We start from the raw sequence: 144,179 nt of genomic DNA on the forward strand, positions 1-144,179 counted from the left end.
AGGACCCACCTGCCGGACACGCAAAAATCACCTGCTGGCTATGCCAGAACCGCTTGCCGGACTTTCTGGAATCACCTGCTGGGAATGCTGGACCCACCTCTCAAATGTGCCAAAATCAAGTGACGGAGACGCCAAAAGCACCTGCCGAGCTAGCCGGAAGCACCTGCTCGAATCGTCGGAACCACCTGCCGGACCTGCCTGAACAACCTGCTGAGCATGCCGGAGCCACCTGCCGGACGCGCCAAAATCACCTGCGGGCTGGGCCAGAACCACTTGGAGGACTCTCTGGGATCACCTGCCGGGCATGCCGGAACCACCTCTCAGACGTGCCAGAACCACGTGCTGGACAGGCCGGAACCACCTCCAGGACAGACCAGAACCACCTGCCGAACCAAACTGAATCACCTGCCGAGAACGCTGGAACCACCTGATCCACTGCCCGGAACCACCCGCCGGACACGTCAAAATCACCTGACGGACATGCCAAAATCTTACCTGCTGGACATGCCAAAATCACCAGCCGGCTATGCCAGAACGACTTGCCGGACACTCCGGAATCACCCACCGGGCATGCCGGAGCCACCTCTCAGACTCGCCGGAAGCACGTGCCGGACACGCCGGAACCACCTATTGGACAGACCGGAACCACCTGACGGACCCATCTGAAACACCTGCTGAGCACGCCGGAACAACCTGCTCGACTCGCTGGAGCCACCTGCTGGCCACGCCAAAATCACCAGCCGGCTATGCCAGAACCACTTGCTGGACACTCCGGAATCACCTGCGGGGCATGCCGGAACCACCTCTCAGACGTGCCACTACCATGTGCCGGACACGCCGGAAACACCTACTGGACACAACGGAACCGCCTGTCGGACACGCCTGAACCACCTGCCGAGCATGCAGGAACCACCTGCTCGACTCGCAGGACCCACCTGCCGGACACGCAAAAATCACCTGCTGGCTATGCCAGAACCGCTTGCCGGACTTTCTGGAATCACCTGCTGGGAATGCTGGACCCACCTCTCAAATGTGCCAAAATCAAGTGACGGAGACGCCAAAAGCACCTGCCGAGCTAGCCGGAAGCACCTGCTCGAATCGTCGGAACCACCTGCCGGACCTGCCTGAACAACCTGCTGAGCATGCCGGAGCCACCTGCCGGACGCGCCAAAATCACCTGCGGGCTGGGCCAGAACCACTTGGAGGACTCTCTGGGATCACCTGCCGGGCATGCCGGAACCACCTCTCAGACGTGCCAGAACCACGTGCTGGACAGGCCGGAACCACGTCCAGGACAGACCAGAACCACCTGCCGAACCAAACTGAATCACCTGCCGAGAACGCTGGAACCACCTGATCCACTGCCCGGAACCACCCGCCGGACACGTCAAAATCACCTGACGGACATGCCAAAATCTTACCTGCTGGACATGCCAAAATCACCAGCCGGCTATGCCAGAACGACTTGCCGGACACTCCGGAATCACCCACCGGGCATGCCGGAGCCACCTCTCAGACTCGCCGGAAGCACGTGCCGGACACGCCGGAACCACCTATTGGACAGACCGGAACCACCTGACGGACCCATCTGAAACACCTGCTGAGCACGCCGGAACAACCTGCTCGACTCGCTGGAGCCACCTGCTGGCCACGCCAAAATCACCAGCCGGCTATGCCAGAACCACTTGCTGGACACTCCGGAATCACCTGCGGGGCATGCCGGAACCACCTCTCAGACGTGCCACTACCATGTGCCGGACACGCCGGAAACACCTACTGGACACAACGGAACCGCCTGTCGGACACGCCTGAACCACCTGCCGAGCATGCAGGAACCACCTGCTCGACTCGCAGGACCCACCTGCCGGACACGCAAAAATCACCTGCTGGCTATGCCAGAACCGCTTGCCGGACTTTCTGGAATCACCTGCTGGGAATGCTGGACCCACCTCTCAAATGTGCCAAAATCAAGTGACGGAGACGCCAAAAGCACCTGCCGAGCTAGCCGGAAGCACCTGCTCGAATCGTCGGAACCACCTGCCGGACCTGCCTGAACAACCTGCTGAGCATGCCGGAGCCACCTGCCGGACGCGCCAAAATCACCTGCGGGCTGGGCCAGAACCACTTGGAGGACTCTCTGGGATCACCTGCCGGGCATGCCGGAACCACCTCTGAGACGTGCCAGAACCACGTGCTGGACAGGCCGGAACCACGTCCAGGACAGACCAGAACCACCTGCCGAACCAAACTGAATCACCTGCCGAGAACGCTGGAACCACCTGATCCACTGCCCGGAACCACCCGCCGGACACGTCAAAATCACCTGACGGACATGCCAAAATCTTACCTGCTGGACATGCCAAAATCACCAGCCGGCTATGCCAGAACGACTTGCCGGACACTCCGGAATCACCCACCGGGCATGCCGGAGCCACCTCTCAGACTCGCCGGAAGCACGTGCCGGACACGCCGGAACCACCTATTGGACAGACCGGAACCACCTGACGGACCCATCTGAAACACCTGCTGAGCACGCCGGAACAACCTGCTCGACTCGCTGGAGCCACCTGCTGGCCACGCCAAAATCACCAGCCGGCTATGCCAGAACCACTTGCTGGACACTCCGGAATCACCTGCGGGGCATGCCGGAACCACCTCTCAGACGTGCCACTACCATGTGCCGGACACGCCGGAAACACCTACTGGACACAACGGAACCGCCTGTCGGACACGCCTGAACCACCTGCCGAGCATGCAGGAACCACCTGCTCGACTCGCAGGACCCACCTGCCGGACACGCAAAAATCACCTGCTGGCTATGCCAGAACCGCTTGCCGGACTTTCTGGAATCACCTGCTGGGAATGCTGGACCCACCTCTCAAATGTGCCAAAATCAAGTGACGGAGACGCCAAAAGCACCTGCCGAGCTAGCCGGAAGCACCTGCTCGAATCGTCGGAACCACCTGCCGGACCTGCCTGAACAACCTGCTGAGCATGCCGGAGCCACCTGCCGGACGCGCCAAAGTCACCTGCGGGCTGGGCCAGAACCACTTGGAGGACTCTCTGGGATCACCTGCCGGGCATGCCGGAACCACCTCTGAGACGTGCCAGAACCACGTGCTGGACAGGCCGGAACCACCTCCAGGACAGACCAGAACCACCTGCCGAACCAAACTGAATCACCTGCCGAGAACGCTGGAACCACCTGATCCACTGCCCGGAACCACCCGCCGGACACGTCAAAATCACCTGACGGACATGCCAAAATCTTACCTGCTGGACATGCCAAAATCACCAGCCGGCTATGCCAGAACGACTTGCCGGACACTCCGGAATCACCCACCGGGCATGCCGGAGCCACCTCTCAGACTCGCCGGAAGCACGTGCCGGACACGCCGGAACCACCTATTGGACAGACCGGAACCACCTGACGGACCCATCTGAAACACCTGCTGAGCACGCCGGAACAACCTGCTCGACTCGCTGGAGCCACCTGCTGGCCACGCCAAAATCACCAGCCGGCTATGCCAGAACCACTTGCTGGACACTCCGGAATCACCTGCGGGGCATGCCGGAACCACCTCTCAGACGTGCCACTACCATGTGCCGGACACGCCGGAAACACCTACTGGACACAACGGAACCGCCTGTCGGACACGCCTGAACCACCTGCCGAGCATGCAGGAACCACCTGCTCGACTCGCAGGACCCACCTGCCGGACACGCAAAAATCACCTGCTGGCTATGCCAGAACCGCTTGCCGGACTTTCTGGAATCACCTGCTGGGAATGCTGGACCCACCTCTCAAATGTGCCAAAATCAAGTGACGGAGACGCCAAAAGCACCTGCCGAGCTAGCCGGAAGCACCTGCTCGAATCGTCGGAACCACCTGCCGGACCTGCCTGAACAACCTGCTGAGCATGCCGGAGCCACCTGCCGGACGCGCCAAAGTCACCTGCGGGCTGGGCCAGAACCACTTGGAGGACTCTCTGGGATCACCTGCCGGGCATGCCGGAACCACCTCTCAGACGTGCCAGAACCACGTGCTGGACAGGCCGGAACCACGTCCAGGACAGACCAGAACCACCTGCCGAACCAAACTGAATCACCTGCCGAGAACGCTGGAACCACCTGATCCACTGCCCGGAACCACCCGCCGGACACGTCAAAATCACCTGACGGACATGCCAAAATCTTACCTGCTGGACATGCCAAAATCACCAGCCGGCTATGCCAGAACGACTTGCCGGACACTCCGGAATCACCCACCGGGCATGCCGGAGCCACCTCTCAGACTCGCCGGAAGCACGTGCCGGACACGCCGGAACCACCTATTGGACAGACCGGAACCACCTGACGGACCCATCTGAAACACCTGCTGAGCACGCCGGAACAACCTGCTCGACTCGCTGGAGCCACCTGCTGGCCACGCCAAAATCACCAGCCGGCTATGCCAGAACCACTTGCTGGACACTCCGGAATCACCTGCGGGGCATGCCGGAACCACCTCTCAGACGTGCCACTACCATGTGCCGGACACGCCGGAAACACCTACTGGACACAACGGAACCGCCTGTCGGACACGCCTGAACCACCTGCCGAGCATGCAGGAACCACCTGCTCGACTCGCAGGACCCACCTGCCGGACACGCAAAAATCACCTGCTGGCTATGCCAGAACCGCTTGCCGGACTTTCTGGAATCACCTGCTGGGAATGCTGGACCCACCTCTCAAATGTGCCAAAATCAAGTGACGGAGACGCCAAAAGCACCTGCCGAGCTAGCCGGAAGCACCTGCTCGAATCGTCGGAACCACCTGCCGGACCTGCCTGAACAACCTGCTGAGCATGCCGGAGCCACCTGCCGGACGCGCCAAAGTCACCTGCGGGCTGGGCCAGAACCACTTGGAGGACTCTCTGGGATCACCTGCCGGGCATGCCGGAACCACCTCTCAGACGTGCCAGAACCACGTGCTGGACAGGCCGGAACCACCTCCAGGACAGACCAGAACCACCTGCCGAACCAAACTGAATCACCTGCCGAGAACGCTGGAACCACCTGATCCACTGCCCGGAACCACCCGCCGGACACGTCAAAATCACCTGACGGACATGCCAAAATCTTACCTGCTGGACATGCCAAAATCACCAGCCGGCTATGCCAGAACGACTTGCCGGACACTCCGGAATCACCCACCGGGCATGCCGGAGCCACCTCTCAGACTCGCCGGAAGCACGTGCCGGACACGCCGGAACCACCTATTGGACAGACCGGAACCACCTGACGGACCCATCTGAAACACCTGCTGAGCACGCCGGAACAACCTGCTCGACTCGCTGGAGCCACCTGCTGGCCACGCCAAAATCACCAGCCGGCTATGCCAGAACCACTTGCTGGACACTCCGGAATCACCTGCGGGGCATGCCGGAACCACCTCTCAGACGTGCCACTACCATGTGCCGGACACGCCGGAAACACCTACTGGACACAACGGAACCGCCTGTCGGACACGCCTGAACCACCTGCCGAGCATGCAGGAACCACCTGCTCGACTCGCAGGACCCACCTGCCGGACACGCAAAAATCACCTGCTGGCTATGCCAGAACCGCTTGCCGGACTTTCTGGAATCACCTGCTGGGAATGCTGGACCCACCTCTCAAATGTGCCAAAATCAAGTGACGGAGACGCCAAAAGCACCTGCCGAGCTAGCCGGAAGCACCTGCTCGAATCGTCGGAACCACCTGCCGGACCTGCCTGAACAACCTGCTGAGCATGCCGGAGCCACCTGCCGGACGCGCCAAAGTCACCTGCGGGCTGGGCCAGAACCACTTGGAGGACTCTCTGGGATCACCTGCCGGGCATGCCGGAACCACCTCTCAGACGTGCCAGAACCACGTGCTGGACAGGCCGGAACCACCTCCAGGACAGACCAGAACCACCTGCCGAACCAAACTGAATCACCTGCCGAGAACGCTGGAACCACCTGATCCACTGCCCGGAACCACCCGCCGGACACGTCAAAATCACCTGACGGACATGCCAAAATCTTACCTGCTGGACATGCCAAAATCACCAGCCGGCTATGCCAGAACGACTTGCCGGACACTCCGGAATCACCCACCGGGCATGCCGGAGCCACCTCTCAGACTCGCCGGAAGCACGTGCCGGACACGCCGGAACCACCTATTGGACAGACCGGAACCACCTGACGGACCCATCTGAAACACCTGCTGAGCACGCCGGAACAACCTGCTCGACTCGCTGGAGCCACCTGCTGGCCACGCCAAAATCACCAGCCGGCTATGCCAGAACCACTTGCTGGACACTCCGGAATCACCTGCGGGGCATGCCGGAACCACCTCTCAGACGTGCCACTACCATGTGCCGGACACGCCGGAAACACCTACTGGACACAACGGAACCGCCTGTCGGACACGCCTGAACCACCTGCCGAGCATGCAGGAACCACCTGCTCGACTCGCAGGACCCACCTGCCGGACACGCAAAAATCACCTGCTGGCTATGCCAGAACCGCTTGCCGGACTTTCTGGAATCACCTGCTGGGAATGCTGGACCCACCTCTCAAATGTGCCAAAATCAAGTGACGGAGACGCCAAAAGCACCTGCCGAGCTAGCCGGAAGCACCTGCTCGAATCGTCGGAACCACCTGCCGGACCTGCCTGAACAACCTGCTGAGCATGCCGGAGCCACCTGCCGGACACGCCAAAGTCACCTGCGGGCTGGGCCAGAACCACTTGGAGGACTCTCTGGGATCACCTGCCGGGCATGCCGGAACCACCTCTCAGACGTGCCAGAACCACGTGCTGGACAGGCCGGAACCACCTCCAGGACAGACCAGAACCACCTGCCGAACCAAACTGAATCACCTGCCGAGAACGCTGGAACCACCTGATCCACTGCCCGGAACCACCCGCCGGACACGTCAAAATCACCTGACGGACATGCCAAAATCTTACCTGCTGGACATGCCAAAATCACCAGCCGGCTATGCCAGAACGACTTGCCGGACACTCCGGAATCACCCACCGGGCATGCCGGAGCCACCTCTCAGACTCGCCGGAAGCACGTGCCGGACACGCCGGAACCACCTATTGGACAGACCGGAACCACCTGACGGACCCATCTGAAACACCTGCTGAGCACGCCGGAACAACCTGCTCGACTCGCTGGAGCCACCTGCTGGCCACGCCAAAATCACCAGCCGGCTATGCCAGAACCACTTGCTGGACACTCCGGAATCACCTGCGGGGCATGCCGGAACCACCTCTCAGACGTGCCACTACCATGTGCCGGACACGCCGGAAACACCTACTGGACACAACGGAACCGCCTGTCGGACACGCCTGAACCACCTGCCGAGCATGCAGGAACCACCTGCTCGACTCGCAGGACCCACCTGCCGGACACGCAAAAATCACCTGCTGGCTATGCCAGAACCGCTTGCCGGACTTTCTGGAATCACCTGCTGGGAATGCTGGACCCACCTCTCAAATGTGCCAAAATCAAGTGACGGAGACGCCAAAAGCACCTGCCGAGCTAGCCGGAAGCACCTGCTCGAATCGTCGGAACCACCTGCCGGACCTGCCTGAACAACCTGCTGAGCATGCCGGAGCCACCTGCCGGACACGCCAAAATCACCTGCGGGCTGGGCCAGAACCACTTGGAGGACTCTCTGGGATCACCTGCCGGGCATGCCGGAACCACCTCTCAGACGTGCCAGAACCACGTGCTGGACAGGCCGGAACCACGTCCAGGACAGACCAGAACCACCTGCCGAACCAAACTGAATCACCTGCCGAGAACGCTGGAACCACCTGATCCACTGCCCGGAACCACCCGCCGGACACGTCAAAATCACCTGACGGACATGCCAAAATCTTACCTGCTGGACATGCCAAAATCACCAGCCGGCTATGCCAGAACGACTTGCCGGACACTCCGGAATCACCCACCGGGCATGCCGGAGCCACCTCTCAGACTCGCCGGAAGCACGTGCCGGACACGCCGGAACCACCTATTGGACAGACCGGAACCACCTGACGGACCCATCTGAAACACCTGCTGAGCACGCCGGAACAACCTGCTCGACTCGCTGGAGCCACCTGCTGGCCACGCCAAAATCACCAGCCGGCTATGCCAGAACCACTTGCTGGACACTCCGGAATCACCTGCGGGGCATGCCGGAACCACCTCTCAGACGTGCCACTACCATGTGCCGGACACGCCGGAAACACCTACTGGACACAACGGAACCGCCTGTCGGACACGCCTGAACCACCTGCCGAGCATGCAGGAACCACCTGCTCGACTCGCAGGACCCACCTGCCGGACACGCAAAAATCACCTGCTGGCTATGCCAGAACCGCTTGCCGGACTTTCTGGAATCACCTGCTGGGAATGCTGGACCCACCTCTCAAATGTGCCAAAATCAAGTGACGGAGACGCCCAAAGCACCTGCCGAGCTAGCCGGAAGCACCTGCTCGAATCGTCGGAACCACCTGCCGGACCTGCCTGAACAACCTGCTGAGCATGCCGGAGCCACCTGCCGGACACGCCAAAATCACCTGCGGGCTGGGCCAGAACCACTTGGAGGACTCTCTGGGATCACCTGCCGGGCATGCCGGAACCACCTCTGAGACGTGCCAGAACCACGTGCTGGACAGGCCGGAACCACGTCCAGGACAGACCAGAACCACCTGCCGAACCAAACTGAATCACCTGCCGAGAACGCTGGAACCACCTGATCCACTGCCCGGAACCACCCGCCGGACACGTCAAAATCACCTGACGGACATGCCAAAATCTTACCTGCTGGACATGCCAAAATCACCAGCCGGCTATGCCAGAACGACTTGCCGGACACTCCGGAATCACCCACCGGGCATGCCGGAGCCACCTCTCAGACTCGCCGGAAGCACGTGCCGGACACGCCGGAACCACCTATTGGACAGACCGGAACCACCTGACGGACCCATCTGAAACACCTGCTGAGCACGCCGGAACAACCTGCTCGACTCGCTGGAGCCACCTGCTGGCCACGCCAAAATCACCAGCCGGCTATGCCAGAACCACTTGCTGGACACTCCGGAATCACCTGCGGGGCATGCCGGAACCACCTCTCAGACGTGCCACTACCATGTGCCGGACACGCCGGAAACACCTACTGGACACAACGGAACCGCCTGTCGGACACGCCTGAACCACCTGCCGAGCATGCAGGAACCACCTGCTCGACTCGCAGGACCCACCTGCCGGACACGCAAAAATCACCTGCTGGCTATGCCAGAACCGCTTGCCGGACTTTCTGGAATCACCTGCTGGGAATGCTGGACCCACCTCTCAAATGTGCCAAAATCAAGTGACGGAGACGCCAAAAGCACCTGCCGAGCTAGCCGGAAGCACCTGCTCGAATCGTCGGAACCACCTGCCGGACCTGCCTGAACAACCTGCTGAGCATGCCGGAGCCACCTGCCGGACGCGCCAAAGTCACCTGCGGGCTGGGCCAGAACCACTTGGAGGACTCTCTGGGATCACCTGCCGGGCATGCCGGAACCACCTCTCAGACGTGCCAGAACCACGTGCTGGACAGGCCGGAACCACCTCCAGGACAGACCAGAACCACCTGCCGAACCAAACTGAATCACCTGCCGAGAACGCTGGAACCACCTGATCCACTGCCCGGAACCACCCGCCGGACACGTCAAAATCACCTGACGGACATGCCAAAATCTTACCTGCTGGACATGCCAAAATCACCAGCCGGCTATGCCAGAACGACTTGCCGGACACTCCGGAATCACCCACCGGGCATGCCGGAGCCACCTCTCAGACTCGCCGGAAGCACGTGCCGGACACGCCGGAACCACCTATTGGACAGACCGGAACCACCTGACGGACCCATCTGAAACACCTGCTGAGCACGCCGGAACAACCTGCTCGACTCGCTGGAGCCACCTGCTGGCCACGCCAAAATCACCAGCCGGCTATGCCAGAACCACTTGCTGGACACTCCGGAATCACCTGCGGGGCATGCCGGAACCACCTCTCAGACGTGCCACTACCATGTGCCGGACACGCCGGAAACACCTACTGGACACAACGGAACCGCCTGTCGGACACGCCTGAACCACCTGCCGAGCATGCAGGAACCACCTGCTCGACTCGCAGGACCCACCTGCCGGACACGCAAAAATCACCTGCTGGCTATGCCAGAACCGCTTGCCGGACTTTCTGGAATCACCTGCTGGGAATGCTGGACCCACCTCTCAAATGTGCCAAAATCAAGTGACGGAGACGCCAAAAGCACCTGCCGAGCTAGCCGGAAGCACCTGCTCGAATCGTCGGAACCACCTGCCGGACCTGCCTGAACAACCTGCTGAGCATGCCGGAGCCACCTGCCGGACACGCCAAAGTCACCTGCGGGCTGGGCCAGAACCACTTGGAGGACTCTCTGGGATCACCTGCCGGGCATGCCGGAACCACCTCTCAGACGTGCCAGAACCACGTGCTGGACAGGCCGGAACCACCTCCAGGACAGACCAGAACCACCTGCCGAACCAAACTGAATCAACTGCCGAGAACGCTGGAACCACCTGATCCACTGCCCGGAACCACCCGCCGGACACGTCAAAATCACCTGACGGACATGCCAAAATCTTACCTGCTGGACATGCCAAAATCACCAGCCGGCTATGCCAGAACGACTTGCCGGACACTCCGGAATCACCCACCGGGCATGCCGGAGCCACCTCTCAGACTCGCCGGAAGCACGTGCCGGACACGCCGGAACCACCTATTGGACAGACCGGAACCACCTGACGGACCCATCTGAAACACCTGCTGAGCACGCCGGAACAACCTGCTCGACTCGCTGGAGCCACCTGCTGGCCACGCCAAAATCACCAGCCGGCTATGCCAGAACCACTTGCTGGACACTCCGGAATCACCTGCGGGGCATGCCGGAACCACCTCTCAGACGTGCCACTACCATGTGCCGGACACGCCGGAAACACCTACTGGACACAACGGAACCGCCTGTCGGACACGCCTGAACCACCTGCCGAGCATGCAGGAACCACCTGCTCGACTCGCAGGACCCACCTGCCGGACACGCAAAAATCACCTGCTGGCTATGCCAGAACCGCTTGCCGGACTTTCTGGAATCACCTGCTGGGAATGCTGGACCCACCTCTCAAATGTGCCAAAATCAAGTGACGGAGACGCCCAAAGCACCTGCCGAGCTAGCCGGAAGCACCTGCTCGAATCGTCGGAACCACCTGCCGGACCTGCCTGAACAACCTGCTGAGCATGCCGGAGCCACCTGCCGGACGCGCCAAAGTCACCTGCGGGCTGGGCCAGAACCACTTGGAGGACTCTCTGGGATCACCTGCCGGGCATGCCGGAACCACCTCTGAGACGTGCCAGAACCACGTGCTGGACAGGCCGGAACCACCTCCAGGACAGACCAGAACCACCTGCCGAACCAAACTGAATCACCTGCCGAGAACGCTGGAACCACCTGATCCACTGCCCGGAACCACCCGCCGGACACGTCAAAATCACCTGACGGACATGCCAAAATCTTACCTGCTGGACATGCCAAAATCACCAGCCGGCTATGCCAGAACGACTTGCCGGACACTCCGGAATCACCCACCGGGCATGCCGGAGCCACCTCTCAGACTCGCCGGAAGCACGTGCCGGACACGCCGGAACCACCTATTGGACAGACCGGAACCACCTGACGGACCCATCTGAAACACCTGCTGAGCACGCCGGAACAACCTGCTCGACTCGCTGGAGCCACCTGCTGGCCACGCCAAAATCACCAGCCGGCTATGCCAGAACCACTTGCTGGACACTCCGGAATCACCTGCGGGGCATGCCGGAACCACCTCTCAGACGTGCCACTACCATGTGCCGGACACGCCGGAAACACCTACTGGACACAACGGAACCGCCTGTCGGACACGCCTGAACCACCTGCCGAGCATGCAGGAACCACCTGCTCGACTCGCAGGACCCACCTGCCGGACACGCAAAAATCACCTGCTGGCTATGCCAGAACCGCTTGCCGGACTTTCTGGAATCACCTGCTGGGAATGCTGGACCCACCTCTCAAATGTGCCAAAATCAAGTGACGGAGACGCCAAAAGCACCTGCCGAGCTAGCCGGAAGCACCTGCTCGAATCGTCGGAACCACCTGCCGGACCTGCCTGAACAACCTGCTGAGCATGCCGGAGCCACCTGCCGGACGCGCCAAAGTCACCTGCGGGCTGGGCCAGAACCACTTGGAGGACTCTCTGGGATCACCTGCCGGGCATGCCGGAACCACCTCTCAGACGTGCCAGAACCACGTGCTGGACAGGCCGGAACCACCTCCAGGACAGACCAGAACCACCTGCCGAACCAAACTGAATCACCTGCCGAGAACGCTGGAACCACCTGATCCACTGCCCGGAACCACCCGCCGGACACGTCAAAATCACCTGACGGACATGCCAAAATCTTACCTGCTGGACATGCCAAAATCACCAGCCGGCTATGCCAGAACGACTTGCCGGACACTCCGGAATCACCCACCGGGCATGCCGGAGCCACCTCTCAGACTCGCCGGAAGCACGTGCCGGACACGCCGGAACCACCTATTGGACAGACCGGAACCACCTGACGGACCCATCTGAAACACCTGCTGAGCACGCCGGAACAACCTGCTCGACTCGCTGGAGCCACCTGCTGGCCACGCCAAAATCACCAGCCGGCTATGCCAGAACCACTTGCTGGACACTCCGGAATCACCTGCGGGGCATGCCGGAACCACCTCTCAGACGTGCCACTACCATGTGCCGGACACGCCGGAAACACCTACTGGACACAACGGAACCGCCTGTCGGACACGCCTGAACCACCTGCCGAGCATGCAGGAACCACCTGCTCGACTCGCAGGACCCACCTGCCGGACACGCAAAAATCACCTGCTGGCTATGCCAGAACCGCTTGCCGGACTTTCTGGAATCACCTGCTGGGAATGCTGGACCCACCTCTCAAATGTGCCAAAATCAAGTGACGGAGACGCCAAAAGCACCTGCCGAGCTAGCCGGAAGCACCTGCTCGAATCGTCGGAACCACCTGCCGGACCTGCCTGAACAACCTGCTGAGCATGCCGGAGCCACCTGCCGGACGCGCCAAAGTCACCTGCGGGCTGGGCCAGAACCACTTGGAGGACTCTCTGGGATCACCTGCCGGGCATGCCGGAACCACCTCTGAGACGTGCCAGAACCACGTGCTGGACAGGCCGGAACCACCTCCAGGACAGACCAGAACCACCTGCCGAACCAAACTGAATCACCTGCCGAGAACGCTGGAACCACCTGATCCACTGCCCGGAACCACCCGCCGGACACGTCAAAATCACCTGACGGACATGCCAAAATCTTACCTGCTGGACATGCCAAAATCACCAGCCGGCTATGCCAGAACGACTTGCCGGACACTCCGGAATCACCCACCGGGCATGCCGGAGCCACCTCTCAGACTCGCCGGAAGCACGTGCCGGACACGCCGGAACCACCTATTGGACAGACCGGAACCACCTGACGGACCCATCTGAAACACCTGCTGAGCACGCCGGAACAACCTGCTCGACTCGCTGGAGCCACCTGCTGGCCACGCCAAAATCACCAGCCGGCTATGCCAGAACCACTTGCTGGACACTCCGGAATCACCTGCGGGGCATGCCGGAACCACCTCTCAGACGTGCCACTACCATGTGCCGGACACGCCGGAAACACCTACTGGACACAACGGAACCGCCTGTCGGACACGCCTGAACCACCTGCCGAGCATGCAGGAACCACCTGCTCGACTCGCAGGACCCACCTGCCGGACACGCAAAAATCACCTGCTGGCTATGCCAGAACCGCTTGCCGGACTTTCTGGAATCACCTGCTGGGAATGCTGGACCCACCTCTCAAATGTGCCAAAATCAAGTGACGGAGACGCCAAAAGCACCTGCCGAGCTAGCCGGAAGCACCTGCTCGAATCGTCGGAACCACCTGCCGGACCTGCCTGAACAACCTGCTGAGCATGCCGGAGCCACCTGCCGGACGCGCCAAAGTCACCTGCGGGCTGGGCCAGAACCACTTGGAGGACTCTCTGGGATCACCTGCCGGGCATGCCGGAACCACCTCTCAGACGTGCCAGAACCACGTGCTGGACAGGCCGGAACCACCTCCAGGACAGACCAGAACCACCTGCCGAACCAAACTGAATCACCTGCCGAGAACGCTGGAACCACCTGATCCACTGCCCGGAACCACCCGCCGGACACGTCAAAATCACCTGACGGACATGCCAAAATCTTACCTGCTGGACATGCCAAAATCACCAGCCGGCTATGCCAGAATGACTTGCCGGACACTCCGGAATCACCCACCGGGCATGCCGGAGCCACCTCTCAGACTCGCCGGAAGCACGTGCCGGACACGCCGGAACCACCTATTGGACAGACCGGAACCACCTGACGGACCCATCTGAAACACCTGCTGAGCACGCCGGAACAACCTGCTCGACTCGCTGGAGCCACCTGCTGGCCACGCCAAAATCACCAGCCGGCTATGCCAGAACCACTTGCTGGACACTCCGGAATCACCTGCGGGGCATGCCGGAACCACCTCTCAGACGTGCCACTACCATGTGCCGGACACGCCGGAAACACCTACTGGACACAACGGAACCGCCTGTCGGACACGCCTGAACCACCTGCCGAGCATGCAGGAACCACCTGCTCGACTCGCAGGACCCACCTGCCGGACACGCAAAAATCACCTGCTGGCTATGCCAGAACCGCTTGCCGGACTTTCTGGAATCACCTGCTGGGAATGCTGGACCCACCTCTCAAATGTGCCAAAATCAAGTGACGGAGACGCCAAAAGCACCTGCCGAGCTAGCCGGAAGCACCTGCTCGAATCGTCGGAACCACCTGCCGGACCTGCCTGAACAACCTGCTGAGCATGCCGGAGCCACCTGCCGGACGCGCCAAAGTCACCTGCGGGCTGGGCCAGAACCACTTGGAGGACTCTCTGGGATCACCTGCCGGGCATGCCGGAACCACCTCTGAGACGTGCCAGAACCACGTGCTGGACAGGCCGGAACCACCTCCAGGACAGACCAGAACCACCTGCCGAACCAAACTGAATCACCTGCCGAGAACGCTGGAACCACCTGATCCACTGCCCGGAACCACCCGCCGGACACGTCAAAATCACCTGACGGACATGCCAAAATCTTACCTGCTGGACATGCCAAAATCACCAGCCGGCTATGCCAGAACGACTTGCCGGACACTCCGGAATCACCCACCGGGCATGCCGGAGCCACCTCTCAGACTCGCCGGAAGCACGTGCCGGACACGCCGGAACCACCTATTGGACAGACCGGAACCACCTGACGGACCCATCTGAAACACCTGCTGAGCACGCCGGAACAACCTGCTCGACTCGCTGGAGCCACCTGCTGGCCACGCCAAAATCACCAGCCGGCTATGCCAGAACCACTTGCTGGACACTCCGGAATCACCTGCGGGGCATGCCGGAACCACCTCTCAGACGTGCCACTACCATGTGCCGGACACGCCGGAAACACCTACTGGACACAACGGAACCGCCTGTCGGACACGCCTGAACCACCTGCCGAGCATGCAGGAACCACCTGCTCGACTCGCAGGACCCACCTGCCGGACACGCAAAAATCACCTGCTGGCTATGCCAGAACCGCTTGCCGGACTTTCTGGAATCACCTGCTGGGAATGCTGGACCCACCTCTCAAATGTGCCAAAATCAAGTGACGGAGACGCCAAAAGCACCTGCCGAGCTAGCCGGAAGCACCTGCTCGAATCGTCGGAACCACCTGCCGGACCTGCCTGAACAACCTGCTGAGCATGCCGGAGCCACCTGCCGGACGCGCCAAAGTCACCTGCGGGCTGGGCCAGAACCACTTGGAGGACTCTCTGGGATCACCTGCCGGGCATGCCGGAACCACCTCTGAGACGTGCCAGAACCACGTGCTGGACAGGCCGGAACCACCTCCAGGACAGACCAGAACCACCTGCCGAACCAAACTGAATCACCTGCCGAGAACGCTGGAACCACCTGATCCACTGCCCGGAACCACCCGCCGGACACGTCAAAATCACCTGACGGACATGCCAAAATCTTACCTGCTGGACATGCCAAAATCACCAGCCGGCTATGCCAGAACGACTTGCCGGACACTCCGGAATCACCCACCGGGCATGCCGGAGCCACCTCTCAGACTCGCCGGAAGCACGTGCCGGACACGCCGGAACCACCTATTGGACAGACCGGAACCACCTGACGGACCCATCTGAAACACCTGCTGAGCACGCCGGAACAACCTGCTCGACTCGCTGGAGCCACCTGCTGGCCACGCCAAAATCACCAGCCGGCTATGCCAGAACCACTTGCTGGACACTCCGGAATCACCTGCGGGGCATGCCGGAACCACCTCTCAGACGTGCCACTACCATGTGCCGGACACGCCGGAAACACCTACTGGACACAACGGAACCGCCTGTCGGACACGCCTGAACCACCTGCCGAGCATGCAGGAACCACCTGCTCGACTCGCAGGACCCACCTGCCGGACACGCAAAAATCACCTGCTGGCTATGCCAGAACCGCTTGCCGGACTTTCTGGAATCACCTGCTGGGAATGCTGGACCCACCTCTCAAATGTGCCAAAATCAAGTGACGGAGACGCCAAAAGCACCTGCCGAGCTAGCCGGAAGCACCTGCTCGAATCGTCGGAACCACCTGCCGGACCTGCCTGAACAACCTGCTGAGCATGCCGGAGCCACCTGCCGGACGCGCCAAAGTCACCTGCGGGCTGGGCCAGAACCACTTGGAGGACTCTCTGGGATCACCTGCCGGGCATGCCGGAACCACCTCTCAGACGTGCCAGAACCACGTGCTGGACAGGCCGGAACCACCTCCAGGACAGACCAGAACCACCTGCCGAACCAAACTGAATCACCTGCCGAGAACGCTGGAACCACCTGATCCACTGCCCGGAACCACCCGCCGGACACGTCAAAATCACCTGACGGACATGCCAAAATCTTACCTGCTGGACATGCCAAAATCACCAGCCGGCTATGCCAGAACGACTTGCCGGACACTCCGGAATCACCCACCGGGCATGCCGGAGCCACCTCTCAGACTCGCCGGAAGCACGTGCCGGACACGCCGGAACCACCTATTGGACAGACCGGAACCACCTGACGGACCCATCTGAAACACCTGCTGAGCACGCCGGAACAACCTGCTCGACTCGCTGGAGCCACCTGCTGGCCACGCCAAAATCACCAGCCGGCTATGCCAGAACCACTTGCTGGACACTCCGGAATCACCTGCGGGGCATGCCGGAACCACCTCTCAGACGTGCCACTACCATGTGCCGGACACGCCGGAAACACCTACTGGACACAACGGAACCGCCTGTCGGACACGCCTGAACCACCTGCCGAGCATGCAGGAACCACCTGCTCGACTCGCAGGACCCACCTGCCGGACACGCAAAAATCACCTGCTGGCTATGCCAGAACCGCTTGCTGGACTTTCTGGAATCACCTGCTGGGAATGCTGGACCCACCTCTCAAATGTGCCAAAATCAAGTGACGGAGACGCCAAAAGCACCTGCCGAGCTAGCCGGAAGCACCTGCTCGAATCGTCGGAACCACCTGCCGGACCTGCCTGAACAACCTGCTGAGCATGCCGGAGCCACCTGCCGGACGCGCCAAAGTCACCTGCGGGCTGGGCCAGAACCACTTGGAGGACTCTCTGGGATCACCTGCCGGGCATGCCGGAACCACCTCTCAGACGTGCCAGAACCACGTGCTGGACAGGCCGGAACCACCTCCAGGACAGACCAGAACCACCTGCCGAACCAAACTGAATCACCTGCCGAGAACGCTGGAACCACCTGATCCACTGCCCGGAACCACCCGCCGGACACGTCAAAATCACCTGACGGACATGCCAAAATCTTACCTGCTGGACATGCCAAAATCACCAGCCGGCTATGCCAGAACGACTTGCCGGACACTCCGGAATCACCCACCGGGCATGCCGGAGCCACCTCTCAGACTCGCCGGAAGCACGTGCCGGACACGCCGGAACCACCTATTGGACAGACCGGAACCACCTGACGGACCCATCTGAAACACCTGCTGAGCACGCCGGAACAACCTGCTCGACTCGCTGGAGCCACCTGCTGGCCACGCCAAAATCACCAGCCGGCTATGCCAGAACCACTTGCTGGACACTCCGGAATCACCTGCGGGGCATGCCGGAACCACCTCTCAGACGTGCCACTACCATGTGCCGGACACGCCGGAAACACCTACTGGACACAACGGAACCGCCTGTCGGACACGCCTGAACCACCTGCCGAGCATGCAGGAACCACCTGCTCGACTCGCAGGACCCACCTGCCGGACACGCAAAAATCACCTGCTGGCTATGCCAGAACCGCTTGCCGGACTTTCTGGAATCACCTGCTGGGAATGCTGGACCCACCTCTCAAATGTGCCAAAATCAAGTGACGGAGACGCCAAAAGCACCTGCCGAGCTAGCCGGAAGCACCTGCTCGAATCGTCGGAACCACCTGCCGGACCTGCCTGAACAACCTGCTGAGCATGCCGGAGCCACCTGCCGGATGCGCCAAAGTCACCTGCGGGCTGGGCCAGAACCACTTGGAGGACTCTCTGGGATCACCTGCCGGGCATGCCGGAACCACCTCTGAGACGTGCCAGAACCACGTGCTGGACAGGCCGGAACCACCTCCAGGACAGACCAGAACCACCTGCCGAACCAAACTGAATCACCTGCCGAGAACGCTGGAACCACCTGATCCACTGCCCGGAACCACCCGCCGGACACGTCAAAATCACCTGACGGACATGCCAAAATCTTACCTGCTGGACATGCCAAAATCACCAGCCGGCTATGCCAGAACGACTTGCCGGACACTCCGGAATCACCCACCGGGCATGCCGGAGCCACCTCTCAGACTCGCCGGAAGCACGTGCCGGACACGCCGGAACCACCTATTGGACAGACCGGAACCACCTGACGGACCCATCTGAAACACCTGCTGAGCACGCCGGAACAACCTGCTCGACTCGCTGGAGCCACCTGCTGGCCACGCCAAAATCACCAGCCGGCTATGCCAGAACCACTTGCTGGACACTCCGGAATCACCTGCGGGGCATGCCGGAACCACCTCTCAGACGTGCCACTACCATGTGCCGGACACGCCGGAAACACCTACTGGACACAACGGAACCGCCTGTCGGACACGCCTGAACCACCTGCCGAGCATGCAGGAACCACCTGCTCGACTCGCAGGACCCACCTGCCGGACACGCAAAAATCACCTGCTGGCTATGCCAGAACCGCTTGCCGGACTTTCTGGAATCACCTGCTGGGAATGCTGGACCCACCTCTCAAATGTGCCAAAATCAAGTGACGGAGACGCCAAAAGCACCTGCCGAGCTAGCCGGAAGCACCTGCTCGAATCGTCGGAACCACCTGCCGGACCTGCCTGAACAACCTGCTGAGCATGCCGGAGCCACCTGCCGGACGCGCCAAAGTCACCTGCGGGCTGGGCCAGAACCACTTGGAGGACTCTCTGGGATCACCTGCCGGGCATGCCGGAACCACCTCTCAGACGTGCCAGAACCACGTGCTGGACAGGCCGGAACCACCTCCAGGACAGACCAGAACCACCTGCCGAACCAAACTGAATCACCTGCCGAGAACGCTGGAACCACCTGATCCACTGCCCGGAACCACCCGCCGGACACGTCAAAATCACCTGACGGACATGCCAAAATCTTACCTGCTGGACATGCCAAAATCACCAGCCGGCTATGCCAGAACGACTTGCCGGACACTCCGGAATCACCCACCGGGCATGCCGGAGCCACCTCTCAGACTCGCCGGAAGCACGTGCCGGACACGCCGGAACCACCTATTGGACAGACCGGAACCACCTGACGGACCCATCTGAAACACCTGCTGAGCACGCCGGAACAACCTGCTCGACTCGCTGGAGCCACCTGCTGGCCACGCCAAAATCACCAGCCGGCTATGCCAGAACCACTTGCTGGACACTCCGGAATCACCTGCGGGGCATGCCGGAACCACCTCTCAGACGTGCCACTACCATGTGCCGGACACGCCGGAAACACCTACTGGACACAACGGAACCGCCTGTCGGACACGCCTGAACCACCTGCCGAGCATGCAGGAACCACCTGCTCGACTCGCAGGACCCACCTGCCGGACACGCAAAAATCACCTGCTGGCTATGCCAGAACCGCTTGCCGGACTTTCTGGAATCACCTGCTGGGAATGCTGGACCCACCTCTCAAATGTGCCAAAATCAAGTGACGGAGACGCCAAAAGCACCTGCCGAGCTAGCCGGAAGCACCTGCTCGAATCGTCGGAACCACCTGCCGGACCTGCCTGAACAACCTGCTGAGCATGCCGGAGCCACCTGCTGGACGCGCCAAAGTCACCTGCGGGCTGGGCCAGAACCACTTGGAGGACTCTCTGGGATCACCTGCCGGGCATGCCGGAACCACCTCTGAGACGTGCCAGAACCACGTGCTGGACAGGCCGGAACCACCTCCAGGACAGACCAGAACCACCTGCCGAACCAAACTGAATCACCTGCCGAGAACGCTGGAACCACCTGATCCACTGCCCGGAACCACCCGCCGGACACGTCAAAATCACCTGACGGACATGCCAAAATCTTACCTGCTGGACATGCCAAAATCACCAGCCGGCTATGCCAGAACGACTTGCCGGACACTCCGGAATCACCCACCGGGCATGCCGGAGCCACCTCTCAGACTCGCCGGAAGCACGTGCCGGACACGCCGGAACCACCTATTGGACAGACCGGAACCACCTGACGGACCCATCTGAAACACCTGCTGAGCACGCCGGAACAACCTGCTCGACTCGCTGGAGCCACCTGCTGGCCACGCCAAAATCACCAGCCGGCTATGCCAGAACCACTTGCTGGACACTCCGGAATCACCTGCGGGGCATGCCGGAACCACCTCTCAGACGTGCCACTACCATGTGCCGGACACGCCGGAAACACCTACTGGACACAACGGAACCGCCTGTCGGACACGCCTGAACCACCTGCCGAGCATGCAGGAACCACCTGCTCGACTCGCAGGACCCACCTGCCGGACACGCAAAAATCACCTGCTGGCTATGCCAGAACCGCTTGCCGGACTTTCTGGAATCACCTGCTGGGAATGCTGGACCCACCTCTCAAATGTGCCAAAATCAAGTGACGGAGACGCCAAAAGCACCTGCCGAGCTAGCCGGAAGCACCTGCTCGAATCGTCGGAACCACCTGCCAGACCTGCCTGAACAACCTGCTGAGCATGCCGGAGCCACCTGCCGGACGCGCCAAAGTCACCTGCGGGCTGGGCCAGAACCACTTGGAGGACTCTCTGGGATCACCTGCCGGGCATGCCGGAACCACCTCTGAGACGTGCCAGAACCACGTGCTGGACAGGCCGGAACCACCTCCAGGACAGACCAGAACCACCTGCCGAACCAAACTGAATCACCTGCCGAGAACGCTGGAACCACCTGATCCACTGCCCGGAACCACCCGCCGGACACGTCAAAATCACCTGACGGACATGCCAAAATCTTACCTGCTGGACATGCCAAAATCACCAGCCGGCTATGCCAGAACGACTTGCCGGACACTCCGGAATCACCCACCGGGCATGCCGGAGCCACCTCTCAGACTCGCCGGAAGCACGTGCCGGACACGCCGGAACCACCTATTGGACAGACCGGAACCACCTGACGGACCCATCTGAAACACCTGCTGAGCACGCCGGAACAACCTGCTCGACTCGCTGGAGCCACCTGCTGGCCACGCCAAAATCACCAGCCGGCTATGCCAGAACCACTTGCTGGACACTCCGGAATCACCTGCGGGGCATGCCGGAACCACCTCTCAGACGTGCCACTACCATGTGCCGGACACGCCGGAAACACCTACTGGACACAACGGAACCGCCTGTCGGACACGCCTGAACCACCTGCCGAGCATGCAGGAACCACCTGCTCGACTCGCAGGACCCACCTGCCGGACACGCAAAAATCACCTGCTGGCTATGCCAGAACCGCTTGCCGGACTTTCTGGAATCACCTGCTGGGAATGCTGGACCCACCTCTCAAATGTGCCAAAATCAAGTGACGGAGACGCCAAAAGCACCTGCCGAGCTAGCCGGAAGCACCTGCTCGAATCGTCGGAACCACCTGCCGGACCTGCCTGAACAACCTGCTGAGCATGCCGGAGCCACCTGCCGGACGCGCCAAAAGCACCTGCGGGCTGGGCCAGAACCACTTGGAGGACTCTCTGGGATCACCTGCCGGGCATGCCGGAACCACCTCTGAGACGTGCCAGAACCACGTGCTGGACAGGCCGGAACCACCTCCAGGACAGACCAGAACCACCTGCCGAACCAAACTGAATCACCTGCCGAGAACGCTGGAACCACCTGATCCACTGCCTGGAACCACCCGCCGGACACGTCAAAACCACCTGACGGACATGCCAAAATCTTACCTGCTGGACATGCCAAAATCACCAGCCAGCTATGCCAGAACGACTTGCCGGACACTCCGGAATCACCCACCGGGCATGCCGGAGCCACCTCTCAGACTCGCCGGAAGCACGTGCCGGACACGCCGGAACCACCTATTGGACAGACCGGAACCACCTGACGGACCCATCTGAAACACCTGCTGAGCACGCCGGAACAACCTGCTCGACTCGCTGGAGCCACCTGCTGGCCACGCCAAAATCACCAGCCGGCTATGCCAGAACCACTTGCTGGACACTCCGGAATCACCTGCGGGGCATGCCGGAACCACCTCTCAGACGTGCCACTACCATGTGCCGGACACGCCGGAAACACCTACTGGACACAACGGAACCGCCTGTCGGACACGCCTGAACCACCTGCCGAGCATGCAGGAACCACCTGCTCGACTCGCAGGACCCACCTGCCGGACACGCAAAAATCACCTGCTGGCTATGCCAGAACCGCTTGCCGGACTTTCTGGAATCACCTGCTGGGAATGCTGGACCCACCTCTCAAATGTGCCAAAATCAAGTGACGGAGACGCCAAAAGCACCTGCCGAGCTAGCCGGAAGCACCTGCTCGAATCGTCGGAACCACCTGCCGGACCTGCCTGAACAACCTGCTGAGCATGCCGGAGCCACCTGCCGGACGCGCCAAAGTCACCTGCGGGCTGGGCCAGAACCACTTGGAGGACTCTCTGGGATCACCTGCCGGGCATGCCGGAACCACCTCTGAGACGTGCCAGAACCACGTGCTGGACAGGCCGGAACCACCTCCAGGACAGACCAGAACCACCTGCCGAACCAAACTGAATCACCTGCCGAGAACGCTGGAACCACCTGATCCACTGCCCGGAACCACCCGCCGGACACGTCAAAATCACCTGACGGACATGCCAAAATCTTACCTGCTGGACATGCCAAAATCACCAGCCGGCTATGCCAGAACGACTTGCCGGACACTCCGGAATCACCCACCGGGCATGCCGGAGCCACCTCTCAGACTCGCCGGAAGCACGTGCCGGACACGCCGGAACCACCTATTGGACAGACCGGAACCACCTGACGGACCCATCTGAAACACCTGCTGAGCACGCCGGAACAACCTGCTCGACTCGCTGGAGCCACCTGCTGGCCACGCCAAAATCACCAGCCGGCTATGCCAGAACCACTTGCTGGACACTCCGGAATCACCTGCGGGGCATGCCGGAACCACCTCTCAGACGTGCCACTACCATGTGCCGGACACGCCGGAAACACCTACTGGACACAACGGAACCGCCTGTCGGACACGCCTGAACCACCTGCCGAGCATGCAGGAACCACCTGCTCGACTCGCAGGACCCACCTGCCGGACACGCAAAAATCACCTGCTGGCTATGCCAGAACCGCTTGCCGGACTTTCTGGAATCACCTGCTGGGAATGCTGGACCCACCTCTCAAATGTGCCAAAATCAAGTGACGGAGACGCCAAAAGCACCTGCCGAGCTAGCCGGAAGCACCTGCTCGAATCGTCGGAACCACCTGCCGGACCTGCCTGAACAACCTGCTGAGCATGCCGGAGCCACCTGCCGGACGCGCCAAAAGCACCTGCGGGCTGGGCCAGAACCACTTGGAGGACTCTCTGGGATCACCTGCCGGGCATGCCGGAACCACCTCTGAGACGTGCCAGAACCACGTGCTGGACAGGCCGGAACCACCTCCAGGACAGACCAGAACCACCTGCTGAACCAAACTGAATCACCTGCCGAGAACGCTGGAACCACCTGATCCACTGCCCGGAACCACCCGCCGGACACGTCAAAACCACCTGACGGACATGCCAAAATCTTACCTGCTGGACATGCCAAAATCACCAGCCGGCTATGCCAGAACGACTTGCCGGACACTCCGGAATCACCCACCGGGCATGCCGGAGCCACCTCTCAGACTCGCCGGAAGCACGTGCCGGACACGCCGGAACCACCTATTGGACAGACCGGAACCACCTGACGGACCCATCTGAAACACCTGCTGAGCACGCCGGAACAACCTGCTCGACTCGCTGGAGCCACCTGCTGGCCACGCCAAAATCACCAGCCGGCTATGCCAGAACCACTTGCTGGACACTCCGGAATCACCTGCGGGGCATGCCGGAACCACCTCTCAGACGTGCCACTACCATGTGCCGGACACGCCGGAAACACCTACTGGACACAACGGAACCGCCTGTCGGACACGCCTGAACCACCTGCCGAGCATGCAGGAACCACCTGCTCGACGCGCAGGACCCACCTGCCGGACACGCAAAAATCACCTGCTGGCTATGCCAGAACCGCTTGCCGGACTTTCTGGAATCACCTGCTGGGAATGCTGGACCCACCTCTCAAATGTGCCAAAATCAAGTGACGGAGACGCCAAAAGCACCTGCCGAGCTAGCCGGAAGCACCTGCTCGAATCGTCGGAACCACCTGCCGGACCTGCCTGAACAACCTGCTGAGCATGCCGGAGCCACCTGCCGGACGCGCCAAAAGCACCTGCGGGCTGGGCCAGAACCACTTGGAGGACTCTCTGGGATCACCTGCCGGGCATGCCGGAACCACCTCTCAGACGTGCCAGAACCACGTGCTGGACAGGCCGGAACCACCTCCAGGACAGACCAGAACCACCTGCCGAACCAAACTGAATCACCTGCCGAGAACGCTGGAACCACCTGATCCACTGCCCGGAACCACCCGCCGGACACGTCAAAACCACCTGACGGACATGCCAAAATCTTACCTGCTGGACATGCCAAAATCACCAGCCGGCTATGCCAGAACGACTTGCCGGACACTCCGGAATCACCCACCGGGCATGCCGGAGCCACCTCTCAGACTCGCCGGAAGCACGTGCCGGACACGCCGGAACCACCTATTGGACAGACCGGAACCACCTGACGGACCCATCTGAAACACCTGCTGAGCACGCCGGAACAACCTGCTCGACTCGCTGGAGCCACCTGCTGGCCACGCCAAAATCACCAGCCGGCTATGCCAGAACCACTTGCTGGACACTCCGGAATCACCTGCGGGGCATGCCGGAACCACCTCTCAGACGTGCCACTACCATGTGCCGGACACGCCGGAAACACCTACTGGACACAACGGAACCGCCTGTCGGACACGCCTGAACCACCTGCCGAGCATGCAGGAACCACCTGCTCGACTCGCAGGACCCACCTGCCGGACACGCAAAAATCACCTGCTGGCTATGCCAGAACCGCTTGCCGGACTTTCTGGAATCACCTGCTGGGAATGCTGGACCCACCTCTCAAATGTGCCAAAATCAAGTGACGGAGACGCCAAAAGCACCTGCCGAGCTAGCCGGAAGCACCTGCTCGAATCGTCGGAACCACCTGCCGGACCTGCCTGAACAACCTGCTGAGCATGCCGGAGCCACCTGCCGGACGCGCCAAAAGCACCTGCGGGCTGGGCCAGAACCACTTGGAGGACTCTCTGGGATCACCTGCCGGGCATGCCGGAACCACCTCTGAGACGTGCCAGAACCACGTGCTGGACAGGCCGGAACCACCTCCAGGACAGACCAGAACCACCTGCCGAACCAAACTGAATCACCTGCCGAGAACGCTGGAACCACCTGATCCACTGCCCGGAACCACCCGCCGGACACGTCAAAACCACCTGACGGACATGCCAAAATCTTACCTGCTGGACATGCCAAAATCACCAGCCGGCTATGCCAGAACGACTTGCCGGACACTCCGGAATCACCCACCGGGCATGCCGGAGCCACCTCTCAGACTCGCCGGAAGCACGTGCCGGACACGCCGGAACCACCTATTGGACAGACCGGAACCACCTGACGGACCCATCTGAAACACCTGCTGAGCACGCCGGAACAACCTGCTCGACTCGCTGGAGCCACCTGCTGGCCACGCCAAAATCACCAGCCGGCTATGCCAGAACCACTTGCTGGACACTCCGGAATCACCTGCGGGGCATGCCGGAACCACCTCTCAGACGTGCCACTACCATGTGCCGGACACGCCGGAAACACCTACTGGACACAACGGAACCGCCTGTCGGACACGCCTGAACCACCTGCCGAGCATGCAGGAACCACCTGCTCGACTCGCAGGACCCACCTGCCGGACACGCAAAAATCACCTGCTGGCTATGCCAGAACCGCTTGCCGGACTTTCTGGAATCACCTGCTGGGAATGCTGGACCCACCTCTCAAATGTGCCAAAATCAAGTGACGGAGACGCCAAAAGCACCTGCCGAGCTAGCCGGAAGCACCTGCTCGAATCGTCGGAACCACCTGCCGGACCTGCCTGAACAACCTGCTGAGCATGCCGGAGCCACCTGCCGGACGCGCCAAAGTCACCTGCGGGCTGGGCCAGAACCACTTGGAGGACTCTCTGGGATCACCTGCCGGGCATGCCGGAACCACCTCTCAGACGTGCCAGAACCACGTGCTGGACAGGCCGGAACCACCTCCAGGACAGACCAGAACCACCTGCCGAACCAAACTGAATCACCTGCCGAGAACGCTGGAACCACCTGATCCACTGCCCGGAACCACCCGCCGGACACGTCAAAACCACCTGACGGACATGCCAAAATCTTACCTGCTGGACATGCCAAAATCACCAGCCGGCTATGCCAGAACGACTTGCCGGACACTCCGGAATCACCCACCGGGCATGCCGGAGCCACCTCTCAGACTCGCCGGAAGCACGTGCCGGACACGCCGGAACCACCTATTGGACAGACCGGAACCACCTGACGGACCCATCTGAAACACCTGCTGAGCACGCCGGAACAACCTGCTCGACTCGCTGGAGCCACCTGCTGGCCACGCCAAAATCACCAGCCGGCTATGCCAGAACCACTTGCTGGACACTCCGGAATCACCTGCGGGGCATGCCGGAACCACCTCTCAGACGTGCCACTACCATGTGCCGGACACGCCGGAAACACCTACTGGACACAACGGAACCGCCTGTCGGACACGCCTGAACCACCTGCCGAGCATGCAGGAACCACCTGCTCGACGCGCAGGACCCACCTGCCGGACACGCAAAAATCACCTGCTGGCTATGCCAGAACCGCTTGCCGGACTTTCTGGAATCACCTGCTGGGAATGCTGGACCCACCTCTCAAATGTGCCAAAATCAAGTGACGGAGACGCCAAAAGCACCTGCCGAGCTAGCCGGAAGCACCTGCTCGAATCGTCGGAACCACCTGCCGGACCTGCCTGAACAACCTGCTGAGCATGCCGGAGCCACCTGCCGGACGCGCCAAAAGCACCTGCGGGCTGGGCCAGAACCACTTGGAGGACTCTCTGGGATCACCTGCCGGGCATGCCGGAACCACCTCTCAGACGTGCCAGAACCACGTGCTGGACAGGCCGGAACCACCTCCAGGACAGACCAGAACCACCTGCCGAACCAAACTGAATCACCTGCCGAGAACGCTGGAACCACCTGATCCACTGCCCGGAACCACCCGCCGGACACGTCAAAACCACCTGACGGACATGCCAAAATCTTACCTGCTGGACATGCCAAAATCACCAGCCGGCTATGCCAGAACGACTTGCCGGACACTCCGGAATCACCCACCGGGCATGCCGGAGCCACCTCTCAGACTCGCCGGAAGCACGTGCCGGACACGCCGGAACCACCTATTGGACAGACCGGAACCACCTGACGGACCCATCTGAAACACCTGCTGAGCACGCCGGAACAACCTGCTCGACTCGCTGGAGCCACCTGCTGGCCACGCCAAAATCACCAGCCGGCTATGCCAGAACCACTTGCTGGACACTCCGGAATCACCTGCGGGGCATGCCGGAACCACCTCTCAGACGTGCCACTACCATGTGCCGGACACGCCGGAAACACCTACTGGACACAACGGAACCGCCTGTCGGACACGCCTGAACCACCTGCCGAGCATGCAGGAACCACCTGCTCGACTCGCAGGACCCACCTGCCGGACACGCAAAAATCACCTGCTGGCTATGCCAGAACCGCTTGCCGGACTTTCTGGAATCACCTGCTGGGAATGCTGGACCCACCTCTCAAATGTGCCAAAATCAAGTGACGGAGACGCCAAAAGCACCTGCCGAGCTAGCCGGAAGCACCTGCTCGAATCGTCGGAACCACCTGCCGGACCTGCCTGAACAACCTGCTGAGCATGCCGGAGCCACCTGCCGGACGCGCCAAAAGCACCTGCGGGCTGGGCCAGAACCACTTGGAGGACTCTCTGGGATCACCTGCCGGGCATGCCGGAACCACCTCTGAGACGTGCCAGAACCACGTGCTGGACAGGCCGGAACCACCTCCAGGACAGACCAGAACCACCTGCCGAACCAAACTGAATCACCTGCCGAGAACGCTGGAACCACCTGATCCACTGCCCGGAACCACCCGCCGGACACGTCAAAACCACCTGACGGACATGCCAAAATCTTACCTGCTGGACATGCCAAAATCACCAGCCGGCTATGCCAGAACGACTTGCCGGACACTCCGGAATCACCCACCGGGCATGCCGGAGCCACCTCTCAGACTCGCCGGAAGCACGTGCCGGACACGCCGGAACCACCTATTGGACAGACCGGAACCACCTGACGGACCCATCTGAAACACCTGCTGAGCACGCCGGAACAACCTGCTCGACTCGCTGGAGCCACCTGCTGGCCACGCCAAAATCACCAGCCGGCTATGCCAGAACCACTTGCTGGACACTCCGGAATCACCTGCGGGGCATGCCGGAACCACCTCTCAGACGTGCCACTACCATGTGCCGGACACGCCGGAAACACCTACTGGACACAACGGAACCGCCTGTCGGACACGCCTGAACCACCTGCCGAGCATGCAGGAACCACCTGCTCGACTCGCAGGACCCACCTGCCGGACACGCAAAAATCACCTGCTGGCTATGCCAGAACCGCTTGCCGGACTTTCTGGAATCACCTGCTGGGAATGCTGGACCCACCTCTCAAATGTGCCAAAATCAAGTGACGGAGACGCCAAAAGCACCTGCCGAGCTAGCCGGAAGCACCTGCTCGAATCGTCGGAACCACCTGCCGGACCTGCCTGAACAACCTGCTGAGCATGCCGGAGCCACCTGCCGGACGCGCCAAAGTCACCTGCGGGCTGGGCCAGAACCACTTGGAGGACTCTCTGGGATCACCTGCCGGGCATGCCGGAACCACCTCTCAGACGTGCCAGAACCACGTGCTGGACAGGCCGGAACCACCTCCAGGACAGACCAGAACCACCTGCCGAACCAAACTGAATCACCTGCCGAGAACGCTGGAACCACCTGATCCACTGCCCGGAACCACCCGCCGGACACGTCAAAACCACCTGACGGACATGCCAAAATCTTACCTGCTGGACATGCCAAAATCACCAGCCGGCTATGCCAGAACGACTTGCCGGACACTCCGGAATCACCCACCGGGCATGCCGGAGCCACCTCTCAGACTCGCCGGAAGCACGTGCCGGACACGCCGGAACCACCTATTGGACAGACCGGAACCACCTGACGGACCCATCTGAAACACCTGCTGAGCACGCCGGAACAACCTGCTCGACTCGCTGGAGCCACCTGCTGGCCACGCCAAAATCACCAGCCGGCTATGCCAGAACCACTTGCTGGACACTCCGGAATCACCTGCGGGGCATGCCGGAACCACCTCTCAGACGTGCCACTACCATGTGCCGGACACGCCGGAAACACCTACTGGACACAACGGAACCGCCTGTCGGACACGCCTGAACCACCTGCCGAGCATGCAGGAACCACCTGCTCGACTCGCAGGACCCACCTGCCGGACACGCAAAAATCACCTGCTGGCTATGCCAGAACCGCTTGCCGGACTTTCTGGAATCACCTGCTGGGAATGCTGGACCCACCTCTCAAATGTGCCAAAATCAAGTGACGGAGACGCCAAAAGCACCTGCCGAGCTAGCCGGAAGCACCTGCTCGAATCGTCGGAACCACCTGCCGGACCTGCCTGAACAACCTGCTGAGCATGCCGGAGCCACCTGCCGGACGCGCCAAAAGCACCTGCGGGCTGGGCCAGAACCACTTGGAGGACTCTCTGGGATCACCTGCCGGGCATGCCGGAACCACCTCTCAGACGTGCCAGAACCACGTGCTGGACAGGCCGGAACCACCTCCAGGACAGACCAGAACCACCTGCCGAACCAAACTGAATCACCTGCCGAGAACGCTGGAACCACCTGATCCACTGCCCGGAACCACCCGCCGGACACGTCAAAACCACCTGACGGACATGCCAAAATCTTACCTGCTGGACATGCCAAAATCACCAGCCGGCTATGCCAGAACGACTTGCCGGACACTCCGGAATCACCCACCGGGCATGCCGGAGCCACCTCTCAGACTCGCCGGAAGCACGTGCCGGACACGCCGGAACCACCTATTGGACAGACCGGAACCACCTGACGGACCCATCTGAAACACCTGCTGAGCACGCCGGAACAACCTGCTCGACTCGCTGGAGCCACCTGCTGGCCACGCCAAAATCACCAGCCGGCTATGCCAGAACCACTTGCTGGACACTCCGGAATCACCTGCGGGGCATGCCGGAACCACCTCTCAGACGTGCCACTACCATGTGCCGGACACGCCGGAAACACCTACTGGACACAACGGAACCGCCTGTCGGACACGCCTGAACCACCTGCCGAGCATGCAGGAACCACCTGCTCGACTCGCAGGACCCACCTGCCGGACACGCAAAAATCACCTGCTGGCTATGCCAGAACCGCTTGCCGGACTTTCTGGAATCACCTGCTGGGAATGCTGGACCCACCTCTCAAATGTGCCAAAATCAAGTGACGGAGACGCCAAAAGCACCTGCCGAGCTAGCCGGAAGCACCTGCTCGAATCGTCGGAACCACCTGCCGGACCTGCCTGAACAACCTGCTGAGCATGCCGGAGCCACCTGCCGGACGCGCCAAAGTCACCTGCGGGCTGGGCCAGAACCACTTGGAGGACTCTCTGGGATCACCTGCCGGGCATGCCGGAACCACCTCTGAGACGTGCCAGAACCACGTGCTGGACAGGCCGGAACCACCTCCAGGACAGACCAGAACCACCTGCCGAACCAAACTGAATCACCTGCCGAGAACGCTGGAACCACCTGATCCACTGCCCGGAACCACCCGCCGGACACGTCAAAACCACCTGACGGACATGCCAAAATCTTACCTGCTGGACATGCCAAAATCACCAGCCGGCTATGCCAGAACGACTTGCCGGACACTCCGGAATCACCCACCGGGCATGCCGGAGCCACCTCTCAGACTCGCCGGAAGCACGTGCCGGACACGCCGGAACCACCTATTGGACAGACCGGAACCACCTGACGGACCCATCTGAAACACCTGCTGAGCACGCCGGAACAACCTGCTCGACTCGCTGGAGCCACCTGCTGGCCACGCCAAAATCACCAGCCGGCTATGCCAGAACCACTTGCTGGACACTCCGGAATCACCTGCGGGGCATGCCGGAACCACCTCTCAGACGTGCCACTACCATGTGCCGGACACGCCGGAAACACCTACTGGACACAACGGAACCGCCTGTCGGACACGCCTGAACCACCTGCCGAGCATGCAGGAACCACCTGCTCGACTCGCAGGACCCACCTGCCGGACACGCAAAAATCACCTGCTGGCTATGCCAGAACCGCTTGCCGGACTTTCTGGAATCACCTGCTGGGAATGCTGGACCCACCTCTCAAATGTGCCAAAATCAAGTGACGGAGACGCCAAAAGCACCTGCCGAGCTAGCCGGAAGCACCTGCTCGAATCGTCGGAACCACCTGCCGGACCTGCCTGAACAACCTGCTGAGCATGCCGGAGCCACCTGTCGGACGCGCCAAAAGCACCTGCGGGCTGGGCCAGAACCACTTGGAGGACTCTCTGGGATCACCTGCCGGGCATGCCGGAACCACCTCTCAGACGTGCCAGAACCACGTGCTGGACAGGCCGGAACCACCTCCAGGACAGACCAGAACCACCTGCTGAACCAAACTGAATCACCTGCCGAGAACGCTGGAACCACCTGATCCACTGCCCGGAACCACCCGCCGGACACGTCAAAACCACCTGACGGACATGCCAAAATCTTACCTGCTGGACATGCCAAAATCACCAGCCGGCTATGCCAGAACGACTTGCCGGACACTCCGGAATCACCCACCGGGCATGCCGGAGCCACCTCTCAGACTCGCCGGAAGCACGTGCCGGACACGCCGGAACCACCTATTGGACAGACCGGAACCACCTGACGGACCCATCTGAAACACCTGCTGAGCACGCCGGAACAACCTGCTCGACTCGCTGGAGCCACCTGCTGGCCACGCCAAAATCACCAGCCGGCTATGCCAGAACCACTTGCTGGACACTCCGGAATCACCTGCGGGGCATGCCGGAACCACCTCTCAGACGTGCCACTACCATGTGCCGGACACGCCGGAAACACCTACTGGACACAACGGAACCGCCTGTCGGACACGCCTGAACCACCTGCCGAGCATGCAGGAACCACCTGCTCGACTCGCAGGACCCACCTGCCGGACACGCAAAAATCACCTGCTGGCTATGCCAGAACCGCTTGCCGGACTTTCTGGAATCACCTGCTGGGAATGCTGGACCCACCTCTCAAATGTGCCAAAATCAAGTGACGGAGACGCCAAAAGCACCTGCCGAGCTAGCCGGAAGCACCTGCTCGAATCGTCGGAACCACCTGCCGGACCTGCCTGAACAACCTGCTGAGCATGCCGGAGCCACCTGCCGGACACGCCAAAGTCACCTGCGGGCTGGGCCAGAACCACTTGGAGGACTCTCTGGGATCACCTGCCGGGCATGCCGGAACCACCTCTCAGACGTGCCAGAACCACGTGCTGGACAGGCCGGAACCACCTCCAGGACAGACCAGAACCACCTGCCGAACCAAACTGAATCACCTGCCGAGAACGCTGGAACCACCTGATCCACTGCCCGGAACCACCCGCCGGACACGTCAAAACCACCTGACGGACATGCCAAAATCTTACCTGCTGGACATGCCAAAATCACCAGCCGGCTATGCCAGAACGACTTGCCGGACACTCCGGAATCACCCACCGGGCATGCCGGAGCCACCTCTCAGACTCGCCGGAAGCACGTGCCGGACACGCCGGAACCACCTATTGGACAGACCGGAACCACCTGACGGACCCATCTGAAACACCTGCTGAGCACGCCGGAACAACCTGCTCGACTCGCTGGAGCCACCTGCTGGCCACGCCAAAATCACCAGCCGGCTATGCCAGAACCACTTGCTGGACACTCCGGAATCACCTGCGGGGCATGCCGGAACCACCTCTCAGACGTGCCACTACCATGTGCCGGACACGCCGGAAACACCTACTGGACACAACGGAACCGCCTGTCGGACACGCCTGAACCACCTGCCGAGCATGCAGGAACCACCTGCTCGACTCGCAGGACCCACCTGCCGGACACGCAAAAATCACCTGCTGGCTATGCCAGAACCGCTTGCCGGACTTTCTGGAATCACCTGCTGGGAATGCTGGACCCACCTCTCAAATGTGCCAAAATCAAGTGACGGAGACGCCAAAAGCACCTGCCGAGCTAGCCGGAAGCACCTGCTCGAATCGTCGGAACCACCTGCCGGACCTGCCTGAACAACCTGCTGAGCATGCCGGAGCCACCTGCCGGACGCGCCAAAGTCACCTGCGGGCTGGGCCAGAACCACTTGGAGGACTCTCTGGGATCACCTGCCGGGCATGCCGGAACCACCTCTGAGACGTGCCAGAACCACGTGCTGGACAGGCCGGAACCACCTCCAGGACAGACCAGAACCACCTGCCGAACCAAACTGAATCACCTGCCGAGAACGCTGGAACCACCTGATCCACTGCCCGGAACCACCCGCCGGACACGTCAAAATCACCTGACGGACATGCCAAAATCTTACCTGCTGGACATGCCAAAATCACCAGCCGGCTATGCCAGAACGACTTGCCGGACACTCCGGAATCACCCACCGGGCATGCCGGAGCCACCTCTCAGACTCGCCGGAAGCACGTGCCGGACACGCCGGAACCACCTATTGGACAGACCGGAACCACCTGACGGACCCATCTGAAACACCTGCTGAGCACGCCGGAACAACCTGCTCGACTCGCTGGAGCCACCTGCTGGCCACGCCAAAATCACCAGCCGGCTATGCCAGAACCACTTGCTGGACACTCCGGAATCACCTGCGGGGCATGCCGGAACCACCTCTCAGACGTGCCACTACCATGTGCCGGACACGCCGGAAACACCTACTGGACACAACGGAACCGCCTGTCGGACACGCCTGAACCACCTGCCGAGCATGCAGGAACCACCTGCTCGACTCGCAGGACCCACCTGCCGGACACGCAAAAATCACCTGCTGGCTATGCCAGAACCGCTTGCCGGACTTTCTGGAATCACCTGCTGGGAATGCTGGACCCACCTCTCAAATGTGCCAAAATCAAGTGACGGAGACGCCAAAAGCACCTGCCGAGCTAGCCGGAAGCACCTGCTCGAATCGTCGGAACCACCTGCCGGACCTGCCTGAACAACCTGCTGAGCATGCCGGAGCCACCTGCCGGACGCGCCAAAGTCACCTGCGGGCTGGGCCAGAACCACTTGGAGGACTCTCTGGGATCACCTGCCGGGCATGCCGGAACCACCTCTGAGACGTGCCAGAACCACGTGCTGGACAGGCCGGAACCACCTCCAGGACAGACCAGAACCACCTGCCGAACCAAACTGAATCACCTGCCGAGAACGCTGGAACCACCTGATCCACTGCCCGGAACCACCCGCCGGACACGTCAAAATCACCTGACGGACATGCCAAAATCTTACCTGCTGGACATGCCAAAATCACCAGCCGGCTATGCCAGAACGACTTGCCGGACACTCCGGAATCACCCACCGGGCATGCCGGAGCCACCTCTCAGACTCGCCGGAAGCACGTGCCGGACACGCCGGAACCACCTATTGGACAGACCGGAACCACCTGACGGACCCATCTGAAACACCTGCTGAGCACGCCGGAACAACCTGCTCGACTCGCTGGAGCCACCTGCTGGCCACGCCAAAATCACCAGCCGGCTATGCCAGAACCACTTGCTGGACACTCCGGAATCACCTGCGGGGCATGCCGGAACCACCTCTCAGACGTGCCACTACCATGTGCCGGACACGCCGGAAACACCTACTGGACACAACGGAACCGCCTGTCGGACACGCCTGAACCACCTGCCGAGCATGCAGGAACCACCTGCTCGACTCGCAGGACCCACCTGCCGGACACGCAAAAATCACCTGCTGGCTATGCCAGAACCACTTGCCGGACTTTCTGGAATCACCTGCTGGGAATGCTGGACCCACCTCTCAAATGTGCCAAAATCAAGTGACGGAGACGCCAAAAGCACCTGCCGAGCTAGCCGGAAGCACCTGCTCGAATCGTCGGAACCACCTGCCGGACCTGCCTGAACAACCTGCTGAGCATGCCGGAGCCACCTGCCGGACGCGCCAAAGTCACCTGCGGGCTGGGCCAGAACCACTTGGAGGACTCTCTGGGATCACCTGCCGGGCATGCCGGAACCACCTCTCAGACGTGCCAGAACCACGTGCTGGACAGGCCGGAACCACCTCCAGGACAGACCAGAACCACCTGCCGAACCAAACTGAATCACCTGCCGAGAACGCTGGAACCACCTGATCCACTGCCCGGAACCACCCGCCGGACACGTCAAAATCACCTGACGGACATGCCAAAATCTTACCTGCTGGACATGCCAAAATCACCAGCCGGCTATGCCAGAACGACTTGCCGGACACTCCGGAATCACCCACCGGGCATGCCGGAGCCACCTCTCAGACTCGCCGGAAGCACGTGCCGGACACGCCGGAACCACCTATTGGACAGACCGGAACCACCTGACGGACCCATCTGAAACACCTGCTGAGCACGCCGGAACAACCTGCTCGACTCGCTGGAGCCACCTGCTGGCCACGCCAAAATCACCAGCCGGCTATGCCAGAACCACTTGCTGGACACTCCGGAATCACCTGCGGGGCATGCCGGAACCACCTCTCAGACGTGCCACTACCATGTGCCGGACACGCCGGAAACACCTACTGGACACAACGGAACCGCCTGTCGGACACGCCTGAACCACCTGCCGAGCATGCAGGAACCACCTGCTCGACTCGCAGGACCCACCTGCCGGACACGCAAAAATCACCTGCTGGCTATGCCAGAACCGCTTGCCGGACTTTCTGGAATCACCTGCTGGGAATGCTGGACCCACCTCTCAAATGTGCCAAAATCAAGTGACGGAGACGCCAAAAGCACCTGCCGAGCTAGCCGGAAGCACCTGCTCGAATCGTCGGAACCACCTGCCGGACCTGCCTGAACAACCTGCTGAGCATGCCGGAGCCACCTGCCGGACGCGCCAAAAGCACCTGCGGGCTGGGCCAGAACCACTTGGAGGACTCTCTGGGATCACCTGCCGGGCATGCCGGAACCACCTCTCAGACGTGCCAGAACCACGTGCTGGACAGGCCGGAACCACCTCCAGGACAGACCAGAACCACCTGCCGAACCAAACTGAATCACCTGCCGAGAACGCTGGAACCACCTGATCCACTGCCCGGAACCACCCGCCGGACACGTCAAAATCACCTGACGGACATGCCAAAATCTTACCTGCTGGACATGCCAAAATCACCAGCCGGCTATGCCAGAACGACTTGCCAGACACTCCGGAATCACCCACCGGGCATGCCGGAGCCACCTCTCAGACTCGCCGGAAGCACGTGCCGGACACGCCGGAACCACCTATTGGACAGACCGGAACCACCTGACGGACCCATCTGAAACACCTGCTGAGCACGCCGGAACAACCTGCTCGACTCGCTGGAGCCACCTGCTGGCCACGCCAAAATCACCAGCCGGCTATGCCAGAACCACTTGCTGGACACTCCGGAATCACCTGCGGGGCATGCCGGAACCACCTCTCAGACGTGCCACTACCATGTGCCGGACACGCCGGAAACACCTACTGGACACAACGGAACCGCCTGTCGGACACGCCTGAACCACCTGCCGAGCATGCAGGAACCACCTGCTCGACTCGCAGGACCCACCTGCCGGACACGCAAAAATCACCTGCTGGCTATGCCAGAACCGCTTGCCGGACTTTCTGGAATCACCTGCTGGGAATGCTGGACCCACCTCTCAAATGTGCCAAAATCAAGTGACGGAGACGCCAAAAGCACCTGCCGAGCTAGCCGGAAGCACCTGCTCGAATCGTCGGAACCACCTGCCGGACCTGCCTGAACAACCTGCTGAGCATGCCGGAGCCACCTGCCGGACGCGCCAAAGTCACCTGCGGGCTGGGCCAGAACCACTTGGAGGACTCTCTGGGATCACCTGCCGGGCATGCCGGAACCACCTCTGAGACGTGCCAGAACCACGTGCTGGACAGGCCGGAACCACCTCCAGGACAGACCAGAACCACCTGCCGAACCAAACTGAATCACCTGCCGAGAACGCTGGAACCACCTGATCCACTGCCCGGAACCACCCGCCGGACACGTCAAAATCACCTGACGGACATGCCAAAATCTTACCTGCTGGACATGCCAAAATCACCAGCCGGCTATGCCAGAACGACTTGCCGGACACTCCGGAATCACCCACCGGGCATGCCGGAGCCACCTCTCAGACTCGCCGGAAGCACGTGCCGGACACGCCGGAACCACCTATTGGACAGACCGGAACCACCTGACGGACCCATCTGAAACACCTGCTGAGCACGCCGGAACAACCTGCTCGACTCGCTGGAGCCACCTGCTGGCCACGCCAAAATCACCAGCCGGCTATGCCAGAACCACTTGCTGGACACTCCGGAATCACCTGCGGGGCATGCCGGAACCACCTCTCAGACGTGCCACTACCATGTGCCGGACACGCCGGAAACACCTACTGGACACAACGGAACCGCCTGTCGGACACGCCTGAACCACCTGCCGAGCATGCAGGAACCACCTGCTCGACTCGCAGGACCCACCTGCCGGACACGCAAAAATCACCTGCTGGCTATGCCAGAACCGCTTGCCGGACTTTCTGGAATCACCTGCTGGGAATGCTGGACCCACCTCTCAAATGTGCCAAAATCAAGTGACGGAGACGCCAAAAGCACCTGCCGAGCTAGCCGGAAGCACCTGCTCGAATCGTCGGAACCACCTGCCGGACCTGCCTGAACAACCTGCTGAGCATGCCGGAGCCACCTGCCAGACGCGCCAAAGTCACCTGCGGGCTGGGCCAGAACCACTTGGAGGACTCTCTGGGATCACCTGCCGGGCATGCCGGAACCACCTCTGAGACGTGCCAGAACCACGTGCTGGACAGGCCGGAACCACCTCCAGGACAGACCAGAACCACCTGCCGAACCAAACTGAATCACCTGCCGAGAACGCTGGAACCACCTGATCCACTGCCCGGAACCACCCGCCGGACACGTCAAAATCACCTGACGGACATGCCAAAATCTTACCTGCTGGACATGCCAAAATCACCAGCCGGCTATGCCAGAACGACTTGCCGGACACTCCGGAATCACCCACCGGGCATGCCGGAGCCACCTCTCAGACTCGCCGGAAGCACGTGCCGGACACGCCGGAACCACCTATTGGACAGACCGGAACCACCTGACGGACCCATCTGAAACACCTGCTGAGCACGCCGGAACAACCTGCTCGACTCGCTGGAGCCACCTGCTGGCCACGCCAAAATCACCAGCCGGCTATGCCAGAACCACTTGCTGGACACTCCGGAATCACCTGCGGGGCATGCCGGAACCACCTCTCAGACGTGCCACTACCATGTGCCGGACACGCCGGAAACACCTACTGGACACAACGGAACCGCCTGTCGGACACGCCTGAACCACCTGCCGAGCATGCAGGAACCACCTGCTCGACTCGCAGGACCCACCTGCCGGACACGCAAAAATCACCTGCTGGCTATGCCAGAACCGCTTGCCGGACTTTCTGGAATCACCTGCTGGGAATGCTGGACCCACCTCTCAAATGTGCCAAAATCAAGTGACGGAGACGCCAAAAGCACCTGCCGAGCTAGCCGGAAGCACCTGCTCGAATCGTCGGAACCACCTGCCGGACCTGCCTGAACAACCTGCTGAGCATGCCGGAGCCACCTGCCGGACGCGCCAAAAGCACCTGCGGGCTGGGCCAGAACCACTTGGAGGACTCTCTGGGATCACCTGCCGGGCATGCCGGAACCACCTCTCAGACGTGCCAGAACCACGTGCTGGACAGGCCGGAACCACCTCCAGGACAGACCAGAACCACCTGCCGAACCAAACTGAATCACCTGCCGAGAACGCTGGAACCACCTGATCCACTGCCCGGAACCACCCGCCGGACACGTCAAAATCACCTGACGGACATGCCAAAATCTTACCTGCTGGACATGCCAAAATCACCAGCCGGCTATGCCAGAACGACTTGCCGGACACTCCGGAATCACCCACCGGGCATGCCGGAGCCACCTCTCAGACTCGCCGGAAGCACGTGCCGGACACGCCGGAACCACCTATTGGACAGACCGGAACCACCTGACGGACCCATCTGAAACACCTGCTGAGCACGCCGGAACAACCTGCTCGACTCGCTGGAGCCACCTGCTGGCCACGCCAAAATCACCAGCCGGCTATGCCAGAACCACTTGCTGGACACTCCGGAATCACCTGCGGGGCATGCCGGAACCACCTCTCAGACGTGCCACTACCATGTGCCGGACACGCCGGAAACACCTACTGGACACAACGGAACCGCCTGTCGGACACGCCTGAACCACCTGCCGAGCATGCAGGAACCACCTGCTCGACTCGCAGGACCCACCTGCCGGACACGCAAAAATCACCTGCTGGCTATGCCAGAACCGCTTGCCGGACTTTCTGGAATCACCTGCTGGGAATGCTGGACCCACCTCTCAAATGTGCCAAAATCAAGTGACGGAGACGCCAAAAGCACCTGCCGAGCTAGCCGGAAGCACCTGCTCGAATCGTCGGAACCACCTGCCGGACCTGCCTGAACAACCTGCTGAGCATGCCGGAGCCACCTGCCGGACGCGCCAAAGTCACCTGCGGGCTGGGCCAGAACCACTTGGAGGACTCTCTGGGATCACCTGCCGGGCATGCCGGAACCACCTCTGAGACGTGCCAGAACCACGTGCTGGACAGGCCGGAACCACCTCCAGGACAGACCAGAACCACCTGCCGAACCAAACTGAATCACCTGCCGAGAACGCTGGAACCACCTGATCCACTGCCCGGAACCACCCGCCGGACACGTCAAAATCACCTGACGGACATGCCAAAATCTTACCTGCTGGACATGCCAAAATCACCAGCCGGCTATGCCAGAACGACTTGCCGGACACTCCGGAATCACCCACCGGGCATGCCGGAGCCACCTCTCAGACTCGCCGGAAGCACGTGCCGGACACGCCGGAACCACCTATTGGACAGACCGGAACCACCTGACGGACCCATCTGAAACACCTGCTGAGCACGCCGGAACAACCTGCTCGACTCGCTGGAGCCACCTGCTGGCCACGCCAAAATCACCAGCCGGCTATGCCAGAACCACTTGCTGGACACTCCGGAATCACCTGCGGGGCATGCCGGAACCACCTCTCAGACGTGCCACTACCATGTGCCGGACACGCCGGAAACACCTACTGGACACAACGGAACCGCCTGTCGGACACGCCTGAACCACCTGCCGAGCATGCAGGAACCACCTGCTCGACTCGCAGGACCCACCTGCCGGACACGCAAAAATCACCTGCTGGCTATGCCAGAACCGCTTGCCGGACTTTCTGGAATCACCTGCTGGGAATGCTGGACCCACCTCTCAAATGTGCCAAAATCAAGTGACGGAGACGCCAAAAGCACCTGCCGAGCTAGCCGGAAGCACCTGCTCGAATCGTCGGAACCACCTGCCGGACCTGCCTGAACAACCTGCTGAGCATGCCGGAGCCACCTGCCAGACGCGCCAAAGTCACCTGCGGGCTGGGCCAGAACCACTTGGAGGACTCTCTGGGATCACCTGCCGGGCATGCCGGAACCACCTCTGAGACGTGCCAGAACCACGTGCTGGACAGGCCGGAACCACCTCCAGGACAGACCAGAACCACCTGCCGAACCAAACTGAATCACCTGCCGAGAACGCTGGAACCACCTGATCCACTGCCCGGAACCACCCGCCGGACACGTCAAAATCACCTGACGGACATGCCAAAATCTTACCTGCTGGACATGCCAAAATCACCAGCCGGCTATGCCAGAACGACTTGCCGGACACTCCGGAATCACCCACCGGGCATGCCGGAGCCACCTCTCAGACTCGCCGGAAGCACGTGCCGGACACGCCGGAACCACCTATTGGACAGACCGGAACCACCTGACGGACCCATCTGAAACACCTGCTGAGCACGCCGGAACAACCTGCTCGACTCGCTGGAGCCACCTGCTGGCCACGCCAAAATCACCAGCCGGCTATGCCAGAACCACTTGCTGGACACTCCGGAATCACCTGCGGGGCATGCCGGAACCACCTCTCAGACGTGCCACTACCATGTGCCGGACACGCCGGAAACACCTACTGGACACAACGGAACCGCCTGTCGGACACGCCTGAACCACCTGCCGAGCATGCAGGAACCACCTGCTCGACTCGCAGGACCCACCTGCCGGACACGCAAAAATCACCTGCTGGCTATGCCAGAACCGCTTGCCGGACTTTCTGGAATCACCTGCTGGGAATGCTGGACCCACCTCTCAAATGTGCCAAAATCAAGTGACGGAGACGCCAAAAGCACCTGCCGAGCTAGCCGGAAGCACCTGCTCGAATCGTCGGAACCACCTGCCGGACCTGCCTGAACAACCTGCTGAGCATGCCGGAGCCACCTGCCGGACGCGCCAAAAGCACCTGCGGGCTGGGCCAGAACCACTTGGAGGACTCTCTGGGATCACCTGCCGGGCATGCCGGAACCACCTCTCAGACGTGCCAGAACCACGTGCTGGACAGGCCGGAACCACCTCCAGGACAGACCAGAACCACCTGCCGAACCAAACTGAATCACCTGCCGAGAACGCTGGAACCACCTGATCCACTGCCCGGAACCACCCGCCGGACACGTCAAAATCACCTGACGGACATGCCAAAATCTTACCTGCTGGACATGCCAAAATCACCAGCCGGCTATGCCAGAACGACTTGCCGGACACTCCGGAATCACCCACCGGGCATGCCGGAGCCACCTCTCAGACTCGCCGGAAGCACGTGCCGGACACGCCGGAACCACCTATTGGACAGACCGGAACCACCTGACGGACCCATCTGAAACACCTGCTGAGCACGCCGGAACAACCTGCTCGACTCGCTGGAGCCACCTGCTGGCCACGCCAAAATCACCAGCCGGCTATGCCAGAACCACTTGCTGGACACTCCGGAATCACCTGCGGGGCATGCCGGAACCACCTCTCAGACGTGCCACTACCATGTGCCGGACACGCCGGAAACACCTACTGGACACAACGGAACCGCCTGTCGGACACGCCTGAACCACCTGCCGAGCATGCAGGAACCACCTGCTCGACTCGCAGGACCCACCTGCCGGACACGCAAAAATCACCTGCTGGCTATGCCAGAACCGCTTGCCGGACTTTCTGGAATCACCTGCTGGGAATGCTGGACCCACCTCTCAAATGTGCCAAAATCAAGTGACGGAGACGCCAAAAGCACCTGCCGAGCTAGCCGGAAGCACCTGCTCGAATCGTCGGAACCACCTGCCGGACCTGCCTGAACAACCTGCTGAGCATGCCGGAGCCACCTGCCGGACGCGCCAAAGTCACCTGCGGGCTGGGCCAGAACCACTTGGAGGACTCTCTGGGATCACCTGCCGGGCATGCCGGAACCACCTCTGAGACGTGCCAGAACCACGTGCTGGACAGGCCGGAACCACCTCCAGGACAGACCAGAACCACCTGCCGAACCAAACTGAATCACCTGCCGAGAACGCTGGAACCACCTGATCCACTGCCCGGAACCACCCGCCGGACACGTCAAAATCACCTGACGGACATGCCAAAATCTTACCTGCTGGACATGCCAAAATCACCAGCCGGCTATGCCAGAACGACTTGCCGGACACTCCGGAATCACCCACCGGGCATGCCGGAGCCACCTCTCAGACTCGCCGGAAGCACGTGCCGGACACGCCGGAACCACCTATTGGACAGACCGGAACCACCTGACGGACCCATCTGAAACACCTGCTGAGCACGCCGGAACAACCTGCTCGACTCGCTGGAGCCACCTGCTGGCCACGCCAAAATCACCAGCCGGCTATGCCAGAACCACTTGCTGGACACTCCGGAATCACCTGCGGGGCATGCCGGAACCACCTCTCAGACGTGCCACTACCATGTGCCGGACACGCCGGAAACACCTACTGGACACAACGGAACCGCCTGTCGGACACGCCTGAACCACCTGCCGAGCATGCAGGAACCACCTGCTCGACTCGCAGGACCCACCTGCCGGACACGCAAAAATCACCTGCTGGCTATGCCAGAACCGCTTGCCGGACTTTCTGGAATCACCTGCTGGGAATGCTGGACCCACCTCTCAAATGTGCCAAAATCAAGTGACGGAGACGCCAAAAGCACCTGCCGAGCTAGCCGGAAGCACCTGCTCGAATCGTCGGAACCACCTGCCGGACCTGCCTGAACAACCTGCTGAGCATGCCGGAGCCACCTGCCGGACGCGCCAAAGTCACCTGCGGGCTGGGCCAGAACCACTTGGAGGACTCTCTGGGATCACCTGCCGGGCATGCCGGAACCACCTCTGAGACGTGCCAGAACCACGTGCTGGACAGGCCGGAACCACCTCCAGGACAGACCAGAACCACCTGCCGAACCAAACTGAATCACCTGCCGAGAACGCTGGAACCACCTGATCCACTGCCCGGAACCACCCGCCGGACACGTCAAAATCACCTGACGGACATGCCAAAATCTTACCTGCTGGACATGCCAAAATCACCAGCCGGCTATGCCAGAACGACTTGCCGGACACTCCGGAATCACCCACCGGGCATGCCGGAGCCACCTCTCAGACTCGCCGGAAGCACGTGCCGGACACGCCGGAACCACCTATTGGACAGACCGGAACCACCTGACGGACCCATCTGAAACACCTGCTGAGCACGCCGGAACAACCTGCTCGACTCGCTGGAGCCACCTGCTGGCCACGCCAAAATCACCAGCCGGCTATGCCAGAACCACTTGCTGGACACTCCGGAATCACCTGCGGGGCATGCCGGAACCACCTCTCAGACGTGCCACTACCATGTGCCGGACACGCCGGAAACACCTACTGGACACAACGGAACCGCCTGTCGGACACGCCTGAACCACCTGCCGAGCATGCAGGAACCACCTGCTCGACTCGCAGGACCCACCTGCCGGACACGCAAAAATCACCTGCTGGCTATGCCAGAACCGCTTGCCGGACTTTCTGGAATCACCTGCTGGGAATGCTGGACCCACCTCTCAAATGTGCCAAAATCAAGTGACGGAGACGCCAAAAGCACCTGCCGAGCTAGCCGGAAGCACCTGCTCGAATCGTCGGAACCACCTGCCGGACCTGCCTGAACAACCTGCTGAGCATGCCGGAGCCACCTGCCGGACGCGCCAAAGTCACCTGCGGGCTGGGCCAGAACCACTTGGAGGACTCTCTGGGATCACCTGCCGGGCATGCCGGAACCACCTCTGAGACGTGCCAGAACCACGTGCTGGACAGGCCGGAACCACCTCCAGGACAGACCAGAACCACCTGCCGAACCAAACTGAATCACCTGCCGAGAACGCTGGAACCACCTGATCCACTGCCCGGAACCACCCGCCGGACACGTCAAAATCACCTGACGGACATGCCAAAATCTTACCTGCTGGACATGCCAAAATCACCAGCCGGCTATGCCAGAACGACTTGCCGGACACTCCGGAATCACCCACCGGGCATGCCGGAGCCACCTCTCAGACTCGCCGGAAGCACGTGCCGGACACGCCGGAACCACCTATTGGACAGACCGGAACCACCTGACGGACCCATCTGAAACACCTGCTGAGCACGCCGGAACAACCTGCTCGACTCGCTGGAGCCACCTGCTGGCCACGCCAAAATCACCAGCCGGCTATGCCAGAACCACTTGCTGGACACTCCGGAATCACCTGCGGGGCATGCCGGAACCACCTCTCAGACGTGCCACTACCATGTGCCGGACACGCCGGAAACACCTACTGGACACAACGGAACCGCCTGTCGGACACGCCTGAACCACCTGCCGAGCATGCAGGAACCACCTGCTCGACTCGCAGGACCCACCTGCCGGACACGCAAAAATCACCTGCTGGCTATGCCAGAACCGCTTGCCGGACTTTCTGGAATCACCTGCTGGGAATGCTGGACCCACCTCTCAAATGTGCCAAAATCAAGTGACGGAGACGCCAAAAGCACCTGCCGAGCTAGCCGGAAGCACCTGCTCGAATCGTCGGAACCACCTGCCGGACCTGCCTGAACAACCTGCTGAGCATGCCGGAGCCACCTGCCGGACGCGCCAAAGTCACCTGCGGGCTGGGCCAGAACCACTTGGAGGACTCTCTGGGATCACCTGCCGGGCATGCCGGAACCACCTCTGAGACGTGCCAGAACCACGTGCTGGACAGGCCGGAACCACCTCCAGGACAGACCAGAACCACCTGCCGAACCAAACTGAATCACCTGCCGAGAACGCTGGAACCACCTGATCCACTGCCCGGAACCACCCGCCGGACACGTCAAAATCACCTGACGGACATGCCAAAATCTTACCTGCTGGACATGCCAAAATCACCAGCCGGCTATGCCAGAACGACTTGCCGGACACTCCGGAATCACCCACCGGGCATGCCGGAGCCACCTCTCAGACTCGCCGGAAGCACGTGCCGGACACGCCGGAACCACCTATTGGACAGACCGGAACCACCTGACGGACCCATCTGAAACACCTGCTGAGCACGCCGGAACAACCTGCTCGACTCGCTGGAGCCACCTGCTGGCCACGCCAAAATCACCAGCCGGCTATGCCAGAACCACTTGCTGGACACTCCGGAATCACCTGCGGGGCATGCCGGAACCACCTCTCAGACGTGCCACTACCATGTGCCGGACACGCCGGAAACACCTACTGGACACAACGGAACCGCCTGTCGGACACGCCTGAACCACCTGCCGAGCATGCAGGAACCACCTGCTCGACTCGCAGGACCCACCTGCCGGACACGCAAAAATCACCTGCTGGCTATGCCAGAACCGCTTGCCGGACTTTCTGGAATCACCTGCTGGGAATGCTGGACCCACCTCTCAAATGTGCCAAAATCAAGTGACGGAGACGCCAAAAGCACCTGCCGAGCTAGCCGGAAGCACCTGCTCGAATCGTCGGAACCACCTGCCGGACCTGCCTGAACAACCTGCTGAGCATGCCGGAGCCACCTGCCGGACGCGCCAAAGTCACCTGCGGGCTGGGCCAGAACCACTTGGAGGACTCTCTGGGATCACCTGCCGGGCATGCCGGAACCACCTCTGAGACGTGCCAGAACCACGTGCTGGACAGGCCGGAACCACCTCCAGGACAGACCAGAACCACCTGCCGAACCAAACTGAATCACCTGCCGAGAACGCTGGAACCACCTGATCCACTGCCCGGAACCACCCGCCGGACACGTCAAAATCACCTGACGGACATGCCAAAATCTTACCTGCTGGACATGCCAAAATCACCAGCCGGCTATGCCAGAACGACTTGCCGGACACTCCGGAATCACCCACCGGGCATGCCGGAGCCACCTCTCAGACTCGCCGGAAGCACGTGCCGGACACGCCGGAACCACCTATTGGACAGACCGGAACCACCTGACGGACCCATCTGAAACACCTGCTGAGCACGCCGGAACAACCTGCTCGACTCGCTGGAGCCACCTGCTGGCCACGCCAAAATCACCAGCCGGCTATGCCAGAACCACTTGCTGGACACTCCGGAATCACCTGCGGGGCATGCCGGAACCACCTCTCAGACGTGCCACTACCATGTGCCGGACACGCCGGAAACACCTACTGGACACAACGGAACCGCCTGTCGGACACGCCTGAACCACCTGCCGAGCATGCAGGAACCACCTGCTCGACTCGCAGGACCCACCTGCCGGACACGCAAAAATCACCTGCTGGCTATGCCAGAACCGCTTGCCGGACTTTCTGGAATCACCTGCTGGGAATGCTGGACCCACCTCTCAAATGTGCCAAAATCAAGTGACGGAGACGCCAAAAGCACCTGCCGAGCTAGCCGGAAGCACCTGCTCGAATCGTCGGAACCACCTGCCGGACCTGCCTGAACAACCTGCTGAGCATGCCGGAGCCACCTGCCGGACACGCCAAAATCACCTGCGGGCTGGGCCAGAACCACTTGGAGGACTCTCTGGGATCACCTGCCGGGCATGCCGGAACCACCTCTGAGACGTGCCAGAACCACGTGCTGGACAGGCCGGAACCACCTCCAGGACAGACCAGAACCACCTGCCGAACCAAACTGAATCACCTGCCGAGAACGCTGGAACCACCTGATCCACTGCCCGGAACCACCCGCCGGACACGTCAAAACCACCTGACGGACATGCCAAAATCTTACCTGCTGGACATGCCAAAATCACCAGCCGGCTATGCCAGAACGACTTGCCGGACACTCCGGAATCACCCACCGGGCATGCCGGAGCCACCTCTCAGACTCGCCGGAAGCACGTGCCGGACACGCCGGAACCACCTATTGGACAGACCGGAACCACCTGACGGACCCATCTGAAACACCTGCTGAGCACGCCGGAACAACCTGCTCGACTCGCTGGAGCCACCTGCTGGCCACGCCAAAATCACCAGCCGGCTATGCCAGAACCACTTGCTGGACACTCCGGAATCACCTGCGGGGCATGCCGGAACCACCTCTCAGACGTGCCACTACCATGTGCCGGACACGCCGGAAACACCTACTGGACACAACGGAACCGCCTGTCGGACACGCCTGAACCACCTGCCGAGCATGCAGGAACCACCTGCTCGACTCGCAGGACCCACCTGCCGGACACGCAAAAATCACCTGCTGGCTATGCCAGAACCGCTTGCCGGACTTTCTGGAATCACCTGCTGGGAATGCTGGACCCACCTCTCAAATGTGCCAAAATCAAGTGACGGAGACGCCAAAAGCACCTGCCGAGCTAGCCGGAAGCACCTGCTCGAATCGTCGGAACCACCTGCCGGACCTGCCTGAACAACCTGCTGAGCATGCCGGAGCCACCTGCCGGACGCGCCAAAAGCACCTGCGGGCTGGGCCAGAACCACTTGGAGGACTCTCTGGGATCACCTGCCGGGCATGCCGGAACCACCTCTCAGACGTGCCAGAACCACGTGCTGGACAGGCCGGAACCACCTCCAGGACAGACCAGAACCACCTGCCGAACCAAACTGAATCACCTGCCGAGAACGCTGGAACCACCTGATCCACTGCCCGGAACCACCCGCCGGACACGTCAAAACCACCTGACGGACATGCCAAAATCTTACCTGCTGGACATGCCAAAATCACCAGCCGGCTATGCCAGAACGACTTGCCGGACACTCCGGAATCACCCACCGGGCATGCCGGAGCCACCTCTCAGACTCGCCGGAAGCACGTGCCGGACACGCCGGAACCACCTATTGGACAGACCGGAACCACCTGACGGACCCATCTGAAACACCTGCTGAGCACGCCGGAACAACCTGCTCGACTCGCTGGAGCCACCTGCTGGCCACGCCAAAATCACCAGCCGGCTATGCCAGAACCACTTGCTGGACACTCCGGAATCACCTGCGGGGCATGCCGGAACCACCTCTCAGACGTGCCACTACCATGTGCCGGACACGCCGGAAACACCTACTGGACACAACGGAACCGCCTGTCGGACACGCCTGAACCACCTGCCGAGCATGCAGGAACCACCTGCTCGACTCGCAGGACCCACCTGCCGGACACGCAAAAATCACCTGCTGGCTATGCCAGAACCGCTTGCCGGACTTTCTGGAATCACCTGCTGGGAATGCTGGACCCACCTCTCAAATGTGCCAAAATCAAGTGACGGAGACGCCAAAAGCACCTGCCGAGCTAGCCGGAAGCACCTGCTCGAATCGTCGGAACCACCTGCCGGACCTGCCTGAACAACCTGCTGAGCATGCCGGAGCCACCTGCCGGACGCGCCAAAGTCACCTGCAGGCTGGGCCAGAACCACTTGGAGGACTCTCTGGGATCACCTGCCGGGCATGCCGGAACCACCTCTCAGACGTGCCAGAACCACGTGCTGGACAGGCCGGAACCACCTCCAGGACAGACCAGAACCACCTGCCGAACCAAACTGAATCACCTGCCGAGAACGCTGGAACCACCTGATCCACTGCCCGGAACCACCCGCCGGACACGTCAAAATCACCTGACGGACATGCCAAAATCTTACCTGCTGGACATGCCAAAATCACCAGCCGGCTATGCCAGAACGACTTGCCGGACACTCCGGAATCACCCACCGGGCATGCCGGAGCCACCTCTCAGACTCGCCGGAAGCACGTGCCGGACACGCCGGAACCACCTATTGGACAGACCGGAACCACCTGACGGACCCATCTGAAACACCTGCTGAGCACGCCGGAACAACCTGCTCGACTCGCTGGAGCCACCTGCTGGCCACGCCAAAATCACCAGCCGGCTATGCCAGAACCACTTGCTGGACACTCCGGAATCACCTGCGGGGCATGCCGGAACCACCTCTCAGACGTGCCACTACCATGTGCCGGACACGCCGGAAACACCTACTGGACACAACGGAACCGCCTGTCGGACACGCCTGAACCACCTGCCGAGCATGCAGGAACCACCTGCTCGACTCGCAGGACCCACCTGCCGGACACGCAAAAATCACCTGCTGGCTATGCCAGAACCGCTTGCCGGACTTTCTGGAATCACCTGCTGGGAATGCTGGACCCACCTCTCAAATGTGCCAAAATCAAGTGACGGAGACGCCAAAAGCACCTGCCGAGCTAGCCGGAAGCACCTGCTCGAATCGTCGGAACCACCTGCCGGACCTGCCTGAACAACCTGCTGAGCATGCCGGAGCCACCTGCCGGACGCGCCAAAGTCACCTGCGGGCTGGGCCAGAACCACTTGGAGGACTCTCTGGGATCACCTGCCGGGCATGCCGGAACCACCTCTGAGACGTGCCAGAACCACGTGCTGGACAGGCCGGAACCACCTCCAGGACAGACCAGAACCACCTGCCGAACCAAACTGAATCACCTGCCGAGAACGCTGGAACCACCTGATCCACTGCCCGGAACCACCCGCCGGACACGTCAAAACCACCTGACGGACATGCCAAAATCTTACCTGCTGGACATGCCAAAATCACCAGCCGGCTATGCCAGAACGACTTGCCGGACACTCCGGAATCACCCACCGGGCATGCCGGAGCCACCTCTCAGACTCGCCGGAAGCACGTGCCGGACACGCCGGAACCACCTATTGGACAGACCGGAACCACCTGACGGACCCATCTGAAACACCTGCTGAGCACGCCGGAACAACCTGCTCGACTCGCTGGAGCCACCTGCTGGCCACGCCAAAATCACCAGCCGGCTATGCCAGAACCACTTGCTGGACACTCCGGAATCACCTGCGGGGCATGCCGGAACCACCTCTCAGACGTGCCACTACCATGTGCCGGACACGCCGGAAACACCTACTGGACACAACGGAACCGCCTGTCGGACACGCCTGAACCACCTGCCGAGCATGCAGGAACCACCTGCTCGACTCGCAGGACCCACCTGCCGGACACGCAAAAATCACCTGCTGGCTATGCCAGAACCGCTTGCCGGACTTTCTGGAATCACCTGCTGGGAATGCTGGACCCACCTCTCAAATGTGCCAAAATCAAGTGACGGAGACGCCAAAAGCACCTGCCGAGCTAGCCGGAAGCACCTGCTCGAATCGTCGGAACCACCTGCCGGACCTGCCTGAACAACCTGCTGAGCATGCCGGAGCCACCTGCCAGACGCGCCAAAGTCACCTGCGGGCTGGGCCAGAACCACTTGGAGGACTCTCTGGGATCACCTGCCGGGCATGCCGGAACCACCTCTGAGACGTGCCAGAACCACGTGCTGGACAGGCCGGAACCACCTCCAGGACAGACCAGAACCACCTGCCGAACCAAACTGAATCACCTGCCGAGAACGCTGGAACCACCTGATCCACTGCCCGGAACCACCCGCCGGACACGTCAAAACCACCTGACGGACATGCCAAAATCTTACCTGCTGGACATGCCAAAATCACCAGCCGGCTATGCCAGAACGACTTGCCGGACACTCCGGAATCACCCACCGGGCATGCCGGAGCCACCTCTCAGACTCGCCGGAAGCACGTGCCGGACACGCCGGAACCACCTATTGGACAGACCGGAACCACCTGACGGACCCATCTGAAACACCTGCTGAGCACGCCGGAACAACCTGCTCGACTCGCTGGAGCCACCTGCTGGCCACGCCAAAATCACCAGCCGGCTATGCCAGAACCACTTGCTGGACACTCCGGAATCACCTGCGGGGCATGCCGGAACCACCTCTCAGACGTGCCACTACCATGTGCCGGACACGCCGGAAACACCTACTGGACACAACGGAACCGCCTGTCGGACACGCCTGAACCACCTGCCGAGCATGCAGGAACCACCTGCTCGACTTGCAGGACCCACCTGCCGGACACGCAAAAATCACCTGCTGGCTATGCCAGAACCGCTTGCCGGACTTTCTGGAATCACCTGCTGGGAATGCTGGACCCACCTCTCAAATGTGCCAAAATCAAGTGACGGAGACGCCAAAAGCACCTGCCGAGCTAGCCGGAAGCACCTGCTCGAATCGTCGGAACCACCTGCCGGACCTGCCTGAACAACCTGCTGAGCATGCCGGAGCCACCTGCCGGACGCGCCAAAGTCACCTGCGGGCTGGGCCAGAACCACTTGGAGGACTCTCTGGGATCACCTGCCGGGCATGCCGGAACCACCTCTCAGACGTGCCAGAACCACGTGCTGGACAGGCCGGAACCACCTCCAGGACAGACCAGAACCACCTGCCGAACCAAACTGAATCACCTGCCGAGAACGCTGGAACCACCTGATCCACTGCCCGGAACCACCCGCCGGACACGTCAAAATCACCTGACGGACATGCCAAAATCTTACCTGCTGGACATGCCAAAATCACCAGCCGGCTATGCCAGAACGACTTGCCGGACACTCCGGAATCACCCACCGGGCATGCCGGAGCCACCTCTCAGACTCGCCGGAAGCACGTGCCGGACACGCCGGAACCACCTATTGGACAGACCGGAACCACCTGACGGACCCATCTGAAACACCTGCTGAGCACGCCGGAACAACCTGCTCGACTCGCTGGAGCCACCTGCTGGCCACGCCAAAATCACCAGCCGGCTATGCCAGAACCACTTGCTGGACACTCCGGAATCACCTGCGGGGCATGCCGGAACCACCTCTCAGACGTGCCACTACCATGTGCCGGACACGCCGGAAACACCTACTGGACACAACGGAACCGCCTGTCGGACACGCCTGAACCACCTGCCGAGCATGCAGGAACCACCTGCTCGACTCGCAGGACCCACCTGCCGGACACGCAAAAATCACCTGCTGGCTATGCCAGAACCGCTTGCCGGACTTTCTGGAATCACCTGCTGGGAATGCTGGACCCACCTCTCAAATGTGCCAAAATCAAGTGACGGAGACGCCAAAAGCACCTGCCGAGCTAGCCGGAAGCACCTGCTCGAATCGTCGGAACCACCTGCCGGACCTGCCTGAACAACCTGCTGAGCATGCCGGAGCCACCTGCCGGACACGCCAAAATCACCTGCGGGCTGGGCCAGAACCACTTGGAGGACTCTCTGGGATCACCTGCCGGGCATGCCGGAACCACCTCTCAGACGTGCCAGAACCACGTGCTGGACAGGCCGGAACCACCTCCAGGACAGACCAGAACCACCTGCCGAACCAAACTGAATCACCTGCCGAGAACGCTGGAACCACCTGATCCACTGCCCGGAACCACCCGCCGGACACGTCAAAACCACCTGACGGACATGCCAAAATCTTACCTGCTGGACATGCCAAAATCACCAGCCGGCTATGCCAGAACGACTTGCCGGACACTCCGGAATCACCCACCGGGCATGCCGGAGCCACCTCTCAGACTCGCCGGAAGCACGTGCCGGACACGCCGGAACCACCTATTGGACAGACCGGAACCACCTGACGGACCCATCTGAAACACCTGCTGAGCACGCCGGAACAACCTGCTCGACTCGCTGGAGCCACCTGCTGGCCACGCCAAAATCACCAGCCGGCTATGCCAGAACCACTTGCTGGACACTCCGGAATCACCTGCGGGGCATGCCGGAACCACCTCTCAGACGTGCCACTACCATGTGCCGGACACGCCGGAAACACCTACTGGACACAACGGAACCGCCTGTCGGACACGCCTGAACCACCTGCCGAGCATGCAGGAACCACCTGCTCGACTCGCAGGACCCACCTGCCGGACACGCAAAAATCACCTGCTGGCTATGCCAGAACCGCTTGCCGGACTTTCTGGAATCACCTGCTGGGAATGCTGGACCCACCTCTCAAATGTGCCAAAATCAAGTGACGGAGACGCCAAAAGCACCTGCCGAGCTAGCCGGAAGCACCTGCTCGAATCGTCGGAACCACCTGCCGGACCTGCCTGAACAACCTGCTGAGCATGCCGGAGCCACCTGCCGGACGCGCCAAAAGCACCTGCGGGCTGGGCCAGAACCACTTGGAGGACTCTCTGGGATCACCTGCCGGGCATGCCGGAACCACCTCTCAGACGTGCCAGAACCACGTGCTGGACAGGCCGGAACCACCTCCAGGACAGACCAGAACCACCTGCCGAACCAAACTGAATCACCTGCCGAGAACGCTGGAACCACCTGATCCACTGCCCGGAACCACCCGCCGGACACGTCAAAACCACCTGACGGACATGCCAAAATCTTACCTGCTGGACATGCCAAAATCACCAGCCGGCTATGCCAGAACGACTTGCCGGACACTCCGGAATCACCCACCGGGCATGCCGGAGCCACCTCTCAGACTCGCCGGAAGCACGTGCCGGACACGCCGGAACCACCTATTGGACAGACCGGAACCACCTGACGGACCCATCTGAAACACCTGCTGAGCACGCCGGAACAACCTGCTCGACTCGCTGGAGCCACCTGCTGGCCACGCCAAAATCACCAGCCGGCTATGCCAGAACCACTTGCTGGACACTCCGGAATCACCTGCGGGGCATGCCGGAACCACCTCTCAGACGTGCCACTACCATGTGCCGGACACGCCGGAAACACCTACTGGACACAACGGAACCGCCTGTCGGACACGCCTGAACCACCTGCCGAGCATGCAGGAACCACCTGCTCGACTCGCAGGACCCACCTGCCGGACACGCAAAAATCACCTGCTGGCTATGCCAGAACCGCTTGCCGGACTTTCTGGAATCACCTGCTGGGAATGCTGGACCCACCTCTCAAATGTGCCAAAATCAAGTGACGGAGACGCCAAAAGCACCTGCCGAGCTAGCCGGAAGCACCTGCTCGAATCGTCGGAACCACCTGCCGGACCTGCCTGAACAACCTGCTGAGCATGCCGGAGCCACCTGCCGGACGCGCCAAAAGCACCTGCGGGCTGGGCCAGAACCACTTGGAGGACTCTCTGGGATCACCTGCCGGGCATGCCGGAACCACCTCTGAGACGTGCCAGAACCACGTGCTGGACAGGCCGGAACCACCTCCAGGACAGACCAGAACCACCTGCCGAACCAAACTGAATCACCTGCCGAGAACGCTGGAACCACCTGATCCACTGCCCGGAACCACCCGCCGGACACGTCAAAACCACCTGACGGACATGCCAAAATCTTACCTGCTGGACATGCCAAAATCACCAGCCGGCTATGCCAGAACGACTTGCCGGACACTCCGGAATCACCCACCGGGCATGCCGGAGCCACCTCTCAGACTCGCCGGAAGCACGTGCCGGACACGCCGGAACCACCTATTGGACAGACCGGAACCACCTGACGGACCCATCTGAAACACCTGCTGAGCACGCCGGAACAACCTGCTCGACTCGCTGGAGCCACCTGCTGGCCACGCCAAAATCACCAGCCGGCTATGCCAGAACCACTTGCTGGACACTCCGGAATCACCTGCGGGGCATGCCGGAACCACCTCTCAGACGTGCCACTACCATGTGCCGGACACGCCGGAAACACCTACTGGACACAACGGAACCGCCTGTCGGACACGCCTGAACCACCTGCCGAGCATGCAGGAACCACCTGCTCGACTCGCAGGACCCACCTGCCGGACACGCAAAAATCACCTGCTGGCTATGCCAGAACCGCTTGCCGGACTTTCTGGAATCACCTGCTGGGAATGCTGGACCCACCTCTCAAATGTGCCAAAATCAAGTGACGGAGACGCCAAAAGCACCTGCCGAGCTAGCCGGAAGCACCTGCTCGAATCGTCGGAACCACCTGCCGGACCTGCCTGAACAACCTGCTGAGCATGCCGGAGCCACCTGCCGGACGCGCCAAAGTCACCTGCGGGCTGGGCCAGAACCACTTGGAGGACTCTCTGGGATCACCTGCCGGGCATGCCGGAACCACCTCTCAGACGTGCCAGAACCACGTGCTGGACAGGCCGGAACCACCTCCAGGACAGACCAGAACCACCTGCCGAACCAAACTGAATCACCTGCCGAGAACGCTGGAACCACCTGATCCACTGCCCGGAACCACCCGCCGGACACGTCAAAACCACCTGACGGACATGCCAAAATCTTACCTGCTGGACATGCCAAAATCACCAGCCGGCTATGCCAGAACGACTTGCCGGACACTCCGGAATCACCCACCGGGCATGCCGGAGCCACCTCTCAGACTCGCCGGAAGCACGTGCCGGACACGCCGGAACCACCTATTGGACAGACCGGAACCACCTGACGGACCCATCTGAAACACCTGCTGAGCACGCCGGAACAACCTGCTCGACTCGCTGGAGCCACCTGCTGGCCACGCCAAAATCACCAGCCGGCTATGCCAGAACCACTTGCTGGACACTCCGGAATCACCTGCGGGGCATGCCGGAACCACCTCTCAGACGTGCCACTACCATGTGCCGGACACGCCGGAAACACCTACTGGACACAACGGAACCGCCTGTCGGACACGCCTGAACCACCTGCCGAGCATGCAGGAACCACCTGCTCGACTCGCAGGACCCACCTGCCGGACACGCAAAAATCACCTGCTGGCTATGCCAGAACCGCTTGCCGGACTTTCTGGAATCACCTGCTGGGAATGCTGGACCCACCTCTCAAATGTGCCAAAATCAAGTGACGGAGACGCCAAAAGCACCTGCCGAGCTAGCCGGAAGCACCTGCTCGAATCGTCGGAACCACCTGCCGGACCTGCCTGAACAACCTGCTGAGCATGCCGGAGCCACCTGCCGGACACGCCAAAGTCACCTGCGGGCTGGGCCAGAACCACTTGGAGGACTCTCTGGGATCACCTGCCGGGCATGCCGGAACCACCTCTCAGACGTGCCAGAACCACGTGCTGGACAGGCCGGAACCACCTCCAGGACAGACCAGAACCACCTGCCGAACCAAACTGAATCACCTGCCGAGAACGCTGGAACCACCTGATCCACTGCCCGGAACCACCCGCCGGACACGTCAAAATCACCTGACGGACATGCCAAAATCTTACCTGCTGGACATGCCAAAATCACCAGCCGGCTATGCCAGAACGACTTGCCGGACACTCCGGAATCACCCACCGGGCATGCCGGAGCCACCTCTCAGACTCGCCGGAAGCACGTGCCGGACACGCCGGAACCACCTATTGGACAGACCGGAACCACCTGACGGACCCATCTGAAACACCTGCTGAGCACGCCGGAACAACCTGCTCGACTCGCTGGAGCCACCTGCTGGCCACGCCAAAATCACCAGCCGGCTATGCCAGAACCACTTGCTGGACACTCCGGAATCACCTGCGGGGCATGCCGGAACCACCTCTCAGACGTGCCACTACCATGTGCCGGACACGCCGGAAACACCTACTGGACACAACGGAACCGCCTGTCGGACACGCCTGAACCACCTGCCGAGCATGCAGGAACCACCTGCTCGACTCGCAGGACCCACCTGCCGGACACGCAAAAATCACCTGCTGGCTATGCCAGAACCGCTTGCCGGACTTTCTGGAATCACCTGCTGGGAATGCTGGACCCACCTCTCAAATGTGCCAAAATCAAGTGACGGAGACGCCAAAAGCACCTGCCGAGCTAGCCGGAAGCACCTGCTCGAATCGTCGGAACCACCTGCCGGACCTGCCTGAACAACCTGCTGAGCATGCCGGAGCCACCTGCCGGACGCGCCAAAATCACCTGCGGGCTGGGCCAGAACCACTTGGAGGACTCTCTGGGATCACCTGCCGGGCATGCCGGAACCACCTCTCAGACGTGCCAGAACCACGTGCTGGACAGGCCGGAACCACCTCCAGGACAGACCAGAACCACCTGCCGAACCAAACTGAATCACCTGCCGAGAACGCTGGAACCACCTGATCCACTGCCCGGAACCACCCGCCGGACACGTCAAAACCACCTGACGGACATGCCAAAATCTTACCTGCTGGACATGCCAAAATCACCAGCCGGCTATGCCAGAACGACTTGCCGGACACTCCGGAATCACCCACCGGGCATGCCGGAGCCACCTCTCAGACTCGCCGGAAGCACGTGCCGGACACGCCGGAACCACCTATTGGACAGACCGGAACCACCTGACGGACCCATCTGAAACACCTGCTGAGCACGCCGGAACAACCTGCTCGACTCGCTGGAGCCACCTGCTGGCCACGCCAAAATCACCAGCCGGCTATGCCAGAACCACTTGCTGGACACTCCGGAATCACCTGCGGGGCATGCCGGAACCACCTCTCAGACGTGCCACTACCATGTGCCGGACACGCCGGAAACACCTACTGGACACAACGGAACCGCCTGTCGGACACGCCTGAACCACCTGCCGAGCATGCAGGAACCACCTGCTCGACTCGCAGGACCCACCTGCCGGACACGCAAAAATCACCTGCTGGCTATGCCAGAACCGCTTGCCGGACTTTCTGGAATCACCTGCTGGGAATGCTGGACCCACCTCTCAAATGTGCCAAAATCAAGTGACGGAGACGCCAAAAGCACCTGCCGAGCTAGCCGGAAGCACCTGGTCGAATCGTCGGAACCACCTGCCGGACCTGCCTGAACAACCTGCTGAGCATGCCGGAGCCACCTGCCGGACGCGCCAAAAGCACCTGCGGGCTGGGCCAGAACCACTTGGAGGACTCTCTGGGATCACCTGCCGGGCATGCCGGAACCACCTCTCAGACGTGCCAGAACCACGTGCTGGACAGGCCGGAACCACCTCCAGGACAGACCAGAACCACCTGCCGAACCAAACTGAATCACCTGCCGAGAACGCTGGAACCACCTGATCCACTGCCCGGAACCACCCGCCGGACACGTCAAAACCACCTGACGGACATGCCAAAATCTTACCTGCTGGACATGCCAAAATCACCAGCCGGCTATGCCAGAACGACTTGCCGGACACTCCGGAATCACCCACCGGGCATGCCGGAGCCACCTCTCAGACTCGCCGGAAGCACGTGCCGGACACGCCGGAACCACCTATTGGACAGACCGGAACCACCTGACGGACCCATCTGAAACACCTGCTGAGCACGCCGGAACAACCTGCTCGACTCGCTGGAGCCACCTGCTGGCCACGCCAAAATCACCAGCCGGCTATGCCAGAACCACTTGCTGGACACTCCGGAATCACCTGCGGGGCATGCCGGAACCACCTCTCAGACGTGCCACTACCATGTGCCGGACACGCCGGAAACACCTACTGGACACAACGGAACCGCCTGTCGGACACGCCTGAACCACCTGCCGAGTATGCAGGAACCACCTGCTCGACTCGCAGGACCCACCTGCCGGACACGCAAAAATCACCTGCTGGCTATGCCAGAACCGCTTGCCGGACTTTCTGGAATCACCTGCTGGGAATGCTGGACCCACCTCTCAAATGTGCCAAAATCAAGTGACGGAGACGCCAAAAGCACCTGCCGAGCTAGCCGGAAGCACCTGCTCGAATCGTCGGAACCACCTGCCGGACCTGCCTGAACAACCTGCTGAGCATGCCGGAGCCACCTGCCGGACGCGCCAAAAGCACCTGCGGGCTGGGCCAGAACCACTTGGAGGACTCTCTGGGATCACCTGCCGGGCATGCCGGAACCACCTCTCAGACGTGCCAGAACCACGTGCTGGACAGGCCGGAACCACCTCCAGGACAGACCAGAACCACCTGCCGAACCAAACTGAATCACCTGCCGAGAACGCTGGAACCACCTGATCCACTGCCCGGAACCACCCGCCGGACACGTCAAAACCACCTGACGGACATGCCAAAATCTTACCTGCTGGACATGCCAAAATCACCAGCCGGCTATGCCAGAACGACTTGCCGGACACTCCGGAATCACCCACCGGGCATGCCGGAGCCACCTCTCAGACTCGCCGGAAGCACGTGCCGGACACGCCGGAACCACCTATTGGACAGACCGGAACCACCTGACGGACCCATCTGAAACACCTGCTGAGCACGCCGGAACAACCTGCTCGACTCGCTGGAGCCACCTGCTGGCCACGCCAAAATCACCAGCCGGCTATGCCAGAACCACTTGCTGGACACTCCGGAATCACCTGCGGGGCATGCCGGAACCACCTCTCAGACGTGCCACTACCATGTGCCGGACACGCCGGAAACACCTACTGGACACAACGGAACCGCCTGTCGGACACGCCTGAACCACCTGCCGAGCATGCAGGAACCACCTGCTCGACTCGCAGGACCCACCTGCCGGACACGCAAAAATCACCTGCTGGCTATGCCAGAACCGCTTGCCGGACTTTCTGGAATCACCTGCTGGGAATGCTGGACCCACCTCTCAAATGTGCCAAAATCAAGTGACGGAGACGCCAAAAGCACCTGCCGAGCTAGCCGGAAGCACCTGCTCGAATCGTCGGAACCACCTGCCGGACCTGCCTGAACAACCTGCTGAGCATGCCGGAGCCACCTGCCGGACGCGCCAAAAGCACCTGCGGGCTGGGCCAGAACCACTTGGAGGACTCTCTGGGATCACCTGCCGGGCATGCCGGAACCACCTCTCAGACGTGCCAGAACCACGTGCTGGACAGGCCGGAACCACCTCCAGGACAGACCAGAACCACCTGCCGAACCAAACTGAATCACCTGCCGAGAACGCTGGAACCACCTGATCCACTGCCCGGAACCACCCGCCGGACACGTCAAAACCACCTGACGGACATGCCAAAATCTTACCTGCTGGACATGCCAAAATCACCAGCCGGCTATGCCAGAACGACTTGCCGGACACTCCGGAATCACCCACCGGGCATGCCGGAGCCACCTCTCAGACTCGCCGGAAGCAGGTGCCGGACACGCCGGAACCACCTATTGGACAGACCGGAACCACCTGACGGACCCATCTGAAACACCTGCTGAGCACGCCGGAACAACCTGCTCGACTCGCTGGAGCCACCTGCTGGCCACGCCAAAATCACCAGCCGGCTATGCCAGAACCACTTGCTGGACACTCCGGAATCACCTGCGGGGCATGCCGGAACCACCTCTCAGACGTGCCACTACCATGTGCCGGACACGCCGGAAACACCTACTGGACACAACGGAACCGCCTGTCGGACACGCCTGAACCACCTGCCGAGCATGCAGGAACCACCTGCTCGACTCGCAGGACCCACCTGCCGGACACGCAAAAATCACCTGCTGGCTATGCCAGAACCGCTTGCCGGACTTTCTGGAATCACCTGCTGGGAATGCTGGACCCACCTCTCAAATGTGCCAAAATCAAGTGACGGAGACGCCAAAAGCACCTGCCGAGCTAGCCGGAAGCACCTGCTCGAATCGTCGGAACCACCTGCCGGACCTGCCTGAACAACCTGCTGAGCATGCCGGAGCCACCTGCCGGACGCGCCAAAAGCACCTGCGGGCTGGGCCAGAACCACTTGGAGGACTCTCTGGGATCACCTGCCGGGCATGCCGGAACCACCTCTGAGACGTGCCAGAACCACGTGCTGGACAGGCCGGAACCACCTCCAGGACAGACCAGAACCACCTGCCGAACCAAACTGAATCACCTGCCGAGAACGCTGGAACCACCTGATCCACTGCCCGGAACCACCCGCCGGACACGTCAAAACCACCTGACGGACATGCCAAAATCTTACCTGCTGGACATGCCAAAATCACCAGCCGGCTATGCCAGAACGACTTGCCGGACACTCCGGAATCACCCACCGGGCATGCCGGAGCCACCTCTCAGACTCGCCGGAAGCACGTGCCGGACACGCCGGAACCACCTATTGGACAGACCGGAACCACCTGACGGACCCATCTGAAACACCTGCTGAGCACGCCGGAACAACCTGCTCGACTCGCTGGAGCCACCTGCTGGCCACGCCAAAATCACCAGCCGGCTATGCCAGAACCACTTGCTGGACACTCCGGAATCACCTGCGGGGCATGCCGGAACCACCTCTCAGACGTGCCACTACCATGTGCCGGACACGCCGGAAACACCTACTGGACACAACGGAACCGCCTGTCGGACACGCCTGAACCACCTGCCGAGCATGCAGGAACCACCTGCTCGACTCGCAGGACCCACCTGCCGGACACGCAAAAATCACCTGCTGGCTATGCCAGAACCGCTTGCCGGACTTTCTGGAATCACCTGCTGGGAATGCTGGACCCACCTCTCAAATGTGCCAAAATCAAGTGACGGAGACGCCAAAAGCACCTGCCGAGCTAGCCGGAAGCACCTGCTCGAATCGTCGGAACCACCTGCCGGACCTGCCTGAACAACCTGCTGAGCATGCCGGAGCCACCTGCCGGACGCGCCAAAAGCACCTGCGGGCTGGGCCAGAACCACTTGGAGGACTCTCTGGGATCACCTGCCGGGCATGCCGGAACCACCTCTCAGACGTGCCAGAACCACGTGCTGGACAGGCCGGAACCACCTCCAGGACAGACCAGAACCACCTGCCGAACCAAACTGAATCACCTGCCGAGAACGCTGGAACCACCTGATCCACTGCCCGGAACCACCCGCCGGACACGTCAAAACCACCTGACGGACATGCCAAAATCTTACCTGCTGGACATGCCAAAATCACCAGCCGGCTATGCCAGAACGACTTGCCGGACACTCCGGAATCACCCACCGGGCATGCCGGAGCCACCTCTCAGACTCGCCGGAAGCACGTGCCGGACACGCCGGAACCACCTATTGGACAGACCGGAACCACCTGACGGACCCATCTGAAACACCTGCTGAGCACGCCGGAACAACCTGCTCGACTCGCTGGAGCCACCTGCTGGCCACGCCAAAATCACCAGCCGGCTATGCCAGAACCACTTGCTGGACACTCCGGAATCACCTGCGGGGCATGCCGGAACCACCTCTCAGACGTGCCACTACCATGTGCCGGACACGCCGGAAACACCTACTGGACACAACGGAACCGCCTGTCGGACACGCCTGAACCACCTGCCGAGCATGCAGGAACCACCTGCTCGACTCGCAGGACCCACCTGCCGGACACGCAAAAATCACCTGCTGGCTATGCCAGAACCGCTTGCCGGACTTTCTGGAATCACCTGCTGGGAATGCTGGACCCACCTCTCAAATGTGCCAAAATCAAGTGACGGAGACGCCAAAAGCACCTGCCGAGCTAGCCGGAAGCACCTGCTCGAATCGTCGGAACCACCTGCCGGACCTGCCTGAACAACCTGCTGAGCATGCCGGAGCCACCTGCCGGACACGCCAAAGTCACCTGCGGGCTGGGCCAGAACCACTTGGAGGACTCTCTGGGATCACCTGCCGGGCATGCCGGAACCACCTCTGAGACGTGCCAGAACCACGTGCTGGACAGGCCGGAACCACCTCCAGGACAGACCAGAACCACCTGCCGAACCAAACTGAATCACCTGCCGAGAACGCTGGAACCACCTGATCCACTGCCCGGAACCACCCGCCGGACACGTCAAAACCACCTGACGGACATGCCAAAATCTTACCTGCTGGACATGCCAAAATCACCAGCCGGCTATGCCAGAACGACTTGCCGGACACTCCGGAATCACCCACCGGGCATGCCGGAGCCACCTCTCAGACTCGCCGGAAGCACGTGCCGGACACGCCGGAACCACCTATTGGACAGACCGGAACCACCTGACGGACCCATCTGAAACACCTGCTGAGCACGCCGGAACAACCTGCTCGACTCGCTGGAGCCACCTGCTGGCCACGCCAAAATCACCAGCCGGCTATGCCAGAACCACTTGCTGGACACTCCGGAATCACCTGCGGGGCATGCCGGAACCACCTCTCAGACGTGCCACTACCATGTGCCGGACACGCCGGAAACACCTACTGGACACAACGGAACCGCCTGTCGGACACGCCTGAACCACCTGCCGAGCATGCAGGAACCACCTGCTCGACTCGCAGGACCCACCTGCCGGACACGCAAAAATCACCTGCTGGCTATGCCAGAACCGCTTGCCGGACTTTCTGGAATCACCTGCTGGGAATGCTGGACCCACCTCTCAAATGTGCCAAAATCAAGTGACGGAGACGCCAAAAGCACCTGCCGAGCTAGCCGGAAGCACCTGCTCGAATCGTCGGAACCACCTGCCGGACCTGCCTGAACAACCTGCTGAGCATGCCGGAGCCACCTGCCGGACGCGCCAAAGTCACCTGCGGGCTGGGCCAGAACCACTTGGAGGACTCTCTGGGATCACCTGCCGGGCATGCCGGAACCACCTCTGAGACGTGCCAGAACCACGTGCTGGACAGGCCGGAACCACCTCCAGGACAGACCAGAACCACCTGCCGAACCAAACTGAATCACCTGCCGAGAACGCTGGAACCACCTGATCCACTGCCCGGAACCACCCGCCGGACACGTCAAAACCACCTGACGGACATGCCAAAATCTTACCTGCTGGACATGCCAAAATCACCAGCCGGCTATGCCAGAACGACTTGCCGGACACTCCGGAATCACCCACCGGGCATGCCGGAGCCACCTCTCAGACTCGCCGGAAGCACGTGCCGGACACGCCGGAACCACCTATTGGACAGACCGGAACCACCTGACGGACCCATCTGAAACACCTGCTGAGCACGCCGGAACAACCTGCTCGACTCGCTGGAGCCACCTGCTGGCCACGCCAAAATCACCAGCCGGCTATGCCAGAACCACTTGCTGGACACTCCGGAATCACCTGCGGGGCATGCCGGAACCACCTCTCAGACGTGCCACTACCATGTGCCGGACACGCCGGAAACACCTACTGGACACAACGGAACCGCCTGTCGGACACGCCTGAACCACCTGCCGAGCATGCAGGAACCACCTGCTCGACTCGCAGGACCCACCTGCCGGACACGCAAAAATCACCTGCTGGCTATGCCAGAACCGCTTGCCGGACTTTCTGGAATCACCTGCTGGGAATGCTGGACCCACCTCTCAAATGTGCCAAAATCAAGTGACGGAGACGCCAAAAGCACCTGCCGAGCTAGCCGGAAGCACCTGCTCGAATCGTCGGAACCACCTGCCGGACCTGCCTGAACAACCTGCTGAGCATGCCGGAGCCACCTGCCGGACACGCCAAAGTCACCTGCGGGCTGGGCCAGAACCACTTGGAGGACTCTCTGGGATCACCTGCCGGGCATGCCGGAACCACCTCTGAGACGTGCCAGAACCACGTGCTGGACAGGCCGGAACCACCTCCAGGACAGACCAGAACCACCTGCCGAACCAAACTGAATCACCTGCCGAGAACGCTGGAACCACCTGATCCACTGCCCGGAACCACCCGCCGGACACGTCAAAATCACCTGACGGACATGCCAAAATCTTACCTGCTGGACATGCCAAAATCACCAGCCGGCTATGCCAGAACGACTTGCCGGACACTCCGGAATCACCCACCGGGCATGCCGGAGCCACCTCTCAGACTCGCCGGAAGCACGTGCCGGACACGCCGGAACCACCTATTGGACAGACCGGAACCACCTGACGGACCCATCTGAAACACCTGCTGAGCACGCCGGAACAACCTGCTCGACTCGCTGGAGCCACCTGCTGGCCACGCCAAAATCACCAGCCGGCTATGCCAGAACCACTTGCTGGACACTCCGGAATCACCTGCGGGGCATGCCGGAACCACCTCTCAGACGTGCCACTACCATGTGCCGGACACGCCGGAAACACCTACTGGACACAACGGAACCGCCTGTCGGACACGCCTGAACCACCTGCCGAGCATGCAGGAACCACCTGCTCGACTCGCAGGACCCACCTGCCGGACACGCAAAAATCACCTGCTGGCTATGCCAGAACCGCTTGCCGGACTTTCTGGAATCACCTGCTGGGAATGCTGGACCCACCTCTCAAATGTGCCAAAATCAAGTGACGGAGACGCCAAAAGCACCTGCCGAGCTAGCCGGAAGCACCTGCTCGAATCGTCGGAACCACCTGCCGGACCTGCCTGAACAACCTGCTGAGCATGCCGGAGCCACCTGCCGGACGCGCCAAAAGCACCTGCGGGCTGGGCCAGAACCACTTGGAGGACTCTCTGGGATCACCTGCCGGGCATGCCGGAACCACCTCTGAGACGTGCCAGAACCACGTGCTGGACAGGCCGGAACCACCTCCAGGACAGACCAGAACCACCTGCCGAACCAAACTGAATCACCTGCCGAGAACGCTGGAACCACCTGATCCACTGCCCGGAACCACCCGCCGGACACGTCAAAATCACCTGACGGACATGCCAAAATCTTACCTGCTGGACATGCCAAAATCACCAGCCGGCTATGCCAGAACGACTTGCCGGACACTCCGGAATCACCCACCGGGCATGCCGGAGCCACCTCTCAGACTCGCCGGAAGCACGTGCCGGACACGCCGGAACCACCTATTGGACAGACCGGAACCACCTGACGGACCCATCTGAAACACCTGCTGAGCACGCCGGAACAACCTGCTCGACTCGCTGGAGCCACCTGCTGGCCACGCCAAAATCACCAGCCGGCTATGCCAGAACCACTTGCTGGACACTCCGGAATCACCTGCGGGGCATGCCGGAACCACCTCTCAGACGTGCCACTACCATGTGCCGGACACGCCGGAAACACCTACTGGACACAACGGAACCGCCTGTCGGACACGCCTGAACCACCTGCCGAGCATGCAGGAACCACCTGCTCGACTCGCAGGACCCACCTGCCGGACACGCAAAAATCACCTGCTGGCTATGCCAGAACCGCTTGCCGGACTTTCTGGAATCACCTGCTGGGAATGCTGGACCCACCTCTCAAATGTGCCAAAATCAAGTGACGGAGACGCCAAAAGCACCTGCCGAGCTAGCCGGAAGCACCTGCTCGAATCGTCGGAACCACCTGCCGGACCTGCCTGAACAACCTGCTGAGCATGCCGGAGCCACCTGCCGGACACGCCAAAGTCACCTGCGGGCTGGGCCAGAACCACTTGGAGGACTCTCTGGGATCACCTGCCGGGCATGCCGGAACCACCTCTGAGACGTGCCAGAACCACGTGCTGGACAGGCCGGAACCACCTCCAGGACAGACCAGAACCACCTGCCGAACCAAACTGAATCACCTGCCGAGAACGCTGGAACCACCTGATCCACTGCCCGGAACCACCCGCCGGACACGTCAAAACCACCTGACGGACATGCCAAAATCTTACCTGCTGGACATGCCAAAATCACCAGCCGGCTATGCCAGAACGACTTGCCGGACACTCCGGAATCACCCACCGGGCATGCCGGAGCCACCTCTCAGACTCGCCGGAAGCACGTGCCGGACACGCCGGAACCACCTATTGGACAGACCGGAACCACCTGACGGACCCATCTGAAACACCTGCTGAGCACGCCGGAACAACCTGCTCGACTCGCTGGAGCCACCTGCTGGCCACGCCAAAATCACCAGCCGGCTATGCCAGAACCACTTGCTGGACACTCCGGAATCACCTGCGGGGCATGCCGGAACCACCTCTCAGACGTGCCACTACCATGTGCCGGACACGCCGGAAACACCTACTGGACACAACGGAACCGCCTGTCGGACACGCCTGAACCACCTGCCGAGCATGCAGGAACCACCTGCTCGACTCGCAGGACCCACCTGCCGGACACGCAAAAATCACCTGCTGGCTATGCCAGAACCGCTTGCCGGACTTTCTGGAATCACCTGCTGGGAATGCTGGACCCACCTCTCAAATGTGCCAAAATCAAGTGACGGAGACGCCAAAAGCACCTGCCGAGCTAGCCGGAAGCACCTGCTCGAATCGTCGGAACCACCTGCCGGACCTGCCTGAACAACCTGCTGAGCATGCCGGAGCCACCTGCCGGACACGCCAAAGTCACCTGCGGGCTGGGCCAGAACCACTTGGAGGACTCTCTGGGATCACCTGCCGGGCATGCCGGAACCACCTCTGAGACGTGCCAGAACCACGTGCTGGACAGGCCGGAACCACCTCCAGGACAGACCAGAACCACCTGCCGAACCAAACTGAATCACCTGCCGAGAACGCTGGAACCACCTGATCCACTGCCCGGAACCACCCGCCGGACACGTCAAAACCACCTGACGGACATGCCAAAATCTTACCTGCTGGACATGCCAAAATCACCAGCCGGCTATGCCAGAACGACTTGCCGGACACTCCGGAATCACCCACCGGGCATGCCGGAGCCACCTCTCAGACTCGCCGGAAGCACGTGCCGGACACGCCGGAACCACCTATTGGACAGACCGGAACCACCTGACGGACCCATCTGAAACACCTGCTGAGCACGCCGGAACAACCTGCTCGACTCGCTGGAGCCACCTGCTGGCCACGCCAAAATCACCAGCCGGCTATGCCAGAACCACTTGCTGGACACTCCGGAATCACCTGCGGGGCATGCCGGAACCACCTCTCAGACGTGCCACTACCATGTGCCGGACACGCCGGAAACACCTACTGGACACAACGGAACCGCCTGTCGGACACGCCTGAACCACCTGCCGAGCATGCAGGAACCACCTGCTCGACTCGCAGGACCCACCTGCCGGACACGCAAAAATCACCTGCTGGCTATGCCAGAACCGCTTGCCGGACTTTCTGGAATCACCTGCTGGGAATGCTGGACCCACCTCTCAAATGTGCCAAAATCAAGTGACGGAGACGCCAAAAGCACCTGCCGAGCTAGCCGGAAGCACCTGCTCGAATCGTCGGAACCACCTGCCGGACCTGCCTGAACAACCTGCTGAGCATGCCGGAGCCACCTGCCGGACACGCCAAAGTCACCTGCGGGCTGGGCCAGAACCACTTGGAGGACTCTCTGGGATCACCTGCCGGGCATGCCGGAACCACCTCTGAGACGTGCCAGAACCACGTGCTGGACAGGCCGGAACCACCTCCAGGACAGACCAGAACCACCTGCCGAACCAAACTGAATCACCTGCCGAGAACGCTGGAACCACCTGATCCACTGCCCGGAACCACCCGCCGGACACGTCAAAACCACCTGACGGACATGCCAAAATCTTACCTGCTGGACATGCCAAAATCACCAGCCGGCTATGCCAGAACGACTTGCCGGACACTCCGGAATCACCCACCGGGCATGCCGGAGCCACCTCTCAGACTCGCCGGAAGCACGTGCCGGACACGCCGGAACCACCTATTGGACAGACCGGAACCACCTGACGGACCCATCTGAAACACCTGCTGAGCACGCCGGAACAACCTGCTCGACTCGCTGGAGCCACCTGCTGGCCACGCCAAAATCACCAGCCGGCTATGCCAGAACCACTTGCTGGACACTCCGGAATCACCTGCGGGGCATGCCGGAACCACCTCTCAGACGTGCCACTACCATGTGCCGGACACGCCGGAAACACCTACTGGACACAACGGAACCGCCTGTCGGACACGCCTGAACCACCTGCCGAGCATGCAGGAACCACCTGCTCGACTCGCAGGACCCACCTGCCGGACACGCAAAAATCACCTGCTGGCTATGCCAGAACCGCTTGCCGGACTTTCTGGAATCACCTGCTGGGAATGCTGGACCCACCTCTCAAATGTGCCAAAATCAAGTGACGGAGACGCCAAAAGCACCTGCCGAGCTAGCCGGAAGCACCTGCTCGAATCGTCGGAACCACCTGCCGGACCTGCCTGAACAACCTGCTGAGCATGCCGGAGCCACCTGCCGGACGCGCCAAAGTCACCTGCGGGCTGGGCCAGAACCACTTGGAGGACTCTCTGGGATCACCTGCCGGGCATGCCGGAACCACCTCTGAGACGTGCCAGAACCACGTGCTGGACAGGCCGGAACCACCTCCAGGACAGACCAGAACCACCTGCCGAACCAAACTGAATCACCTGCCGAGAACGCTGGAACCACCTGATCCACTGCCCGGAACCACCCGCCGGACACGTCAAAACCACCTGACGGACATGCCAAAATCTTACCTGCTGGACATGCCAAAATCACCAGCCGGCTATGCCAGAACGACTTGCCGGACACTCCGGAATCACCCACCGGGCATGCCGGAGCCACCTCTCAGACTCGCCGGAAGCACGTGCCGGACACGCCGGAACCACCTATTGGACAGACCGGAACCACCTGACGGACCCATCTGAAACACCTGCTGAGCACGCCGGAACAACCTGCTCGACTCGCTGGAGCCACCTGCTGGCCACGCCAAAATCACCAGCCGGCTATGCCAGAACCACTTGCTGGACACTCCGGAATCACCTGCGGGGCATGCCGGAACCACCTCTCAGACGTGCCACTACCATGTGCCGGACACGCCGGAAACACCTACTGGACACAACGGAACCGCCTGTCGGACACGCCTGAACCACCTGCCGAGCATGCAGGAACCACCTGCTCGACTCGCAGGACCCACCTGCCGGACACGCAAAAATCACCTGCTGGCTATGCCAGAACCGCTTGCCGGACTTTCTGGAATCACCTGCTGGGAATGCTGGACCCACCTCTCAAATGTGCCAAAATCAAGTGACGGAGACGCCAAAAGCACCTGCCGAGCTAGCCGGAAGCACCTGCTCGAATCGTCGGAACCACCTGCCGGACCTGCCTGAACAACCTGCTGAGCATGCCGGAGCCACCTGCCGGACACGCCAAAGTCACCTGCGGGCTGGGCCAGAACCACTTGGAGGACTCTCTGGGATCACCTGCCGGGCATGCCGGAACCACCTCTGAGACGTGCCAGAACCACGTGCTGGACAGGCCGGAACCACCTCCAGGACAGACCAGAACCACCTGCCGAACCAAACTGAATCACCTGCCGAGAACGCTGGAACCACCTGATCCACTGCCCGGAACCACCCGCCGGACACGTCAAAACCACCTGACGGACATGCCAAAATCTTACCTGCTGGACATGCCAAAATCACCAGCCGGCTATGCCAGAACGACTTGCCGGACACTCCGGAATCACCCACCGGGCATGCCGGAGCCACCTCTCAGACTCGCCGGAAGCACGTGCCGGACACGCCGGAACCACCTATTGGACAGACCGGAACCACCTGACGGACCCATCTGAAACACCTGCTGAGCACGCCGGAACAACCTGCTCGACTCGCTGGAGCCACCTGCTGGCCACGCCAAAATCACCAGCCGGCTATGCCAGAACCACTTGCTGGACACTCCGGAATCACCTGCGGGGCATGCCGGAACCACCTCTCAGACGTGCCACTACCATGTGCCGGACACGCCGGAAACACCTACTGGACACAACGGAACCGCCTGTCGGACACGCCTGAACCACCTGCCGAGCATGCAGGAACCACCTGCTCGACTCGCAGGACCCACCTGCCGGACACGCAAAAATCACCTGCTGGCTATGCCAGAACCGCTTGCCGGACTTTCTGGAATCACCTGCTGGGAATGCTGGACCCACCTCTCAAATGTGCCAAAATCAAGTGACGGAGACGCCAAAAGCACCTGCCGAGCTAGCCGGAAGCACCTGCTCGAATCGTCGGAACCACCTGCCGGACCTGCCTGAACAACCTGCTGAGCATGCCGGAGCCACCTGCCGGACGCGCCAAAGTCACCTGCGGGCTGGGCCAGAACCACTTGGAGGACTCTCTGGGATCACCTGCCGGGCATGCCGGAACCACCTCTGAGACGTGCCAGAACCACGTGCTGGACAGGCCGGAACCACCTCCAGGACAGACCAGAACCACCTGCCGAACCAAACTGAATCACCTGCCGAGAACGCTGGAACCACCTGATCCACTGCCCGGAACCACCCGCCGGACACGTCAAAACCACCTGACGGACATGCCAAAATCTTACCTGCTGGACATGCCAAAATCACCAGCCGGCTATGCCAGAACGACTTGCCGGACACTCCGGAATCACCCACCGGGCATGCCGGAGCCACCTCTCAGACTCGCCGGAAGCACGTGCCGGACACGCCGGAACCACCTATTGGACAGACCGGAACCACCTGACGGACCCATCTGAAACACCTGCTGAGCACGCCGGAACAACCTGCTCGACTCGCTGGAGCCACCTGCTGGCCACGCCAAAATCACCAGCCGGCTATGCCAGAACCACTTGCTGGACACTCCGGAATCACCTGCGGGGCATGCCGGAACCACCTCTCAGACGTGCCACTACCATGTGCCGGACACGCCGGAAACACCTACTGGACACAACGGAACCGCCTGTCGGACACGCCTGAACCACCTGCCGAGCATGCAGGAACCACCTGCTCGACTCGCAGGACCCACCTGCCGGACACGCAAAAATCACCTGCTGGCTATGCCAGAACCGCTTGCCGGACTTTCTGGAATCACCTGCTGGGAATGCTGGACCCACCTCTCAAATGTGCCAAAATCAAGTGACGGAGACGCCAAAAGCACCTGCCGAGCTAGCCGGAAGCACCTGCTCGAATCGTCGGAACCACCTGCCGGACCTGCCTGAACAACCTGCTGAGCATGCCGGAGCCACCTGCCGGACACGCCAAAGTCACCTGCGGGCTGGGCCAGAACCACTTGGAGGACTCTCTGGGATCACCTGCCGGGCATGCCGGAACCACCTCTGAGACGTGCCAGAACCACGTGCTGGACAGGCCGGAACCACCTCCAGGACAGACCAGAACCACCTGCCGAACCAAACTGAATCACCTGCCGAGAACGCTGGAACCACCTGATCCACTGCCCGGAACCACCCGCCGGACACGTCAAAATCACCTGACGGACATGCCAAAATCTTACCTGCTGGACATGCCAAAATCACCAGCCGGCTATGCCAGAACGACTTGCCGGACACTCCGGAATCACCCACCGGGCATGCCGGAGCCACCTCTCAGACTCGCCGGAAGCACGTGCCGGACACGCCGGAACCACCTATTGGACAGACCGGAACCACCTGACGGACCCATCTGAAACACCTGCTGAGCACGCCGGAACAACCTGCTCGACTCGCTGGAGCCACCTGCTGGCCACGCCAAAATCACCAGCCGGCTATGCCAGAACCACTTGCTGGACACTCCGGAATCACCTGCGGGGCATGCCGGAACCACCTCTCAGACGTGCCACTACCATGTGCCGGACACGCCGGAAACACCTACTGGACACAACGGAACCGCCTGTCGGACACGCCTGAACCACCTGCCGAGCATGCAGGAACCACCTGCTCGACTCGCAGGACCCACCTGCCGGACACGCAAAAATCACCTGCTGGCTATGCCAGAACCGCTTGCCGGACTTTCTGGAATCACCTGCTGGGAATGCTGGACCCACCTCTCAAATGTGCCAAAATCAAGTGACGGAGACGCCAAAAGCACCTGCCGAGCTAGCCGGAAGCACCTGCTCGAATCGTCGGAACCACCTGCCGGACCTGCCTGAACAACCTGCTGAGCATGCCGGAGCCACCTGCCGGACGCGCCAAAAGCACCTGCGGGCTGGGCCAGAACCACTTGGAGGACTCTCTGGGATCACCTGCCGGGCATGCCGGAACCACCTCTGAGACGTGCCAGAACCACGTGCTGGACAGGCCGGAACCACCTCCAGGACAGACCAGAACCACCTGCCGAACCAAACTGAATCACCTGCCGAGAACGCTGGAACCACCTGATCCACTGCCCGGAACCACCCGCCGGACACGTCAAAATCACCTGACGGACATGCCAAAATCTTACCTGCTGGACATGCCAAAATCACCAGCCGGCTATGCCAGAACGACTTGCCGGACACTCCGGAATCACCCACCGGGCATGCCGGAGCCACCTCTCAGACTCGCCGGAAGCACGTGCCGGACACGCCGGAACCACCTATTGGACAGACCGGAACCACCTGACGGACCCATCTGAAACACCTGCTGAGCACGCCGGAACAACCTGCTCGACTCGCTGGAGCCACCTGCTGGCCACGCCAAAATCACCAGCCGGCTATGCCAGAACCACTTGCTGGACACTCCGGAATCACCTGCGGGGCATGCCGGAACCACCTCTCAGACGTGCCACTACCATGTGCCGGACACGCCGGAAACACCTACTGGACACAACGGAACCGCCTGTCGGACACGCCTGAACCACCTGCCGAGCATGCAGGAACCACCTGCTCGACTCGCAGGACCCACCTGCCGGACACGCAAAAATCACCTGCTGGCTATGCCAGAACCGCTTGCCGGACTTTCTGGAATCACCTGCTGGGAATGCTGGACCCACCTCTCAAATGTGCCAAAATCAAGTGACGGAGACGCCAAAAGCACCTGCCGAGCTAGCCGGAAGCACCTGCTCGAATCGTCGGAACCACCTGCCGGACCTGCCTGAACAACCTGCTGAGCATGCCGGAGCCACCTGCCGGACACGCCAAAGTCACCTGCGGGCTGGGCCAGAACCACTTGGAGGACTCTCTGGGATCACCTGCCGGGCATGCCGGAACCACCTCTGAGACGTGCCAGAACCACGTGCTGGACAGGCCGGAACCACCTCCAGGACAGACCAGAACCACCTGCCGAACCAAACTGAATCACCTGCCGAGAACGCTGGAACCACCTGATCCACTGCCCGGAACCACCCGCCGGACACGTCAAAACCACCTGACGGACATGCCAAAATCTTACCTGCTGGACATGCCAAAATCACCAGCCGGCTATGCCAGAACGACTTGCCGGACACTCCGGAATCACCCACCGGGCATGCCGGAGCCACCTCTCAGACTCGCCGGAAGCACGTGCCGGACACGCCGGAACCACCTATTGGACAGACCGGAACCACCTGACGGACCCATCTGAAACACCTGCTGAGCACGCCGGAACAACCTGCTCGACTCGCTGGAGCCACCTGCTGGCCACGCCAAAATCACCAGCCGGCTATGCCAGAACCACTTGCTGGACACTCCGGAATCACCTGCGGGGCATGCCGGAACCACCTCTCAGACGTGCCACTACCATGTGCCGGACACGCCGGAAACACCTACTGGACACAACGGAACCGCCTGTCGGACACGCCTGAACCACCTGCCGAGCATGCAGGAACCACCTGCTCGACTCGCAGGACCCACCTGCCGGACACGCAAAAATCACCTGCTGGCTATGCCAGAACCGCTTGCCGGACTTTCTGGAATCACCTGCTGGGAATGCTGGACCCACCTCTCAAATGTGCCAAAATCAAGTGACGGAGACGCCAAAAGCACCTGCCGAGCTAGCCGGAAGCACCTGCTCGAATCGTCGGAACCACCTGCCGGACCTGCCTGAACAACCTGCTGAGCATGCCGGAGCCACCTGCCGGACGCGCCAAAGTCACCTGCGGGCTGGGCCAGAACCACTTGGAGGACTCTCTGGGATCACCTGCCGGGCATGCCGGAACCACCTCTGAGACGTGCCAGAACCACGTGCTGGACAGGCCGGAACCACCTCCAGGACAGACCAGAACCACCTGCCGAACCAAACTGAATCACCTGCCGAGAACGCTGGAACCACCTGATCCACTGCCCGGAACCACCCGCCGGACACGTCAAAATCACCTGACGGACATGCCAAAATCTTACCTGCTGGACATGCCAAAATCACCAGCCGGCTATGCCAGAACGACTTGCCGGACACTCCGGAATCACCCACCGGGCATGCCGGAGCCACCTCTCAGACTCGCCGGAAGCACGTGCCGGACACGCCGGAACCACCTATTGGACAGACCGGAACCACCTGACGGACCCATCTGAAACACCTGCTGAGCACGCCGGAACAACCTGCTCGACTCGCTGGAGCCACCTGCTGGCCACGCCAAAATCACCAGCCGGCTATGCCAGAACCACTTGCTGGACACTCCGGAATCACCTGCGGGGCATGCCGGAACCACCTCTCAGACGTGCCACTACCATGTGCCGGACACGCCGGAAACACGTACTGGACACAACGGAACCGCCTGTCGGACACGCCTGAACCACCTGCCGAGCATGCAGGAACCACCTGCTCGACTCGCAGGACCCACCTGCCGGACACGCAAAAATCACCTGCTGGCTATGCCAGAACCGCTTGCCGGACTTTCTGGAATCACCTGCTGGGAATGCTGGACCCACCTCTCAAATGTGCCAAAATCAAGTGACGGAGACGCCAAAAGCACCTGCCGAGCTAGCCGGAAGCACCTGCTCGAATCGTCGGAACCACCTGCCGGACCTGCCTGAACAACCTGCTGAGCATGCCGGAGCCACCTGCCGGACACGCCAAAATCACCTGCGGGCTGGGCCAGAACCACTTGGAGGACTCTCTGGGATCACCTGCCGGGCATGCCGGAACCACCTCTGAGACGTGCCAGAACCACGTGCTGGACAGGCCGGAACCACCTCCAGGACAGACCAGAACCACCTGCCGAACCAAACTGAATCACCTGCCGAGAACGCTGGAACCACCTGATCCACTGCCCGGAACCACCCGCCGGACACGTCAAAATCACCTGACGGACATGCCAAAATCTTACCTGCTGGACATGCCAAAATCACCAGCCGGCTATGCCAGAACGACTTGCCGGACACTCCGGAATCACCCACCGGGCATGCCGGAGCCACCTCTCAGACTCGCCGGAAGCACGTGCCGGACACGCCGGAACCACCTATTGGACAGACCGGAACCACCTGACGGACCCATCTGAAACACCTGCTGAGCACGCCGGAACAACCTGCTCGACTCGCTGGAGCCACCTGCTGGCCACGCCAAAATCACCAGCCGGCTATGCCAGAACCACTTGCTGGACACTCCGGAATCACCTGCGGGGCATGCCGGAACCACCTCTCAGACGTGCCACTACCATGTGCCGGACACGCCGGAAACACCTACTGGACACAACGGAACCGCCTGTCGGACACGCCTGAACCACCTGCCGAGCATGCAGGAACCACCTGCTCGACTCGCAGGACCCACCTGCCGGACACGCAAAAATCACCTGCTGGCTATGCCAGAACCGCTTGCCGGACTTTCTGGAATCACCTGCTGGGAATGCTGGACCCACCTCTCAAATGTGCCAAAATCAAGTGACGGAGACGCCAAAAGCACCTGCCGAGCTAGCCGGAAGCACCTGCTCGAATCGTCGGAACCACCTGCCGGACCTGCCTGAACAACCTGCTGAGCATGCCGGAGCCACCTGCCGGACACGCCAAAGTCACCTGCGGGCTGGGCCAGAACCACTTGGAGGACTCTCTGGGATCACCTGCCGGGCATGCCGGAACCACCTCTGAGACGTGCCAGAACCACGTGCTGGACAGGCCGGAACCACCTCCAGGACAGACCAGAACCACCTGCCGAACCAAACTGAATCACCTGCCGAGAACGCTGGAACCACCTGATCCACTGCCCGGAACCACCCGCCGGACACGTCAAAATCACCTGACGGACATGCCAAAATCTTACCTGCTGGACATGCCAAAATCACCAGCCGGCTATGCCAGAACGACTTGCCGGACACTCCGGAATCACCCACCGGGCATGCCGGAGCCACCTCTCAGACTCGCCGGAAGCACGTGCCGGACACGCCGGAACCACCTATTGGACAGACCGGAACCACCTGACGGACCCATCTGAAACACCTGCTGAGCACGCCGGAACAACCTGCTCGACTCGCTGGAGCCACCTGCTGGCCACGCCAAAATCACCAGCCGGCTATGCCAGAACCACTTGCTGGACACTCCGGAATCACCTGCGGGGCATGCCGGAACCACCTCTCAGACGTGCCACTACCATGTGCCGGACACGCCGGAAACACCTACTGGACACAACGGAACCGCCTGTCGGACACGCCTGAACCACCTGCCGAGCATGCAGGAACCACCTGCTCGACTCGCAGGACCCACCTGCCGGACACGCAAAAATCACCTGCTGGCTATGCCAGAACCGCTTGCCGGACTTTCTGGAATCACCTGCTGGGAATGCTGGACCCACCTCTCAAATGTGCCAAAATCAAGTGACGGAGACGCCAAAAGCACCTGCCGAGCTAGCCGGAAGCACCTGCTCGAATCGTCGGAACCACCTGCCGGACCTGCCTGAACAACCTGCTGAGCATGCCGGAGCCACCTGCCGGACACGCCAAAATCACCTGCGGGCTGGGCCAGAACCACTTGGAGGACTCTCTGGGATCACCTGCCGGGCATGCCGGAACCACCTCTGAGACGTGCCAGAACCACGTGCTGGACAGGCCGGAACCACCTCCAGGACAGACCAGAACCACCTGCCGAACCAAACTGAATCACCTGCCGAGAACGCTGGAACCACCTGATCCACTGCCCGGAACCACCCGCCGGACACGTCAAAATCACCTGACGGACATGCCAAAATCTTACCTGCTGGACATGCCAAAATCACCAGCCGGCTATGCCAGAACGACTTGCCGGACACTCCGGAATCACCCACCGGGCATGCCGGAGCCACCTCTCAGACTCGCCGGAAGCACGTGCCGGACACGCCGGAACCACCTATTGGACAGACCGGAACCACCTGACGGACCCATCTGAAACACCTGCTGAGCACGCCGGAACAACCTGCTCGACTCGCTGGAGCCACCTGCTGGCCACGCCAAAATCACCAGCCGGCTATGCCAGAACCACTTGCTGGACACTCCGGAATCACCTGCGGGGCATGCCGGAACCACCTCTCAGACGTGCCACTACCATGTGCCGGACACGCCGGAAACACCTACTGGACACAACGGAACCGCCTGTCGGACACGCCTGAACCACCTGCCGAGCATGCAGGAACCACCTGCTCGACTCGCAGGACCCACCTGCCGGACACGCAAAAATCACCTGCTGGCTATGCCAGAACCGCTTGCCGGACTTTCTGGAATCACCTGCTGGGAATGCTGGACCCACCTCTCAAATGTGCCAAAATCAAGTGACGGAGACGCCAAAAGCACCTGCCGAGCTAGCCGGAAGCACCTGCTCGAATCGTCGGAACCACCTGCCGGACCTGCCTGAACAACCTGCTGAGCATGCCGGAGCCACCTGCCGGACACGCCAAAATCACCTGCGGGCTGGGCCAGAACCACTTGGAGGACTCTCTGGGATCACCTGCCGGGCATGCCGGAACCACCTCTCAGACGTGCCAGAACCACGTGCTGGACAGGCCGGAACCACCTCCAGGACAGACCAGAACCACCTGCCGAACCAAACTGAATCACCTGCCGAGAACGCTGGAACCACCTGATCCACTGCCCGGAACCACCCGCCGGACACGTCAAAATCACCTGACGGACATGCCAAAATCTTACCTGCTGGACATGCCAAAATCACCAGCCGGCTATGCCAGAACGACTTGCCGGACACTCCGGAATCACCCACCGGGCATGCCGGAGCCACCTCTCAGACTCGCCGGAAGCACGTGCCGGACACGCCGGAACCACCTATTGGACAGACCGGAACCACCTGACGGACCCATCTGAAACACCTGCTGAGCACGCCGGAACAACCTGCTCGACTCGCTGGAGCCACCTGCTGGCCACGCCAAAATCACCAGCCGGCTATGCCAGAACCACTTGCTGGACACTCCGGAATCACCTGCGGGGCATGCCGGAACCACCTCTCAGACGTGCCACTACCATGTGCCGGACACGCCGGAAACACCTACTGGACACAACGGAACCGCCTGTCGGACACGCCTGAACCACCTGCCGAGCATGCAGGAACCACCTGCTCGACTCGCAGGACCCACCTGCCGGACACGCAAAAATCACCTGCTGGCTATGCCAGAACCGCTTGCCGGACTTTCTGGAATCACCTGCTGGGAATGCTGGACCCACCTCTCAAATGTGCCAAAATCAAGTGACGGAGACGCCAAAAGCACCTGCCGAGCTAGCCGGAAGCACCTGCTCGAATCGTCGGAACCACCTGCCGGACCTGCCTGAACAACCTGCTGAGCATGCCGGAGCCACCTGCCGGACACGCCAAAATCACCTGCGGGCTGGGCCAGAACCACTTGGAGGACTCTCTGGGATCACCTGCCGGGCATGCCGGAACCACCTCTGAGACGTGCCAGAACCACGTGCTGGACAGGCCGGAACCACCTCCAGGACAGACCAGAACCACCTGCCGAACCAAACTGAATCACCTGCCGAGAACGCTGGAACCACCTGATCCACTGCCCGGAACCACCCGCCGGACACGTCAAAATCACCTGACGGACATGCCAAAATCTTACCTGCTGGACATGCCAAAATCACCAGCCGGCTATGCCAGAACGACTTGCCGGACACTCCGGAATCACCCACCGGGCATGCCGGAGCCACCTCTCAGACTCGCCGGAAGCACGTGCCGGACACGCCGGAACCACCTATTGGACAGACCGGAACCACCTGACGGACCCATCTGAAACACCTGCTGAGCACGCCGGAACAACCTGCTCGACTCGCTGGAGCCACCTGCTGGCCACGCCAAAATCACCAGCCGGCTATGCCAGAACCACTTGCTGGACACTCCGGAATCACCTGCGGGGCATGCCGGAACCACCTCTCAGACGTGCCACTACCATGTGCCGGACACGCCGGAAACACCTACTGGACACAACGGAACCGCCTGTCGGACACGCCTGAACCACCTGCCGAGCATGCAGGAACCACCTGCTCGACTCGCAGGACCCACCTGCCGGACACGCAAAAATCACCTGCTGGCTATGCCAGAACCGCTTGCCGGACTTTCTGGAATCACCTGCTGGGAATGCTGGACCCACCTCTCAAATGTGCCAAAATCAAGTGACGGAGACGCCAAAAGCACCTGCCGAGCTAGCCGGAAGCACCTGGTCGAATCGTCGGAACCACCTGCCGGACCTGCCTGAACAACCTGCTGAGCATGCCGGAGCCACCTGCCGGACACGCCAAAGTCACCTGCGGGCTGGGCCAGAACCACTTGGAGGACTCTCTGGGATCACCTGCCGGGCATGCCGGAACCACCTCTCAGACGTGCCAGAACCACGTGCTGGACAGGCCGGAACCACCTCCAGGACAGACCAGAACCACCTGCCGAACCAAACTGAATCACCTGCCGAGAACGCTGGAACCACCTGATCCACTGCCCGGAACCACCCGCCGGACACGTCAAAATCACCTGACGGACATGCCAAAATCTTACCTGCTGGACATGCCAAAATCACCAGCCGGCTATGCCAGAACGACTTGCCGGACACTCCGGAATCACCCACCGGGCATGCCGGAGCCACCTCTCAGACTCGCCGGAAGCACGTGCCGGACACGCCGGAACCACCTATTGGACAGACCGGAACCACCTGACGGACCCATCTGTAACACCTGCTGAGCACGCCGGAACAACCTGCTCGACTCGCTGGAGCCACCTGCTGGCCACGCCAAAATCACCAGCCGGCTATGCCAGAACCACTTGCTGGACACTCCGGAATCACCTGCGGGGCATGCCGGAACCACCTCTCAGACGTGCCACTACCATGTGCCGGACACGCCGGAAACACCTACTGGACACAACGGAACCGCCTGTCGGACACGCCTGAACCACCTGCCGAGCATGCAGGAACCACCTGCTCGACTCGCAGGACCCACCTGCCGGACACGCAAAAATCACCTGCTGGCTATGCCAGAACCGCTTGCCGGACTTTCTGGAATCACCTGCTGGGAATGCTGGACCCACCTCTCAAATGTGCCAAAATCAAGTGACGGAGACGCCAAAAGCACCTGCCGAGCTAGCCGGAAGCACCTGCTCGAATCGTCGGAACCACCTGCCGGACCTGCCTGAACAACCTGCTGAGCATGCCGGAGCCACCTGCCGGACACGCCAAAGTCACCTGCGGGCTGGGCCAGAACCACTTGGAGGACTCTCTGGGATCACCTGCCGGGCATGCCGGAACCACCTCTCAGACGTGCCAGAACCACGTGCTGGACAGGCCGGAACCACCTCCAGGACAGACCAGAACCACCTGCCGAACCAAACTGAATCACCTGCCGAGAACGCTGGAACCACCTGATCCACTGCCCGGAACCACCCGCCGGACACGTCAAAATCACCTGACGGACATGCCAAAATCTTACCTGCTGGACATGCCAAAATCACCAGCCGGCTATGCCAGAACGACTTGCCGGACACTCCGGAATCACCCACCGGGCATGCCGGAGCCACCTCTCAGACTCGCCGGAAGCACGTGCCGGACACGCCGGAACCACCTATTGGACAGACCGGAACCACCTGACGGACCCATCTGAAACACCTGCTGAGCACGCCGGAACAACCTGCTCGACTCGCTGGAGCCACCTGCTGGCCACGCCAAAATCACCAGCCGGCTATGCCAGAACCACTTGCTGGACACTCCGGAATCACCTGCGGGGCATGCCGGAACCACCTCTCAGACGTGCCACTACCATGTGCCGGACACGCCGGAAACACCTACTGGACACAACGGAACCGCCTGTCGGACACGCCTGAACCACCTGCCGAGCATGCAGGAACCACCTGCTCGACTCGCAGGACCCACCTGCCGGACACGCAAAAATCACCTGCTGGCTATGCCAGAACCGCTTGCCGGACTTTCTGGAATCACCTGCTGGGAATGCTGGACCCACCTCTCAAATGTGCCAAAATCAAGTGACGGAGACGCCAAAAGCACCTGCCGAGCTAGCCGGAAGCACCTGCTCGAATCGTCGGAACCACCTGCCGGACCTGCCTGAACAACCTGCTGAGCATGCCGGAGCCACCTGCCGGACACGCCAAAATCACCTGCGGGCTGGGCCAGAACCACTTGGAGGACTCTCTGGGATCACCTGCCGGGCATGCCGGAACCACCTCTGAGACGTGCCAGAACCACGTGCTGGACAGGCCGGAACCACCTCCAGGACAGACCAGAACCACCTGCCGAACCAAACTGAATCACCTGCCGAGAACGCTGGAACCACCTGATCCACTGCCCGGAACCACCCGCCGGACACGTCAAAATCACCTGACGGACATGCCAAAATCTTACCTGCTGGACATGCCAAAATCACCAGCCGGCTATGCCAGAACGACTTGCCGGACACTCCGGAATCACCCACCGGGCATGCCGGAGCCACCTCTCAGACTCGCCGGAAGCACGTGCCGGACACGCCGGAACCACCTATTGGACAGACCGGAACCACCTGACGGACCCATCTGTAACACCTGCTGAGCACGCCGGAACAACCTGCTCGACTCGCTGGAGCCACCTGCTGGCCACGCCAAAATCACCAGCCGGCTATGCCAGAACCACTTGCTGGACACTCCGGAATCACCTGCGGGGCATGCCGGAACCACCTCTCAGACGTGCCACTACCATGTGCCGGACACGCCGGAAACACCTACTGGACACAACGGAACCGCCTGTCGGACACGCCTGAACCACCTGCCGAGCATGCAGGAACCACCTGCTCGACTCGCAGGACCCACCTGCCGGACACGCAAAAATCACCTGCTGGCTATGCCAGAACCGCTTGCCGGACTTTCTGGAATCACCTGCTGGGAATGCTGGACCCACCTCTCAAATGTGCCAAAATCAAGTGACGGAGACGCCAAAAGCACCTGCCAAGCTAGCCGGAAGCACCTGCTCGAATCGTCGGAACCACCTGCCGGACCTGCCTGAACAACCTGCTGAGCATGCCGGAGCCACCTGCCGGACACGCCAAAGTCACCTGCGGGCTGGGCCAGAACCACTTGGAGGACTCTCTGGGATCACCTGCCGGGCATGCCGGAACCACCTCTGAGACGTGCCAGAACCACGTGCTGGACAGGCCGGAACCACCTCCAGGACAGACCAGAACCACCTGCCGAACCAAACTGAATCACCTGCCGAGAACGCTGGAACCACCTGATCCACTGCCCGGAACCACCCGCCGGACACGTCAAAATCACCTGACGGACATGCCAAAATCTTACCTGCTGGACATGCCAAAATCACCAGCCGGCTATGCCAGAACGACTTGCCGGACACTCCGGAATCACCCACCGGGCATGCCGGAGCCACCTCTCAGACTCGCCGGAAGCACGTGCCGGACACGCCGGAACCACCTATTGGACAGACCGGAACCACCTGACGGACCCATCTGAAACACCTGCTGAGCACGCCGGAACAACCTGCTCGACTCGCTGGAGCCACCTGCTGGCCACGCCAAAATCACCAGCCGGCTATGCCAGAACCACTTGCTGGACACTCCGGAATCACCTGCGGGGCATGCCGGAACCACCTCTCAGACGTGCCACTACCATGTGCCGGACACGCCGGAAACACCTACTGGACACAACGGAACCGCCTGTCGGACACGCCTGAACCACCTGCCGAGCATGCAGGAACCACCTGCTCGACTCGCAGGACCCACCTGCCGGACACGCAAAAATCACCTGCTGGCTATGCCAGAACCGCTTGCCGGACTTTCTGGAATCACCTGCTGGGAATGCTGGACCCACCTCTCAAATGTGCCAAAATCAAGTGACGGAGACGCCAAAAGCACCTGCCGAGCTAGCCGGAAGCACCTGCTCGAATCGTCGGAACCACCTGCCGGACCTGCCTGAACAACCTGCTGAGCATGCCGGAGCCACCTGCCGGACGCGCCAAAGTCACCTGCGGGCTGGGCCAGAACCACTTGGAGGACTCTCTGGGATCACCTGCCGGGCATGCCGGAACCACCTCTGAGACGTGCCAGAACCACGTGCTGGACAGGCCGGAACCACCTCCAGGACAGACCAGAACCACCTGCCGAACCAAACTGAATCACCTGCCGAGAACGCTGGAACCACCTGATCCACTGCCCGGAACCACCCGCCGGACACGTCAAAATCACCTGACGGACATGCCAAAATCTTACCTGCTGGACATGCCAAAATCACCAGCCGGCTATGCCAGAACGACTTGCCGGACACTCCGGAATCACCCACCGGGCATGCCGGAGCCACCTCTCAGACTCGCCGGAAGCACGTGCCGGACACGCCGGAACCACCTATTGGACAGACCGGAACCACCTGACGGACCCATCTGTAACACCTGCTGAGCACGCCGGAACAACCTGCTCGACTCGCTGGAGCCACCTGCTGGCCACGCCAAAATCACCAGCCGGCTATGCCAGAACCACTTGCTGGACACTCCGGAATCACCTGCGGGGCATGCCGGAACCACCTCTCAGACGTGCCACTACCATGTGCCGGACACGCCGGAAACACCTACTGGACACAACGGAACCGCCTGTCGGACACGCCTGAACCACCTGCCGAGCATGCAGGAACCACCTGCTCGACTCGCAGGACCCACCTGCCGGACACGCAAAAATCACCTGCTGGCTATGCCAGAACCGCTTGCCGGACTTTCTGGAATCACCTGCTGGGAATGCTGGACCCACCTCTCAAATGTGCCAAAATCAAGTGACGGAGACGCCAAAAGCACCTGCCAAGCTAGCCGGAAGCACCTGCTCGAATCGTCGGAACCACCTGCCGGACCTGCCTGAACAACCTGCTGAGCATGCCGGAGCCACCTGCCGGACACGCCAAAGTCACCTGCGGGCTGGGCCAGAACCACTTGGAGGACTCTCTGGGATCACCTGCCGGGCATGCCGGAACCACCTCTGAGACGTGCCAGAACCACGTGCTGGACAGGCCGGAACCACCTCCAGGACAGACCAGAACCACCTGCCGAACCAAACTGAATCACCTGCCGAGAACGCTGGAACCACCTGATCCACTGCCCGGAACCACCCGCCGGACACGTCAAAATCACCTGACGGACATGCCAAAATCTTACCTGCTGGACATGCCAAAATCACCAGCCGGCTATGCCAGAACGACTTGCCGGACACTCCGGAATCACCCACCGGGCATGCCGGAGCCACCTCTCAGACTCGCCGGAAGCACGTGCCGGACACGCCGGAACCACCTATTGGACAGACCGGAACCACCTGACGGACCCATCTGTAACACCTGCTGAGCACGCCGGAACAACCTGCTCGACTCGCTGGAGCCACCTGCTGGCCACGCCAAAATCACCAGCCGGCTATGCCAGAACCACTTGCTGGACACTCCGGAATCACCTGCGGGGCATGCCGGAACCACCTCTCAGACGTGCCACTACCATGTGCCGGACACGCCGGAAACACCTACTGGACACAACGGAACCGCCTGTCGGACACGCCTGAACCACCTGCCGAGCATGCAGGAACCACCTGCTCGACTCGCAGGACCCACCTGCCGGACACGCAAAAATCACCTGCTGGCTATGCCAGAACCGCTTGCCGGACTTTCTGGAATCACCTGCTGGGAATGCTGGACCCACCTCTCAAATGTGCCAAAATCAAGTGACGGAGACGCCAAAAGCACCTGCCGAGCTAGCCGGAAGCACCTGCTCGAATCGTCGGAACCACCTGCCGGACCTGCCTGAACAACCTGCTGAGCATGCCGGAGCCACCTGCCGGACACGCCAAAATCACCTGCGGGCTGGGCCAGAACCACTTGGAGGACTCTCTGGGATCACCTGCCGGGCATGCCGGAACCACCTCTGAGACGTGCCAGAACCACGTGCTGGACAGGCCGGAACCACCTCCAGGACAGACCAGAACCACCTGCCGAACCAAACTGAATCACCTGCCGAGAACGCTGGAACCACCTGATCCACTGCCCGGAACCACCCGCCGGACACGTCAAAATCACCTGACGGACATGCCAAAATCTTACCTGCTGGACATGCCAAAATCACCAGCCGGCTATGCCAGAACGACTTGCCGGACACTCCGGAATCACCCACCGGGCATGCCGGAGCCACCTCTCAGACTCGCCGGAAGCACGTGCCGGACACGCCGGAACCACCTATTGGACAGACCGGAACCACCTGACGGACCCATCTGAAACACCTGCTGAGCACGCCGGAACAACCTGCTCGACTCGCTGGAGCCACCTGCTGGCCACGCCAAAATCACCAGCCGGCTATGCCAGAACCACTTGCTGGACACTCCGGAATCACCTGCGGGGCATGCCGGAACCACCTCTCAGACGTGCCACTACCATGTGCCGGACACGCCGGAAACACCTACTGGACACAACGGAACCGCCTGTCGGACACGCCTGAACCACCTGCCGAGCATGCAGGAACCACCTGCTCGACTCGCAGGACCCACCTGCCGGACACGCAAAAATCACCTGCTGGCTATGCCAGAACCGCTTGCCGGACTTTCTGGAATCACCTGCTGGGAATGCTGGACCCACCTCTCAAATGTGCCAAAATCAAGTGACGGAGACGCCAAAAGCACCTGCCGAGCTAGCCGGAAGCACCTGCTCGAATCGTCGGAACCACCTGCCGGACCTGCCTGAACAACCTGCTGAGCATGCCGGAGCCACCTGCCGGACACGCCAAAGTCACCTGCGGGCTGGGCCAGAACCACTTGGAGGACTCTCTGGGATCACCTGCCGGGCATGCCGGAACCACCTCTGAGACGTGCCAGAACCACGTGCTGGACAGGCCGGAACCACCTCCAGGACAGACCAGAACCACCTGCCGAACCAAACTGAATCACCTGCCGAGAACGCTGGAACCACCTGATCCACTGCCCGGAACCACCCGCCGGACACGTCAAAATCACCTGACGGACATGCCAAAATCTTACCTGCTGGACATGCCAAAATCACCAGCCGGCTATGCCAGAACGACTTGCCGGACACTCCGGAATCACCCACCGGGCATGCCGGAGCCACCTCTCAGACTCGCCGGAAGCACGTGCCGGACACGCCGGAACCACCTATTGGACAGACCGGAACCACCTGACGGACCCATCTGTAACACCTGCTGAGCACGCCGGAACAACCTGCTCGACTCGCTGGAGCCACCTGCTGGCCACGCCAAAATCACCAGCCGGCTATGCCAGAACCACTTGCTGGACACTCCGGAATCACCTGCGGGGCATGCCGGAACCACCTCTCAGACGTGCCACTACCATGTGCCGGACACGCCGGAAACACCTACTGGACACAACGGAACCGCCTGTCGGACACGCCTGAACCACCTGCCGAGCATGCAGGAACCACCTGCTCGACTCGCAGGACCCACCTGCCGGACACGCAAAAATCACCTGCTGGCTATGCCAGAACCGCTTGCCGGACTTTCTGGAATCACCTGCTGGGAATGCTGGACCCACCTCTCAAATGTGCCAAAATCAAGTGACGGAGACGCCAAAAGCACCTGCCGAGCTAGCCGGAAGCACCTGCTCGAATCGTCGGAACCACCTGCCGGACCTGCCTGAACAACCTGCTGAGCATGCCGGAGCCACCTGCCGGACACGCCAAAGTCACCTGCGGGCTGGGCCAGAACCACTTGGAGGACTCTCTGGGATCACCTGCCGGGCATGCCGGAACCACCTCTGAGACGTGCCAGAACCACGTGCTGGACAGGCCGGAACCACCTCCAGGACAGACCAGAACCACCTGCCGAACCAAACTGAATCACCTGCCGAGAACGCTGGAACCACCTGATCCACTGCCCGGAACCACCCGCCGGACACGTCAAAATCACCTGACGGACATGCCAAAATCTTACCTGCTGGACATGCCAAAATCACCAGCCGGCTATGCCAGAACGACTTGCCGGACACTCCGGAATCACCCACCGGGCATGCCGGAGCCACCTCTCAGACTCGCCGGAAGCACGTGCCGGACACGCCGGAACCACCTATTGGACAGACCGGAACCACCTGACGGACCCATCTGAAACACCTGCTGAGCACGCCGGAACAACCTGCTCGACTCGCTGGAGCCACCTGCTGGCCACGCCAAAATCACCAGCCGGCTATGCCAGAACCACTTGCTGGACACTCCGGAATCACCTGCGGGGCATGCCGGAACCACCTCTCAGACGTGCCACTACCATGTGCCGGACACGCCGGAAACACCTACTGGACACAACGGAACCGCCTGTCGGACACGCCTGAACCACCTGCCGAGCATGCAGGAACCACCTGCTCGACTCGCAGGACCCACCTGCCGGACACGCAAAAATCACCTGCTGGCTATGCCAGAACCGCTTGCCGGACTTTCTGGAATCACCTGCTGGGAATGCTGGACCCACCTCTCAAATGTGCCAAAATCAAGTGACGGAGACGCCAAAAGCACCTGCCGAGCTAGCCGGAAGCACCTGCTCGAATCGTCGGAACCACCTGCCGGACCTGCCTGAACAACCTGCTGAGCATGCCGGAGCCACCTGCCGGACACGCCAAAGTCACCTGCGGGCTGGGCCAGAACCACTTGGAGGACTCTCTGGGATCACCTGCCGGGCATGCCGGAACCACCTCTCAGACGTGCCAGAACCACGTGCTGGACAGGCCGGAACCACCTCCAGGACAGACCAGAACCACCTGCCGAACCAAACTGAATCACCTGCCGAGAACGCTGGAACCACCTGATCCACTGCCCGGAACCACCCGCCGGACACGTCAAAATCACCTGACGGACATGCCAAAATCTTACCTGCTGGACATGCCAAAATCACCAGCCGGCTATGCCAGAACGACTTGCCGGACACTCCGGAATCACCCACCGGGCATGCCGGAGCCACCTCTCAGACTCGCCGGAAGCACGTGCCGGACACGCCGGAACCACCTATTGGACAGACCGGAACCACCTGACGGACCCATCTGTAACACCTGCTGAGCACGCCGGAACAACCTGCTCGACTCGCTGGAGCCACCTGCTGGCCACGCCAAAATCACCAGCCGGCTATGCCAGAACCACTTGCTGGACACTCCGGAATCACCTGCGGGGCATGCCGGAACCACCTCTCAGACGTGCCACTACCATGTGCCGGACACGCCGGAAACACCTACTGGACACAACGGAACCGCCTGTCGGACACGCCTGAACCACCTGCCGAGCATGCAGGAACCACCTGCTCGACTCGCAGGACCCACCTGCCGGACACGCAAAAATCACCTGCTGGCTATGCCAGAACCGCTTGCCGGACTTTCTGGAATCACCTGCTGGGAATGCTGGACCCACCTCTCAAATGTGCCAAAATCAAGTGACGGAGACGCCAAAAGCACCTGCCGAGCTAGCCGGAAGCACCTGGTCGAATCGTCGGAACCACCTGCCGGACCTGCCTGAACAACCTGCTGAGCATGCCGGAGCCACCTGCCGGACACGCCAAAGTCACCTGCGGGCTGGGCCAGAACCACTTGGAGGACTCTCTGGGATCACCTGCCGGGCATGCCGGAACCACCTCTGAGACGTGCCAGAACCACGTGCTGGACAGGCCGGAACCACCTCCAGGACAGACCAGAACCACCTGCCGAACCAAACTGAATCACCTGCCGAGAACGCTGGAACCACCTGATCCACTGCCCGGAACCACCCGCCGGACACGTCAAAATCACCTGACGGACATGCCAAAATCTTACCTGCTGGACATGCCAAAATCACCAGCCGGCTATGCCAGAACGACTTGCCGGACACTCCGGAATCACCCACCGGGCATGCCGGAGCCACCTCTCAGACTCGCCGGAAGCACGTGCCGGACACGCCGGAACCACCTATTGGACAGACCGGAACCACCTGACGGACCCATCTGTAACACCTGCTGAGCACGCCGGAACAACCTGCTCGACTCGCTGGAGCCACCTGCTGGCCACGCCAAAATCACCAGCCGGCTATGCCAGAACCACTTGCTGGACACTCCGGAATCACCTGCGGGGCATGCCGGAACCACCTCTCAGACGTGCCACTACCATGTGCCGGACACGCCGGAAACACCTACTGGACACAACGGAACCGCCTGTCGGACACGCCTGAACCACCTGCCGAGCATGCAGGAACCACCTGCTCGACTCGCAGGACCCACCTGCCGGACACGCAAAAATCACCTGCTGGCTATGCCAGAACCGCTTGCCGGACTTTCTGGAATCACCTGCTGGGAATGCTGGACCCACCTCTCAAATGTGCCAAAATCAAGTGACGGAGACGCCAAAAGCACCTGCCGAGCTAGCCGGAAGCACCTGCTCGAATCGTCGGAACCACCTGCCGGACCTGCCTGAACAACCTGCTGAGCATGCCGGAGCCACCTGCCGGACACGCCAAAATCACCTGCGGGCTGGGCCAGAACCACTTGGAGGACTCTCTGGGATCACCTGCCGGGCATGCCGGAACCACCTCTCAGACGTGCCAGAACCACGTGCTGGACAGGCCGGAACCACCTCCAGGACAGACCAGAACCACCTGCCGAACCAAACTGAATCACCTGCCGAGAACGCTGGAACCACCTGATCCACTGCCCGGAACCACCCGCCGGACACGTCAAAATCACCTGACGGACATGCCAAAATCTTACCTGCTGGACATGCCAAAATCACCAGCCGGCTATGCCAGAACGACTTGCCGGACACTCCGGAATCACCCACCGGGCATGCCGGAGCCACCTCTCAGACTCGCCGGAAGCACGTGCCGGACACGCCGGAACCACCTATTGGACAGACCGGAACCACCTGACGGACCCATCTGAAACACCTGCTGAGCACGCCGGAACAACCTGCTCGACTCGCTGGAGCCACCTGCTGGCCACGCCAAAATCACCAGCCGGCTATGCCAGAACCACTTGCTGGACACTCCGGAATCACCTGCGGGGCATGCCGGAACCACCTCTCAGACGTGCCACTACCATGTGCCGGACACGCCGGAAACACCTACTGGACACAACGGAACCGCCTGTCGGACACGCCTGAACCACCTGCCGAGCATGCAGGAACCACCTGCTCGACTCGCAGGACCCACCTGCCGGACACGCAAAAATCACCTGCTGGCTATGCCAGAACCGCTTGCCGGACTTTCTGGAATCACCTGCTGGGAATGCTGGACCCACCTCTCAAATGTGCCAAAATCAAGTGACGGAGACGCCAAAAGCACCTGCCGAGCTAGCCGGAAGCACCTGCTCGAATCGTCGGAACCACCTGCCGGACCTGCCTGAACAACCTGCTGAGCATGCCGGAGCCACCTGCCGGACACGCCAAAATCACCTGCGGGCTGGGCCAGAACCACTTGGAGGACTCTCTGGGATCACCTGCCGGGCATGCCGGAACCACCTCTCAGACGTGCCAGAACCACGTGCTGGACAGGCCGGAACCACCTCCAGGACAGACCAGAACCACCTGCCGAACCAAACTGAATCACCTGCCGAGAACGCTGGAACCACCTGATCCACTGCCCGGAACCACCCGCCGGACACGTCAAAATCACCTGACGGACATGCCAAAATCTTACCTGCTGGACATGCCAAAATCACCAGCCGGCTATGCCAGAACGACTTGCCGGACACTCCGGAATCACCCACCGGGCATGCCGGAGCCACCTCTCAGACTCGCCGGAAGCACGTGCCGGACACGCCGGAACCACCTATTGGACAGACCGGAACCACCTGACGGACCCATCTGAAACACCTGCTGAGCACGCCGGAACAACCTGCTCGACTCGCTGGAGCCACCTGCTGGCCACGCCAAAATCACCAGCCGGCTATGCCAGAACCACTTGCTGGACACTCCGGAATCACCTGCGGGGCATGCCGGAACCACCTCTCAGACGTGCCACTACCATGTGCCGGACACGCCGGAAACACCTACTGGACACAACGGAACCGCCTGTCGGACACGCCTGAACCACCTGCCGAGCATGCAGGAACCACCTGCTCGACTCGCAGGACCCACCTGCCGGACACGCAAAAATCACCTGCTGGCTATGCCAGAACCGCTTGCCGGACTTTCTGGAATCACCTGCTGGGAATGCTGGACCCACCTCTCAAATGTGCCAAAATCAAGTGACGGAGACGCCAAAAGCACCTGCCGAGCTAGCCGGAAGCACCTGCTCGAATCGTCGGAACCACCTGCCGGACCTGCCTGAACAACCTGCTGAGCATGCCGGAGCCACCTGCCGGACACGCCAAAATCACCTGCGGGCTGGGCCAGAACCACTTGGAGGACTCTCTGGGATCACCTGCCGGGCATGCCGGAACCACCTCTCAGACGTGCCAGAACCACGTGCTGGACAGGCCGGAACCACCTCCAGGACAGACCAGAACCACCTGCCGAACCAAACTGAATCACCTGCCGAGAACGCTGGAACCACCTGATCCACTGCCCGGAACCACCCGCCGGACACGTCAAAATCACCTGACGGACATGCCAAAATCTTACCTGCTGGACATGCCAAAATCACCAGCCGGCTATGCCAGAACGACTTGCCGGACACTCCGGAATCACCCACCGGGCATGCCGGAGCCACCTCTCAGACTCGCCGGAAGCACGTGCCGGACACGCCGGAACCACCTATTGGACAGACCGGAACCACCTGACGGACCCATCTGAAACACCTGCTGAGCACGCCGGAACAACCTGCTCGACTCGCTGGAGCCACCTGCTGGCCACGCCAAAATCACCAGCCGGCTATGCCAGAACCACTTGCTGGACACTCCGGAATCACCTGCGGGGCATGCCGGAACCACCTCTCAGACGTGCCACTACCATGTGCCGGACACGCCGGAAACACCTACTGGACACAACGGAACCGCCTGTCGGACACGCCTGAACCACCTGCCGAGCATGCAGGAACCACCTGCTCGACTCGCAGGACCCACCTGCCGGACACGCAAAAATCACCTGCTGGCTATGCCAGAACCGCTTGCCGGACTTTCTGGAATCACCTGCTGGGAATGCTGGACCCACCTCTCAAATGTGCCAAAATCAAGTGACGGAGACGCCAAAAGCACCTGCCGAGCTAGCCGGAAGCACCTGCTCGAATCGTCGGAACCACCTGCCGGACCTGCCTGAACAACCTGCTGAGCATGCCGGAGCCACCTGCCGGACACGCCAAAGTCACCTGCGGGCTGGGCCAGAACCACTTGGAGGACTCTCTGGGATCACCTGCCGGGCATGCCGGAACCACCTCTGAGACGTGCCAGAACCACGTGCTGGACAGGCCGGAACCACCTCCAGGACAGACCAAAACCACCTGCCGAACCAAACTGAATCACCTGCCGAGAACGCTGGAACCACCTGATCCACTGCCCGGAACCACCCGCCGGACACGTCAAAATCACCTGACGGACATGCCAAAATCTTACCTGCTGGACATGCCAAAATCACCAGCCGGCTATGCCAGAACGACTTGCCGGACACTCCGGAATCACCCACCGGGCATGCCGCAGCCACCTCTCAGACTCGCCGGAAGCACGTGCCGGACACGCCGGAACCACCTATTGGACAGACCGGAACCACCTGACGGACCCATCTGTAACACCTGCTGAGCACGCCGGAACAACCTGCTCGACTCGCTGGAGCCACCTGCTGGCCACGCCAAAATCACCAGCCGGCTATGCCAGAACCACTTGCTGGACACTCCGGAATCACCTGCGGGGCATGCCGGAACCACCTCTCAGACGTGCCACTACCATGTGCCGGACATGCCGGAAACACCTACTGGACACAACGGAACCGCCTGTCGGACACGCCTGAACCACCTGCCGAGCATGCAGGAACCACCTGCTCGACTCGCAGGACCCACCTGCCGGACACGCAAAAATCACCTGCTGGCTATGCCAGAACCGCTTGCCGGACTTTCTGGAATCACCTGCTGGGAATGCTGGACCCACCTCTCAAATGTGCCAAAATCAAGTGACGGAGACGCCAAAAGCACCTGCCGAGCTAGCCGGAAGCACCTGCTCGAATCGTCGGAACCACCTGCCGGACCTGCCTGAACAACCTGCTGAGCATGCCGGAGCCACCTGCCGGACACGCCAAAATCACCTGCGGGCTGGGCCAGAACCACTTGGAGGACTCTCTGGGATCACCTGCCGGGCATGCCGGAACCACCTCTGAGACGTGCCAGAACCACGTGCTGGACAGGCCGGAACCACCTCCAGGACAGACCAGAACCACCTGCCGAACCAAACTGAATCACCTGCCGAGAACGCTGGAACCACCTGATCCACTGCCCGGAACCACCCGCCGGACACGTCAAAATCACCTGACGGACATGCCAAAATCTTACCTGCTGGACATGCCAAAATCACCAGCCGGCTATGCCAGAACGACTTGCCGGACACTCCGGAATCACCCACCGGGCATGCCGGAGCCACCTCTCAGACTCGCCGGAAGCACGTGCCGGACACGCCGGAACCACCTATTGGACAGACCGGAACCACCTGACGGACCCATCTGAAACACCTGCTGAGCACGCCGGAACAACCTGCTCGACTCGCTGGAGCCACCTGCTGGCCACGCCAAAATCACCAGCCGGCTATGCCAGAACCACTTGCTGGACACTCCGGAATCACCTGCGGGGCATGCCGGAACCACCTCTCAGACGTGCCACTACCATGTGCCGGACACGCCGGAAACACCTACTGGACACAACGGAACCGCCTGTCGGACACGCCTGAACCACCTGCCGAGCATGCAGGAACCACCTGCTCGACTCGCAGGACCCACCTGCCGGACACGCAAAAATCACCTGCTGGCTATGCCAGAACCGCTTGCCGGACTTTCTGGAATCACCTGCTGGGAATGCTGGACCCACCTCTCAAATGTGCCAAAATCAAGTGACGGAGACGCCAAAAGCACCTGCCGAGCTAGCCGGAAGCACCTGCTCGAATCGTCGGAACCACCTGCCGGACCTGCCTGAACAACCTGCTGAGCATGCCGGAGCCACCTGCCGGACACGCCAAAGTCACCTGCGGGCTGGGCCAGAACCACTTGGAGGACTCTCTGGGATCACCTGCCGGGCATGCCGGAACCACCTCTCAGACGTGCCAGAACCACGTGCTGGACAGGCCGGAACCACCTCCAGGACAGACCAGAACCACCTGCCGAACCAAACTGAATCACCTGCCGAGAACGCTGGAACCACCTGATCCACTGCCCGGAACCACCCGCCGGACACGTCAAAATCACCTGACGGACATGCCAAAATCTTACCTGCTGGACATGCCAAAATCACCAGCCGGCTATGCCAGAACGACTTGCCGGACACTCCGGAATCACCCACCGGGCATGCCGGAGCCACCTCTCAGACTCGCCGGAAGCACGTGCCGGACACGCCGGAACCACCTATTGGACAGACCGGAACCACCTGACGGACCCATCTGTAACACCTGCTGAGCACGCCGGAACAACCTGCTCGACTCGCTGGAGCCACCTGCTGGCCACGCCAAAATCACCAGCCGGCTATGCCAGAACCACTTGCTGGACACTCCGGAATCACCTGCGGGGCATGCCGGAACCACCTCTCAGACGTGCCACTACCATGTGCCGGACACGCCGGAAACACCTACTGGACACAACGGAACCGCCTGTCGGACACGCCTGAACCACCTGCCGAGCATGCAGGAACCACCTGCTCGACTCGCAGGACCCACCTGCCGGACACGCAAAAATCACCTGCTGGCTATGCCAGAACCGCTTGCCGGACTTTCTGGAATCACCTGCTGGGAATGCTGGACCCACCTCTCAAATGTGCCAAAATCAAGTGACGGAGACGCCAAAAGCACCTGCCGAGCTAGCCGGAAGCACCTGGTCGAATCGTCGGAACCACCTGCCGGACCTGCCTGAACAACCTGCTGAGCATGCCGGAGCCACCTGCCGGACACGCCAAAGTCACCTGCGGGCTGGGCCAGAACCACTTGGAGGACTCTCTGGGATCACCTGCCGGGCATGCCGGAACCACCTCTGAGACGTGCCAGAACCACGTGCTGGACAGGCCGGAACCACCTCCAGGACAGACCAGAACCACCTGCCGAACCAAACTGAATCACCTGCCGAGAACGCTGGAACCACCTGATCCACTGCCCGGAACCACCCGCCGGACACGTCAAAATCACCTGACGGACATGCCAAAATCTTACCTGCTGGACATGCCAAAATCACCAGCCGGCTATGCCAGAACGACTTGCCGGACACTCCGGAATCACCCACCGGGCATGCCGGAGCCACCTCTCAGACTCGCCGGAAGCACGTGCCGGACACGCCGGAACCACCTATTGGACAGACCGGAACCACCTGACGGACCCATCTGTAACACCTGCTGAGCACGCCGGAACAACCTGCTCGACTCGCTGGAGCCACCTGCTGGCCACGCCAAAATCACCAGCCGGCTATGCCAGAACCACTTGCTGGACACTCCGGAATCACCTGCGGGGCATGCCGGAACCACCTCTCAGACGTGCCACTACCATGTGCCGGACACGCCGGAAACACCTACTGGACACAACGGAACCGCCTGTCGGACACGCCTGAACCACCTGCCGAGCATGCAGGAACCACCTGCTCGACTCGCAGGACCCACCTGCCGGACACGCAAAAATCACCTGCTGGCTATGCCAGAACCGCTTGCCGGACTTTCTGGAATCACCTGCTGGGAATGCTGGACCCACCTCTCAAATGTGCCAAAATCAAGTGACGGAGACGCCAAAAGCACCTGCCGAGCTAGCCGGAAGCACCTGCTCGAATCGTCGGAACCACCTGCCGGACCTGCCTGAACAACCTGCTGAGCATGCCGGAGCCACCTGCTGGACACGCCAAAATCACCTGCGGGCTGGGCCAGAACCACTTGGAGGACTCTCTGGGATCACCTGCCGGGCATGCCGGAACCACCTCTCAGACGTGCCAGAACCACGTGCTGGACAGGCCGGAACCACCTCCAGGACAGACCAGAACCACCTGCCGAACCAAACTGAATCACCTGCCGAGAACGCTGGAACCACCTGATCCACTGCCCGGAACCACCCGCCGGACACGTCAAAATCACCTGACGGACATGCCAAAATCTTACCTGCTGGACATGCCAAAATCACCAGCCGGCTATGCCAGAACGACTTGCCGGACACTCCGGAATCACCCACCGGGCATGCCGGAGCCACCTCTCAGACTCGCCGGAAGCACGTGCCGGACACGCCGGAACCACCTATTGGACAGACCGGAACCACCTGACGGACCCATCTGAAACACCTGCTGAGCACGCCGGAACAACCTGCTCGACTCGCTGGAGCCACCTGCTGGCCACGCCAAAATCACCAGCCGGCTATGCCAGAACCACTTGCTGGACACTCCGGAATCACCTGCGGGGCATGCCGGAACCACCTCTCAGACGTGCCACTACCATGTGCCGGACACGCCGGAAACACCTACTGGACACAACGGAACCGCCTGTCGGACACGCCTGAACCACCTGCCGAGCATGCAGGAACCACCTGCTCGACTCGCAGGACCCACCTGCCGGACACGCAAAAATCACCTGCTGGCTATGCCAGAACCGCTTGCCGGACTTTCTGGAATCACCTGCTGGGAATGCTGGACCCACCTCTCAAATGTGCCAAAATCAAGTGACGGAGACGCCAAAAGCACCTGCCGAGCTAGCCGGAAGCACCTGCTCGAATCGTCGGAACCACCTGCCGGACCTGCCTGAACAACCTGCTGAGCATGCCGGAGCCACCTGCCGGACACGCCAAAATCACCTGCGGGCTGGGCCAGAACCACTTGGAGGACTCTCTGGGATCACCTGCCGGGCATGCCGGAACCACCTCTGAGACGTGCCAGAACCACGTGCTGGACAGGCCGGAACCACCTCCAGGACAGACCAGAACCACCTGCCGAACCAAACTGAATCACCTGCCGAGAACGCTGGAACCACCTGATCCACTGCCCGGAACCACCCGCCGGACACGTCAAAATCACCTGACGGACATGCCAAAATCTTACCTGCTGGACATGCCAAAATCACCAGCCGGCTATGCCAGAACGACTTGCCGGACACTCCGGAATCACCCACCGGGCATGCCGGAGCCACCTCTCAGACTCGCCGGAAGCACGTGCCGGACACGCCGGAACCACCTATTGGACAGACCGGAACCACCTGACGGACCCATCTGAAACACCTGCTGAGCACGCCGGAACAACCTGCTCGACTCGCTGGAGCCACCTGCTGGCCACGCCAAAATCACCAGCCGGCTATGCCAGAACCACTTGCTGGACACTCCGGAATCACCTGCGGGGCATGCCGGAACCACCTCTCAGACGTGCCACTACCATGTGCCGGACACGCCGGAAACACCTACTGGACACAACGGAACCGCCTGTCGGACACGCCTGAACCACCTGCCGAGCATGCAGGAACCACCTGCTCGACTCGCAGGACCCACCTGCCGGACACGCAAAAATCACCTGCTGGCTATGCCAGAACCGCTTGCCGGACTTTCTGGAATCACCTGCTGGGAATGCTGGACCCACCTCTCAAATGTGCCAAAATCAAGTGACGGAGACGCCAAAAGCACCTGCCGAGCTAGCCGGAAGCACCTGCTCGAATCGTCGGAACCACCTGCCGGACCTGCCTGAACAACCTGCTGAGCATGCCGGAGCCACCTGCCGGACACGCCAAAATCACCTGCGGGCTGGGCCAGAACCACTTGGAGGACTCTCTGGGATCACCTGCCGGGCATGCCGGAACCACCTCTCAGACGTGCCAGAACCACGTGCTGGACAGGCCGGAACCACCTCCAGGACAGACCAGAACCACCTGCCGAACCAAACTGAATCACCTGCCGAGAACGCTGGAACCACCTGATCCACTGCCCGGAACCACCCGCCGGACACGTCAAAATCACCTGACGGACATGCCAAAATCTTACCTGCTGGACATGCCAAAATCACCAGCCGGCTATGCCAGAACGACTTGCCGGACACTCCGGAATCACCCACCGGGCATGCCGGAGCCACCTCTCAGACTCGCCGGAAGCACGTGCCGGACACGCCGGAACCACCTATTGGACAGACCGGAACCACCTGACGGACCCATCTGTAACACCTGCTGAGCACGCCGGAACAACCTGCTCGACTCGCTGGAGCCACCTGCTGGCCACGCCAAAATCACCAGCCGGCTATGCCAGAACCACTTGCTGGACACTCCGGAATCACCTGCGGGGCATGCCGGAACCACCTCTCAGACGTGCCACTACCATGTGCCGGACACGCCGGAAACACCTACTGGACACAACGGAACCGCCTGTCGGACACGCCTGAACCACCTGCCGAGCATGCAGGAACCACCTGCTCGACTCGCAGGACCCACCTGCCGGACACGCAAAAATCACCTGCTGGCTATGCCAGAACCGCTTGCCGGACTTTCTGGAATCACCTGCTGGGAATGCTGGACCCACCTCTCAAATGTGCCAAAATCAAGTGACGGAGACGCCAAAAGCACCTGCCGAGCTAGCCGGAAGCACCTGTTCGAATCGTCGGAACCACCTGCCGGACCTGCCTGAACAACCTGCTGAGCATGCCGGAGCCACCTGCCGGACACGCCAAAATCACCTGCGGGCTGGGCCAGAACCACTTGGAGGACTCTCTGGGATCACCTGCCGGGCATGCCGGAACCACCTCTGAGACGTGCCAGAACCACGTGCTGAACAGGCCGGAACCACCTCCAGGACAGACCAGAACCACCTGCCGAACCAAACTGAATCACCTGCCGAGAACGCTGGAACCACCTGATCCACTGCCCGGAACCACCCGCCGGACACGTCAAAATCACCTGACGGACATGCCAAAATCTTACCTGCTGGACATGCCAAAATCACCAGCCGGCTATGCCAGAACGACTTGCCGGACACTCCGGAATCACCCACCGGGCATGCCGGAGCCACCTCTCAGACTCGCCGGAAGCACGTGCCGGACACGCCGGAACCACCTATTGGACAGACCGGAACCACCTGACGGACCCATCTGAAACACCTGCTGAGCACGCCAGAACAACCTGCTCGACTCGCTGGAGCCACCTGCTGGCCACGCCAAAATCACCAGCCGGCTATGCCAGAACCACTTGCTGGACACTCCGGAATCACCTGCGGGGCATGCCGGAACCACCTCTCAGACGTGCCACTACCATGTGCCGGACACGCCGGAAACACCTACTGGACACAACGGAACCGCCTGTCGGACACGCCTGAACCACCTGCCGAGCATGCAGGAACCACCTGCTCGACTCGCAGGACCCACCTGCCGGACACGCAAAAATCACCTGCTGGCTATGCCAGAACCGCTTGCCGGACTTTCTGGAATCACCTGCTGGGAATGCTGGACCCACCTCTCAAATGTGCCAAAATCAAGTGACGGAGACGCCAAAAGCACCTGCCGAGCTAGCCGGAAGCACCTGCTCGAATCGTCGGAACCACCTGCCGGACCTGCCTGAACAACCTGCTGAGCATGCCGGAGCCACCTGCCGGACACGCCAAAATCACCTGCGGGCTGGGCCAGAACCACTTGGAGGACTCTCTGGGATCACCTGCCGGGCATGCCGGAACCACCTCTCAGACGTGCCAGAACCACGTGCTGGACAGGCCGGAACCACCTCCAGGACAGACCAGAACCACCTGCCGAACCAAACTGAATCACCTGCCGAGAACGCTGGAACCACCTGATCCACTGCCCGGAACCACCCGCCGGACACGTCAAAATCACCTGACGGACATGCCAAAATCTTACCTGCTGGACATGCCAAAATCACCAGCCGGCTATGCCAGAACGACTTGCCGGACACTCCGGAATCACCCACCGGGCATGCCGGAGCCACCTCTCAGACTCGCCGGAAGCACGTGCCGGACACGCCGGAACCACCTATTGGACAGACCGGAACCACCTGACGGACCCATCTGTAACACCTGCTGAGCACGCCGGAACAACCTGCTCGACTCGCTGGAGCCACCTGCTGGCCACGCCAAAATCACCAGCCGGCTATGCCAGAACCACTTGCTGGACACTCCGGAATCACCTGCGGGGCATGCCGGAACCACCTCTCAGACGTGCCACTACCATGTGCCGGACACGCCGGAAACACCTACTGGACACAACGGAACCGCCTGTCGGACACGCCTGAACCACCTGCCGAGCATGCAGGAACCACCTGCTCGACTCGCAGGACCCACCTGCCGGACACGCAAAAATCACCTGCTGGCTATGCCAGAACCGCTTGCCGGACTTTCTGGAATCACCTGCTGGGAATGCTGGACCCACCTCTCAAATGTGCCAAAATCAAGTGACGGAGACGCCAAAAGCACCTGCCGAGCTAGCCGGAAGCACCTGTTCGAATCGTCGGAACCACCTGCCGGACCTGCCTGAACAACCTGCTGAGCATGCCGGAGCCACCTGCCGGACACGCCAAAATCACCTGCGGGCTGGGCCAGAACCACTTGGAGGACTCTCTGGGATCACCTGCCGGGCATGCCGGAACCACCTCTGAGACGTGCCAGAACCACGTGCTGGACAGGCCGGAACCACCTCCAGGACAGACCAGAACCACCTGCCGAACCAAACTGAATCACCTGCCGAGAACGCTGGAACCACCTGATCCACTGCCCGGAACCACCCGCCGGACACGTCAAAATCACCTGACGGACATGCCAAAATCTTACCTGCTGGACATGCCAAAATCACCAGCCGGCTATGCCAGAACGACTTGCCGGACACTCCGGAATCACCCACCGGGCATGCCGGAGCCACCTCTCAGACTCGCCGGAAGCACGTGCCGGACACGCCGGAACCACCTATTGGACAGACCGGAACCACCTGACGGACCCATCTGAAACACCTGCTGAGCACGCCGGAACAACCTGCTCGACTCGCTGGAGCCACCTGCTGGCCACGCCAAAATCACCAGCCGGCTATGCCAGAACCACTTGCTGGACACTCCGGAATCACCTGCGGGGCATGCCGGAACCACCTCTCAGACGTGCCACTACCATGTGCCGGACACGCCGGAAACACCTACTGGACACAACGGAACCGCCTGTCGGACACGCCTGAACCACCTGCCGAGCATGCAGGAACCACCTGCTCGACTCGCAGGACCCACCTGCCGGACACGCAAAAATCACCTGCTGGCTATGCCAGAACCGCTTGCCGGACTTTCTGGAATCACCTGCTGGGAATGCTGGACCCACCTCTCAAATGTGCCAAAATCAAGTGACGGAGACGCCAAAAGCACCTGCCGAGCTAGCCGGAAGCACCTGCTCGAATCGTCGGAACCACCTGCCGGACCTGCCTGAACAACCTGCTGAGCATGCCGGAGCCACCTGCCGGACACGCCAAAATCACCTGCGGGCTGGGCCAGAACCACTTGGAGGACTCTCTGGGATCACCTGCCGGGCATGCCGGAACCACCTCTGAGACGTGCCAGAACCACGTGCTGGACAGGCCGGAACCACCTCCAGGACAGACCAGAACCACCTGCCGAACCAAACTGAATCACCTGCCGAGAACGCTGGAACCACCTGATCCACTGCCCGGAACCACCCGCCGGACACGTCAAAATCACCTGACGGACATGCCAAAATCTTACCTGCTGGACATGCCAAAATCACCAGCCGGCTATGCCAGAACGACTTGCCGGACACTCCGGAATCACCCACCGGGCATGCCGGAGCCACCTCTCAGACTCGCCGGAAGCACGTGCCGGACACGCCGGAACCACCTATTGGACAGACCGGAACCACCTGACGGACCCATCTGAAACACCTGCTGAGCACGCCGGAACAACCTGCTCGACTCGCTGGAGCCACCTGCTGGCCACGCCAAAATCACCAGCCGGCTATGCCAGAACCACTTGCTGGACACTCCGGAATCACCTGCGGGGCATGCCGGAACCACCTCTCAGACGTGCCACTACCATGTGCCGGACACGCCGGAAACACCTACTGGACACAACGGAACCGCCTGTCGGACACGCCTGAACCACCTGCCGAGCATGCAGGAACCACCTGCTCGACTCGCAGGACCCACCTGCCGGACACGCAAAAATCACCTGCTGGCTATGCCAGAACCGCTTGCCGGACTTTCTGGAATCACCTGCTGGGAATGCTGGACCCACCTCTCAAATGTGCCAAAATCAAGTGACGGAGACGCCAAAAGCACCTGCCGAGCTAGCCGGAAGCACCTGCTCGAATCGTCGGAACCACCTGCCGGACCTGCCTGAACAACCTGCTGAGCATGCCGGAGCCACCTGCCGGACACGCCAAAATCACCTGCGGGCTGGGCCAGAACCACTTGGAGGACTCTCTGGGATCACCTGCCGGGCATGCCGGAACCACCTCTCAGACGTGCCAGAACCACGTGCTGGACAGGCCGGAACCACCTCCAGGACAGACCAGAACCACCTGCCGAACCAAACTGAATCACCTGCCGAGAACGCTGGAACCACCTGATCCACTGCCCGGAACCACCCGCCGGACACGTCAAAATCACCTGACGGACATGCCAAAATCTTACCTGCTGGACATGCCAAAATCACCAGCCGGCTATGCCAGAACGACTTGCCGGACACTCCGGAATCACCCACCGGGCATGCCGGAGCCACCTCTCAGACTCGCCGGAAGCACGTGCCGGACACGCCGGAACCACCTATTGGACAGACCGGAACCACCTGACGGACCCATCTGTAACACCTGCTGAGCACGCCGGAACAACCTGCTCGACTCGCTGGAGCCACCTGCTGGCCACGCCAAAATCACCAGCCGGCTATGCCAGAACCACTTGCTGGACACTCCGGAATCACCTGCGGGGCATGCCGGAACCACCTCTCAGACGTGCCACTACCATGTGCCGGACACGCCGGAAACACCTACTGGACACAACGGAACCGCCTGTCGGACACGCCTGAACCACCTGCCGAGCATGCAGGAACCACCTGCTCGACTCGCAGGACCCACCTGCCGGACACGCAAAAATCACCTGCTGGCTATGCCAGAACCGCTTGCCGGACTTTCTGGAATCACCTGCTGGGAATGCTGGACCCACCTCTCAAATGTGCCAAAATCAAGTGACGGAGACGCCAAAAGCACCTGCCGAGCTAGCCGGAAGCACCTGCTCGAATCGTCGGAACCACCTGCCGGACCTGCCTGAACAACCTGCTGAGCATGCCGGAGCCACCTGCCGGACACGCCAAAATCACCTGCGGGCTGGGCCAGAACCACTTGGAGGACTCTCTGGGATCACCTGCCGGGCATGCCGGAACCACCTCTGAGACGTGCCAGAACCACGTGCTGGACAGGCCGGAACCACCTCCAGGACAGACCAGAACCACCTGCCGAACCAAACTGAATCACCTGCCGAGAACGCTGGAACCACCTGATCCACTGCCCGGAACCACCCGCCGGACACGTCAAAATCACCTGACGGACATGCCAAAATCTTACCTGCTGGACATGCCAAAATCACCAGCCGGCTATGCCAGAACGACTTGCCGGACACTCCGGAATCACCCACCGGGCATGCCGGAGCCACCTCTCAGACTCGCCGGAAGCACGTGCCGGACACGCCGGAACCACCTATTGGACAGACCGGAACCACCTGACGGACCCATCTGAAACACCTGCTGAGCACGCCGGAACAACCTGCTCGACTCGCTGGAGCCACCTGCTGGCCACGCCAAAATCACCAGCCGGCTATGCCAGAACCACTTGCTGGACACTCCGGAATCACCTGCGGGGCATGCCGGAACCACCTCTCAGACGTGCCACTACCATGTGCCGGACACGCCGGAAACACCTACTGGACACAACGGAACCGCCTGTCGGACACGCCTGAACCACCTGCCGAGCATGCAGGAACCACCTGCTCGACTCGCAGGACCCACCTGCCGGACACGCAAAAATCACCTGCTGGCTATGCCAGAACCGCTTGCCGGACTTTCTGGAATCACCTGCTGGGAATGCTGGACCCACCTCTCAAATGTGCCAAAATCAAGTGACGGAGACGCCAAAAGCACCTGCCGAGCTAGCCGGAAGCACCTGCTCGAATCGTCGGAACCACCTGCCGGACCTGCCTGAACAACCTGCTGAGCATGCCGGAGCCACCTGCCGGACACGCCAAAATCACCTGCGGGCTGGGCCAGAACCACTTGGAGGACTCTCTGGGATCACCTGCCGGGCATGCCGGAACCACCTCTGAGACGTGCCAGAACCACGTGCTGGACAGGCCGGAACCACCTCCAGGACAGACCAGAACCACCTGCCGAACCAAACTGAATCACCTGCCGAGAACGCTGGAACCACCTGATCCACTGCCCGGAACCACCCGCCGGACACGTCAAAATCACCTGACGGACATGCCAAAATCTTACCTGCTGGACATGCCAAAATCACCAGCCGGCTATGCCAGAACGACTTGCCGGACACTCCGGAATCACCCACCGGGCATGCCGGAGCCACCTCTCAGACTCGCCGGAAGCACGTGCCGGACACGCCGGAACCACCTATTGGACAGACCGGAACCACCTGACGGACCCATCTGAAACACCTGCTGAGCACGCCGGAACAACCTGCTCGACTCGCTGGAGCCACCTGCTGGCCACGCCAAAATCACCAGCCGGCTATGCCAGAACCACTTGCTGGACACTCCGGAATCACCTGCGGGGCATGCCGGAACCACCTCTCAGACGTGCCACTACCATGTGCCGGACACGCCGGAAACACCTACTGGACACAACGGAACCGCCTGTCGGACACGCCTGAACCACCTGCCGAGCATGCAGGAACCACCTGCTCGACTCGCAGGACCCACCTGCCGGACACGCAAAAATCACCTGCTGGCTATGCCAGAACCGCTTGCCGGACTTTCTGGAATCACCTGCTGGGAATGCTGGACCCACCTCTCAAATGTGCCAAAATCAAGTGACGGAGACGCCAAAAGCACCTGCCGAGCTAGCCGGAAGCACCTGCTCGAATCGTCGGAACCACCTGCCGGACCTGCCTGAACAACCTGCTGAGCATGCCGGAGCCACCTGCCGGACACGCCAAAATCACCTGCGGGCTGGGCCAGAACCACTTGGAGGACTCTCTGGGATCACCTGCCGGGCATGCCGGAACCACCTCTGAGACGTGCCAGAACCACGTGCTGGACAGGCCGGAACCACCTCCAGGACAGACCAGAACCACCTGCCGAACCAAACTGAATCACCTGCCGAGAACGCTGGAACCACCTGATCCACTGCCCGGAACCACCCGCCGGACACGTCAAAATCACCTGACGGACATGCCAAAATCTTACCTGCTGGACATGCCAAAATCACCAGCCGGCTATGCCAGAACGACTTGCCGGACACTCCGGAATCACCCACCGGGCATGCCGGAGCCACCTCTCAGACTCGCCGGAAGCACGTGCCGGACACGCCGGAACCACCTATTGGACAGACCGGAACCACCTGACGGACCCATCTGAAACACCTGCTGAGCACGCCGGAACAACCTGCTCGACTCGCTGGAGCCACCTGCTGGCCACGCCAAAATCACCAGCCGGCTATGCCAGAACCACTTGCTGGACACTCCGGAATCACCTGCGGGGCATGCCGGAACCACCTCTCAGACGTGCCACTACCATGTGCCGGACACGCCGGAAACACCTACTGGACACAACGGAACCGCCTGTCGGACACGCCTGAACCACCTGCCGAGCATGCAGGAACCACCTGCTCGACTCGCAGGACCCACCTGCCGGACACGCAAAAATCACCTGCTGGCTATGCCAGAACCGCTTGCCGGACTTTCTGGAATCACCTGCTGGGAATGCTGGACCCACCTCTCAAATGTGCCAAAATCAAGTGACGGAGACGCCAAAAGCACCTGCCGAGCTAGCCGGAAGCACCTGCTCGAATCGTCGGAACCACCTGCCGGACCTGCCTGAACAACCTGCTGAGCATGCCGGAGCCACCTGCCGGACACGCCAAAATCACCTGCGGGCTGGGCCAGAACCACTTGGAGGACTCTCTGGGATCACCTGCCGGGCATGCCGGAACCACCTCTGAGACGTGCCAGAACCACGTGCTGGACAGGCCGGAACCACCTCCAGGACAGACCAGAACCACCTGCCGAACCAAACTGAATCACCTGCCGAGAACGCTGGAACCACCTGATCCACTGCCCGGAACCACCCGCCGGACACGTCAAAATCACCTGACGGACATGCCAAAATCTTACCTGCTGGACATGCCAAAATCACCAGCCGGCTATGCCAGAACGACTTGCCGGACACTCCGGAATCACCCACCGGGCATGCCGGAGCCACCTCTCAGACTCGCCGGAAGCACGTGCCGGACACGCCGGAACCACCTATTGGACAGACCGGAACCACCTGACGGACCCATCTGAAACACCTGCTGAGCACGCCGGAACAACCTGCTCGACTCGCTGGAGCCACCTGCTGGCCACGCCAAAATCACCAGCCGGCTATGCCAGAACCACTTGCTGGACACTCCGGAATCACCTGCGGGGCATGCCGGAACCACCTCTCAGACGTGCCACTACCATGTGCCGGACACGCCGGAAACACCTACTGGACACAACGGAACTGCCTGTCGGACACGCCTGAACCACCTGCCGAGCATGCAGGAACCACCTGCTCGACTCGCAGGACCCACCTGCCAGACACGCAAAAATCACCTGCTGGCTATGCCAGAACCGCTTGCCGGACTTTCTGGAATCACCTGCTGGGAATGCTGGACCCACCTCTCAAATGTGCCAAAATCAAGTGACGGAGACGCCAAAAGCACCTGCCGAGCTAGCCGGAAGCACCTGCTCGAATCGTCGGAACCACCTGCCGGACCTGCCTGAACAACCTGCTGAGCATGCCGGAGCCACCTGCCGGACACGCCAAAATCACCTGCGGGCTGGGCCAGAACCACTTGGAGGACTCTCTGGGATCACCTGCCGGGCATGCCGGAACCACCTCTGAGACGTGCCAGAACCACGTGCTGGACAGGCCGGAACCACCTCCAGGACAGACCAGAACCACCTGCCGAACCAAACTGAATCACCTGCCGAGAACGCTGGAACCACCTGATCCACTGCCCGGAACCACCCGCCGGACACGTCAAAATCACCTGACGGACATGCCAAAATCTTACCTGCTGGACATGCCAAAATCACCAGCCGGCTATGCCAGAACGACTTGCCGGACACTCCGGAATCACCCACCGGGCATGCCGGAGCCACCTCTCAGACTCGCCGGAAGCACGTGCCGGACACGCCGGAACCACCTATTGGACAGACCGGAACCACCTGACGGACCCATCTGAAACACCTGCTGAGCACGCCGGAACAACCTGCTCGACTCGCTGGAGCCACCTGCTGGCCACGCCAAAATCACCAGCCGGCTATGCCAGAACCACTTGCTGGACACTCCGGAATCACCTGCGGGGCATGCCGGAACCACCTCTCAGACGTGCCACTACCATGTGCCGGACACGCCGGAAACACCTACTGGACACAACGGAACCGCCTGTCGGACACGCCTGAACCACCTGCCGAGCATGCAGGAACCACCTGCTCGACTCGCAGGACCCACCTGCCGGACACGCAAAAATCACCTGCTGGCTATGCCAGAACCGCTTGCCGGACTTTCTGGAATCACCTGCTGGGAATGCTGGACCCACCTCTCAAATGTGCCAAAATCAAGTGACGGAGACGCCAAAAGCACCTGCCGAGCTAGCCGGAAGCACCTGCTCAAATCGTCGGAACCACCTGCCGGACCTGCCTGAACAACCTGCTGAGCATGCCGGAGCCACCTGCCGGACACGCCAAAATCACCTGCGGGCTGGGCCAGAACCACTTGGAGGACTCTCTGGGATCACCTGCCGGGCATGCCGGAACCACCTCTGAGACGTGCCAGAACCACGTGCTGGACAGGCCGGAACCACCTCCAGGACAGACCAGAACCACCTGCCGAACCAAACTGAATCACCTGCCGAGAACGCTGGAACCACCTGATCCACTGCCCGGAACCACCCGCCGGACACGTCAAAATCACCTGACGGACATGCCAAAATCTTACCTGCTGGACATGCCAAAATCACCAGCCGGCTATGCCAGAACGACTTGCCGGACACTCCGGAATCACCCACCGGGCATGCCGGAGCCACCTCTCAGACTCGCCGGAAGCACGTGCCGGACACGCCGGAACCACCTATTGGACAGACCGGAACCACCTGACGGACCCATCTGAAACACCTGCTGAGCACGCCGGAACAACCTGCTCGACTCGCTGGAGCCACCTGCTGGCCACGCCAAAATCACCAGCCGGCTATGCCAGAACCACTTGCTGGACACTCCGGAATCACCTGCGGGGCATGCCGGAACCACCTCTCAGACGTGCCACTACCATGTGCCGGACACGCCGGAAACACCTACTGGACACAACGGAACCGCCTGTCGGACACGCCTGAACCACCTGCCGAGCATGCAGGAACCACCTGCTCGACTCGCAGGACCCACCTGCCGGACACGCAAAAATCACCTGCTGGCTATGCCAGAACCGCTTGCCGGACTTTCTGGAATCACCTGCTGGGAATGCTGGACCCACCTCTCAAATGTGCCAAAATCAAGTGACGGAGACGCCAAAAGCACCTGCCGAGCTAGCCGGAAGCACCTGCTCGAATCGTCGGAACCACCTGCCGGACCTGCCTGAACAACCTGCTGAGCATGCCGGAGCCACCTGCCGGACACGCCAAAATCACCTGCGGGCTGGGCCAGAACCACTTGGAGGACTCTCTGGGATCACCTGCCGGGCATGCCGGAACCACCTCTGAGACGTGCCAGAACCACGTGCTGGACAGGCCGGAACCACCTCCAGGACAGACCAGAACCACCTGCCGAACCAAACTGAATCACCTGCCGAGAACGCTGGAACCACCTGATCCACTGCCCGGAACCACCCGCCGGACACGTCAAAATCACCTGACGGACATGCCAAAATCTTACCTGCTGGACATGCCAAAATCACCAGCCGGCTATGCCAGAACGACTTGCCGGACACTCCGGAATCACCCACCGGGCATGCCGGAGCCACCTCTCAGACTCGCCGGAAGCACGTGCCGGACACGCCGGAACCACCTATTGGACAGACCGGAACCACCTGACGGACCCATCTGAAACACCTGCTGAGCACGCCGGAACAACCTGCTCGACTCGCTGGAGCCACCTGCTGGCCACGCCAAAATCACCAGCCGGCTATGCCAGAACCACTTGCTGGACACTCCGGAATCACCTGCGGGGCATGCCGGAACCACCTCTCAGACGTGCCACTACCATGTGCCGGACACGCCGGAAACACCTACTGGACACAACGGAACCGCCTGTCGGACACGCCTGAACCACCTGCCGAGCATGCAGGAACCACCTGCTCGACTCGCAGGACCCACCTGCCGGACACGCAAAAATCACCTGCTGGCTATGCCAGAACCGCTTGCCGGACTTTCTGGAATCACCTGCTGGGAATGCTGGACCCACCTCTCAAATGTGCCAAAATCAAGTGACGGAGACGCCAAAAGCACCTGCCGAGCTAGCCGGAAGCACCTGCTCGAATCGTCGGAACCACCTGCCGGACCTGCCTGAACAACCTGCTGAGCATGCCGGAGCCACCTGCCGGACACGCCAAAATCACCTGCGGGCTGGGCCAGAACCACTTGGAGGACTCTCTGGGATCACCTGCCGGGCATGCCGGAACCACCTCTGAGACGTGCCAGAACCACGTGCTGGACAGGCCGGAACCACCTCCAGGACAGACCAGAACCACCTGCCGAACCAAACTGAATCACCTGCCGAGAACGCTGGAACCACCTGATCCACTGCCCGGAACCACCCGCCGGACACGTCAAAATCACCTGACGGACATGCCAAAATCTTACCTGCTGGACATGCCAAAATCACCAGCCGGCTATGCCAGAACGACTTGCCGGACACTCCGGAATCACCCACCGGGCATGCCGGAGCCACCTCTCAGACTCGCCGGAAGCACGTGCCGGACACGCCGGAACCACCTATTGGACAGACCGGAACCACCTGACGGACCCATCTGAAACACCTGCTGAGCACGCCGGAACAACCTGCTCGACTCGCTGGAGCCACCTGCTGGCCACGCCAAAATCACCAGCCGGCTATGCCAGAACCACTTGCTGGACACTCCGGAATCACCTGCGGGGCATGCCGGAACCACCTCTCAGACGTGCCACTACCATGTGCCGGACACGCCGGAAACACCTACTGGACACAACGGAACCGCCTGTCGGACACGCCTGAACCACCTGCCGAGCATGCAGGAACCACCTGCTCGACTCGCAGGACCCACCTGCCGGACACGCAAAAATCACCTGCTGGCTATGCCAGAACCGCTTGCCGGACTTTCTGGAATCACCTGCTGGGAATGCTGGACCCACCTCTCAAATGTGCCAAAATCAAGTGACGGAGACGCCAAAAGCACCTGCCGAGCTAGCCGGAAGCACCTGCTCGAATCGTCGGAACCACCTGCCGGACCTGCCTGAACAACCTGCTGAGCATGCCGGAGCCACCTGCCGGACACGCCAAAGTCACCTGCGGGCTGGGCCAGAACCACTTGGAGGACTCTCTGGGATCACCTGCCGGGCATGCCGGAACCACCTCTGAGACGTGCCAGAACCACGTGCTGGACAGGCCGGAACCACCTCCAGGACAGACCAGAACCACCTGCCGAACCAAACTGAATCACCTGCCGAGAACGCTGGAACCACCTGATCCACTGCCCGGAACCACCCGCCGGACACGTCAAAATCACCTGACGGACATGCCAAAATCTTACCTGCTGGACATGCCAAAATCACCAGCCGGCTATGCCAGAACGACTTGCCGGACACTCCGGAATCACCCACCGGGCATGCCGGAGCCACCTCTCAGACTCGCCGGAAGCACGTGCCGGACACGCCGGAACCACCTATTGGACAGACCGGAACCACCTGACGGACCCATCTGAAACACCTGCTGAGCACGCCGGAACAACCTGCTCGACTCGCTGGAGCCACCTGCTGGCCACGCCAAAATCACCAGCCGGCTATGCCAGAACCACTTGCTGGACACTCCGGAATCACCTGCGGGGCATGCCGGAACCACCTCTCAGACGTGCCTCTACCATGTGCCGGACACGCCGGAAACACCTACTGGACACAACGGAACCGCCTGTCGGACACGCCTGAACCACCTGCCGAGCATGCAGGAACCACCTGCTCGACTCGCAGGACCCACCTGCCGGACACGCAAAAATCACCTGCTGGCTATGCCAGAACCGCTTGCCGGACTTTCTGGAATCACCTGCTGGGAATGCTGGACCCACCTCTCAAATGTGCCAAAATCAAGTGACGGAGACGCCAAAAGCACCTGCCGAGCTAGCCGGAAGCACCTGCTCGAATCGTCGGAACCACCTGCCGGACCTGCCTGAACAACCTGCTGAGCATGCCGGAGCCACCTGCCGGACACGCCAAAATCACCTGCGGGCTGGGCCAGAACCACTTGGAGGACTCTCTGGGATCACCTGCCGGGCATGCCGGAACCACCTCTCAGACGTGCCAGAACCACGTGCTGGACAGGCCGGAACCACCTCCAGGACAGACCAGAACCACCTGCCGAACCAAACTGAATCACCTGCCGAGAACGCTGGAACCACCTGATCCACTGCCCGGAACCACCCGCCGGACACGTCAAAATCACCTGACGGACATGCCAAAATCTTACCTGCTGGACATGCCAAAATCACCAGCCGGCTATGCCAGAACGACTTGCCGGACACTCCGGAATCACCCACCGGGCATGCCGGAGCCACCTCTCAGACTCGCCGGAAGCACGTGCCGGACACGCCGGAACCACCTATTGGACAGACCGGAACCACCTGACGGACCCATCTGAAACACCTGCTGAGCACGCCGGAACAACCTGCTCGACTCGCTGGAGCCACCTGCTGGCCACGCCAAAATCACCAGCCGGCTATGCCAGAACCACTTGCTGGACACTCCGGAATCACCTGCGGGGCATGCCGGAACCACCTCTCAGACGTGCCACTACCATGTGCCGGACACGCCGGAAACACCTACTGGACACAACGGAACCGCCTGTCGGACACGCCTGAACCACCTGCCGAGCATGCAGGAACCACCTGCTCGACTCGCAGGACCCACCTGCCGGACACGCAAAAATCACCTGCTGGCTATGCCAGAACCGCTTGCCGGACTTTCTGGAATCACCTGCTGGGAATGCTGGACCCACCTCTCAAATGTGCCAAAATCAAGTGACGGAGACGCCAAAAGCACCTGCCGAGCTAGCCGGAAGCACCTGCTCGAATCGTCGGAACCACCTGCCGGACCTGCCTGAACAACCTGCTGAGCATGCCGGAGCCACCTGCCGGACACGCCAAAATCACCTGCGGGCTGGGCCAGAACCACTTGGAGGACTCTCTGGGATCACCTGCCGGGCATGCCGGAACCACCTCTCAGACGTGCCAGAACCACGTGCTGGACAGGCCGGAACCACCTCCAGGACAGACCAGAACCACCTGCCGAACCAAACTGAATCACCTGCCGAGAACGCTGGAACCACCTGATCCACTGCCCGGAACCACCCGCCGGACACGTCAAAATCACCTGACGGACATGCCAAAATCTTACCTGCTGGACATGCCAAAATCACCAGCCGGCTATGCCAGAACGACTTGCCGGACACTCCGGAATCACCCACCGGGCATGCCGGAGCCACCTCTCAGACTCGCCGGAAGCACGTGCCGGACACGCCGGAACCACCTATTGGACAGACCGGAACCACCTGACGGACCCATCTGAAACACCTGCTGAGCACGCCGGAACAACCTGCTCGACTCGCTGGAGCCACCTGCTGGCCACGCCAAAATCACCAGCCGGCTATGCCAGAACCACTTGCTGGACACTCCGGAATCACCTGCGGGGCATGCCGGAACCACCTCTCAGACGTGCCACTACCATGTGCCGGACACGCCGGAAACACCTACTGGACACAACGGAACCGCCTGTCGGACACGCCTGAACCACCTGCCGAGCATGCAGGAACCACCTGCTCGACTCGCAGGACCCACCTGCCGGACACGCAAAAATCACCTGCTGGCTATGCCAGAACCGCTTGCCGGACTTTCTGGAATCACCTGCTGGGAATGCTGGACCCACCTCTCAAATGTGCCAAAATCAAGTGACGGAGACGCCAAAAGCACCTGCCGAGCTAGCCGGAAGCACCTGCTCGAATCGTCGGAACCACCTGCCGGACCTGCCTGAACAACCTGCTGAGCATGCCGGAGCCACCTGCCGGACACGCCAAAATCACCTGCGGGCTGGGCCAGAACCACTTGGAGGACTCTCTGGGATCACCTGCCGGGCATGCCGGAACCACCTCTCAGACGTGCCAGAACCACGTGCTGGACAGGCCGGAACCACCTCCAGGACAGACCAGAACCACCTGCCGAACCAAACTGAATCACCTGCCGAGAACGCTGGAACCACCTGATCCACTGCCCGGAACCACCCGCCGGACACGTCAAAATCACCTGACGGACATGCCAAAATCTTACCTGCTGGACATGCCAAAATCACCAGCCGGCTATGCCAGAACGACTTGCCGGACACTCCGGAATCACCCACCGGGCATGCCGGAGCCACCTCTCAGACTCGCCGGAAGCACGTGCCGGACACGCCGGAACCACCTATTGGACAGACCGGAACCACCTGACGGACCCATCTGAAACACCTGCTGAGCACGCCGGAACAACCTGCTCGACTCGCTGGAGCCACCTGCTGGCCACGCCAAAATCACCAGCCGGCTATGCCAGAACCACTTGCTGGACACTCCGGAATCACCTGCGGGGCATGCCGGAACCACCTCTCAGACGTGCCACTACCATGTGCCGGACACGCCGGAAACACCTACTGGACACAACGGAACCGCCTGTCGGACACGCCTGAACCACCTGCCGAGCATGCAGGAACCACCTGCTCGACTCGCAGGACCCACCTGCCGGACACGCAAAAATCACCTGCTGGCTATGCCAGAACCGCTTGCCGGACTTTCTGGAATCACCTGCTGGGAATGCTGGACCCACCTCTCAAATGTGCCAAAATCAAGTGACGGAGACGCCAAAAGCACCTGCCGAGCTAGCCGGAAGCACCTGCTCGAATCGTCGGAACCACCTGCCGGACCTGCCTGAACAACCTGCTGAGCATGCCGGAGCCACCTGCCGGACACGCCAAAATCACCTGCGGGCTGGGCCAGAACCACTTGGAGGACTCTCTGGGATCACCTGCCGGGCATGCCGGAACCACCTCTCAGACGTGCCAGAACCACGTGCTGGACAGGCCGGAACCACCTCCAGGACAGACCAGAACCACCTGCCGAACCAAACTGAATCACCTGCCGAGAACGCTGGAACCACCTGATCCACTGCCCGGAACCACCCGCCGGACACGTCAAAATCACCTGACGGACATGCCAAAATCTTACCTGCTGGACATGCCAAAATCACCAGCCGGCTATGCCAGAACGACTTGCCGGACACTCCGGAATCACCCACCGGGCATGCCGGAGCCACCTCTCAGACTCGCCGGAAGCACGTGCCGGACACGCCGGAACCACCTATTGGACAGACCGGAACCACCTGACGGACCCATCTGAAACACCTGCTGAGCACGCCGGAACAACCTGCTCGACTCGCTGGAGCCACCTGCTGGCCACGCCAAAATCACCAGCCGGCTATGCCAGAACCACTTGCTGGACACTCCGGAATCACCTGCGGGGCATGCCGGAACCACCTCTCAGACGTGCCACTACCATGTGCCGGACACGCCGGAAACACCTACTGGACACAACGGAACCGCCTGTCGGACACGCCTGAACCACCTGCCGAGCATGCAGGAACCACCTGCTCGACTCGCAGGACCCACCTGCCGGACACGCAAAAATCACCTGCTGGCTATGCCAGAACCGCTTGCCGGACTTTCTGGAATCACCTGCTGGGAATGCTGGACCCACCTCTCAAATGTGCCAAAATCAAGTGACGGAGACGCCAAAAGCACCTGCCGAGCTAGCCGGAAGCACCTGCTCGAATCGTCGGAACCACCTGCCGGACCTGCCTGAACAACCTGCTGAGCATGCCGGAGCCACCTGCCGGACACGCCAAAATCACCTGCGGGCTGGGCCAGAACCACTTGGAGGACTCTCTGGGATCACCTGCCGGGCATGCCGGAACCACCTCTCAGACGTGCCAGAACCACGTGCTGGACAGGCCGGAACCACCTCCAGGACAGACCAGAACCACCTGCCGAACCAAACTGAATCACCTGCCGAGAACGCTGGAACCACCTGATCCACTGCCCGGAACCACCCGCCGGACACGTCAAAATCACCTGACGGACATGCCAAAATCTTACCTGCTGGACATGCCAAAATCACCAGCCGGCTATGCCAGAACGACTTGCCGGACACTCCGGAATCACCCACCGGGCATGCCGGAGCCACCTCTCAGACTCGCCGGAAGCACGTGCCGGACACGCCGGAACCACCTATTGGACAGACCGGAACCACCTGACGGACCCATCTGAAACACCTGCTGAGCACGCCGGAACAACCTGCTCGACTCGCTGGAGCCACCTGCTGGCCACGCCAAAATCACCAGCCGGCTATGCCAGAACCACTTGCTGGACACTCCGGAATCACCTGCGGGGCATGCCGGAACCACCTCTCAGACGTGCCACTACCATGTGCCGGACACGCCGGAAACACCTACTGGACACAACGGAACCGCCTGTCGGACACGCCTGAACCACCTGCCGAGCATGCAGGAACCACCTGCTCGACTCGCAGGACCCACCTGCCGGACACGCAAAAATCACCTGCTGGCTATGCCAGAACCGCTTGCCGGACTTTCTGGAATCACCTGCTGGGAATGCTGGACCCACCTCTCAAATGTGCCAAAATCAAGTGACGGAGACGCCAAAAGCACCTGCCGAGCTAGCCGGAAGCACCTGCTCGAATCGTCGGAACCACCTGCCGGACCTGCCTGAACAACCTGCTGAGCATGCCGGAGCCACCTGCCGGACACGCCAAAATCACCTGCGGGCTGGGCCAGAACCACTTGGAGGACTCTCTGGGATCACCTGCCGGGCATGCCGGAACCACCTCTGAGACGTGCCAGAACCACGTGCTGGACAGGCCGGAACCACCTCCAGGACAGACCAGAACCACCTGCCGAACCAAACTGAATCACCTGCCGAGAACGCTGGAACCACCTGATCCACTGCCCGGAACCACCCGCCGGACACGTCAAAATCACCTGACGGACATGCCAAAATCTTACCTGCTGGACATGCCAAAATCACCAGCCGGCTATGCCAGAACGACTTGCCGGACACTCCGGAATCACCCACCGGGCATGCCGGAGCCACCTCTCAGACTCGCCGGAAGCACGTGCCGGACACGCCGGAACCACCTATTGGACAGACCGGAACCACCTGACGGACCCATCTGAAACACCTGCTGAGCACACCGGAACAACCTGCTCGACTCGCTGGAGCCACCTGCTGGCCACGCCAAAATCACCAGCCGGCTATGCCAGAACCACTTGCTGGACACTCCGGAATCACCTGCGGGGCATGCCGGAACCACCTCTCAGACGTGCCACTACCATGTGCCGGACACGCCGGAAACACCTACTGGACACAACGGAACCGCCTGTCGGACACGCCTGAACCACCTGCCGAGCATGCAGGAACCACCTGCTCGACTCGCAGGACCCACCTGCCGGACACGCAAAAATCACCTGCTGGCTATGCCAGAACCGCTTGCCGGACTTTCTGGAATCACCTGCTGGGAATGCTGGACCCACCTCTCAAATGTGCCAAAATCAAGTGACGGAGACGCCAAAAGCACCTGCCGAGCTAGCCGGAAGCACCTGCTCGAATCGTCGGAACCACCTGCCGGACCTGCCTGAACAACCTGCTGAGCATGCCGGAGCCACCTGCCGGACACGCCAAAGTCACCTGCGGGCTGGGCCAGAACCACTTGGAGGACTCTCTGGGATCACCTGCCGGGCATGCCGGAACCACCTCTGAGACGTGCCAGAACCACGTGCTGGACAGGCCGGAACCACCTCCAGGACAGACCAGAACCACCTGCCGAACCAAACTGAATCACCTGCCGAGAACGCTGGAACCACCTGATCCACTGCCCGGAACCACCCGCCGGACACGTCAAAATCACCTGACGGACATGCCAAAATCTTACCTGCTGGACATGCCAAAATCACCAGCCGGCTATGCCAGAACGACTTGCCGGACACTCCGGAATCACCCACCGGGCATGCCGGAGCCACCTCTCAGACTCGCCGGAAGCACGTGCCGGACACGCCGGAACCACCTATTGGACAGACCGGAACCACCTGACGGACCCATCTGAAACACCTGCTGAGCACGCCGGAACAACCTGCTCGACTCGCTGGAGCCACCTGCTGGCCACGCCAAAATCACCAGCCGGCTATGCCAGAACCACTTGCTGGACACTCCGGAATCACCTGCGGGGCATGCCGGAACCACCTCTCAGACGTGCCACTACCATGTGCCGGACACGCCGGAAACACCTACTGGACACAACGGAACCGCCTGTCGGACACGCCTGAACCACCTGCCGAGCATGCAGGAACCACCTGCTCGACTCGCAGGACCCACCTGCCGGACACGCAAAAATCACCTGCTGGCTATGCCAGAACCGCTTGCCGGACTTTCTGGAATCACCTGCTGGGAATGCTGGACCCACCTCTCAAATGTGCCAAAATCAAGTGACGGAGACGCCAAAAGCACCTGCCGAGCTAGCCGGAAGCACCTGCTCGAATCGTCGGAACCACCTGCCGGACCTGCCTGAACAACCTGCTGAGCATGCCGGAGCCACCTGCCGGACACGCCAAAATCACCTGCGGGCTGGGCCAGAACCACTTGGAGGACTCTCTGGGATCACCTGCCGGGCATGCCGGAACCACCTCTCAGACGTGCCAGAACCACGTGCTGGACAGGCCGGAACCACCTCCAGGACAGACCAGAACCACCTGCCGAACCAAACTGAATCACCTGCCGAGAACGCTGGAACCACCTGATCCACTGCCCGGAACCACCCGCCGGACACGTCAAAATCACCTGACGGACATGCCAAAATCTTACCTGCTGGACATGCCAAAATCACCAGCCGGCTATGCCAGAACGACTTGCCGGACACTCCGGAATCACCCACCGGGCATGCCGGAGCCACCTCTCAGACTCGCCGGAAGCACGTGCCGGACACGCCGGAACCACCTATTGGACAGACCGGAACCACCTGACGGACCCATCTGAAACACCTGCTGAGCACGCCGGAACAACCTGCTCGACTCGCTGGAGCCACCTGCTGGCCACGCCAAAATCACCAGCCGGCTATGCCAGAACCACTTGCTGGACACTCCGGAATCACCTGCGGGGCATGCCGGAACCACCTCTCAGACGTGCCACTACCATGTGCCGGACACGCCGGAAACACCTACTGGACACAACGGAACCGCCTGTCGGACACGCCTGAACCACCTGCCGAGCATGCAGGAACCACCTGCTCGACTCGCAGGACCCACCTGCCGGACACGCAAAAATCACCTGCTGGCTATGCCAGAACCGCTTGCCGGACTTTCTGGAATCACCTGCTGGGAATGCTGGACCCACCTCTCAAATGTGCCAAAATCAAGTGACGGAGACGCCAAAAGCACCTGCCGAGCTAGCCGGAAGCACCTGCTCGAATCGTCGGAACCACCTGCCGGACCTGCCTGAACAACCTGCTGAGCATGCCGGAGCCACCTGCCGGACACGCCAAAATCACCTGCGGGCTGGGCCAGAACCACTTGGAGGACTCTCTGGGATCACCTGCCGGGCATGCCGGAACCACCTCTCAGACGTGCCAGAACCACGTGCTGGACAGGCCGGAACCACCTCCAGGACAGACCAGAACCACCTGCCGAACCAAACTGAATCACCTGCCGAGAACGCTGGAACCACCTGATCCACTGCCCGGAACCACCCGCCGGACACGTCAAAATCACCTGACGGACATGCCAAAATCTTACCTGCTGGACATGCCAAAATCACCAGCCGGCTATGCCAGAACGACTTGCCGGACACTCCGGAATCACCCACCGGGCATGCCGGAGCCACCTCTCAGACTCGCCGGAAGCACGTGCCGGACACGCCGGAACCACCTATTGGACAGACCGGAACCACCTGACGGACCCATCTGAAACACCTGCTGAGCACGCCGGAACAACCTGCTCGACTCGCTGGAGCCACCTGCTGGCCACGCCAAAATCACCAGCCGGCTATGCCAGAACCACTTGCTGGACACTCCGGAATCACCTGCGGGGCATGCCGGAACCACCTCTCAGACGTGCCACTACCATGTGCCGGACACGCCGGAAACACCTACTGGACACAACGGAACCGCCTGTCGGACACGCCTGAACCACCTGCCGAGCATGCAGGAACCACCTGCTCGACTCGCAGGACCCACCTGCCGGACACGCAAAAATCACCTGCTGGCTATGCCAGAACCGCTTGCCGGACTTTCTGGAATCACCTGCTGGGAATGCTGGACCCACCTCTCAAATGTGCCAAAATCAAGTGACGGAGACGCCAAAAGCACCTGCCGAGCTAGCCGGAAGCACCTGCTCGAATCGTCGGAACCACCTGCCGGACCTGCCTGAACAACCTGCTGAGCATGCCGGAGCCACCTGCCGGACACGCCAAAATCACCTGCGGGCTGGGCCAGAACCACTTGGAGGACTCTCTGGGATCACCTGCCGGGCATGCCGGAACCACCTCTCAGACGTGCCAGAACCACGTGCTGGACAGGCCGGAACCACCTCCAGGACAGACCAGAACCACCTGCCGAACCAAACTGAATCACCTGCCGAGAACGCTGGAACCACCTGATCCACTGCCCGGAACCACCCGCCGGACACGTCAAAATCACCTGACGGACATGCCAAAATCTTACCTGCTGGACATGCCAAAATCACCAGCCGGCTATGCCAGAACGACTTGCCGGACACTCCGGAATCACCCACCGGGCATGCCGGAGCCACCTCTCAGACTCGCCGGAAGCACGTGCCGGACACGCCGGAACCACCTATTGGACAGACCGGAACCACCTGACGGACCCATCTGAAACACCTGCTGAGCACGCCGGAACAACCTGCTCGACTCGCTGGAGCCACCTGCTGGCCACGCCAAAATCACCAGCCGGCTATGCCAGAACCACTTGCTGGACACTCCGGAATCACCTGCGGGGCATGCCGGAACCACCTCTCAGACGTGCCACTACCATGTGCCGGACACGCCGGAAACACCTACTGGACACAACGGAACCGCCTGTCGGACACGCCTGAACCACCTGCCGAGCATGCAGGAACCACCTGCTCGACTCGCAGGACCCACCTGCCGGACACGCAAAAATCACCTGCTGGCTATGCCAGAACCGCTTGCCGGACTTTCTGGAATCACCTGCTGGGAATGCTGGACCCACCTCTCAAATGTGCCAAAATCAAGTGACGGAGACGCCAAAAGCACCTGCCGAGCTAGCCGGAAGCACCTGCTCGAATCGTCGGAACCACCTGCCGGACCTGCCTGAACAACCTGCTGAGCATGCCGGAGCCACCTGCCGGACACGCCAAAATCACCTGCGGGCTGGGCCAGAACCACTTGGAGGACTCTCTGGGATCACCTGCCGGGCATGCCGGAACCACCTCTCAGACGTGCCAGAACCACGTGCTGGACAGGCCGGAACCACCTCCAGGACAGACCAGAACCACCTGCCGAACCAAACTGAATCACCTGCCGAGAACGCTGGAACCACCTGATCCACTGCCCGGAACCAACCGCCGGACACGTCAAAATCACCTGACGGACATGCCAAAATCTTACCTGCTGGACATGCCAAAATCACCAGCCGGCTATGCCAGAACGACTTGCCGGACACTCCGGAATCACCCACCGGGCATGCCGGAGCCACCTCTCAGACTCGCCGGAAGCACGTGCCGGACACGCCGGAACCACCTATTGGACAGACCGGAACCACCTGACGGACCCATCTGAAACACCTGCTGAGCACGCCGGAACAACCTGCTCGACTCGCTGGAGCCACCTGCTGGCCACGCCAAAATCACCAGCCGGCTATGCCAGAACCACTTGCTGGACACTCCGGAATCACCTGCGGGGCATGCCGGAACCACCTCTCAGACGTGCCACTACCATGTGCCGGACACGCCGGAAACACCTACTGGACACAACGGAACCGCCTGTCGGACACGCCTGAACCACCTGCCGAGCATGCAGGAACCACCTGCTCGACTCGCAGGACCCACCTGCTGGACACGCAAAAATCACCTGCTGGCTATGCCAGAACCGCTTGCCGGACTTTCTGGAATCACCTGCTGGGAATGCTGGACCCACCTCTCAAATGTGCCAAAATCAAGTGACGGAGACGCCAAAAGCACCTGCCGAGCTAGCCGGAAGCACCTGCTCGAATCGTCGGAACCACCTGCCGGACCTGCCTGAACAACCTGCTGAGCATGCCGGAACCACCTGCCGGACACGCCAAAGTCACCTGTGGGCTGGGCCAGAACCACTTGGAGGACTCTCTGGGATCACCTGCCGGGCATGCCGGAACCACCTCTCAGACGTGCCAGAACCACGTGCTGGACAGGCCGGAACCACCTCCAGGACAGACCAGAACCACCTGCCGAACCAAACTGAATCACCTGCCGAGAACGCTGGAACCACCTGATCCACTGCCCGGAACCACCCGCCGGACACGTCAAAATCACCTGACGGACATGCCAAAATCTTACCTGCTGGACATGCCAAAATCACCAGCCGGCTATGCCAGAACGACTTGCCGGACACTCCGGAATCACCCACCGGGCATGCCGGAGCCACCTCTCAGACTCGCCGGAAGCACGTGCCGGACACGCCGGAACCACCTATTGGACAGACCGGAACCACCTGACGGACCCATCTGAAACACCTGCTGAGCACGCCGGAACAACCTGCTCGACTCGCTGGAGTCACCTGCTGGCCACGCCAAAATCACCAGCCGGCTATGCCAGAACCACTTGCTGGACACTCCGGAATCACCTGCGGGGCATGCCGGAACCACCTCTCAGACGTGCCACTACCATGTGCCGGACACGCCGGAAACACGTACTGGACACAACGGAACCGCCTGTCGGACACGCCTGAACCACCTGCCGAGCATGCAGGAACCACCTGCTCGACTCGCAGGACCCACCTGCCGGACACGCAAAAATCACCTGCTGGCTATGCCAGAACCGCTTGCCGGACTTTCTGGAATCACCTGCTGGGAATGCTGGACCCACCTCTCAAATGTGCCAAAATCAAGTGACGGAGACGCCAAAAGCACCTGCCGAGCTAGCCGGAAGCACCTGCTCGAATCGTCGGAACCACCTGCCGGACCTGCCTGAACAACCTGCTGAGCATGCCGGAGCCACCTGCCGGACACGCCAAAATCACCTGCGGGCTGGGCCAGAACCACTTGGAGGACTCTCTGGGATCACCTGCCGGGCATGCCGGAACCACCTCTGAGACGTGCCAGAACCACGTGCTGGACAGGCCGGAACCACCTCCAGGACAGACCAGAACCACCTGCCGAACCAAACTGAATCACCTGCCGAGAACGCTGGAACCACCTGATCCACTGCCCGGAACCACCCGCCGGACACGTCAAAATCACCTGACGGACATGCCAAAATCTTACCTGCTGGACATGCCAAAATCACCAGCCGGCTATGCCAGAACGACTTGCCGGACACTCCGGAATCACCCACCGGGCATGCCGGAGCCACCTCTCAGACTCGCCGGAAGCACGTGCCGGACACGCCGGAACCACCTATTGGACAGACCGGAACCACCTGACGGACCCATCTGAAACACCTGCTGAGCACGCCGGAACAACCTGCTCGACTCGCTGGAGCCACCTGCTGGCCACGCTAAAATCACCAGCCGGCTATGCCAGAACCACTTGCTGGACACTCCGGAATCACCTGCGGGGCATGCCGGAACCACCTCTCAGACGTGCCAATACCATGTGCCGGACACGCCGGAAACACCTACTGGACACAACGGAACCGCCTGTCGGACACGCCTGAACCACCTGCCGAGCATGCAGGAACCACCTGCTCGACTCGCAGGACCCACCTGCCGGACACGCAAAAATCACCTGCTGGCTATGCCAGAACCGCTTGCCGGACTTTCTGGAATCACCTGCTGGGAATGCTGGACCCACCTCTCAAATGTGCCAAAATCAAGTGACGGAGACGCCAAAAGCACCTGCCGAGCTAGCCGGAAGCACCTGCTCGAATCGTCGGAACCACCTGCCGGACCTGCCTGAACAACCTGCTGAGCATGCCGGAACCACCTGCCGGACACGCCAAAATCACCTGCGGGCTGGGCCAGAACCACTTGGAGGACTCTCTGGGATCACCTGCCGGGCATGCCGGAACCACCTCTCAGACGTGCCAGAACCACGTGCTGGACAGGCCGGAACCACCTCCAGGACAGACCAGAACCACCTGCCGAACCAAACTGAATCACCTGCCGAGAACGCTGGAACCACCTGATCCACTGCCCGGAACCACCCGCCGGACACGTCAAAATCACCTGACGGACATGCCAAAATCTTACCTGCTGGACATGCCAAAATCACCAGCCGGCTATGCCAGAACGACTTGCCGGACACTCCGGAATCACCCACCGGGCATGCCGGAGCCACCTCTCAGACTCGCCGGAAGCACGTGCCGGACACGCCGGAACCACCTATTGGACAGACCGGAACCACCTGACGGACCCATCTGAAACACCTGCTGAGCACGCCGGAACAACCTGCTCGACTCGCTGGAGCCACCTGCTGGCCACGCCAAAATCACCAGCCGGCTATGCCAGAACCACTTGCTGGACACTCCGGAATCACCTGCGGGGCATGCCGGAACCACCTCTCAGACGTGCCACTACCATGTGCCGGACACGCCGGAAACACCTACTGGACACAACGGAACCGCCTGTCGGACACGCCTGAACCACCTGCCGAGCATGCAGGAACCACCTGCTCGACTCGCAGGACCCACCTGCCGGACACGCAAAAATCACCTGCTGGCTATGCCAGAACCGCTTGCCGGACTTTCTGGAATCACCTGCTGGGAATGCTGGACCCACCTCTCAAATGTGCCAAAATCAAGTGACGGAGACGCCAAAAGCACCTGCCGAGCTAGCCGGAAGCACCTGCTCGAATCGTCGGAACCACCTGCCGGACCTGCCTGAACAACCTGCTGAGCATGCCGGAGCCACCTGCCGGACACGCCAAAATCACCTGCGGGCTGGGCCAGAACCACTTGGAGGACTCTCTGGGATCACCTGCCGGGCATGCCGGAACCACCTCTGAGACGTGCCAGAACCACGTGCTGGACAGGCCGGAACCACCTCCAGGACAGACCAGAACCACCTGCCGAACCAAACTGAATCACCTGCCGAGAACGCTGGAACCACCTGATCCACTGCCCGGAACCACCCGCCGGACACGTCAAAATCACCTGACGGACATGCCAAAATCTTACCTGCTGGACATGCCAAAATCACCAGCCGGCTATGCCAGAACGACTTGCCGGACACTCCGGAATCACCCACCGGGCATGCCGGAGCCACCTCTCAGACTCGCCGGAAGCACGTGCCGGACACGCCGGAACCACCTATTGGACAGACCGGAACCACCTGACGGACCCATCTGAAACACCTGCTGAGCACGCCGGAACAACCTGCTCGACTCGCTGGAGCCACCTGCTGGCCACGCCAAAATCACCAGCCGGCTATGCCAGAACCACTTGCTGGACACTCCGGAATCACCTGCGGGGCATGCCGGAACCACCTCTCAGACGTGCCACTACCATGTGCCGGACACGCCGGAAACACCTACTGGACACAACGGAACCGCCTGTCGGACACGCCTGAACCACCTGCCGAGCATGCAGGAACCACCTGCTCGACTCGCAGGACCCACCTGCCGGACACGCAAAAATCACCTGCTGGCTATGCCAGAACCGCTTGCCGGACTTTCTGGAATCACCTGCTGGGAATGCTGGACCCACCTCTCAAATGTGCCAAAATCAAGTGACGGAGACGCCAAAAGCACCTGCCGAGCTAGCCGGAAGCACCTGCTCGAATCGTCGGAACCACCTGCCGGACCTGCCTGAACAACCTGCTGAGCATGCCGGAGCCACCTGCCGGACACGCCAAAATCACCTGCGGGCTGGGCCAGAACCACTTGGAGGACTCTCTGGGATCACCTGCCGGGCATGCCGGAACCACCTCTGAGACGTGCCAGAACCACGTGCTGGACAGGCCGGAACCACCTCCAGGACAGACCAGAACCACCTGCCGAACCAAACTGAATCACCTGCCGAGAACGCTGGAACCACCTGATCCACTGCCCGGAACCACCCGCCGGACACGTCAAAATCACCTGACGGACATGCCAAAATCTTACCTGCTGGACATGCCAAAATCACCAGCCGGCTATGCCAGAACGACTTGCTGGACACTCCGGAATCACCCACCGGGCATGCCGGAGCCACCTCTCAGACTCGCCGGAAGCACGTGCCGGACACGCCGGAACCACCTATTGGACAGACCGGAACCACCTGACGGACCCATCTGAAACACCTGCTGAGCACGCCGGAACAACCTGCTCGACTCGCTGGAGCCACCTGCTGGCCACGCCAAAATCACCAGCCGGCTATGCCAGAACCACTTGCTGGACACTCCGGAATCACCTGCGGGGCATGCCGGAACCACCTCTCAGACGTGCCACTACCATGTGCCGGACACGCCGGAAACACCTACTGGACACAACGGAACCGCCTGTCGGACACGCCTGAACCACCTGCCGAGCATGCAGGAACCACCTGCTCGACTCGCAGGACCCACCTGCCGGACACGCAAAAATCACCTGCTGGCTATGCCAGAACCGCTTGCCGGACTTTCTGGAATCACCTGCTGGGAATGCTGGACCCACCTCTCAAATGTGCCAAAATCAAGTGACGGAGACGCCAAAAGCACCTGCCGAGCTAGCCGGAAGCACCTGCTCGAATCGTCGGAACCACCTGCCGGACCTGCCTGAACAACCTGCTGAGCATGCCGGAGCCACCTGCCGGACACGCCAAAATCACCTGCGGGCTGGGCCAGAACCACTTGGAGGACTCTCTGGGATCACCTGCCGGGCATGCCGGAACCACCTCTGAGACGTGCCAGAACCACGTGCTGGACAGGCCGGAACCACCTCCAGGACAGACCAGAACCACCTGCCGAACCAAACTGAATCACCTGCCGAGAACGCTGGAACCACCTGATCCACTGCCCGGAACCACCCGCCGGACACGTCAAAATCACCTGACGGACATGCCAAAATCTTACCTGCTGGACATGCCAAAATCACCAGCCGGCTATGCCAGAACGACTTGCCGGACACTCCGGAATCACCCACCGGGCATGCCGGAGCCACCTCTCAGACTCGCCGGAAGCACGTGCCAGACACGCCGGAACCACCTATTGGACAGACCGGAACCACCTGACGGACCCATCTGAAACACCTGCTGAGCACGCCGGAACAACCTGCTCGACTCGCTGGAGCCACCTGCTGGCCACGCCAAAATCACCAGCCGGCTATGCCAGAACCACTTGCTGGACACTCCGGAATCACCTGCGGGGCATGCCGGAACCACCTCTCAGACGTGCCACTACCATGTGCCGGACACGCCGGAAACACCTACTGGACACAACGGAACCGCCTGTCGGACACGCCTGAACCACCTGCCGAGCATGCAGGAACCACCTGCTCGACTCGCAGGACCCACCTGCCGGACACGCAAAAATCACCTGCTGGCTATGCCAGAACCGCTTGCCGGACTTTCTGGAATCACCTGCTGGGAATGCTGGACCCACCTCTCAAATGTGCCAAAATCAAGTGACGGAGACGCCAAAAGCACCTGCCGAGCTAGCCGGAAGCACCTGCTCGAATCGTCGGAACCACCTGCCGGACCTGCCTGAACAACCTGCTGAGCATGCCGGAGCCACCTGCCGGACACGCCAAAATCACCTGCGGGCTGGGCCAGAACCACTTGGAGGACTCTCTGGGATCACCTGCCGGGCATGCCGGAACCACCTCTCAGACGTGCCAGAACCACGTGCTGGACAGGCCGGAACCACCTCCAGGACAGACCAGAACCACCTGCCGAACCAAACTGAATCACCTGCCGAGAACGCTGGAACCACCTGATCCACTGCCCGGAACCACCCGCCGGACACGTCAAAATCACCTGACGGACATGCCAAAATCTTACCTGCTGGACATGCCAAAATCACCAGCCGGCTATGCCAGAACGACTTGCCGGACACTCCGGAATCACCCACCGGGCATGCCGGAGCCACCTCTCAGACTCGCCGGAAGCACGTGCCGGACACGCCGGAACCACCTATTGGACAGACCGGAACCACCTGACGGACCCATCTGAAACACCTGCTGAGCACGCCGGAACAACCTGCTCGACTCGCTGGAGCCACCTGCTGGCCACGCCAAAATCACCAGCCGGCTATGCCAGAACCACTTGCTGGACACTCCGGAATCACCTGCGGGGCATGCCGGAACCACCTCTCAGACGTGCCACTACCATGTGCCGGACACGCCGGAAACACCTACTGGACACAACGGAACCGCCTGTCGGACACGCCTGAACCACCTGCCGAGCATGCAGGAACCACCTGCTCGACTCGCAGGACCCACCTGCCGGACACGCAAAAATCACCTGCTGGCTATGCCAGAACTGCTTGCCGGACTTTCTGGAATCACCTGCTGGGAATGCTGGACCCACCTCTCAAATGTGCCAAAATCAAGTGACGGAGACGCCAAAAGCACCTGCCGAGCTAGCCGGAAGCACCTGCTCGAATCGTCGGAACCACCTGCCGGACCTGCCTGAACAACCTGCTGAGCATGCCGGAGCCACCTGCCGGACACGCCAAAATCACCTGCGGGCTGGGCCAGAACCACTTGGAGGACTCTCTGGGATCACCTGCCGGGCATGCCGGAACCACCTCTCAGACGTGCCAGAACCACGTGCTGGACAGGCCGGAACCACCTCCAGGACAGACCAGAACCACCTGCCGAACCAAACTGAATCACCTGCCGAGAACGCTGGAACCACCTGATCCACTGCCCGGAACCACCCGCCGGACACGTCAAAATCACCTGACGGACATGCCAAAATCTTACCTGCTGGACATGCCAAAATCACCAGCCGGCTATGCCAGAACGACTTGCCGGACACTCCGGAATCACCCACCGGGCATGCCGGAGCCACCTCTCAGACTCGCCGGAAGCACGTGCCGGACACGCCGGAACCACCTATTGGACAGACCGGAACCACCTGACGGACCCATCTGAAACACCTGCTGAGCACGCCGGAACAACCTGCTCGACTCGCTGGAGCCACCTGCTGGCCACGCCAAAATCACCAGCCGGCTATGCCAGAACCACTTGCTGGACACTCCGGAATCACCTGCGGGGCATGCCGGAACCACCTCTCAGACGTGCCACTACCATGTGCCGGACACGCCGGAAACACCTACTGGACACAACGGAACCGCCTGTCGGACACGCCTGAACCACCTGCCGAGCATGCAGGAACCACCTGCTCGACTCGCAGGACCCACCTGCCGGACACGCAAAAATCACCTGCTGGCTATGCCAGAACCGCTTGCCGGACTTTCTGGAATCACCTGCTGGGAATGCTGGACCCACCTCTCAAATGTGCCAAAATCAAGTGACGGAGACGCCAAAAGCACCTGCCGAGCTAGCCGGAAGCACCTGCTCGAATCGTCGGAACCACCTGCCGGACCTGCCTGAACAACCTGCTGAGCATGCCGGAGCCACCTGCCGGACACGCCAAAATCACCTGCGGGCTGGGCCAGAACCACTTGGAGGACTCTCTGGGATCACCTGCCGGGCATGCCGGAACCACCTCTCAGACGTGCCAGAACCACGTGCTGGACAGGCCGGAACCACCTCCAGGACAGACCAGAACCACCTGCCGAACCAAACTGAATCACCTGCCGAGAACGCTGGAACCACCTGATCCACTGCCCGGAACCACCCGCCGGACACGTCAAAATCACCTGACGGACATGCCAAAATCTTACCTGCTGGACATGCCAAAATCACCAGCCGGCTATGCCAGAACGACTTGCCGGACACTCCGGAATCACCCACCGGGCATGCCGGAGCCACCTCTCAGACTCGCCGGAAGCACGTGCCGGACACGCCGGAACCACCTATTGGACAGACCGGAACCACCTGACGGACCCATCTGTAACACCTGCTGAGCACGCCGGAACAACCTGCTCGACTCGCTGGAGCCACCTGCTGGCCACGCCAAAATCACCAGCCGGCTATGCCAGAACCACTTGCTGGACACTCCGGAATCACCTGCGGGGCATGCCGGAACCACCTCTCAGACGTGCCACTACCATGTGCCGGACACGCCGGAAACACCTACTGGACACAACGGAACCGCCTGTCGGACACGCCTGAACCACCTGCCGAGCATGCAGGAACCACCTGCTCGACTCGCAGGACCCACCTGCCGGACACGCAAAAATCACCTGCTGGCTATGCCAGAACCGCTTGCCGGACTTTCTGGAATCACCTGCTGGGAATGCTGGACCCACCTCTCAAATGTGCCAAAATCAAGTGACGGAGACGCCAAAAGCACCTGCCGAGCTAGCCGGAAGCACCTGCTCGAATCGTCGGAACCACCTGCCGGACCTGCCTGAACAACCTGCTGAGCATGCCGGAGCCACCTGCCGGACACGCCAAAGTCACCTGCGGGCTGGGCCAGAACCACTTGGAGGACTCTCTGGGATCACCTGCCGGGCATGCCGGAACCACCTCTGAGACGTGCCAGAACCACGTGCTGGACAGGCCGGAACCACCTCCAGGACAGACCAGAACCACCTGCCGAACCAAACTGAATCACCTGCCGAGAACGCTGGAACCACCTGATCCACTGCCCGGAACCACCCGCCGGACACGTCAAAATCACCTGACGGACATGCCAAAATCTTACCTGCTGGACATGCCAAAATCACCAGCCGGCTATGCCAGAACGACTTGCCGGACACTCCGGAATCACCCACCGGGCATGCCGGAGCCACCTCTCAGACTCGCCGGAAGCACGTGCCGGACACGCCGGAACCACCTATTGGACAGACCGGAACCACCTGACGGACCCATCTGAAACACCTGCTGAGCACGCCGGAACAACCTGCTCGACTCGCTGGAGCCACCTGCTGGCCACGCCAAAATCACCAGCCGGCTATGCCAGAACCACTTGCTGGACACTCCGGAATCACCTGCGGGGCATGCCGGAACCACCTCTCAGACGTGCCACTACCATGTGCCGGACACGCCGGAAACACCTACTGGACACAACGGAACCGCCTGTCGGACACGCCTGAACCACCTGCCGAGCATGCAGGAACCACCTGCTCGACTCGCAGGACCCACCTGCCGGACACGCAAAAATCACCTGCTGGCTATGCCAGAACCGCTTGCCGGACTTTCTGGAATCACCTGCTGGGAATGCTGGACCCACCTCTCAAATGTGCCAAAATCAAGTGACGGAGACGCCAAAAGCACCTGCCGAGCTAGCCGGAAGCACCTGCTCGAATCGTCGGAACCACCTGCCGGACCTGCCTGAACAACCTGCTGAGCATGCCGGAGCCACCTGCCGGACACGCCAAAATCACCTGCGGGCTGGGCCAGAACCACTTGGAGGACTCTCTGGGATCACCTGCCGGGCATGCCGGAACCACCTCTCAGACGTGCCAGAACCACGTGCTGGACAGGCCGGAACCACCTCCAGGACAGACCAGAACCACCTGCCGAACCAAACTGAATCACCTGCCGAGAACGCTGGAACCACCTGATCCACTGCCCGGAACCACCCGCCGGACACGTCAAAATCACCTGACGGACATGCCAAAATCTTACCTGCTGGACATGCCAAAATCACCAGCCGGCTATGCCAGAACGACTTGCCGGACACTCCGGAATCACCCACCGGGCATGCCGGAGCCACCTCTCAGACTCGCCGGAAGCACGTGCCGGACACGCCGGAACCACCTATTGGACAGACCGGAACCACCTGACGGACCCATCTGTAACACCTGCTGAGCACGCCGGAACAACCTGCTCGACTCGCTGGAGCCACCTGCTGGCCACGCCAAAATCACCAGCCGGCTATGCCAGAACCACTTGCTGGACACTCCGGAATCACCTGCGGGGCATGCCGGAACCACCTCTCAGACGTGCCACTACCATGTGCCGGACACGCCGGAAACACCTACTGGACACAACGGAACCGCCTGTCGGACACGCCTGAACCACCTGCCGAGCATGCAGGAACCACCTGCTCGACTCGCAGGACCCACCTGCCGGACACGCAAAAATCACCTGCTGGCTATGCCAGAACCGCTTGCCGGACTTTCTGGAATCACCTGCTGGGAATGCTGGACCCACCTCTCAAATGTGCCAAAATCAAGTGACGGAGACGCCAAAAGCACCTGCCGAGCTAGCCGGAAGCACCTGCTCGAATCGTCGGAACCACCTGCCGGACCTGCCTGAACAACCTGCTGAGCATGCCGGAGCCACCTGCCGGACACGCCAAAGTCACCTGCGGGCTGGGCCAGAACCACTTGGAGGACTCTCTGGGATCACCTGCCGGGCATGCCGGAACCACCTCTGAGACGTGCCAGAACCACGTGCTGGACAGGCCGGAACCACCTCCAGGACAGACCAGAACCACCTGCCGAACCAAACTGAATCACCTGCCGAGAACGCTGGAACCACCTGATCCACTGCCCGGAACCACCCGCCGGACACGTCAAAATCACCTGACGGACATGCCAAAATCTTACCTGCTGGACATGCCAAAATCACCAGCCGGCTATGCCAGAACGACTTGCCGGACACTCCGGAATCACCCACCGGGCATGCCGGAGCCACCTCTCAGACTCGCCGGAAGCACGTGCCGGACACGCCGGAACCACCTATTGGACAGACCGGAACCACCTGACGGACCCATCTGAAACACCTGCTGAGCACGCCGGAACAACCTGCTCGACTCGCTGGAGCCACCTGCTGGCCACGCCAAAATCACCAGCCGGCTATGCCAGAACCACTTGCTGGACACTCCGGAATCACCTGCGGGGCATGCCGGAACCACCTCTCAGACGTGCCACTACCATGTGCCGGACACGCCGGAAACACCTACTGGACACAACGGAACCGCCTGTCGGACACGCCTGAACCACCTGCCGAGCATGCAGGAACCACCTGCTCGACTCGCAGGACCCACCTGCCGGACACGCAAAAATCACCTGCTGGCTATGCCAGAACCGCTTGCCGGACTTTCTGGAATCACCTGCTGGGAATGCTGGACCCACCTCTCAAATGTGCCAAAATCAAGTGACGGAGACGCCAAAAGCACCTGCCGAGCTAGCCGGAAGCACCTGCTCGAATCGTCGGAACCACCTGCCGGACCTGCCTGAACAACCTGCTGAGCATGCCGGAGCCACCTGCCGGACACGCCAAAATCACCTGCGGGCTGGGCCAGAACCACTTGGAGGACTCTCTGGGATCACCTGCCGGGCATGCCAGAACCACCTCTGAGACGTGCCAGAACCACGTGCTGGACAGGCCGGAACCACCTCCAGGACAGACCAGAACCACCTGCCGAACCAAACTGAATCACCTGCCGAGAACGCTGGAACCACCTGATCCACTGCCCGGAACCACCCGCCGGACACGTCAAAATCACCTGACGGACATGCCAAAATCTTACCTGCTGGACATGCCAAAATCACCAGCCGGCTATGCCAGAACGACTTGCCGGACACTCCGGAATCACCCACCGGGCATGCCGGAGCCACCTCTCAGACTCGCCGGAAGCACGTGCCGGACACGCCGGAACCACCTATTGGACAGACCGGAACCACCTGACGGACCCATCTGAAACACCTGCTGAGCACGCCGGAACAACCTGCTCGACTCGCTGGAGCCACCTGCTGGCCACGCCAAAATCACCAGCCGGCTATGCCAGAACCACTTGCTGGACACTCCGGAATCACCTGCGGGGCATGCCGGAACCACCTCTCAGACGTGCCACTACCATGTGCCGGACACGCCGGAAACACCTACTGGACACAACGGAACCGCCTGTCGGACACGCCTGAACCACCTGCCGAGCATGCAGGAACCACCTGCTCGACTCGCAGGACCCACCTGCCGGACACGCAAAAATCACCTGCTGGCTATGCCAGAACCGCTTGCCGGACTTTCTGGAATCACCTGCTGGGAATGCTGGACCCACCTCTCAAATGTGCCAAAATCAAGTGACGGAGACGCCAAAAGCACCTGCCGAGCTAGCCGGAAGCACCTGCTCGAATCGTCGGAACCACCTGCCGGACCTGCCTGAACAACCTGCTGAGCATGCCGGAGCCACCTGCCGGACACGCCAAAATCACCTGCGGGCTGGGCCAGAACCACTTGGAGGACTCTCTGGGATCACCTGCCGGGCATGCCGGAACCACCTCTCAGACGTGCCAGAACCACGTGCTGGACAGGCCGGAACCACCTCCAGGACAGACCAGAACCACCTGCCGAACCAAACTGAATCACCTGCCGAGAACGCTGGAACCACCTGATCCACTGCCCGGAACCACCCGCCGGACACGTCAAAATCACCTGACGGACATGCCAAAATCTTACCTGCTGGACATGCCAAAATCACCAGCCGGCTATGCCAGAACGACTTGCCGGACACTCCGGAATCACCCACCGGGCATGCCGGAGCCACCTCTCAGACTCGCCGGAAGCACGTGCCGGACACGCCGGAACCACCTATTGGACAGACCGGAACCACCTGACGGACCCATCTGTAACACCTGCTGAGCACGCCGGAACAACCTGCTCGACTCGCTGGAGCCACCTGCTGGCCACGCCAAAATCACCAGCCGGCTATGCCAGAACCACTTGCTGGACACTCCGGAATCACCTGCGGGGCATGCCGGAACCACCTCTCAGACGTGCCACTACCATGTGCCGGACACGCCGGAAACACCTACTGGACACAACGGAACCGCCTGTCGGACACGCCTGAACCACCTGCCGAGCATGCAGGAACCACCTGCTCGACTCGCAGGACCCACCTGCCGGACACGCAAAAATCACCTGCTGGCTATGCCAGAACCGCTTGCCGGACTTTCTGGAATCACCTGCTGGGAATGCTGGACCCACCTCTCAAATGTGCCAAAATCAAGTGACGGAGACGCCAAAAGCACCTGCCGAGCTAGCCGGAAGCACCTGCTCGAATCGTCGGAACCACCTGCCGGACCTGCCTGAACAACCTGCTGAGCATGCCGGAGCCACCTGCCGGACACGCCAAAATCACCTGCGGGCTGGGCCAGAACCACTTGGAGGACTCTCTGGGATCACCTGCCGGGCATGCCGGAACCACCTCTCAGACGTGCCAGAACCACGTGCTGGACAGGCCGGAACCACCTCCAGGACAGACCAGAACCACCTGCCGAACCAAACTGAATCACCTGCCGAGAACGCTGGAACCACCTGATCCACTGCCCGGAACCACCCGCCGGACACGTCAAAATCACCTGACGGACATGCCAAAATCTTACCTGCTGGACATGCCAAAATCACCAGCCGGCTATGCCAGAACGACTTGCCGGACACTCCGGAATCACCCACCGGGCATGCCGGAGCCACCTCTCAGACTCGCCGGAAGCACGTGCCGGACACGCCGGAACCACCTATTGGACAGACCGGAACCACCTGACGGACCCATCTGAAACACCTGCTGAGCACGCCGGAACAACCTGCTCGACTCGCTGGAGCCACCTGCTGGCCACGCCAAAATCACCAGCCGGCTATGCCAGAACCACTTGCTGGACACTCCGGAATCACCTGCGGGGCATGCCGGAACCACCTCTCAGACGTGCCACTACCATGTGCCGGACACGCCGGAAACACCTACTGGACACAACGGAACCGCCTGTCGGACACGCCTGAACCACCTGCCGAGCATGCAGGAACCACCTGCTCGACTCGCAGGACCCACCTGCCGGACACGCAAAAATCACCTGCTGGCTATGCCAGAACCGCTTGCCGGACTTTCTGGAATCACCTGCTGGGAATGCTGGACCCACCTCTCAAATGTGCCAAAATCAAGTGACGGAGACGCCAAAAGCACCTGCCGAGCTAGCCGGAAGCACCTGCTCGAATCGTCGGAACCACCTGCCGGACCTGCCTGAACAACCTGCTGAGCATGCCGGAGCCACCTGCCGGACACGCCAAAATCACCTGCGGGCTGGGCCAGAACCACTTGGAGGACTCTCTGGGATCACCTGCCGGGCATGCCGGAACCACCTCTGAGACGTGCCAGAACCACGTGCTGGACAGGCCGGAACCACCTCCAGGACAGACCAGAACCACCTGCCGAACCAAACTGAATCACCTGCCGAGAACGCTGGAACCACCTGATCCACTGCCCGGAACCACCCGCCGGACACGTCAAAATCACCTGACGGACATGCCAAAATCTTACCTGCTGGACATGCCAAAATCACCAGCCGGCTATGCCAGAACGACTTGCCGGACACTCCGGAATCACCCACCGGGCATGCCGGAGCCACCTCTCAGACTCGCCGGAAGCACGTGCCGGACACGCCGGAACCACCTATTGGACAGACCGGAACCACCTGACGGACCCATCTGAAACACCTGCTGAGCACGCCGGAACAACCTGCTCGACTCGCTGGAGCCACCTGCTGGCCACGCCAAAATCACCAGCCGGCTATGCCAGAACCACTTGCTGGACACTCCGGAATCACCTGCGGGGCATGCCGGAACCACCTCTCAGACGTGCCACTACCATGTGCCGGACACGCCGGAAACACCTACTGGACACAACGGAACCGCCTGTCGGACACGCCTGAACCACCTGCCGAGCATGCAGGAACCACCTGCTCGACTCGCAGGACCCACCTGCCGGACACGCAAAAATCACCTGCTGGCTATGCCAGAACCGCTTGCCGGACTTTCTGGAATCACCTGCTGGGAATGCTGGACCCACCTCTCAAATGTGCCAAAATCAAGTGACGGAGACGCCAAAAGCACCTGCCGAGCTAGCCGGAAGCACCTGCTCGAATCGTCGGAACCACCTGCCGGACCTGCCTGAACAACCTGCTGAGCATGCCGGAGCCACCTGCCGGACACGCCAAAATCACCTGCGGGCTGGGCCAGAACCACTTGGAGGACTCTCTGGGATCACCTGCCGGGCATGCCGGAACCACCTCTCAGACGTGCCAGAACCACGTGCTGGACAGGCCGGAACCACCTCCAGGACAGACCAGAACCACCTGCCGAACCAAACTGAATCACCTGCCGAGAACGCTGGAACCACCTGATCCACTGCCCGGAACCACCCGCCGGACACGTCAAAATCACCTGACGGACATGCCAAAATCTTACCTGCTGGACATGCCAAAATCACCAGCCGGCTATGCCAGAACGACTTGCCGGACACTCCGGAATCACCCACCGGGCATGCCGGAGCCACCTCTCAGACTCGCCGGAAGCACGTGCCGGACACGCCGGAACCACCTATTGGACAGACCGGAACCACCTGACGGACCCATCTGTAACACCTGCTGAGCACGCCGGAACAACCTGCTCGACTCGCTGGAGCCACCTGCTGGCCACGCCAAAATCACCAGCCGGCTATGCCAGAACCACTTGCTGGACACTCCGGAATCACCTGCGGGGCATGCCGGAACCACCTCTCAGACGTGCCACTACCATGTGCCGGACACGCCGGAAACACCTACTGGACACAACGGAACCGCCTGTCGGACACGCCTGAACCACCTGCCGAGCATGCAGGAACCACCTGCTCGACTCGCAGGACCCACCTGCCGGACACGCAAAAATCACCTGCTGGCTATGCCAGAACCGCTTGCCGGACTTTCTGGAATCACCTGCTGGGAATGCTGGACCCACCTCTCAAATGTGCCAAAATCAAGTGACGGAGACGCCAAAAGCACCTGCCGAGCTAGCCGGAAGCACCTGCTCGAATCGTCGGAACCACCTGCCGGACCTGCCTGAACAACCTGCTGAGCATGCCGGAGCCACCTGCCGGACACGCCAAAGTCACCTGTGGGCTGGGCCAGAACCACTTGGAGGACTCTCTGGGATCACCTGCCGGGCATGCCGGAACCACCTCTGAGACGTGCCAGAACCACGTGCTGGACAGGCCGGAACCACCTCCAGGACAGACCAGAACCACCTGCCGAACCAAACTGAATCACCTGCCGAGAACGCTGGAACCACCTGATCCACTGCCCGGAACCACCCGCCGGACACGTCAAAATCACCTGACGGACATGCCAAAATCTTACCTGCTGGACATGCCAAAATCACCAGCCGGCTATGCCAGAACGACTTGCCGGACACTCCGGAATCACCCACCGGGCATGCCGGAGCCACCTCTCAGACTCGCCGGAAGCACGTGCCGGACACGCCGGAACCACCTATTGGACAGACCGGAACCACCTGACGGACCCATCTGAAACACCTGCTGAGCACGCCGGAACAACCTGCTCGACTCGCTGGAGCCACCTGCTGGCCACGCCAAAATCACCAGCCGGCTATGCCAGAACCACTTGCTGGACACTCCGGAATCACCTGCGGGGCATGCCGGAACCACCTCTCAGACGTGCCACTACCATGTGCCGGACACGCCGGAAACACCTACTGGACACAACGGAACCGCCTGTCGGACACGCCTGAACCACCTGCCGAGCATGCAGGAACCACCTGCTCGACTCGCAGGACCCACCTGCCGGACACGCAAAAATCACCTGCTGGCTATGCCAGAACCGCTTGCCGGACTTTCTGGAATCACCTGCTGGGAATGCTGGACCCACCTCTCAAATGTGCCAAAATCAAGTGACGGAGACGCCAAAAGCACCTGCCGAGCTAGCCGGAAGCACCTGCTCGAATCGTCGGAACCACCTGCCGGACCTGCCTGAACAACCTGCTGAGCATGCCGGAGCCACCTGCCGGACACGCCAAAATCACCTGCGGGCTGGGCCAGAACCACTTGGAGGACTCTCTGGGATCACCTGCCGGGCATGCCGGAACCACCTCTGAGACGTGCCAGAACCACGTGCTGGACAGGCCGGAACCACCTCCAGGACAGACCAGAACCACCTGCCGAACCAAACTGAATCACCTGCCGAGAACGCTGGAACCACCTGATCCACTGCCCGGAACCACCCGCCGGACACGTCAAAATCACCTGACGGACATGCCAAAATCTTACCTGCTGGACATGCCAAAATCACCAGCCGGCTATGCCAGAACGACTTGCCGGACACTCCGGAATCACCCACCGGGCATGCCGGAGCCACCTCTCAGACTCGCCGGAAGCACGTGCCGGACACGCCGGAACCACCTATTGGACAGACCGGAACCACCTGACGGACCCATCTGAAACACCTGCTGAGCACGCCGGAACAACCTGCTCGACTCGCTGGAGCCACCTGCTGGCCACGCCAAAATCACCAGCCGGCTATGCCAGAACCACTTGCTGGACACTCCGGAATCACCTGCGGGGCATGCCGGAACCACCTCTCAGACGTGCCACTACCATGTGCCGGACACGCCGGAAACACCTACTGGACACAACGGAACCGCCTGTCGGACACGCCTGAACCACCTGCCGAGCATGCAGGAACCACCTGCTCGACTCGCAGGACCCACCTGCCGGACACGCAAAAATCACCTGCTGGCTATGCCAGAACCGCTTGCCGGACTTTCTGGAATCACCTGCTGGGAATGCTGGACCCACCTCTCAAATGTGCCAAAATCAAGTGACGGAGACGCCAAAAGCACCTGCCGAGCTAGCCGGAAGCACCTGCTCGAATCGTCGGAACCACCTGCCGGACCTGCCTGAACAACCTGCTGAGCATGCCGGAGCCACCTGCCGGACACGCCAAAATCACCTGCGGGCTGGGCCAGAACCACTTGGAGGACTCTCTGGGATCACCTGCCGGGCATGCCGGAACCACCTCTCAGACGTGCCAGAACCACGTGCTGGACAGGCCGGAACCACCTCCAGGACAGACCAGAACCACCTGCCGAACCAAACTGAATCACCTGCCGAGAACGCTGGAACCACCTGATCCACTGCCCGGAACCACCCGCCGGACACGTCAAAATCACCTGACGGACATGCCAAAATCTTACCTGCTGGACATGCCAAAATCACCAGCCGGCTATGCCAGAACGACTTGCCGGACACTCCGGAATCACCCACCGGGCATGCCGGAGCCACCTCTCAGACTCGCCGGAAGCACGTGCCGGACACGCCGGAACCACCTATTGGACAGACCGGAACCACCTGACGGACCCATCTGTAACACCTGCTGAGCACGCCGGAACAACCTGCTCGACTCGCTGGAGCCACCTGCTGGCCACGCCAAAATCACCAGCCGGCTATGCCAGAACCACTTGCTGGACACTCCGGAATCACCTGCGGGGCATGCCGGAACCACCTCTCAGACGTGCCACTACCATGTGCCGGACACGCCGGAAACACCTACTGGACACAACGGAACCGCCTGTCGGACACGCCTGAACCACCTGCCGAGCATGCAGGAACCACCTGCTCGACTCGCAGGACCCACCTGCCGGACACGCAAAAATCACCTGCTGGCTATGCCAGAACCGCTTGCCGGACTTTCTGGAATCACCTGCTGGGAATGCTGGACCCACCTCTCAAATGTGCCAAAATCAAGTGACGGAGACGCCAAAAGCACCTGCCGAGCTAGCCGGAAGCACCTGCTCGAATCGTCGGAACCACCTGCCGGACCTGCCTGAACAACCTGCTGAGCATGCCGGAGCCACCTGCCGGACACGCCAAAATCACCTGCGGGCTGGGCCAGAACCACTTGGAGGACTCTCTGGGATCACCTGCCGGGCATGCCGGAACCACCTCTCAGACGTGCCAGAACCACGTGCTGGACAGGCCGGAACCACCTCCAGGACAGACCAGAACCACCTGCCGAACCAAACTGAATCACCTGCCGAGAACGCTGGAACCACCTGATCCACTGCCCGGAACCACCCGCCGGACACGTCAAAATCACCTGACGGACATGCCAAAATCTTACCTGCTGGACATGCCAAAATCACCAGCCGGCTATGCCAGAACGACTTGCCGGACACTCCGGAATCACCCACCGGGCATGCCGGAGCCACCTCTCAGACTCGCCGGAAGCACGTGCCGGACACGCCGGAACCACCTATTGGACAGACCGGAACCACCTGACGGACCCATCTGAAACACCTGCTGAGCACGCCGGAACAACCTGCTCGACTCGCTGGAGCCACCTGCTGGCCACGCCAAAATCACCAGCCGGCTATGCCAGAACCACTTGCTGGACACTCCGGAATCACCTGCGGGGCATGCCGGAACCACCTCTCAGACGTGCCACTACCATGTGCCGGACACGCCGGAAACACCTACTGGACACAACGGAACCGCCTGTCGGACACGCCTGAACCACCTGCCGAGCATGCAGGAACCACCTGCTCGACTCGCAGGACCCACCTGCCGGACACGCAAAAATCACCTGCTGGCTATGCCAGAACCGCTTGCCGGACTTTCTGGAATCACCTGCTGGGAATGCTGGACCCACCTCTCAAATGTGCCAAAATCAAGTGACGGAGACGCCAAAAGCACCTGCCGAGCTAGCCGGAAGCACCTGCTCGAATCGTCGGAACCACCTGCCGGACCTGCCTGAACAACCTGCTGAGCATGCCGGAGCCACCTGCCGGACACGCCAAAGTCACCTGCGGGCTGGGCCAGAACCACTTGGAGGACTCTCTGGGATCACCTGCCGGGCATGCCGGAACCACCTCTGAGACGTGCCAGAACCACGTGCTGGACAGGCCGGAACCACCTCCAGGACAGACCAGAACCACCTGCCGAACCAAACTGAATCACCTGCCGAGAACGCTGGAACCACCTGATCCACTGCCCGGAACCACCCGCCGGACACGTCAAAATCACCTGACGGACATGCCAAAATCTTACCTGCTGGACATGCCAAAATCACCAGCCGGCTATGCCAGAACGACTTGCCGGACACTCCGGAATCACCCACCGGGCATGCCGGAGCCACCTCTCAGACTCGCCGGAAGCACGTGCCGGACACGCCGGAACCACCTATTGGACAGACCGGAACCAC

Source organism: Equus asinus, chromosome 23 (assembly GCF_041296235.1).
Source record: "Equus asinus isolate D_3611 breed Donkey chromosome 23, EquAss-T2T_v2, whole genome shotgun sequence".
Classification (NCBI taxonomy): domain Eukaryota; kingdom Metazoa; phylum Chordata; class Mammalia; order Perissodactyla; family Equidae; genus Equus; species Equus asinus.